This window comes from Hemitrygon akajei, chromosome 27 (genome assembly GCF_048418815.1).
Source record: "Hemitrygon akajei chromosome 27, sHemAka1.3, whole genome shotgun sequence".
Lineage (NCBI taxonomy): Eukaryota > Metazoa > Chordata > Chondrichthyes > Myliobatiformes > Dasyatidae > Hemitrygon > Hemitrygon akajei.
In genome coordinates this window covers 27,438,572-27,582,750 of record NC_133150.1, presented here as the reverse complement: position 1 = coordinate 27,582,750, position 144,179 = coordinate 27,438,572, and the positions used below count along the sequence as shown (strand labels likewise).

The 144,179-nt window shown below is 41.2% G+C and overlaps 1 protein-coding gene across 4 annotated transcripts; it reads right to left on the bottom strand.

Annotated features, from left to right (window-relative positions):
• Nucleotides 1–55,008: 55,008 nt before the first annotated feature.
• slc6a17 (solute carrier family 6 member 17) lies at nucleotides 55,009–125,769 on the bottom strand. 4 transcript variants are annotated; one of them, XM_073030514.1, is made up of 13 exons: nucleotides 125,566–125,769; nucleotides 111,882–112,012; nucleotides 107,906–108,299; nucleotides 91,309–91,466; nucleotides 86,890–87,016; nucleotides 85,149–85,330; nucleotides 83,842–83,952; nucleotides 82,275–82,516; nucleotides 76,863–77,055; nucleotides 71,692–71,884; nucleotides 68,053–68,212; nucleotides 63,991–64,153; nucleotides 55,009–62,881 (listed from the first exon to the last, which is right to left on the bottom strand). In XM_073030514.1, the coding sequence occupies exons 3-13, from the start codon at nucleotides 108,189–108,191 to the stop codon at nucleotides 62,516–62,518; spliced, it is 2,181 nt and encodes a 726-aa protein (XP_072886615.1). In that variant the 5' UTR covers nucleotides 108,192–108,299; nucleotides 111,882–112,012; nucleotides 125,566–125,769; the 3' UTR covers nucleotides 55,009–62,515. The 4 variants fall into 4 exon arrangements, with proteins under 4 accessions (XP_072886615.1, XP_072886613.1, XP_072886616.1 ...); XM_073030512.1 differs by lacking the exon at nucleotides 111,882–112,012; XM_073030515.1 differs by lacking the exons at nucleotides 111,882–112,012; nucleotides 125,566–125,769 and adding an exon at nucleotides 125,394–125,443.
• Nucleotides 125,770–144,179: the final 18,410 nt, after the last annotated feature.

Below are 144,179 nucleotides of genomic sequence, written 5' to 3'. Positions count from 1 at the left end.
ATACAAGTTGCTTCTCACTACATTTTCTTTTCAGTGGAGCCTGGAAGTCTGAAATAAAACCGGAAAGTGCTGGAAGTGTTCCGCATGTCAGGCAATAATTGTGGAGAGAGAGGGAAAAAATAGCAGGGAACATTTCAGGTCAATGGCTTCCTGAGCTTTTCTGTTTTAATATAAAATCAGCAGCTGTTTTCTCTCAGTTTCTGTAAGCTGAGGGGGAGATAGAGCGCTGAATTACCTGGGAGGTTTATATTCATCTCCAAGGACAAGGATATCAAGCTTACCAAAGTCCCTCCGAAAGATGCATTGCAAACCCCAGCCACTTCTGCACCAGGAAAGCTTCCACTAGAACAGGGGTCCCCAACCTTGGAGATTTACCATTAGCCAGGGGATCTGTGGACCCCACGATGAGAACCCCTGCACCAGAGACTTATTTTCTCACTCAGCCTGACCCTGACACCAATTGAAAGAAAGAAGCCTGTGCACAGAGCAACAGAGGAACCGTCAGAGAATGGGGCTCTCATTCATATCACCTCCTCTTGTCTAGTTTGATTGCCACCAGTCCCTCCCTCAGCACAGACCTATGTTGTTTGTGCCTCAAGTGGGAAAAGTACAGGCACTCTTCCTTCCTAGCAGGGAAGGCTACTGGAACAGGGATTCAGAGCTAGAGATTTAGGGGAGTCCCTGCCACTCTTTCTCCCATCTCTGTATCTCATTTACCACCTTTCTCCTCCCAAACCTAATAAAGTGCTCAATATAAAATTCAGCAGTGTAAAGACTGAGCTTCAAACAGGCTATTGTGGTGAATATCCCTCACTACTTTGCAACGGACTCGTTCGATAACAGTGAGTGTTTTATGACTTCCTGCCACACACTCGTATTGATTGCCGCCCAAACATCCACAAGGGAGTCTACAAACAGAATGCGTCCCTTCAAATCCATCCCAAAATCAGAACTGGCCTGGTTTTAAACGGAGGTGGCAGCGGAATGCGGCCAGTCAGTTGCTCCCCCTCCTTTTGCCTGAGCAGTCTAAATATTCTCAGTCAGGACTGGGACAAATTGCCAACATGGATTTACAGCATTATGTTTGCACCAAAGTGAGTTGTGGGAAATGGAGAAGTGGAATTGTGGGAAGATTAGATTTAGAATTCCAGGATTTTTCAGGGGATTCAATGCTGAGGACACAAATCATAAAACACAGAACATTACAGCACAGTACAGACCCTTCAGCTCATGATGTGCTGACATTTTAATCTACTCTAAGATCTTCTGTCCTATAGAGCCCTCCATTTTCTATTGTCCAGCATGGATCTTGCTTAATGAACAATCAAGTTAACCCAAAGACGGGGTCCAAATCAGAGCCCTGAACATACCCTTGTTGAAGGATTGGCAAGCCTCCCTCCATCCATGCTTCCAATATTTAAGCATCGGCTTCTCTCAGTTAATATAGCTACCTAATTGCCTCTTTCTTTCCTTCATTCAGCCCCTGTGTCTCAAAGACAATAACACAAGTACGAGGATTTAAAATGGGCCAAGTTACACAGAGGAAGCTGGGACACAGAAGGTTGTAGATCAGTTCTGACAGAGAGCGTGAGACCATAAGACATGGGAGCAGGATTAAGCAATTCTGCCCACTGAGTCTGCTCCACCATTCCATGATGGCTGACTTACTATCTCTCTCAACCCCATTGTCCTGCCTTCTCCCCATACCTTTGATGCCCTTACTGATCATGAACTTACCAATCTCCACTTTAAATATGCCCCATAACTTGGCCTCTACAGCCATCTATTTCAAAGAATTCCACAGTTCAACACTACTTGGCTAAAGAAATTCCTTCTCACCTCTGCTTTAAAGACACATCCCTCTATTCTGAGGCTGTGCCCTCTAGTTTCCACTATAGAAAAATCACATACTCTATCTAGGCCTTGCACTATTCACTAAGTTTCAGTGAGATCTTCCCCCACCCTGTACCCTCATTCATCTAAGCTCCAGCAAGTAAATAGCCAGAGCCATCAAATGCTCCTCATATGTTAACTCTTTCATTCCTGGGATCATTCTCATAAACCTCCTCTGGGCCCTCTCCAATACCAGCACATCCTTTCTTAGATAATCTGTTCTTGTCAGTACCTCCAGTTGAACTCTGTTTTTTAGTGTGTTTTCCCCCTAGCTGTCAGTCTGTGATTTTGTATTGCCATGTGCTCCAGCCCCTGTATTACTGAGTACTCACTCCATCTCTCATCTGTTTCTCATTGTTACCTGTATTGCTGCCACCTGTGTCTGATTGTGCTCCACCTATCATCTGCCTCTCTGTTTATTGCTCAGTGTATTTCAGTCCTGTGTGTTGCAGCATTTGTATCTGTATTCTGTCTGAATATTGACTCTGCCTGTTTCCTGGTGCTGGGTTTCGGATTTCTCTGGATGTTTTGATCTCTGCCTGAACTTTGACGCTGACTTAGGTTGCACCTCGGGATTTGTTACTCAATTAATATCACATGTGCACAGTACTGGGTCTGCAATTGGATCCTTGCTCCAGTGTCCTGACAGTTCTCTTCTCAACAGTAAACAAACTCCCTCAAAGCTCCATGGAATGACTCGCCCCAAAACTTTAACTGTCTATTTTCCTCCTTAGAGGCTGCCTGACCTGCTGAGCTCCTCCAGTATTTTATGTGTGCCTATGTCCAACAAAATCAAATATGATATTTCACCATTAACACCTGTGGTGTTAACGTAGTGCAATACGTCTGCACTTTCTGTGACAGGTTATGGTGATAGAGTGGGAATGGAGAGCCGAGGGCAAAATTCATTAAAAAATCGCCAACATATCAATTAACTTACTGTTGGTTTTGAGAAGCCACTGTGATGTAAGTAAATATTGATGATGATGTTGGCTCAGGCCTAAGAGGTCAGCATCGGGCATTTTCATGCCTTACAAGGCGCAGAACGAAATACTGTGTGGCGTGCCACTTCTCACACAGATATTTCGCAGTATTTTTCTTTATTTCACGAGGTCGAGTTGCGAGCTCGACACTCAACCTGGCACGGATGGAAAGCGTACTTAGGAACGGCCCAACTGGATTTGAATCAGGAACCTCCGTTCTGGAGTCCAGTGCTGATGTCACTGCGACCAGCTGACCGAATATTAAGTAAATATTAGGTTTCCCAAAATGCAGCTCCTTCTGTAACCAGTCCCCTTTATCCATCCACCTCCAGCCCACACAGAACAGAAACCCTGGTGTTTCTTAACTTGTTCAGCCAGATGCTTCCTGTCTTTGTAGGCTAAGAATCCCAGCAAAATCTTGATCCCACCTGGTAACAGCTAGCAGCTCACACATATGCTGGAAGTTCAAGGTGAGTGAGCAGCCACTAAGTCGGTGGTGGTTCAGTGATCAGTGAACCACTGTCAGTCTGGTTACCTGCAAACACCAAATCAAAGGCAAACATGGCCAATTGGACATTCTTCATTTCGCCAAAAAAATAATCACTTCCAACATAGGAACAACACAGTGAGGGAATGTTGAAGTTGTTGAAGGTTGTCATAACAACTAATATAATATTTCTTTGGCATGAGCTTATCTTGCTTCATTTTAAATTGGCAAATGCTGCTATCTTGCACCTTGACACCAATGTAGCAAAGCAGAATTTCAGATAAGAAGGGACTAGAAAGCAGCAGAGATCGTGTGCCCCCAGACAGTGAATTTTTAGAAAGGTTGCTGATCACAATCAGCCTGGCTATTTAGGGCTCAGGTGGCCTAAATTCAGAGATATGTTTGTTGATTCAGAAATTCATTGTATTCCTCTGATGAATATTCATCTGCAGTTATTAATGTGAACCTTTTCTCTTTGCAGATATGTAGTCTCTACATGATGTGAGAGATGGTTTAGTTCAGCTTCATTTACGTTAATTCTTTCCAAAAACTAGGGTTATTCTCCTTGGAGTAACAACTGTGTTAATTTGATAGAGATGTTTAAAGTCATGAAGAGTTTCAGTAGCAAGCAGAATAAAATTGTTTCCATTGGCATGAATTCCTGAACCAGAGGAAAGACGGTTAAGATTTATTCACAAAAAAAAACTGAAGGCAGGAGAAGATTGATTTCTACATGATATGTTAAAATCTAGAGCATTTTTCTAAAAGTTAGAGGAAGTTGAGTCAATTACAACTTTTGAAAGTGAATTACATGACTGGAAAAATGTGCAATGCCATGGAGAGAGGGAAAGGGAATGGGAATACTGGGAAGTACACCGTAGACACAAGGCAAAATATTGAAGGGGAATCCGAGGGGAATCTTCACTGAGCGGGAGGTGCAAGTGTGGAACGAGCTGCCAGTGGAAGTGGTAGGTGTGGATTCAATTGTAACATTTAAGCAAGGATTGCGTAGGTACATGGATGGGAGGGGTATGGAGGAATATGCAGGTTCATGGGACCTAGCAGCTATCAGAATAGCATGGAATCGATGGGCAGAAGGGCCTGTCCTGGTGCTCTAGTACTCTATGGCACTATGACTCTAAGAGACTATAGGTGCTGGAAACTGTAGCATAAGAAAATGACCTGTTGGAAGAACTCAGCAGGTCAGGCAAGAACTGCACTAGATTCTGATTAGTTGGGCCATTGGTTAATTGGGGCAGCTGCTTATTTGGGACAACTCTTAAAGAACCAAAACTAATCAAGAAAATAGCAGGAATTACCTTTGTTAATTTAGGACAGTATGCCACTTAATTGGAACGGAAGACTCTTGCCAAACGGTTTCTAACAAGCATCAGTTGCACGCACTCGTGTGTCTGATGGTTACTGACACTGTACCATGCTCAGAGCATCAATTGTGTGTATTTGTGTTCAAAAATCAGTGATTGTTGTTATTGATAGTTGGTGAGAAATAAGCAGGGAGACAATTCAGAACCGTTTCGCTCACTGTGGTTTCAAACATTTAAGCTTGTAGATGTCAAAAACAGCTAGAGGTGAGAAATGAAATGATTTCACTACTTCAGCAAAGTCAGAACTATAAAAAAAATTGAAGGTGTCAATAATCATATTGTATGTTACAATGAAAATGAAGATTTGGAGGAAGCAATCATCAAAAACGTTGTCTGAAGGCAGTCCATTATATGCATCTCCTCTATTTCCCAGATATCTGTGCTGATCCCATCTTCCCACCACTTTAACAGGGATAGAGTTCCTTTTGTCCAGTAGGTGTCTGTGCTGATTTTATTTATCTCAGCTGCTCAACAGAACACAGCAGCATACGTCTACTGAATGAATTCCTCTATCAAAAACCATTAGGAACCAATACAGTTTTATAGTGCTGTAGTGTTCTCATTTGTTCTCTATTTCATTTAAATCCATAGTTTTTAATCTCAGTTAAATGGGGGTTTGTCTTTTTTATACCTTTTGAACTATTTCCATGAAACTTTAGCTAATTGGGGCAAACGCTTAATTTGGCCAAAATGTACTGGTCTCGAAGTGTCCCAATTAACTGGAGTCCACTATAATTAGAAATCTTTTTCCAAAGAACTAGTACAGGTCTGATCACTGAATGGGTTCTTTCATGGTCTGTATGTAGTTCTGGTACAAAATTTGGGACGTGCATAACATATGTTTACAAAGGGGATTTAAAATGTGTCTGCTGAGCCTGTGATAGAGTTGGGGGTGTTGATGCACCATCAATAACTCTCTGAGACGTGGGTTAAGGTAGGCTTTTATTGGCTGGAAGAAAGCACAAGCAGCAAGCGACACCACACAACATCCTGGAGACTGAGGAAGGAGCTGTGCCTCCAATCGCCTTTATACCGGGGTCTGTGGGAGGGGCCACAGTCTGTGGGAGGGGCCTCAGGAGCAGTCAGCAGGGGGGGGGGGGCGTGTCCAGACAGGTATATGTAGTTCACCACAGGTGTAAGATGAAGAGAGATATGTCGATGATTAGGTTTATCAGAAATTTTCCTGATTTCAAAGCCTAACTGACTGAAAGCATTGCCCACTAAAAGCAGATTAATTAAAAATCTGAGATGTGCAGAAGGCCAGAGTTGGGGAATTGTGGGGCTGAAAGGAAGGATTGAAGCCAAGGAGAGAGATGGACCCAGAAGAAATATAAAATCATGGCATTATCAGATTGCAATTTTAAAAAAAGCATACAGGGAAATGGGACTTGTTACAAGTTAGGATAGAGGTAGCAGCTCATGTTTATTAATGGTGGCAGTAGGGAGTCTGGCCAGATGAATGCAGGAATAGACATACCATGAAACTAGAAATCATCGGGTCTGGCTCCTGCCCTAAATTTTTATCTTTTTATAACACCTGCTCGGCAAGAATAGCTCACATCATAGTGTACCTTGAGATAAATGTGATAAATCAATTTAAGTTAGAAAATTACAAAATATTTAGCACCAATTAATAGAGAAAAGGCAGTTGGAGCTTGATTGCTCCACTGTGTGTGGGTTTGAATGATTCTGAGTATCTTGCACAGTCCTGTTCTCAACTGGCAGTGAACAAACCTTGGAAACTGCTCATTCAACTGATGTCAAATACTGTATGTGCAGATTAAATACTCTTGGTTTTGTTCATCTGTTCATTCTCTTCCAAACTTGCAAAGAGCACATGATTCACTCCAAGGAGAACCACAGTGATTTCATAATACAATAGATGTAATAAATAAAACAGAAAAGTATTTCAAAGTTATTCTTTCAAATCATGGTATCTCCCAGCACAGAAGGAGAGACCTGAGCCTTCACCAGCTCTTTGAACGATCTATTCAATTCACCCTGCCCATATTTCTTTCTATGTATTTCAAACTAACTTATGAAATATAAGATTGAATATGTTTTTACCATCCTAATAAGCACAGAATTCCAGATACTGGCATATTTTCCGTAGCTTCCTTCCACACTCTTTTGCCACTCACCTGAAACAAGAGACTTTGGAAATAACTTTTTCCCATTTTATCAAAAACATTTATTGAGATGACACCGTAAAATTATCTATATCTACTAATACCAAGTTGGTGCCAGAGTGTGACAACTTCCTATGAGTTGTTCTCAGCATATAATTACAGCATCGAACGGTATAGCACAGTTCAGGCTCTTTGGCTCTCAATATTGTGCTGAGCTTTTAACCTGTTCTAAGATTAATCTAAACTTTCCCTCCTACAAAGCCCTCTATTGTCCTATCATCCATGTACCTACCTAAAAATATTCTTAAATGTCCCTAATGTATCTACCTCTACCACCAACTCTGGCAAAATGTTCCACACACCCACTCTCCATGTAAAAAAAACTTACCTCTGACATCACCCCGTATTTTCATCCAACCACCTTAAACTCATGCCCCCTTGTATTAGCTATTTCTACCCTGGGAAAAAGTCTCTGGCTGTCCATTTGTGCTAAGCTTCTTACCACCTTGTACACCTCTATCAAGTCACCTCTCATCCTCCTTCTGTCCAAAGAGAAAAACCCTAACTCGCTCAACCTATCCTCCTAAGACGTGTAAATACGTAATTGCTCTACTCTTCTAACTCTTGGTTCTGAGACTGTAAGATAAAGATGATCTCTCGCTGTCTCAAGCTACCTTCTCATCATCCTTGCGTTCTCTTTCACCCATCAGAGGTATTTAACAGCACTGCATACGCAAGGCCCTTAACATTATCAGTGATCCCTCCCATCCATCCAACAATCTCTTTGAACCCCTCTACCTTCAGACAGGAGGTATCATTGCATTACGAGAAGGACTGTTAGGATGAGAAACAGCTTCTTCCCCCAGGCCATAAGACTGTTGAACTCCCTGCTACCTCCCAGGTCTCAATCATGTATAAAGCGCTAGTACCATCATATTGTTTATTTTTTTTAAACTTGTGTCGTAGATCCGCCTTATTATTTGTTCATTTATTTCTGGTAATATTACTTTATGTGTTGGCTGTGTGAGTTATATGTACTGTGTTGTGCACCTTGGTCCGGAGGAACATTGTTTCATTTGGCGGTATACATGTGTACAGTTGAATGACAATAAACTGAACTTGAACGTGGTTTGTCAACCTGCACTCAGCATTCTCTGTAACTGTAACGTTGCATTCTGTTTTGTTTCCCTTTTGTTCTACTTTGATGCACTTATGTAGGGAATGGTCTGTCTGGATAGCATGCAATCAAGTGCTTTTCAATGTGTCTCTGTACATAAGACAATAATAAAGCAATTGCCAATAGAACATAGAAACGTACAGCACTGGCCAGGCCATGATGTTGTTCCTTAATTAATATGCCAATAATCAACCAATTTCCAATATCATGGAGCAGGAAAAGCAGGAAGATGATTGTAGTGTTGCATCAGGACCTTGTATCTTTCCATGACCGTGATTGTTCCTGGCAATTATTTCAACAGAAGTGGTTTGCCATTGCCTTCTTCTGGGCAGTGTCTTTACAAACTGGTTGATGCCAGCCATTATCAATACTCTACAGAGATTGTTGGCCTGGCGTCAGAAGTCACATAACCAGGACTTGTGATATGCACCGGCTGCTCATATGACCATCCACCGCCTGCCCCCATAGCTTTATGTGACCCTGATCAGGGACTAAGCGGATGCTACACCTTGCCCAAGGGTGACCTGCTAGCGAGCTAGCGGAGGACTAGGAGCACCTTACACCTTACACCTCCTTTGGTAGAGACATATCTCATGGTATTGCACTGAAAATTGGGTCATGATTGAGGATGTGACTGGAAGGGAACTGGTTGCTGACTCAATGCCTGAAGTTGGGGATGGGAGACTTGTTCAGAATGTGAAGAACAGGATTCAATAACCCAGCATTTCAGTCTTTCCCAACCATTCAATATGATCATGGCTTATCTGCCCAAATGCTTATCTCCCCTTCTGTGCCAGTTCAGAGATGAGGAAGGAGTCAGAGGTCAAAGTCAGACCCAGGTGAGTAAGTCAAGATGTTCAGAGATTTATTGCAGTTTATACTTTGCCTGACTCCAACTACCGGTAATCTAAAATAACCTCTCACAATACATGAGGGTTGGGGAAGAAGCAGCTGGAAGACTATAAAGTATTATTTAACAGCAGAGGCCATTCTTAATAAACCTACCTGTTGCTTAAGACAAGTATTGCAGATGGCTGTGTGCAGTAATTATTTTGCTCCTCAACTTTCGGATCTCTACATTCTGATTTTCATTCAGCACGGCTTGCTCAGCTCTTCCTGCTATTGCATCCATTCAGATTGCTCGGGTGCAGACCAGACTTGGGAGCATTCCAGAGATAAAGGTTTGTCTAATTCTAGTGTTCTCTGGGTATAAGAAAAGCTAAAATGAGCACTTCCACTTCAAGTGCACTCTGTGCATAATTCTGTTAGGAGTGAGCTTCTGTTGTAGCTGTAGTGATGAGCAATACGTAGAACTGCAGAAGTGAAAATTGTGTGCGATTTAACATTTAACAGTGCACGTAGCAACCAGAGACAGAAATAGGTGGAGTTACAGAAGTGAGTTGAATGTGCAACCAGCAATAAGCAGTAGGTGCATATGTAGGAGTGAATGGTGCCTAGCCTGAAATAACGTGATTGTAAACACAGAAATAGGCCCTTCAGCCTATCAAGTACACCCAACATTAATCCTATTCTTTTTAACTTTCCACATTTTCTTCAACTCCTGCCACAAGTGCAATCTACAATGGCCATTTATAGTTAGTTTTACAGCACCAGCGATCACTGATCAGGGTTCAATTCCAGCTGCTGTCTGTAAGAAGTTTGCATGTTCTCACCATAACTGCATGGGTTTTCCTCCAGGTGCTCTGGTTTCCTCTGACATCTTGAAGGCATAAAGTTAGGTTTACAGTTAGTGAGTTGTGGGCATGCTACGCTGCTGTCAGAGCATTTCAACACATGTGGCTGCCCCAGCAGAATCTTCGACTGTGTTGGTCACTGACGCAAAATAATGCAATTCGTAGTACGTATTGATGTTTCAATGTGACCAATATGACGTTTTGATGTGATCAACAAAACTAGTCTTTACCTTTAGCCTGCCAGCTCGCACCTCTTAGGGATGTGCAAGGAGCACCTGTAGGACACCTACACAAGCTAAAGGTAGACCGTGCAATCTCTACACATGGCGAGTCCGCGGTCAGGGGTGGACCCAGTTCTCTGGTACCGTGAGGCACTGGAGCAACTGGAGGAGTGAGCTGTGTGGAGCAGTGTGTGTGAGACCGTAGCAACACCTCACATGGTAGAAACCTGAACGGCATCCGCACTCAATGGCATCTTGGCCACTCACTATTTTAAAAATGAACAGAATCTGGTGCTCAGGATGTGAGGGACACTGAATCGCTATGAATGCCATCCTTCCTTTTCAGTGGTATGAGCCTACAGTGCCATTTATTGAACTAAATACACCTTCATCCACACTTAAACCCCATTTGCAATGTCCCTCACTGTGTCGTAATACCTCACCGCTCCAGCAGGATGCACTATCCTCCTTGCAGCTGATATTTTTAGACCCACACGAGAGAAAATATTTTGTTGTGTTCAGTCATTGGCAATAATGTTAGAAGCAAACCATGAGTGAGAGTACTTCTCAACAATGTTAATTATCCCCGCAATGGAAAGGAACTGGTCTCAGAAGGCTGGTTAAGAGTCCCAGAGTTACAAGGGGAAGTTACGACACCAGAATTAACAAAACAACAAGATTCTACCACTCAACCATAGATGTTGTTTACTTCCAGAGTGCAGAGCGACACTTACAGGAAGGCATATATTCCACCTGTCAGCATATAACAATGCTCTGCCAGGCAGTAAATCTCTTCATTGTTAGACAGCAGTAAAGGAGCAAGATTCGATGAGCAGCCTAATTTCAAACACAGACAATATATCAGTCTTCCTAATGTTGTGAGCTGAGTGAGTAATATCAGAGGATCGCTGATGGGGAGTGGTAGGTGATTGGTGATGATTAGGAGTGATGAAGCTCCGAATATTGGGTGGGCCAGGGACGAGGTAGACATGGAAGACAAAATGGCTGTCAGGTAGGTAGTAGACTTTAGAGGATTAGTCACAAATGGGAGACATATCCTGGGTGTTGTGGAATTAGGATGATGGATGGCAGGTTTTGATTAATGATTTATGGTGACAGGTGGGAGAGGGCTACAAGATGTGATCTCACAATGAAGTGCCTTAAGTCACCACATAAGATTGTTTGCAAAACAAAATACAAATAATTTTGGGATTTACCTGTACCAAGAGGGATAGTTAGCACCCAAACCTAAAGGGGATTAATATTCTAGTGGGGAGGTTTGCAGGCACTGTGCATGGGGGGAGGGTGTTAAACTAGAGTTGTAGAAGAATGGGAACCAGCTCCCAGAACAGTTAGTGGAGAAATTGTGGAGACAGATGTTGTTAAGACCTCAGATGAAGTCAGGAATCAAAAAGTTGAGCATAGTGCAACTAATGTTCTGAGCTGCATATATTTCAATGCAAGATGTTTCATAGGAAAGGTGGATGAGCTCAGGGTGTGGATCAAGTTATGATATTGAGACTTAGTTGCTGGAGGGGCAGGACTGGCAGCTCAATATTCATTGTTTTAGACACAACAGAGTGGGAGGGATTAAAGAAGGAAGGGTGTCAGGAAAAATGTCATGTCAGTGCTGTCCGGACAGACTGGAAAACTCGACTAGTGAGACATTATGTGTGGAACTGAGGGATAAGAAAGGTATGACCACATGAATGGGGCTATATCACAGACCACCCAACAGTCCAAGGGATTTACAGGAATACATTTGTGGAGAGATTGCAGACTGTTGCAAAAAAAGTATGTTATCATAGGTGATTTTAGCTTTTCACATATTGAATGGGACTCTGATACTGTAAAAAGACTAGATACAATAGAGTTTGTCAAATGTGTTCAGGAAAGTTTCCTTAATCAATTCATAGAAGTCCCAATGAGAGAATGTGCAGCACTTGAGATGCTATTAGGGAATGAGACAGGGCAGGTGACTTAAATTTGTGTAGGGTAATACTTTGGATCTAATGATCATAATGGCATTAGTTACAAAGTAAATATGCAAAAAGATAGGTCTGGTCCGTGGGTTGATATTCTAAATTGGAAAAAGGACAATTTTGGTAGTATCAGAAAGGATCAAGCAAGTGTGGATTGGGACAGGCTGTTTTCTAGCAAAGATATTCTTGGTAAGTGGGAGGCCTTCAAAAGTGAAATTTTGAGAGTACAAAGCTGATATGCCTGTCAGAATAAAAGGTAAAGACAACAGGTTTAGGGATCTTTGTTTTTCAAGAGATATTGAGGCCTTGGTTAAGAAAAAAAAACCAGAAGGCGGATTATGGGAATAGTCAGGTAGGAACAAATGAGGTACTTGTATAAGAAATGCAAAGGAACAATTAAGAAAGAAATCAGGAGGGCTAAAAGAAGGCATGAAGTTGCTCTAGCAGACAAGATGAAGGAGATTCCTAAGGGACTCTACAGATATGTTAAGAGCAAAAGGATTGCAAGGGACAAAATTGGTCCTCTGGAAGATCAGAATGGTAATCCATGCATGGAGCCAAAAAAGACAGAGGAGATCTTAAATGAATTTTCTGCATTTGAATTTACTCAGGAGATGGACACAGTCTATAGAAATGAGGCAAAGTGTTATCGACTTCATTGAATCTATACAGATTACAGTGGAAGAGGTATTTGCTGTCTTGAGGCAAATTAGGGTAGACAAACCCCCAGGGCCAGATAAGGTGTTCCCTCAGACCCTGTGGGAGGCAAATTCAGAAATTGCTGTGCCCTAGCAGAGACAGCTGAGGTAGCGGAGGACTGGAGGTTAGCCAATGTTGTTCTGCTGTTTAAGAAAGGCTCTAAAAATAAACCAGGAAGTTATAGGTTGGCGAGCCTGACATCAGTGGTTGGAAAGTTATTAGAAGGCATTCTAAGAGACATGATGTATGAGTGTTTGGATAGCCATAGACTGATTAGGGATAATAAGCATGGCTTTGTGCATGGTAGGTCAAGTCTAACCAATCAGAGTTTTTTGAGGAAGTCACCAGGAAAGTTGATGAAGGCAAGGCAGCAGATGTTGCTTACACGTTCTTGACAAGGCCCCACATTGGAGGTTGGACAAGAAGGTTCAGTCTCTCGGCATTCAAGATGAGATAGACATTGGCTTTGTGGGAGAAGCATAGTAGATGGCATTCTCTCTGACCGGAGGCCTTACTGGAGGGTGACTGGTGGAGTGTTGCAGGATTGGTGCTGGGTCCATTGTTGTTTGTCATCTATATCAATGATCTCGATGATAATATAGTTAACTGGATCAGCAAATTTGCAGATGACGCCAAGATTGGGGTTGTAGTCGACAACCAGGAAGACTATCCTGGCTTACAGTGGGATCTGGACCAGCTGAAAAATGGAAGATGGAATTTAATGCAGACAAGTGCATGGTTTTACACTTTAGTAGGACCAATCAGTGTAAGTCTTACATAGTGAACGGAAGGGCACTGTGAGGACTGCTGTAGAACAAAGGGATCTGGGAATACAGGTCCATAATTAATTGACAACGGTGTCACAGATAAATATGATCATAAGAAAAGCTTTTGGAACATTGTCCTTCATAAATCAAAGTATTGAGTACAGGAGATGGGATGTTACGTTGATGTTATATAAGAAGACCTTGGTGAGGCTTTAATTTGGAGTATTGTTTGCAGTTTTGGTCACCTACCTACAGGAAAGATGTAAACAAGGTTGAAAGCATACAGAAAAAAAATTACAAGGATGTTGCCAGGTCTGGAGGACCTGAGTAATAAGGAAAGATTGAATAGGTTAGGACTTTATTCCTTGGAGCGTAGAAGATTGAGGGGAGATTTGATAGAAGTATACAAAATTATGATGGGGTTAGATAGGGTAAATGCAAGCAGGCTTTTTCCACTAAGATTGGTTGCCTACGAGAGAACTTTTTAGAGCAGTTTGTCATTGATTCTACTAGGAGATCAAGTATACTGCATTGGGTGTTATGTAATGAACTGGAGGTGATTAAGGAGCTTAAGAACCCGTAGGAGGCAGTGACATAATATGATTGAAATTTGATAAGGAGAAAGTAAAGTCTGATGTGGCAATATTTCAGTGGAGTAAAGGAAACTACAGTGATATGAGAGCAGAGTTGGCCAAAGTAAATTGGAAGGAAATGGGTGACAGGGAAGACAGCAGAGCAGCAATGGTGTGAGTTTCTGGAAAAATTGAGGAAGGTGCAAGGTAGATGTATTCCAAAAAGTTACTCAAATAGTAAAATAGCACAACTGTGCCTGACCAGGGAAGTCAAAGCTAATGTAAAAGCAAAAGAAAGGGCATACAATAAAGCAAAAATTAATGGGAATCCAGGGGATCTGGAAGCTTTTTAAACCCTACAGAGAGCAACCAATAGTATCATTAGGAGGGAAAAGATGAAATATGAAAACAAGCTAGCAACCAATATCAATATGGATAGTAAAAGCTTTTTCAAGTATGTAAAAAATAAAAGAGAGACGAGAGTGGATATAGAACTGCTAGAAAATGAGGCAGGAGAAATAATAACGGGGGCAAGGAGATGGCAGGTGAACTAAATGAGTACTTTGCATCAGTCTTCACTATGGAAGACACTAGCAATATGCCAGATGTTAAAGGGTGTAAAGGAAGAGAAGTGGGTGCAGTTACTGTTACAGGGGAGAAGGTGCTCAAAAAACTGAAAAACCTAAAGATACATAAGTCACCCAGACCAGATGAACTGCACCCTAGGGTTCTGAAAGATTAGATTAGATCTCCAGAAGAGATTATGGAGACATTAGTAATGATCTTTCAAAAAATCATTGGAATCTGGCATGGTGCCAGAGGTCTGGAAAATTGTAAATGTCACTCTGCTCTTTAAGAAAGGAGGAAGGCAGCAAAAAGAAAATTGTAGACCAGTTAGCCTGACCTCAGTGGTTGGGAAGATGATGGAGACAATTGTTAAGGATGAGATTATGGAGTACTTGGTGACACAGGACAAGATAGGACAAAGTCAGCATGGTTTTCTGAAGGGAAAATCTTGCCTGATGAACCTGTTGGAACTCTTTGAGGAGCTTACACATAGGATAGATAAAGGGGATACAGTGGATGTTGTATATTTGGACTTTCAGAAGGCCTTTGACAAGGTGCCACACATGAGGCTGCTTACCAAGTTAAGAACCCATGGTATTACAGAAAGTTATTGGTATAGTTAGAGCTTTGGCTCATTTGTGGGAGTCAGTGAGTAGGAATAAAAGGATACTTTTCTGGTTGGTTGTCAGTGACAAGTGGTGTTCCACAGAGGCTGGTATTGGGACCGCTTCTTTTTATGCTATTTATCAATGATTTAGATGATGGAATAGTTAGTTTTGTGGCCAAGTTTACAGATGATACGAGGACTGGTGGAGGAGCAGGTAGTGTGCAGAAGGGCTCGGACAGATTAGGAGAATGGGCAAGAGAATGGCAAATGAAATACAATGTTGGAAAATGTATGGTCATGCACTTTGATAGTAGAAATACATGAGCAGACCATTTGCTAAACGGAGAGAAAATCCCAAAATCTGAGATGTAATGGGACTTGAGAGTCCTTGTGCAGAACACCTTAAATATTAACTTCCAGGTAGAGTCGATGGTCCGATAAGACCATAAGATATAGGAGCAGAATTTGGCCATTCAGCCCATTGAGTCTGTTCCGCCATTCATCATGGCTGATCCTGGATCCCACTCAACCCCATACACTTGCCTTCTTGCCATATCCTTTGATGTCCTGACTGATCGGTAAATGATCAATTTCCGCCTTAAATATACACAGGGACTTGGCCTCCACCGCAGTCTGTGGCAGAGCATTCCACAGATTCATTAAGCTCTGGCTAAAAAAACTCATCCTTACCTCTGTATTAGAAGGTCGCCCCTTAATTTTGAGGCCGTGCCCTCTAGTGCTGGATACTCCCATCATAGGAAACATCCTCTCCACATCCACTTTATCTAGTCCTTTCAGCATTCAATAGGTTTCAATGTGATCACCCCACAACCCTCTAAGTTCCAGTGAGTACAGGCCCAAGGCAGCCAAATGCTCCTCATATGTTAACCCCTTTATTCCAGGAATCATCCTCACGAACCTCCTCTGGACTTTCTCCAATGATAACATTAGTATACAAATATGTAAGAACAACTTTTGAATTACCGCATCTTAAACGGGGAGTAGGAGACTTGGACAACTGCATATGGTTAGCTAACCATGCTGCATAATTCTCTCATTTAACATCAACGTCTCATGGTGAGGAAGGCAAATGCAACGTTAGCATTCTTTTCAAGAGGTCGAGAATACAAGAGCAGGGATGTGGTGCTGAGGCTTTATGAGGCACTGGTGAAGCTTCATCTTGAGTATAGTGAACGGGTCTGGGCTCCTCATCCAAGAAAAGATGTGCTGGCATTGGAGAGAGTTCAGAGGAGGTTCACATGGATGATTCAGGGAATGAAGGGCTTATCGTATGAGGAACATTTGATAGTTCTGGGTCTGTGCTCCCTGGAATTTCGAAGGATGAGTGGGGGGGGGGATCTCAATGAAACCGTTCTAATGTTAAAAGGCCTAGACAGAGTAGATGTGGAAAGGATGTTACCCATTGTGGGTGAGTCCAGCGCAAGAGGGCACAGCCTCAGGATAGAGGGGCGTCCATTTAAAACAGAGATGCAGAGTAATTTCGTTAGCCAGAGGGTGGTGAATTTGTGGACGTTATTAGCACAGGCAGCTGTGGAGGCCAGGTCATTGGGTATATTTAAGGCAGAGCTTGATGGGTTCTTGATTGGACACAGCATCAATGGTTATGGGGAGAACTCCGAAGAGTGGGGTTGAGGAGCGGAAGAAAGGTTCAGCCATGATTGAATTGCAGAGCAGACTCGATGGGCGAAGTGGTCTAATTCTGCTCCTATGTCTTATGATCTTATGGATTGTAACTAGAGATAATGAGTTAAGGGTGAAAGGTGAACATGAGGGGAAACTTCTTCACTCAGAGGATAGTGACAGTGTGGAATGAGGTGTCAGTACAAGTGGTGCATGTGAGCTCGATTTCAACATTTAAGAGAAGATTGGATAGGTACATCGATGGTCAGGGTATGGAGGACTATGGTTCCCATGTAGGTCGATAGGAGTAGGCAGTTTAAATGGCTTGGTAAGGACTAGATGACCTGAAGTTCGTCGCTCTGTGCTATACTTTTCTATGACTCTAAGAGAAATAGAAAATATTATATTAGGTAAGAGCCCGACAGCGCCTCTACTTTCTGTAGGAGTTTCTGAAGATTCAGCATGACATCTAATACTTTGACAAACCTCTATATATGTGTGGAGGAGAGTGTATTGATTGACTGCATCACAGACTGGTATGGAAACACCGATGCCCTTGAATGGAAAAACCTACAAAAAGTTGTGGATGTGGCTCAGTTCATCTCAGGTAAAGTCCTCCACAACTTTGAGTACATCTACATGGAGCATTGTTGCAGCATCCATCATCTGTGACCCCCACCATCCAGGACATGTTCTCTCCTTGCTGCTGCCATCAGGAAAGTCAAGTCAAATCAAGTCACTTTTTTATTGTCATTTCAACCAGAACTGCTGGTACAGGACACAGTAAAAACGAGACAACATTTTTCAGGACCATGGTGCTACATGAAACAGTACAAAAACTACACTGAACTATGTGAAAACAACACAGAAAAAAACTACACTAGTCTACAGACATACCCAGGACTGCATAAAGTGCACAAAACAGTGCAGGCATTACAATAAATAATAAATAAGACAATAAGTACAATAGAAGGCAGTAAGTTGGTGTCAGTCCAGGCTCTGGGTATTGAGGAGTCTGACAGTTTCTGGGAAGAAACTGTTACATAGTCTGGTCGTGAGAGCCCAAATGCTTCGGTGCCTTTTCCCAGATGGCAGGAGGGAGAAGAGTTTGTATGAGGGGTGCGTGGGGTCCTTCATAATGCTGTTTGTTTTGCGGATGCAGCGTGTAGTGTAAATGTCTGTAATGGTGGGAAGAGAGCCCCTGACGATCCCTTCTGCTGACCTCACTATCCACTGCAGGGTCTTGCGATCCGAGATGGTGCAATTTCCGAACCAGGCAGTGATGCAGCTGCTCAGGATGCTCTCAATACAACCCCAGCAGAATGTGGTGAGGATGGGGGGTGGGAGATGGACTTTCCTCAGCCTTCGCAGAAAGTAGAGACGCTGCTGGGCTTTCTTTGCTATGGAGCTGGTGTTGAGGGACCAGGTGAGATTCTCTGCCAAGTGAACACCAAGAAATTTGGTGCTCTTAACAATTTCTACCGAGGAGCCGTTGATGTTCAGTGGAGAGTGGTAATTCTGTGTCCTGAAGTCAACAACCATCTCTTTTGTTTTGTTCACATTCAGAGACAGGTTGTTGGCTCTGCACCAGTCCGTTAGCCACTGCACCTCCTCTCTGTATGCTGATTCGTCGTTCTTGCTGATGAGACCCACCACGGTTGTGTCGTTGGCGAACTTGATGATGTGGTTCGAGCTGTGTGTTGCAGCACAGTCGTGGGTCAGCAGAGTGAACAGCAGTGGACTGAGCACACAGCCCCGTGCTCAGTGTGATGGTGTTGGAGATGCTGCTTCCGATCCAGACTGACTGAGTTCTCCCAGTCAGGAAGTCTAGGATCCAGTTGCAGAGGGAGGTATTCAGGCCCAGTAGGCTCAGCTTGCCAAACAGTTTCTGAGGAATGATCATGATCTGAAGTCTGCGAACAACATCAATTCAATTCACAACCCACCAATGTTGTGTCATTGGCGAACTTGATGATGTGGTTCGAGCTGTGTGTCGCAGCACAGTCATGGGTCAGCAGACTGAGCACACAGCCCTGGGGGGCCCCCGTGTGATGGTGTTGGAGATGCTGCCTCCAATCTGGAATGCAGAGGGAGGTGTACAGGGCCAGTACGCTCAGCTTTCCAATCAGTTTCTAAGGGATGATTGTGTTGAATGCTGAACTGAAGTCTATGAACAGCATTTGAACGTATGTGTCTTTTTTGTCCAGGTGGGTTAGGGCCAGGTGGAGGGTGATGGCAATGGTGTCGTCTGTTGAGCGGTTGGGATGGTACTCAAACTGCAGGGGGTCCAGTGAGGGGGGCAGCAGGGTCTTGATGTGCCTCATGACGAGCCGCTCGAAACACTTCAGAAGAAGGTACAGGAGTGCCAGGACTCACACCAACATGTTCAGGAGCAGTTATTACCCCTCAACCATCAGGCTCTTATGCCAAAGGGAATAACTTCACTGTCCCATCACTGAACTGTTCCCACAACCTAAATTCCCACCACTTATAAGGACTCTTCATCTCATGTTGTTGATATTTAGTGTTTATTTACTTATTATTATTATTATCTCTTCATTCTTCTTATATCTGCAGCTTGTTGCCTTTTGTAAACAGGTTGCTACGGCCATTTGATGCCGTCTTTCCTTGATCTATTATGGGTATTGGATTTGTTCAGCATGCCCACAAGAAAATGAATCTCAGGGTTGTATATGGTGATATATATATACTTTAAAAATAAATTTACTTTGAAGATTTTTGAGAACCATGACCAAAATTGTAAGTATGCAGGATATGAGTGGGGGCTCTCTTTCAAACTGGGTTTTGAACACTGCATTTCATTATGTCCTTAATTTTACTGGGATGAAGGAACAGGGAGCTATTTATTTAAGTCTGATGATAACACTACAGAAAGGGGCAAAAATAGGAACAGCAGTTGTTGGTCTTGGCTAGTTTTAATAAATGGTTACAGCTACAATGATTGGAGCTTATTGGAGGCAAATGTAGAACTTTGAATGGATCAGAATAGTTTCTAAATGGTGGGAGATGAGGAACTATGGAGAAGTACAGATATTTAGTGAATCGATTATAAAAATTTCAATTAACAGGCACTAAAAGGTAATGATTGGAATTTTTCCCTAATTCATGGTGTCTGGGGTATAAGCATTGGAACCTGCACTGAACTTTGTTGTGATCATATTTGGAGTAAAGTGCACCTCAGATGTGTTGGCATTGGACCAGGTTCTTCTAAATAATATTGGTTGAACACCCCTTATCTGAAATGCTTGGGACCAGAAGCGGTTCATATTTTGTATTTTTCCAGAATTGGGAATATATAATGAGATAGGTTGGGATCGCCATCATTCCTGACTCTGAATTTATGTGCTACCTGTAAGAGTGTCTCTGTTTTACACTTGCTCACCACACATATGTACTTCACAGTAAAAATTATTGCAACCATTAATATAAAGAAAATATAATGTGTTCAGGGTGACAAAAGCAGCACAGCGGCATTGGGAACAACAACAAACAACGGCAGGCTTTCAGTCTCCACCCACAATGTCATGTTTTGATTAAAAGGTACACTGCATCTGTATTTTATTTGTTTTTAGGTTTTATATAAGGTATAAAAACCAATCACCATTATAGATTTGTTCTGGTGTTAAGTTTTCATCAGTGAAAGTCTTGGCAAACAATGAATTTCTCTGCTAGCTTTATGATCAGCAGACACTTAAAAAAAATTCTATGCGTTTTCTTAAATTTCAGCAACTAGCCTGCTGAATATTCATAATGCCCTTCAACTTTCAGTTTGTGATAGATCTTTGCTTATTTCATGATCGGCATATCTTTAAGCAGCATATGTTCACTCCAACACTGACAAATCCACTCTTTCAATACACAATTGACATCTTCACTTTTTTGCTATATTCAATATTTTGCTATTTTTCATTAACTTCTGTGAGGTCATTTCTTAGAACTGTCAGTGATGCATAGAGACCTTTGCATTACTTGGCAACCTTCCCAGCGCCTTGTGAATTTTCCATTTGTGACATCAAGTCAGTGCTCAAAAAATTTTCAGAATTCGGAATTTCAAATAAGGGATACTCAACCTATATCATATCGATTTAAATTATGAGTGGAAGTTTTGCAATTTCATTCACTTGAGTTTCAAGATTTTGGGTGTTTAAAATGAGGGAAAGATTTGAAAAGATGGACATTGATATATTTATGAGGAAGTAGAGAGTCAGGTCTTAGATTATAGCCTTTCAAGGCGATATCTAAAAGGACTTTTGCAAGCAGCAGATGGTGGACACTAAGCATTCTTTATCCTAATATGCAGAGGATGGTGAGGTTTTATCAGAGTTTTCATAAGTCAGATCAATAAACATTTGAAGGGATAAGAAACAGGGATGTTAAGCCTTAAAACAGCCAGAGGTTTAAAACGATCCTTATTTGCCTTAATAGGGGGAGCAGACCCTCTTCAAAACTGACATTATTGTGAGTGTTATCAAAAATAATTGAGCATTATTTACAGGATTCCTTTCATCACTAGATTAGCTGGTAGCTTCCCATTTGGACTGCCTTCCATTAAGTGACTCAGCTCTAGATACAAAGTGGAAAACAAATTTAGAAAAATCACTTTTTGTCAACTTTAAATGCTTCAGATAAATCAAGATGATTGCAGTTGGGTTCAGCAGTGCGCAGAATACTAATTTCCAAAATGCCCTGTCACCTACACATACTCAGAGTGGATGTTCCAGATTAATAAACAGGTTCCTTTTCAAAAACAAAAGTTTGCATTTCTTCTCAGTTATACACAGTGGGAAGATCTGTCCTCCCCTTGATTTAGCAAAACACTGGAAAGAAAGCTTCAAATATAATCAGAAGATAAATGTATGAATTGAGAACAGCTGGCAGGAGATCTGCCAGTTCATAGTAGAATCATACGCTGTAATCCACATCAGTGACTGAGAGTCAGTGACTACCCATCACCAATCATTCTGTACATGATTCCTATCTTTGAAAGACCTTTAGATTATAATTGTAGATAGTTCAACTATAGGCTCCCCTCATGGGAAGTAGACACATTCATCTTCTATTGTACTCACGCAGATGAAAATGATGGCTGGCAGGATTTGGCAATTGGAGCTTAAATCTGTAAAGAAACTGGAGGGTTGGAAATGAGCTGGATATTGCATTCTAGTCGAAATGATGAGAGAGAATCCACTGTGTTGTAAATGGTAGTGGGATATCGAAAAACTCTGATATTGGGATGAAGTGGGATATTGGATTGGTGTCTTAATATTGAGAAGGCATCCAGAAAATTAGATAGACAATGGGATAATAAGACTCCATATACAAATATGGAGACTGGAGACTGAAGGCTTGTCCTGGGGTTAGAGGACTAACCGTGTAGGTGTGTGGGAGGGAATGAAGGGGCTTCCTTTGCTGTTGTTACTTTGTTGCCTGTTGTGTTCTGAGTTGCTCCGCAAAGCATTGTGGGCATGCTATGTTGGTGCCATAACCATTGGCTTCCCAACAGAAGGCAAAGAGTGGTTGTAGATGGGTCATATTCTTCATGGAGATCGGTGACCAGTGGTGTGCCTCAGGAATCTGTTCTGACACCCCTACTCTTCATGATTTTTATAAATGACCTGGATGAGGAAGTGGAGGGATGGGTTAGTAAATTTTGCTGATGACACAAAGGTTGGAGGTGTTGTGGATAGTGTGGAGGGCTGTCAGAGGTTACAGCGGGACATTGATAGGATGCAAAACTGGGCTGAGAAGTGCCAGATGGAGTTTATCCTAGATAAGTGTGAGGTGGTTCATTTTGGTAGGTCAAATATGATGGCAGAATATAGTATTAATGGTAAGACTCTTGGCAGTGTGGAGGATCAGAGGGATCTTGGGGTCCGAGTCCATAGGACGCTCAATGCAGCTGCTCAGGTTGATTCTGTGGTTAAGAAGGCGTATGGTGTATTGGCCTTCATCAACTGTGGGATTGAATTTAGGAGACGAGAGGTAATGTTGTAGCTATATAGGAGCCTGGTCAGGCCCCACTTGGAGTACTGTGCTCAGTTCTGGTCACCTCACTACAGGAAGGATGTGGAAGCCATAGAAATGGTGCAGAGGAGATTTACAAAGATGTTGCCTGGATTGGGGAGCATGCCTTATGAGAATAGGTTGAGTGAACTTGGTCTTTTCTCCTTGGAGTGACAGAGGAAGAGAGGTGACCTGATAGAGGTGTATAAGATGATGAGAGGCATTGATCGTGTGGATAGTCAGAAGCTTTTTCTCAGGGCTGAAATGGCTAGCACAAGAGGGCACAGTTTTAAGGTGCTTGGAAGTAGGTACAGAGGAGATGTCAGGGGTAAGTTTTTTTATGCAGAGAGTGGTGAGTGCATGGAATGGGCTGCCGGCGATGGTGGTGGAGGTGGAATCGATAGGGTCTTTTAAGAGACTCCTGGACAGGTACATGGAGCTCAGAAGAATAGAGGGCTATGGGTAACCCTAGGTAATTTCTAAGGTAAGGACATGTTCGGCACAGCTTTGTGGGCCGAAGAGCCTGTATTGTGCTGTAGGTTTTCTATGTTTCTATGATAATGGGATAATGAAAAAGGGCTCAGATAATCGAAAAGTCATGAGTAGCTGAGTACCGATGAGAACCACAGAGATTGCAGAAGGATCCAGGATATTGGAAAATGAGACATTGGGATTGTGGAACAAGTTGGGATGAGGTCATGAAGGAACCTTATAAAATGTTCACCTTACAAACAAGAAGTGTGACAGAATTCACATGATTTTCAGATGTAGAATTGACAATGAATATTGATAAGAAGTGATGGGATTGTTGGTGACGGTTTGCTGGTTAATGAAGATAGAGCCATCATGTTATTCATGTTCTGAAGAACTTTCTGATCAATGATATGTTCCAGAGGTGCATGGTAACAAAGTGGTCACCATCTGGAGAGAGAGGTCACTATGTCCTCGTTTTCACACAATTTAGTCAGCTCAATGACGAGAATAACTAAGAGGCACATTCAAGGTTTACTTAATGAGTTATTGATTGCAAGTAACAGAAAAAAAAGATTGGATGGAAAAAGCCTGATAGAAGGCAGTTACATTAAGGTGACCATTAGATTTGTGAAACTTTTGTGATCAGCATCAGTAATAATCAGGTGTAAAAACCTAATCTGTTGGGAAAGAGCCAGAGGCAACAGTTTTCCAGACTGAGAGCAAATTTATTTGGCTTTATCTCGTGAGCCTCTCCAGGATTTGCTATGGAGTCTGACTGAGTTGATAGGGGAGCTTTTGGTGCTGCTCCTAGCACTACAACAATGCCTAATGATGATCAGTGCTTGGACTATGATAGTAAGTGGGCTGACCACCATGGAAACCTTGTGTGAAGGCCAACTTAAGGTGTAGAATGTTGGTCCTCCAAACTGCCCTTCATTTCATCCATTCTACTTTTGTAGAACCTCCACGACCTGGAGCAACACGTTGATGCCGTGTGGAGGCTTGTGTGCTTCAAGGCCACCACCAGGCGATGCCAGTCAGCACCACCCACGTTGGAACGGCTAGGCAAAAATTGATCCAACCCCAACTGCCCTTGCTGGGCCACACTACAATGAGAAGCGTGAATGCCATATGAAACTACAACAGTTTTTGTAAAGCAAACACACTCAGTTGCAGTTAATATCCAGTGCAAGCTGTTGTTACTTGTATAGATACCAGTTCCTCTGGCATGTGGTTTCAGTGCTTTGCTTGTCTGTTAAAATGGGAATGACATGACATGGCTTCATGCAACAGACTCATCTCAGTTACAGTGGTTATTCTCCCCCAACACAAGCTCTGTCCCACAGCAACTCCATCATAACACGGACCCTGTGCTTCAGTCGTATTTTCCCTCTCAGTAGGTCGATTACGGCAGAGATCCTGGCTCTTTGTTATGGCACCAGCAGAGTCAGCCATGCCTGCTGCAGTCAGAATTTCCAACGATCCTCCCCATTAATCACTTTATTTGAGAATCAACTCCGTTTCTCAATAAATCCTGACACTAAATCGCTTCACACCTTCTAGGATAGACCCCAAGTCAATCATTTTGCCCTTTCATAGAATTCAGCTTCGTAATTGCTTTTCAACACCAATCCCACTCCTTAGTCGCATTGTCCCAGCATAAACTCCATTGTTCTGGGTTATAAATGGCCCTTTAATCATACTGTCCCCTTAACATTATTTACATATGAATCTCTCTCGGAGAAGGCCCAATCTCTTAAATCACATATCCCACAAAAGACCCTTCCTCCTAATCCCAATAGAGATCCTGTTTCTCAGCTGTTTTTCAGGACAAGCCCTGTCTTACTGGTCCAGTAAAGATCTTGCCACTTAATCATTCTGTCACAACGCAGGTCCTTTCAATTAGTCTCACTTCCAGGACCTCTGTTGCCCGCTATCCATATTCTCAGTCACACTGGTCCAGCAGAGATCCTGCCCCCGCCCCCAAAATTATTGTCCCTACACTAATCTCAATGCAAGTCCAACAGCAAATTCACATGACCTGGCAAAACTATTTTCTCCTGCATCGATTTTTAGATTTTCAGGGAATCTAGTTGCTGCAGGAGCATGGTAAGAGGTAAAGACCAGCCCTGAGCTTGTTGAATGGCGAAGAAGGAACAAGGCGCTGGAAGATTTAGTAGAACATCTATTTCACAAGTACTTATGTTCACATCCATAAAGTTTTCAGGAGAAGACACAGGAGAGTCACAGTGACTGATAAAGATTAAGAAGTAATTTCAACACTCTTGTTAAAATTAATGAATACTGACTGAAGTTATAATTAATGAGCATCAAAGTTCGGAATTAACCTCTTGGCAGATATTCTGATCCCAAAGCATGCTTCTCAATCTTCTTTCCTTCTCCTGAACAATGTAAGAGTACAATGAATGACGCTAGTTAACCTTAGAGGAGTAGTTCCAAAAGGCGCCAACCTTCCCTAAAGGTCTTGACCTGACCTGAGGCACAGTTTCTGAAGAGGCTGACTTCCCCTACGGACCAGTTTCTGATCTGCCTCATCACCTCAGCTCCTGAAGAGAAATATTGAATTTGCTTATGCACGTGAGCCACATCAATTAAACAAAAATGCAAACTGCCTCACACTGACTTTGAGGAGCATCATGTCACATATTCCCAGCAACTAGCTTGTGGGGCATCTTTGTCAGAAGCTAAAATATGTAACAACCATATCAAAGTGTCTACACGAGCAAGATCTTGCAATAGATGTCACTCTTCTGGATACCTTAGAGTCTCTCCACAATCTACACAGAACAAGGCAAGGGTAAGATGAAGCATGTATCTGATTTTTGAGAAGGAACAGCAGGAGTCAAACAGAATAAAGGAAACTGCTTGTTGACATAACTGATCAATACTCAGCTAAGCAGAGTGTCCAAACCCACCATCTCTGAATTCAGCACGTAGCACAACTTCACTAAATTTATTGCCCCTTCTCTCCCTCGCTGGATTTAACATCTAAGCATTTGCTCGAAGGATTTGATGGTTCTCAAAGATTTATTAAAGATTGGCTTTATTTCTCTTTCGCAGGTGCTTCTGACGCCAGCATAGCACTCTCACAACTTACTAACCTTACAAACCAGGGTACCTGGAAGAAACCCAGGCAGTCAGGGAGAACATACCTACTCCTTACCGACAGCTGTGGGAATTGAACTCCAATCGCTGGTGCTGTAAAGCATTACACGAGCCACTACAGTACCATATGTACAATGGCAGCGTATCCCACCTAGCAGATTCTTTTTGAATTTTCAGTACTGGGTGTCCAGACCTATTGTACAAAGTTCAGTTATTATCAAAGTACGTATGCAGTATGCGACCCCGAGATTCATCTTCACACAGATAGCCACAAAATGAAGAAAACCAAAAACACAAGAATCTGTTCTAGAAGCCTCTGAATACTATTTACAGGCACCCAAAATATATTCATTTGGTTATAGTGTTTAAGGGTGACATATGAATATACAGCTTACTTACCAGAAGGCTAAGTGACAAATAGGTCTGTCCTGAACTTTGCCTAAAGTGACAGGAGTACACCTTTAACGATCTGCTAATAGGAGGAACATTCATCTATGGTCGTTCCCAATGTAGCTTCACTTGGAAGTTAAATTGTGTCCTCGAAAACTGGTTCTCATTTTTCATTAAGTCACATTCTGCTGTCCATGCTTTCATAACTTCAGAATGATCCCTAATGTGTTAGAAACTCTTTGAAACCCATTCTTCCATCCCCAGTCCAATACCCGATCTCTCCATCACTGAATTAAACACCAAAGCTTTATTATCCATGGCAATCTGTCACTGCCTTCTATACCCACTGAATCTATTACACACCCACTATCGGATTGGATGCCACCCCCTCTTTCAATGGACTGATACTTTGAGCTAAAGGTAGGAAGTAGCTTTATTTGTCACATGTAAATCATAACATATAGTGAAATGTATCATTTGCACCAAACCAACTTAGTGAGGATGGTGATGGGCAGCCTACAAATGTTGGCGCGCTTCTGGCGCCATAATAACATATGCACAATTTAATAACTATAACCTGTACACCTTTGGAACGTGGGAGAAATCCAGAGCAACTGCAGTAATCCCAATGGTCACAGGGAGAACCTACAAACCCTGAACTTCCAGCCGGCTGAGTGAAGCATTGAGTTAACAGCTATACGACTGTGGCCCCCCTGCACGTTCCAACACGAGCTTTGACACAATACACCCAGAGTTGGTCATAATGCCCAGGAAACTTTAATCCTCTTGTCTATTTCATCTTCCAAAGTCAAACCTCTCAGCAAATAGATTCCATACCAAACCCTCTCTACGAATGGTTTGAATATAAATCTTCCCATCACAAGATTCAACACTTATCTCTTCCCTCACTGGACTCACTCTCAAGCATTTCCTTCAGTGGATTCAAAAACAATACCATTCTGTACTGCACTGATTATTCATGGTTTTTCACGTTGGTGTACGGTATATACCATCCAGATGTTAAATTATAGAAACTCACTCAAGTATCAAAGTTCACCTTCTCCCAGTTAAACACGAGCACTAAAACACTGTCATCTCTTGTCTCATTCTGATGGTACATCAGCCATTGCTTCGTCCTCACCGGTGCAAGATTTTGGAACTTACCCATGAACAGGGTGACCTTTGACTGTCTAATACGTTTCATGGTGCAGACTCCCATTACCTACAGAGCATCTGGGAATGACCGATAGATATTCCTCTTGCCAGCCTTGTCTGACCCTGAAACGGCATTAGAGATCATTTAGAAACACAAACGGTTCTCCTGATATTGGAAACCCAGAGCAATACACAGAAAATGTTGGAAGAACTTAACAGGTCAGGCAGCATCTAAGGAGAGGATTAAACAATGATGTTGGATCTTGGCCCAAAATATCAGTCCTTCATTGACCAGTTGAGTTTTGGCAGCATTTTACATGTATTGCTTAAAGATAAGTTAATTATATATACAGTATGGGGCCGACACAATGGCATAGCAGCTAGCCAGTGCCAGCAGCCCAGCTTCATTTCCTGCTGCTGTCTGTAAGGAGTACGTTCTCCCCGTGATCGTGCGAGTTTCCTCCACGTGTTCTGGTTTCCTCCTACAGTCCAAAGACATAGGTTAATTGGTCATATGGGTGTAAATGGGCAGCATGGGATCTTTGGGCTGGAAGGGCCTGTAATGTGCTGAAGATCAAAGTAAATGGATAATTATTCGCAACAGCACAGGAACAGAAATAAGGGATAATTGAACTACACCAGAAACACAGGGGACCGACCAGAGGTTAGAGACCCACTAAAATAGATTCAAGATGAGTTCATCTGATTCAGGGTAATGTGTCTTCCCAAGCTGATGTGGTCCATACACAATATTCATTTATTTGTACTTAATTTCTCGTCCAGTTTCAGTGCAGCTGTTTAAAACAAGTAGGTCAATGTCTGATAACAGGGCAGGGTTTTTCTGTACAGAAGCAGCAAATATATCCAGTATATATCTACAGTTAAAGATTCAGCCTGATAGAGTGGGATGAGCTAATGTCCTTGGTTCAAGGGCGTCTGACACCAGGATTATCTAACTGCCTTTCTCACATTTGAGAAAGTGGTTGGAAATACTTCGAGCAAGGTGAAAGAGATAAAGTAACGAGCAGTCCACATAAATACTCAGAGCCCACACAAGATCATTAAGAATTTAAAAGAACAAATACCATCACAGTGAAATGTCTGTAGCTCAGAAGCACATCAATGTCTCAGTAACTCTTTGCTTTTCCCAAAATACATTTCCATCCAATAGCATCCACACATTTCAATCCTCACACTAATTGTCTTCAAGATGGGCTGTAAGTTACTAAACCATGTCTTTCATAGGATGGCAGCCTGAGAATTTGCTTTGAAGTGATTTGCCTGAATCCAACAGATCTTTTTTCTTAGATAAGTTATTATTACTATGCTTCATCCTTTGGCCTTTAGAATTCTCCTCTTGTTCCTTCAAGGTTCTGGATATTTCTTCTTCCCAGAACAATTCAAATTCTCATTAGTTCATCACTTCTCGGTCCTTCATCGTCCCTTCTGCCTTCCCCCTTTTCTTTAGCCAGAGGGTGGTGAATCTGTGGAATTCATTTCCACAGACGGCTGTGGAGACCAAGTCATTGGGTATATTTAAAGTGGAGGCTGATAGGTTCTTGATTGGTAAGGGAGAGGTCAAAGGTTATGGGGAAAAGACAGGAGCAATAACAAGCAGGATGACAAAGGAGAGTTAATGGATGAAGTAACAAGCAAGATAGACAAAGGAGAGTCAGAGGATGTGGTATACTTGTATTTTTAGAAGGCTTTTGACAAGATGTTAACAAGGAGCTGCCCATTTATTACAGGAAAGATACTAGCATGGATAGAAGATTGGCTGATTGACAGGAGGCAACGATTGGGAATAAAAGGGGGCCATTTCTGGATGTCTGCCGGTAACTAGTGGTGTTCTGCAGGTGTTGCTGCTGAGGCCACCGTTTTTTCATGATCTATATCAATGACTTGGATGACGGAATTGTTGCCTTTGTGGCCAAGTTTGTAGATAGGTAGAGGGGCAGGTTGTGCTGAGGAAGCGGGGAGCCTGCAATGAGGATTTAGACAGATTTGGAGAACGGGCAAAGGAGCAGCAGATGGAATATAGTGTGGGGAAGTGCATGGTCATGCAGTTTGGTAGAAGGAATAAAAGGGTAGCACATTTGTTAAATGGGGAGAAAATTCAAAATCAGAGTTGCAAAGGGACTTGGGAGTCCTTGTGCAGGATTCCATAAAGGTTAACTTGCAGGTTGAGTCAGTGGTGAGGAAGATAAATGTAATGTTAGCATTCATTTCGAGAGGACTAGAATATAAAAGCGGGAACATAGTGCTGAGGCCTGAAAAAGGCATTGGTCAGACTGCACTTAGAGTATTGGGGGCAGTTTTGGACCCCTTATCTAGATATCTATATTTATATTTTGATAATAATTGTACTTTGTACTTATCTATATATCTTATGTACAAATAATTTGAAAATTGTACTTTCCACGGATCCATATTTATACTTTGAAAAAATGTGCTGGCATTGGAGAGGGTCCAGAGGAAGCTCCATGGATGAAAGGGTTAATGTATGAGGAGCATTTGGGCCTGAATTTCCTGGAGTTTAGAAGAATGAGGAGGGATCTCATTGAAACCTATCGAATATAGGAAGGCCGAGATAGAGTGGATGTGGAAAAAATGTTTTCTATAGTGGGGGGGGGGGGGGTGGTATAGGGCCAGTGGGGAATTCATCAGAATAGAGGGGAGTCCATGAGTCCATTTAGAACAGAGATAAGGAGAAATTTCTTTAGCCCAGAGGTTAGTGAATCTATGGAGGCCAAGTCTTTGGGTATATTTAAAGCAAAAATTGATAGGTTATTGATTAGTCAGGGTGTTAAAGGTTCTAGATTATTAAGGACATCAAAAGTTATGGGGAAAAGGCAGGTGAAGGTGTTGAGAAGGATAATAAATCAGCCATGATGGAATGGCAGGGCTGACTTGATGGGCTGAATGGCCTAATTCTACTCCTGTGTCTTCCGTTTTCATTCTCACAGCACCAAAATGGATTTTCATTTTGTTATAACATTGCTGTTTTGAGAGATCGGCTGTAGTCAGATTGACAGACACCCATCCTCCACCACGATCGTGACTGTACCTCAATAAATCTTCATTAACTGTAGGGTGTTGTGGGACCTCCTGAACTCTTGTAGTGCATGATCCTTTTTCCTTCAGTTTACCCAATCATGACAGAATTTTATCTTTTAATTAATTTAAAGGATTGAGTGGTTTCATTTCGAAGCACAGTCTCTCTCAAGCTGCCTTTGAGGAATTGCAAAAGCTATATTAGATTCATGATACAATGCATATATAGAAAGAGGACTGTTGATTGTAGTCACTGCATATACATTATGGAATTTAGATTTTGGAGGGATAATTGTGACTGTCAGCCAATTATTTTCATTTTGAATGAGGGCAGCCAAGTATCCAAGGGGTCTATTGACTCTGTCAATCCAAAGAGCAGTAGTGTAGTGGTTAGCACAGCACTTTACAATCCTAGCAACCCAGGTTCAATTCAACCATTGCTGTGTATAAAGTATTGGCATGTTCTCCCTGTGTCCACATGGGTTTCCTCTGAATGCTCCAGTTTCCTCCCACAGTCCAAAGATGTACCGGATGGTAGGTTAATTGGTCATTGTAAATAGTCCTGTGATTAGGCTAGGGTTAAATCAGGGGATTGCTGGACGATGCCAATTGAAGGACCATAGAACCATAGAACACCACAGCACAGGCCCTTCAGCCCTCCATGTTGTGCCAACCCATATAATCCTTAAAAAAAGGTACTAAACCCACACTACCCCATAACCCTCCATTTTTCTTTCATCCATGTGCCAGTCCAAGAGGCTCTTAAATAACCCTAATGTTTTAGCCTCCACCACCATCCCTGGCAAGTCATTCCAGGCACTCACAACCCTCTGTGTAAAAAAAACTTACCCCTGATGTCTCCCCTAAACTTCCCTCCCTTAATTTTGTACATATGCCCTCTGGTGTTTGCTATTGGTGCCCTGGGAAACAGGTACTGACTATCCACCCTATCTATGCCTCTCATAATCTTGTAGACCTCTATCAAGTCCCCTCTCATTCTTCTACTCTCCAAAGAGAAAAGTCCCAGCTCTGCTAACCTTGCTTCATATGACTTGTTCTCCAAACCAGGCAACATCCTGGTAAATTTGCTCTGCACCCTCTCCATAGCTTCCACATCCTTCCTATAATGAGGTGACCAGAACAGAACACAATACTCTATGTCACAGGGGGACAGGAGGCTGGACCCAAGTGCAGGACACAGGCACTGAAGTACTAGGGGCAGGACAGGAATAACTAAAGGATAGAACCAGATGGGGAGACCAGGGCATGCTAGGTAATCCTGGGGTTCAGAGAGAATTCGTGGCTAGGCTGGGTCCTGGAGTTTGTGGCTAGACAGGAGAGCCCCCCGGGCAGCCACATAACTCCTGGGTAGGGCCACCTCCCAGGCAAGACACAGAACACCTGGGCAGGTGCAGGCACAACCCATAGGGAGCAAAGGGTAGGAAGGGGCAGAGACCTCAGGGTGGGCCACATACTCCTGGGCGGGGCCACCTCCCAGGCAGGAACACAGAGACCCAGACAAGACACAGGACACCTGGGCAGGTGGCAGGCACAACCTATCAGAGGTGAGGAGTAGTAAGGGGACAGAGTCCCCCCCCCCCCACCCACCCACCAGGCAACAACAGTCCAGCCTGCTACCCAACAGAGGCAAGGGATAAGGAGGGAACTTGGTCCAGGGTGACACCAAGGCTGATTCACAGAACTTGGGGATGAAGCCATGGGCCCTCCAAGCCAGGATGACCAGAGCCAAAACACCTTGGAACATGGCAAACCAGCTCATACATGACCACCACCAGCTTGGCTCAGTCCCAGAGTCCCTTATATCCACCTGCCAGCTGATTGGGACCAGGTGCACCTTCTTAAGCCAAGATGATCCTATTTGACTTAAGGGTGACAGGAGGGATGGCTGCAAGACCCGGAGTCCAGAGACTGCGGAACGGATCAAGACCTGGAATGTGGGCTCCGGACCAGACCATAACACTCTAAGGACCTGAAGGGTCTATTCTGTGCTGTATCTCAATAAACAAATAACAAGGTAAACAGAGGGAGAACCTGCACCTCAGTAGACATTGATTCACACAACGAAGTTTTAACCATATCTCAGCTCCTTGACTTTATAAGCCCATTTACTAGTTATTAGACAAAAGTCAGAGAATGCAGTGATGCCTATTTACATCCCTTTGAGTATTAACATCCAGAGCATGAATAAGATGAAGGTTTGGGGCTGCAGATTGGTTGGAGGACAAGAGACACGCCAAGGTGGAGGGGGACAGAGTGTGTGAGGGGACAGGAAGGGGTCGGTAGAGAAGCAGCAGAGATTAGAGGTAGTGCCGGGTGATCAGGCATTAAAAGGCCTGTGTCTGCGGGGATTTGCAGGGAGTAATGGTACTGCAGAAGGGTGGTCGATGGAGAAAAGAAGGAAATCTAGATCCAGTGAACAACCGGGAAGAAACTTGGCTTTTACATCCAGTGATCTTCATCCTCATATCTCCCTATGTTTTTTGAGATCCAGAAATCTCCACCAGCCAGGATTAAATTTAAAACAACGATGGAATTTAAGAGTCTACGTTATAGAACTTAACTAAGCCACTACCTCTCTGAAGCAGCACCAAACCCCATCAGTTAAAATGGAATTGGAAGGCCTGTTCAGCCTTCAATATTTTGTAGCTTTCCCAAATGAAACCAATCATTAACAAAACTACAATCCCCACCTAAATGTTTGTGGTGCTGCAGAGAACAGATGGTTTGGCCTATTGGTGTAGGAGGTCATAATCCATCCTAAATACTTCTCCTAAACAACTGTTTTCCTTTCCCTTCTGGTCGTATTAAACCTCTGAGAAGTATTGGCACTCTCCATTTCACGGTAGCATAGTGGTTAGCACAACGCTTTACAGTACCAGTGACCCTGGTTCAATTCCCGCCACTGCCTGTAAGAAGATTGTACGTTTTCCCCGTGACTGCGCGAGTTTCCCTTTGGTGCTCCAGTTTCCTCCCACATACCAATTGGTAGATTGGTAGTTTAATTGGTCATTGTAATTGGCCCATGATTAGGCTAGGGTTAAATTCGGGGTTGCTGGGCAGAGAGCCGGAAGATCTTACACCGCGCTGTATCTCAATAAATAACAATTTTTTAAAACACTTTATTGACAAGCAGCTTCTGCATCCTCACCAAATCTAGTGCAAGGAAACACATTCTAATTATTTAAGTTATTTGTTTGTGACTGTCATATATTTCTGCTCCTTGCCTTATCACATTAGAACCCCTTGTTCTGGAGTCAGTGCAACTGGGTATGGTTTCTTAACATCCACCCTTTAATAATCAATATCTCTCTCCATTTCAAGTCTCCAGAGAAAGAAGAGTCAATTATTACTGACCTTTAATTCCTTTGGCTGAATTTCAGGTCTCTTCCTGAGACGTTCTATCAGGCTGTTGACTGTACTGTCCAGACAATGCTGATAGCTGCTGTCTGCATCAAGGCAACAATGACCATGGTGCCATAGCGCCACCTGCGGACTAATGTGGGAAACAACCACCCCAAGTGGACTCTTACCTCATGTAAATATATTTGCCCACAGTGCTCATAAAACAGAGGCCTAGACAGTGATTTGTGCTACACTTTGGACATTACATGGACCCCTAGTTCTGTTCTAATTTGTTAATTTGCAATATTTGTTGGCACTGATCTAAAAATTTCAATGTTGCCATGTTCTCCCCTCTAACATCAGTCTATCTTAGGAACAACAAATCATACAAGTTTAATTTTTGGCTGCTTCCAAAAATCCTAGACTCAGAGCTAGGATTTCATCGGTTGGCTCTTACTGACAAAAGGACACAGAACCACCAGCATCTCTGAGATGTTGAAAATTGCTTTTTGAGAGAGCAGTCTTGAAAAGGCCATTCTATGGCAGTATCTGGAAGAGGCTGATGGATCAGATCAACCATAGAATGGCCTTTTCAAATGTACCGAAGAAATTCAGGTTGACATCAATGCATGTCACGTGCCATGTGAGAGAAATTAAATGCAGGGCCACAGGGAGAGAAGGGGGAGAATGGGATGTCCCTTCTCATACCTTTTGCAGTGGGTGCAAAGGTAGCATAGTGGTTAATGGGACACTATTACTGCTCAGGGGTTCAGAGTTCAGGGTTCAATTCTGACATCATCTATCAGGAATCTGCTAATCCTTCCCGTGGAATGCATGGATTTTCTCCGGGTGCTCCGGTTTCTTTTCTTAGTCCAAAGATATACTAGTTACTTAGGTTAATTGGTCATTGTAAATTGTCCCATGATTAGACTACGGTTCGATCAGTGGTAGCTGGGCGACGGGGCACAACGGCCAGAAAGGCCGATTCCACACTGTGCACAATAAATAAATATCAGTCTGTTAGTAACAGAAAAAAAAACCTCTCCAAACCACAGCGAGGTGTAGCTGATAGGAGCTTTCCAGGGGAGCTTCCACTAAGTCTTACCTCCGGTATGGAGTGGCTACTGCACAGGACCGAAATAAGCTGCAGAAGGTTGTAAATCTAGTCAGCTCCATCTTGGGCACTAGCCTACACGATACCCGGGATATCTTTAGGGAGCGGTGTCTCAGAAAGGCAGCATCCATTATTAAGGATCTCCAGCACCCAGGGCATGCCCTTTTCTCACTGTTACCATCAGGTAGGAGGTACAGAAGCCTGAAGGCACACTCAGCAGTTCAGGAACAGCTTCTTCCCCTCTGCAATCTGATTCCTAAATGGACATTGAAGCTTTGGACACTACCTCACTTTTTTTAAATATACAGTATTTCTGCTTCTGCACCTTTTTAAAATCTATTCAATATACATAATTGATTTACTTTTTTATTTACTATTTAAAAAAAAATTATTATTATTATTTTTCTCTGCTAGATTACGTATTGCATTGAACTGCTGCTGCTAAGTTAACAAATTTCACGTCACATGCGGTGATAATAAACCTGATTCTGATGCTGTACTTTGAGAGAAATCTACAATGAAAAAAATTCTTGTTCCTGCACAGCTTGGTTCCCTCAGCTGAAATAAATCCAGTAACGGCCAGTGGAGTAGGTGGTGTCAGTGACTGCCTGTTGTACAATCATCAACAAATTGGGTACAGCATACTGTGTATATCAACAGATGTGGGATGGAACATTCCTAACACAAAGAAATTGAATGAGTTAGAAGTAATAATGAGGTTAAAAGTCATCTGTGGAGAAAGGAAAAGAGTTAATGTTCCAAGTTGATCAAAACAGAATCCTTTGTTCTGAGTTTGAAATTGAAAGCGTCCTGGGTAATTGTTGTGCCTCGGAAATGTAATGTGTTACATCATGTTATGCAAGAAGTGGAGCAAATGGGAAAGAGACGAAGTTTTGGTTGCAGCAACATTTGAGGATGCACAGAAGGCTTAGTGTTGGGAGTGAGCAATGTACAGAGTAAGCTGAGAATTGATAGAGTGAGTTGCAGCAACTTACAATCATTTGCCCTATAAATGACATTCAGACTGAGCTTTCAGAGTTAGTGAAAATGCTTCTTCTGTCAGTAAACAGTGTTTGTTATTATCCAGTCCAAGGTGATAGAAAGTCTTACTGGAGATGAATTATGAGTACTCGGTACTGTTGAGGTCGTTTGAATGAGCATTGCAAGGGAAAGAGAAAGTCTCATGTCATGCAATATTAATGACTATCACAGTTCACTCAGGAATGAGCAAAATTGGCTAAAACAGTTTTCATGCGATTATTCAACCTTGCATTTCTATTTTTTTCCCAACTATTCATTGAAGAATTCTTAGGCCAAAGTTAACCTTAATCTTCAGATTCCTGGTCAATATTGACTTTATCTTACCTTTATCCAGTTCATACTACATTTATCTTGCGATCTCCATGACACGCAGTCAATACTGAGCTGTTCTGCCAGCACTTTTAACTCCAAGTTTATACTGTACAGAAATTCTCTGATGACAGGCCTCTCTTGAAGACAGTGTGCCAAATTGACGGGAAAAATTAGTCAAGGAACCCAGATCTAGACCCACAAAATGTGGAGAACTTTTATCGAGACAGGAAAGACAAAGAGGGAGATAGGTTGAGTACCTCTTATCAGAAATTCTAAAATCCAAAAACATTTGAAACCCAAACTTTTTTGGACTGTTGACATGATGTAACAAATGGAAACTTCTATCAGGCGTTCGGAACGTTCCCAGGCGTTGCACAGGTCTCTGTGCTTCATAAACAATTCTGAAATAGTCAACACCCCCACCCGCCAATAAACTGCATGTGTCATCTTGGTAAACCAAAAGACCATACGACATAACAGCAGAATTAGGCCATTCAGCCCATCAAATCTACTCCACCATTCTTTCATGGCTGATTGGATCGCACTCAACCACACACACTTACCTTCTCACCATACCATTTGATGCTCTGACCGATCAGGAAATGATTAACTTCCACCTTAAATACACCCATGGACTTTGCCTCCACCAGAGTCTGCGGCAGAGCATTCCACAGATTCACTACTCTCTGGCTAAAAAAAATTCCTCCTTACCTCTGTTCTAAAAGGTCACCCTTCAATTCTGAGGGTGTGCTCTCTAGTTCTGGATATCCCCACCATAGGAAACATCCACTCCTCATCCACTTTATCTAGTCCTTTCGACATTCAATAGGTTTCAATGAGATCTCCCCCGCATTCTTCTAAATTCCAGTGAGTACAGGCACAAAGCTGCCAAACGTTCCTCATATGTTAACCCCATTCATCCCCAGAATCATCTTCATGAACCTCCTCTGGACTCTCTCCAATGACAACGCATTCTTTCTGAGGTACGGGACCCAAAACTGTTGGCAATACTCCAAGTGTGGCTTGACTAGTGTCTTATAAAGGCTCAACATTATCTCCTTGTTTTGATATTCTATTCCCCTTGAAATTAATGCCAACATTGCATTTGTCTTCTTTACCACAGATGCAACCTGTGAATTAATCTCCTGGGAGACTTGCACGAGGACACCTAAGTCCTTCTGCACCTCTGATGTTTGAACCTTCTCCCCATTTAGATAATAGTCTGCACTATTGTTCTTTTTGTCAAAATGCATCATCATACATTTCCCAACACTGTATTCTATCTGCCACTTTTTTGCCCAGTCTTCCAAACTGTCTATGTCCTGCTCCAACCTCATTGCTCCCTCAGCACAACCACCCCTCCACCTACCTTTGTATCATCCACAATCTTTGTCACAAAGCCATCAATCCATTATCAAAATCATTGACAAACAACGGGAAAAGCAGCAGTCTCAATACTGACCCCCGAGGAACAACACTAGTCATTGACAGCCATCCAGAAAAGGCCCCCATAATTCCCACTTGGTGCCTCCTGCCTGTCAGCCATTCCTCTATCCATGCCATAGGATTTTATCTTGTTAAGCAGCCTCATGTGAGGCACCTTATCAACACCGTATGAAAATCCAAGTAAATGACATCCACTGCCTCTCTTTTGTCCACCCTGCTTGTTAATTCCTCAAAGAACTCTAACAGATTTGTCAGGCAGGACTTCCCTTCACAGAAACCACACTGACTTTGACTTACGTTATCATCAGTCTCCAAATATCCCGAAACCTCATCCTTGATAATAGACTCCAACACTTCCCCAACCACCGAGGTTAGGCTAACTGGCCAATAATTTCCTTTCTTTTGCCTTCCTCCCTTCTTAAAGAATGAAGTGACATTTGCAATCTTTCAGTCCTCTGGGACCATGCCAGAATCAAGTGAGAGATCATGACCAATGCAAAGCCAAAGGAAGATTATCAAAATCAGGAAGAATATGTCAAATTCTTACAGAGAACTTAAGGATATAAGTTCCAGGCTGAAGGTAAAGCCACAGGAAGAATAATCTCAGGGTGGTTAAGGATGTACTCATGTAGAAGTGGATCTGTGATATATACCGTAAAGAAAATGGTACAGACAGAAAGATTGTCCTGGATAATGGAAACAACTTCACAAGCAGTCAGACAAGATGTCCTCCAACCAAATTCTAATTGAATCCACTGTACATATGTTATATACAGTGCTGTGCAAAAGTTTTCAGCACAGGTGTATATAGCTAGGAGCCTAAGACTTTTGCACAGTACTGTAGTAATTTTATGTAATGCACTATACTGCTGCCAAAAAAAAATCAAATTTCATGACATATATGAGTGATGATAACCTTGATTCTGATATAGGTGACTATTGTGGACTGAGAGGGGTAGGGAGGCAGGAAGCACCAGAGAGATATTCTGTAATTAGGAATAAGCCAATTGTTTGGAATCAAATATATATACAGTATATAAAACTCTTGTGGCTAAGACTTTTACACAGCACTGCATATCCATATATAGTAGGCAGCCGTCAATCCCAGGGGAGCATGGGATTGCACCTCTGCTGGACCGTGTCCTCTCCAGGGTGCAAGCCTGGGCGGGAGGATTTGAAGAACCGTCTGTTGCCCATGCAGTGGGATCCCCCCTCTCCACGTCACTGATGTAGTCCAGGGGAAGGGCAAGCGCTGATACAGCTCGGCACCAGCGTCGTCGCAGAGGTTGCAAACAACATCAAACTGCCTTAGGGACCCCGGCTCCGGATTCCTTCCTCGGGGTTTATTCCCGAAGCCTTTCCCATGGGTGGATATGGTCACAAAAGAGCCCCACCTGCCCAAATATCCATATATATATAAAATTTTCAACCTCTCTCTGCTACGGGCAGAAGTTCCTATTTGCTTTAAAAAAGCAACAATTATACCAGTGCCTAAGAAGAATAATGTGAGCTGCCTTAATGACTATCGCCTGGTAGCACCCACATCTACAGTGATGAAATGCTTTGAGAGTTTCATCATGACTGACAGACAGACAGACATACTTTATTGATCCCGAGGGAAACTGGGTTTCGTTACAGTTGCACTCCTGAACTCCTGCCTCAGCAAGTACCTGGACCTATTGCAATTTGCCTATCGCCACAATAGGTCAATGGCAGATGCAATTTCAATGGCTCTTCACACGGCTTTAGACCACTTGGATACAAACACCTATGTCAGAATGCTTTTCATCGATTATAGCTCAGCATTTAACACCATCATCCCCACAAACCTGACTGAGAAGTTACAGAACCTGGGCCTCTGTACGTCCCTCTGCAACTGGATCCACGACTTCCTCACCGGACGATCACAATCTGTGCAGATTGGTGATAACATAATCTTCCTCGCCGACGATCAACACTGGTGCAACTCAGGACTGTGTGCTTAGCCCTCTGCTCTACCCTCTCTATACCCATGACTGTGTGGCTAGGCATAGCTCAAATACCATCTATAAATTTGCTGACGATACAACCATTGCTGGTAGAATCTCAGGTGGTGATGAGAGGGCAAACAGGTGTGTGATATGCCACCTAGTGGAGTGGTGCTGCAGCAAAAACAATGTCAGTAAGATGAAAGAACTGATTGTGGACTTCTGCAAGGGTAAGACGAAATAATGCATCTCAGTTCGATCTTGGGTACTAGCCTACAAACTACCCAGGCCATCTTCAAGGAGCAGTGTCTCAGAAAGGCAGCTTACATTATTAAGGACCTCCAGCACCCAGGACATGCCCTTTTCTCACTGTTACCATCAGGAAGGAGGTACAGAAGCCTGAAGGCACACACTCAGTGATTCAGGAACAGCTTCTTCCCCTCTGCCATCTGATTCCTAAATGGACATTGAACCCTTGGACACTACTTCATTTTTTAAAATATTTAGTATATCTGTTTTTGCATGATTTTTAATCTATTTAACATATGTATAATGTAATTTATTTATTCATTATTATTATTTAATTTTGTTTTTCTTCTCTATATTATGTATTGCATTGAACTGCTGCTGCAAAACAACAAATTTCATGCCCTACGTTAGTGACATTAAAGCTGGTGCTGATTTCAACGTGCGAGTGAAGGATGGCCAGACATCCAAAAACAGGAGGAAGTTGACTGAAGCAAGAGGTTAAGCAAATGTGTAAGCAAATATATAAAGAGCAACCAAGTTCTGCCTGAGATACTTCAAATCATTAATATTAATACCTGGTCAAATTTGCCTAGTCTTGGATATTAAGCAATAGCTTATTTCACTGAGCAAGACAATGGCTTTAGTGCAGAATAATGTGCATCAAATGGAAATTGATGATACAGCAGGGTGGAGCCATAGAGAGCTAGAGTCATAGAAGAGTAAGCACAGAAACAGGACCTTCAGGTCACCTAGTCTGCGCTGAACCAGTTAATCTGCCTACACACATCAACCTGCATTGGGAACATAGCCTTCCATACCCCTACCATCCATGTACCCATCCAAACTTCTCATAACATTGAAATGGAGCTCACATGTACCACTTGCACTGGCAGTTTGTTCCACACTCTCACGAACCTCTGAGTGAAGAAGTTTCCCCTCATGTTCACCTTGCACTTTTCACCTTTAAGCCATGACCTCGAGATGTAGTCCCACCCAGCCTCAATGGAAAAAGCCTTCTTGCATTTACCTTATCTATGCCCCTCATTATTTTATATACCCCTATCAAATCTCCTCTCAATCTTCTACATTCCAAGGAATAAAGTCCTAACATTCAATTATTGCCCATTCCTGATGAAGGGTCTCGGCCTGAAACGTTGGCTACTCTTTTCTCACGGATGCTGCCTGACCTGCTGAGTTCTTACAGCATTGTGTACGTATTCTTTGATCCACAGCATCTGCAGTTTATTTTTGTGTTTTAACTTATTCAATCTTTCCTATAAGCAGGTCCTCCAGTCCCAGCAATGTCCTTGTAAACTTTCTCTGTACTTTTTCAACCTTATTTACATCTTTCCTGTAGGTAGATACCAAAACTGTATTAAATACTCCAAATTAGGCTTCATTTGGACTTAAGGTGTTATACTTAAATGCACGCAGCATAAGGAATAAGGTGGATGATCTTGTCGTACAGCTACAGATTGGCAGGTATGATGTTGTGGCCATCACTGAGATGTGGTTAAAAGGATGCATGTCTCTGGGAGCTGAACGTCCAAGGATACACGGTGTATCGGAAGGATAGGCAGGTAGGCCGAGGGGGTGGCATGGCTTCATTGGTAAGAAATGATATTAAATCATTAGAAAGAAGTGACATAGAATCGGAAGGTGCAGAATCTTCATGGGTTGAGCTCAGAAATCGCAGGGGTAAAAGGACCCTGATGGCAGTTATATACAGGCCTCCTAACAGCTGCAGTGATGTGGACTACAAATTACAACAGGAAATAGAAAAGGCTTGCCAGAAGGGCAGTGTTATGATAATTGTGGGGGATTTTAACATGCGAGTGGATTGTGAAAATCAGGTCGGCACTGGATCTCAAGAGAGAGAATTTGTAGAATGTCTACGAGATGGCTTTTTAGAACAGCTTGTTGTTGAACCCACTAGGGTAACGGCTGTACTGGATTGGGTATTATGTAATGAACCAGAGGTGATTAGAGAGATGGAAATGAAGGAACCCTTAGGAGGCAGTGATCATAACATGATTGAGTTCACTGTGAAATTCGAGAAAGAGAAGCCGAAATCCGATGCGTCGGTATTTCAGTGGAGTAAAGGAAATTACAGTGGCATGAGAGAGGAACTGGCCAAAGTTGACTGGAAAGGGACACTAACGGGAAGGACGGCAGAGTACCAGTGGCTGGAGTTTATGCAAGAAGTGAGGAAGATGCAAGACAGATATATTCCAAAGAAGAAGAAATTTTTGAATGGAAAAAGGATGCAACTGTGGCTGACAAGAGAAGTCAAAGCCAAAGTAAAAGCAAAGGAGAGGACATACAAGGAAGCAAAAATTAATGGGAAGACAGAGGATTGGGAAGTTTTTAAAAGCTTACAAAAGGGAACTAAGAAGATCATTAAGAGGGAAAAGATGGACTACGAAAGGAGGCTAGCAAATAATATCAAAGAGGATACTAAAAGCTTTTTCAAGTATATAAAGAGTAAAAGACAGGTGAGAGTTGATATAGGACCAATAGAAAATGATGCTGGAGAAATTGTAATGGGAGAAAACGAGATGGCGGAGGAACTGAACGAGTATTTTGCATCAGTCTTCACTGAGGAAGACATCAGCAGTATACCGGACACGCAAGGGTGTCAGGGAAGAGAAGTGTGCACAGTCACAATTACGACAGAGAAAGTACTCAGGAAGCTGAATAGTCTAAGGGTAGATAAATCTCCCGGACCAGATGGAATGCACTCTCGTGTTCTGAAGGAAGTAGCTTTGGAGATTGCGGAGACTTTAGCAATGATCTTTCAAAAGTCAATAGTTTCTTGCATGGTTCTGGAGGACTGGAAGATTGCAAATATCAATCTGCTAGTTAAGAAGGGGGCAAGGAAGCAAAAAGGAAATTATAGACCTGTTAGCTTGACATCGGTGGTTGGGAAGTTGTTGGAGTCGATGGTCAAGGATGAGGTTATGGAGTACCTGGAGGGATATGACAAGATAGGTAGAACTCAGCATGGTTTCCTTAAAGGAAAATCCTGCCTGACAAACCAATTGCAATTTTTTGAGGAAATTACAAGTAGGCTAGACAAAGAAGATGCAGTGGATGTTGTGTATTTGGATTTTCAGAAGGCCTTTGACAAGGTGCCGCACATGAGGCTGCTAAACAAGATAAGAACCCATAGAATTACGGGAAGTTACATATGTGGATAGAGCGTTGGCTGATTGGCAGGAAACAGAGAGTGGGAATAAAGGGATCCCATTCTGGTTGGCTGCCAGTTACCAGTGGTGTTCCACAAGGGTCCGTGTTGGGGCTGCTTCTTTTTAAATCGTATATGAACAATTTGGATTATGGAATAGATGGCTTTGTGGCTAAGTTTGCTGATGATACAAAGATAGGTGGAGGGGCCAGTAGTGCTGAGGAAACAGAGAGTCTGCAGAAAGACTTGGATAGATTGGGAGAATGGGCAAAGAAGTGGCAAATGAAATACAATGTTGGAAAGTGTATGGTCATGAACTTTGGTAGAAGAAATAAACAGGCATACTATTATTTAAATGGGGAGAGAATTCAAAGTTCTGAGATGCAATGGGACTTGAGAGTCCTCGTGCAGGATACCCTTAAGGTTAACCTCCAGGTTGAGTCAGTGGTGAAGAAGGCGAATGCAATGTTGGCATTCATTTCTAGAGGAATGGAGTATAGGACCAGGGATGTGATGTTGAGGCTCTATAAGGCACTGGTAAGACCTCACTTGGAGTACTGTGTGCAGTTTTGGGCTCCTTATTTAAGAAAGGATGTGTTGATGTTGGAGAGGGTTCAGAGAAGAGTCACTAGAATGATTCTGGGAATGAGAGGGTTAACATATGAGGAATGTTTGACTGCTCTTGGACTGTACTCCTTGGAGTTTAGAAGAATGAGGGGGGACCTCATAGAAATATTTTGAATGTTGAAAGGCATGGACAGAGTGGATGTGGCAAAGTTGTTTCCCATGGTGGGGGAGTCTAGTACAAGAGGACATGACTTAACGATTGAAGGGCGCCCATTCAGAACAGAGATACGAAGAAATTTTTTTAGCCAGAAGGTGGTGAATCTGGAATTTTTTGCCACGGGCGGCAGTGGAGGCCAAGTCATTGGGTGTATTTAAGGCAGAGATTGATAAGTATCTGAGTAGCCAGGGCATCAAAGGTTATGGTGAGAAGGTGGGGGAGTGGGACTAAATGGGAGAATGGATCAGCTCATGATAAAATGGCAGAGCAGACTCGATGGGCCAAATGGCTGACTTCTGCTCCTTTGTCTTATGGTCTTATGATCAATATCTTACACAACTTCAACATGACATCCCATCTCCTGCACTCAATATTTTGATTTATGAAGGCCAATTTGCCAAAAGCTTTCTTTATGATCCTATCTCCCTGTAATGCCACTTTCAATGAATTATGAATTCATTCATAATTCCTGTATTCCCAGATCCCTTTGTTCTACAGCACTCCTCAGTGCCCTACCCTTCACTGTGTAACGCCTACCCTGGTTGGTCTTACTGAAGTTCAACACCTAGCACTTGTCTGCATTAAATTCCATCTGCCATTTTTCAGCCCATTTTTCCTGCTGCCGATCTGATAGTCTTCCCCGCTGTCCCCTACACCCCAATCTTGGTGTCATCTGCAAATTTGCTGATCCAGTTAACCACAGTATCACCCAGATCATTGATGTAGATGACAAACAACAATGGACTCAGCACCAATCCATGTGGCACACCACTAGTCCAGTCGGAAAGGCAACCATCTACTATCACTCTCTGGCTTCTCCTACAAAGCCAATGTCTAATCCAATTTACTACCTCATCCTGAGTGCTTAGTGACAGGACCTTCTTGACCAACCTCCCATGCATGACCTTGTCAAATGCCTTGCTAAAGTCAATGTCGACAACATCTACTGCCTTGCCTTTATCAACTTTCCTGGTAACTTCCGTAAAAAGCTCTATAAGGTTGTCTAGGCATGACCTAACATGCACAAAGCCACGCTGACTATCCAAATGCATATATATCTGATCCCTTAGAGTATCTTCCAAAAAGTTTCCCACTACTGATGTCAGGCTCACTGGCGTATAATTTTCTGGTTTACTTTTAGAGCCTTTCTTAAACAGTGGAAAAACTTTAGATATCCTCCAATCCTCAAGTATCTCATCTGTCGCTAAAATCTCTGCTCGGGCCCCTGCAATTTCTGCACTTACTCCCACAGTGTCCGATAGAACACTTTGTCAGGCCCTGGGGGTTTATCCAGTCTTTCTCCCTCCTCTGTAATCTGTACAGGGTTATGAAGTTGATGCTTTACCTCACTTCTACACATGCTGTCTGTCTACCAAGTAATTACAGATGCAAAAAACATCCATTTAAGACCTCTCCCATCTCTTTTGCTTCCATGCATGGATTCCCGTTCTGATTTTCCAGAAGACTAGCATTCCTCTTGCTCTTAACATATCTGTAGAATACTTTAGGATTCTTGGATCACGAGGCAAATTTGGCCAGAGAAATGGCAGATGAAATTTAATCTAGACACATGAGAGGTGATGCATTTTGGGAGATCAAATGCAAGAGGAAAGTGTACAGTGAGTAGCAGAACCCTTAGGAGCGTTGATTTACAAAGGGATCTTGGGGTGCAAGTCCACAGCTCCCTGAAAGTGTTAATGCACATGGAAAGAGTGGTAACGAAGGCATAAGGTATACTTACTTTCTTCAGTTGTGGTACTGAGTACAATAGTCATGTTGCAGTTGTGAAAAAACCTTGGTTAAATGACATAGAACACAATGTTGTGCCAACCACGTAACCTACTCTAGAAACTGCCCTGAATTTCCCTACTGCTTAGCCCTCTATTTTTCTAAGCTCCATGTACCTATCTAAGAGTCTTTTAAAAAACCCTATTGTGTTCGCCTTAACCACCATCATTAGCAGTGCATTCCACACACCCACCTTTCTCTGTGTGGAAAACTTACCTCTGACATCCTCTCTGTACCTACTTCCAAGCATCTTAAAACTATGCCCCCTCATGTTAACCATTTCAGCCCTGGGAAAAAGCCTCTGGCTATACAAGCGATCAATGCCTCTCATCAACTTATAGACCTCCATCAGGTCACCTCTCATCCTCCGTTGCTCCAAGGAGAAAAACTTAAGTTCGCTCAACCTATTCTCATAAGGCATGCTCTCCTATCCAGGCAATGTCCTTGTAAATGTCCTCTGCACTTTCTCTATAGTATCCACATCCTTCCTGTAGTGAATGACCAGAGCTGAACACAAGTGCGGTCTTATATAGCTGTAACATTACCTCATGGCTCTTGAACTCAATCCCACGGCTGATGAAGGGCAACACACCATGCACCTTCTTAGCAACATTGTCAACCCATGCAAGAGCTTGGAGTGTCCTATGGACACAGACCCCAAGTTCTCTTTGATCCTCCACAGTGCCAAGAGTCTTACCATTAATACTAAATTCAATCTTCAAAGTTAACCTACCAAAATGAACCACTTCACACTTATCTGGGTTGAATTCCATCCGCCACTTCTCAGCCTAGTTCTGCATCCTATCGATGTCCTGCTGTAACCTCTGACAACCCTCCAGAGTATCCACAACACCTCCAATTTTTGTGATGTCAGCAAATTTACTAATCCACCTTCTACTTCCTCATCCAGGTCATTTATAAAAAGCACAAAGAGCAGAGGTCCCAGAACAGATCCCTTTGGAACACCACTGGTCACCAAACTCCATACAGAATATGAACCATCTGCAACTACCCTCTGCCTTCTGTGGGCAAGCCAACTCTAGATCCAGAAAAGCAAGATCTCCTTGGATCCTATGCCTCCTTATCTGCTGAATGAGCCTTGCATGAGGAACTTTATCAAATGCCTTACTGAAATCCATATACACTACATCCACTGTTCTATCTACATCAATGTGTTTTGTTACATCCTCAAAGAATTCAATCAGGCTCGTAAGAACAAACTGCATTTGACAAAGCCATGCTGACTATCCTTAATCAGATTATGTCTTTCCAAATGCTCATAAATCCTACCTCTCAGGATCTTCTCTAACAACTTGTCCACTACTGAAGTAAGACTCGCTGAAGTAAGATAACACTCCTGTGTAACCTTTACTCCCTTTCTTGAACAAGGGAACAACATTTGCAACCCTCCAATCCTTCTATCCCTATTGATGATGCAAGGATTATCACCAACGACTCAGCAATCTCCTCCCTCTCTTCCCATGGTATATCTCATCTGGACCTAGCAACTTATCTAACTTAATGCATTTCAAAACCTCCACCACATCTTCTTTCTTAATGTCTATATGCTCAAGCGTTTTAGCCTGTTGAAAGTCAACCCCACAATTGCCAAGGTCCTTTTCCCTGGTGAATACTGAAGCAAAGTATTCATTAAGTACCTCCACTGCCTTCTCCAACTCCATGCACATGTCTCCACTATCACAGCTGACTGGTCCTATTCTCACACGGCTCATCCTCTTGCTCTTCACATGCTTGTAGAATGTCTTGAGTTTTCCTTAATCCTGCTCACCAAGGCCCTTCTCATGGCCCCTTCTAGCTCTCCTAATTTCATTCTTGAGCTCCTTCCTGGCACCCTTGTAATTTTCTAGAGCTCTAATGGTACTAATTTTCTTGTGTGCCTTTTTGGTCACCACAGGACATGGAGGTTTTGGAGAGGGTGTAGAAGGATGTTGCCTGGATTGGAATATACTGGCTGTAAGGAGAAGTTGGACAAACTTGGCTTATGTTCTCTGGCAATATAGGTTAAATCATCAAAGAGTCTTTTCCCTAGATGGAAATATCAAGTATAAAGATCAGTTTTATTTGTCAAAGCATACAATGAAATTTGTTGTCTTGCACCATTGACCATGCTTCTGATGCCAGTATAGCATGCCCACGACTCACTAATCCTAACTTTTGGAATGTGGGAGGAAATCGGAGAACTCGGAAGAAACCCATATGGTCACGGAGGAAATGCACAAACCTCTTGCAGTGGTGGAAATTGAACCCCATCAGTGGCTGCTGGTGCTATAAAGCGATTGTACTAACTGCCATGTGACCATGCCATCCAAGTGCAGAAGGGCATAGCTTTAAGATGTGCGAATGAAAGTTTAATGAAGATTTGCAAGTACTGCAGCTGGAACAGATCCTTCAGAACCACCAAATCTGCACTAACTATGACGTCAGACTAAATAAATGCTATCTTTCTGCACACAATCTGCGTCCCTCAATTCTGTTTCTGTGCAACTTCCCATCTAAATGTCCTAAAATGTTGTTATTACATCTATGCCCACCACCTCTGCTGGTAGTGTATTGCAGGCACCTGCCCCTCCCTGTGTAAACAGACTTGCCTTGTGAATCGCCTTTCAACTTTCCGCTTCTCACCTTAAAGCTCAGTTCCCTAGAGTTTGCTGTTTCCTCTCTTGGGGAAAAAGTCCCAAGGCTATATTTCTTTTGCTGATGCCTGAATGGTTTACTTTAATAGGCACAATTATTGATTTTGTTCTTTCTTATTTCTAAAGCCAAATAATCCAAATGATATTTTAAGAGTCTTCTGAGTTTGTCTTGCAACTTTCAGTCATTGAATGTATCCATGGTCTGCATCCCTCTAATCCTAGCCTTTTCTTTAACCTGTCTAAATGGCTCACAAACATTGCTAGTGTATCTGATTCCTTTTCCCTCTTGGCTGTGCAGTCTAGGCACTTAGCACTCTCTGTGTGAAAGATAATACACCGGTGTCATTATTGGAGGCCAATCATCTCAGTTCCAGGTCCTTGCTGCAGAGTGGGAGGGTGCTGCTACCTCACAACCCTACTAAACCAGGTTTCATCCTGACCTCAGGTCCTTTCTGTATGGATATGGCATATTCGCACCATGACTGAATGAACTTCCACCAGACGCTCTGATAACTACCACATTGTAAAGACACATTGGTAGATTAAATGGCCACCCCACATTATCACTTGGTGTAGATAAGTAGCAAATAGAATCAGAATAAGGTTTATTATCACTAATATATATTGCAAAATTTGTTGTCTTTGTGGCAGTGTACACCTATGACTGTGTGACTAAGCACAGCTCCAATGCCATGTTCAAGTTTGCTGATGACACCACTGCCATTGGCCGAATCAAAAGTGGTGATGAATCAGCATACAGGAGGGAGACTGAAAATGATGCTGAGTGGCGTCATAACAACCTCTCACTCAGTGTCAGCAAGACCAAGAAACTGATTGTGGACATCAGGAAAGGGAAATCAAAGGTTCATGACCCAATTCTCATTGGAGGATCAGAGGTGGAGAACATTAGTAACTTTAAATTATTAAGTGTTACTATTTCATAGAACATGTCCTGGACCCAGCAAGTAAGTGTAATTACCAAGAAAGCACAGCAGCACCTCTACTTCCTTCGGAGTCTGTGGAGATTCAGCATGACATCTAAAACTTTGACAAACTTCTATAGTTGTATGGTTCTCCAGTGTATTGACTGGCTGCATCACAGCCTGGTACTTTGAACAGAAAGTCCTATGATGAAAGATAATGGCTTCAGTCCAGTACACCATGGGTAAAGCCCTCCCAACCATTGAGCACATCTGATGAAACACTGTCATAGGAAAGCAGCATCCATCATCAGAGATCCCCACCACTGCTGCCGTCAGGTAGAAGGTAAAAGAGCCTCAAGACTTTCGCTGCCAGGTTCAAGAACATTCACTACCCCTCAGCCATCAGGCTCTTGAATAAAAGGGGATAACTACACTCACTTGCCCTGTCATTGAAATGTTCCCACAACCAAGGATCTCACATTTAAGAACTATTTATCTCATTATCTCACGCTCTTGTTACTTTTTGCTATTGATTTATTATTGCATTTACGCAATTTGTTGTCTTCAGCACTCTAGTTGATGTTTCATTGCTCCTGTTATAGTTACTATTCTACAGATTTGCAGAATATGCCCAAAAGAAAGCAAATCTCAGGGTTGTATATGGGAACATATACGTACCTTGATAATAGCATTTACTTTGAATGTTGAACTTTTGAACTTTGAAATTTACTATAGGAATATATAACAAATAAACAAATAGTGCCGAAAGGGAGAAAAATTGTGAGGTAGTGTCTGTGGGTTCATGGAGCAGTCGGAAATCTGATAGCAGAGAGGAAGAATCTGCTCCTAAGATAATGCATGTGCATCTTCAGGCTCCGGTCCCTCCTCCCTGATGGTAGTAATGAGAATAGGGCATGTCCCAGATGGGGAGGGTGCTGGGTGCTTCGTGATAGATGCCGCCATCTTGAGGGACTGCCTTTTGAAGATTTTCTTAATGATGAAGAGGTTAGTGCCCATGAACATTGCCTCACTCTTTTTACACAACATATTTATTTTTATATACTTCTCATTGTCATTTATAGTATTTTATGTATTGCATTGTACTGCTGCCACAGAACAACAAATTTCATGACATATGTCAGTGATAATAAATCAGATTCTGAGTTGTACAAGAGGCTGAATTTAGAGTAGTGCATGCAGTTCCGGTCACCTACCTACAGGAAAGACATCAATAAGCAGGAAAGAGTGCAGAGAAAATTTACAAGGATTTTGCCAGGACTTCAGGACCTTAGTTACAGGAAAGTTTCAATAGGTTAGGACTTATCCCCTGGAGCAGAGGGAAATGAAGGGAGGTATTAGAGAGGTATCCAGAATTATGAGGGGTGTTGATAAGGTGAATGCATGCAAGTTTTTTTCCCCACCTCAAGCTGGGTGAGACTAGATATGATAGTGAGACTGGGTGAGACTAATAGGCTTAGGGTGAAAGGTGAACTATTTAAGGAGAATCTGCAGAAATATGTCACTCAGAGGGTGGTATGAGTGTAGAATGAGCTACCAGAATATGTGGGAGATATGGGTTCATTTGTAAAATGTAAGCGAACTTTGGATAGTTACATGGAAGGGAAGGATTTGGAGGGATATGGTCCAGGTGCAGGTAGATGGGACTTGGTAAGCAAAGAGACCGAGGGAGAAAGGCAGGGGAGGCACTGCAGAAACAAGGCTGGGATAGGCATTTTAGTTGTGGAAGCTCCTCCTCCGAGGAGGGAAGGTAGCAGAGACAATCAAACGTATTTTGCCAGTGACACAGAAATGCCTGAACTGCAGTTCAGAAGAAAAATTACTGCAGATGCTGGGAATCTGAAATTAAAAACAAGATCAAAAATGCTGGGAATACCCTTCAGGCAACATCTGGTTGAATAAAGAAATAGAGTTAACATATTTGATTGATGATTTTGCACTGGATCTGGTGAAAGAGCATCCATCCTAATAATTAAATGTGTATCTTCCTCCGCTGATGCTACCTGACCTGCTGAGCATTTGCAGCATTTTAGAGCGAGAGATTCATAGAATATAGAAACATGGCTTTCAGTCTGACTCATGCCAATCATCAAGCAAACCCATATCCCATTTTATTCTCCCTATCAGCTCTCCCCAGACCAAGGATTCCTAAACCTGTATCCACGGACCCCCTCAGTTAATGGTGGGGGTCCATTGCAAAAAAAAGGTTGTGAATTCCTGCCCCAGTTATATCATCAACCCACACACTAGGATAAAATCTGCAATTATTCAATAACCTTCCAAGACACATTCTTCTGGATATGGGAGGGATACTCTGAAGATGCCCACATAATCACAAAGAGAATGAACAAACCCCACACAGGAAGAATTGGAGATTAGGATTGAACTTGAGTTACAGGAACCTCAACCAGTTGTGCAACTGTGCCCTCGCTGTAGTTTGGAGTTACAGCTTGGAGTTGTTAGGGGTGAACATGGAGGGTGGAGTGGTGAATAAGCAGGCTGTTATCTGTGGGCAGGGAGGGAGGGCGTAAGGAGACTGAGGAGATCATCATATCATCAGGTTTACAATATCAGCAAGTTTCACCGGTAGAGAACAAAGCACAGTGGAGATTCAAAGGATTCATGATATAATCATAGAGAGCATGGCAATTCATAGCTAGGTCAGTTGTGCCCTTTGAGTGGGCAAGAAGTGTCAAGCTAAGAGATGGGAATCATTGGGTGTATACAGGAAAGATATTGCTACAGAATAGATTATCACAGAGATGGAAGAGAATATGGAGGACAGAGAGTGGGAGGAAGTATGGAGGAGAAGTGGAGATGAGGTAGAAATGGTGGAAGATATGGAAATAGTGGAAGGATGATGAGGGTAACAACGAATAGGTGGAAAGAAGATGTAAGTATGGAAAGAGAGTGAATAGAAAAGGAGGTGGATAGAGGTGGCTCTTGCAATGGAGGAAGAGTCATTTCTATCCATCTTGTGTTGGTGGAAAAAGGATGAAGAGAGGAAATAAAGATGTGGTCATAGAAAGGGAGAGGTGGGGGTGAGCAAATCAGGTTAGGGAGGAGGTAATGATGGAGAAGGAGAATAAATGGAGGAGATGTGGGAATGGGAAGGAAATATGGGAGCTGTCCAAGATGACGTTACAACCTGAGGTGGAGAGAAGTATTGGTGAAAAGGATAAGAGAGATGAGAGGGAGGTGAGAGGAATGAATTAGATGATAAAATAGAGAGTATGGTAAAGGAACATGGTAGGGATAGAAGGTGGGCTGGAGATAACGCAGAGTGGAAAGGAGTATGGAAGACTGCACGAAGATGGAGGTAGAGGTAGAAGATTGAGGGGTGGAGGAGGATTATTATGTGAGTCAGTGGAATCAGGCAAAATGAACAACCCAATGGGAAGTGATCAGTGGATTGAGTTTTATCTATTAGCAAGTGTCTGCAATTTCCAACCCAACAGATCTGTAGCGATGGTTTGTTATTCAGACATAGCAATTCAAGGTGGAAGTGCACCACACATCTGAAACTCCAGTTGGATCAGAAGCACCCAAGTTCCAAGAGTGAATTTATTTGCACTCTAAAATGTTTGCTCTATCCCAGACTGAGGTTGGATAATTTGCGTACTTATTGCTGATATTGGCCACAAAGCCTCCCATTCATTTCAGCTAAATCACATTAACCTTGCTTTAAAAGCATGATGTTCAGATCTATGTACAGATAAAGATCGATGTTAACATCCTTAGATATTTTAGCATTCATGAGGAAGAATTGTCTGGAACTGGGAAACCAAATTTCATCCTTTATACTGTAATTTGTTAAAACAGGGTATTTTAGCATCATTCCCTACAAAATCATCAATCACTTCTGAATCTGGGCTCAAGAGAGAGAAAGGAATAAAGTGAGAGAGAAGAAGAATGGGGAAAAAGAGAGTACAGACAAAGTGAGACAGGAAGACGGAGAAGCTGGTGAGAGGAAGAGCTCTGCCTCACCTTATTCCCATGATCCACACTGCTGGCTTCATCACACAGCTAATAGCAGTAAAACTTCAAGGATCCCATGGCTCACCATATAACCTACCATCAGACTGCTGGTCCCTGGGCACAGGCTCATGGACTGGAGCTTGTAAGGAATAGAAAGTAACCAGAACCATACAGCAGTTCAAAGGCAAGTCTTGACTCTCACCACTTAAGCAATGGGTAACATCTAGTTGTTAACCTGTCAGTACAAAGTCACCCATCAATCAAGAATAAAAATTTTGCTGTAGAGTTTGTGCAATATTGATATCTCAAAAAATCAGATCCTTCATAAAACTTTCTATTTGACCACACACAGTTTTATGTGTAAGAGCAGATTAACAACTGATAGAAAATAGTAGAGATTATCAGCTCTAGATGATCTGGGCATTATAAAAGCAAAATCTGTCCTCAGACCTAATTCTGTAATGCTTGACCCATTGGATTTTGGCCAGGAATGATTTTTAACAGTGCAGGAAATGCCCATGATCATTTTATATAAAATACGTGTTCAGAGGTTCACTGCATTTTACGCTAGTCAAAAACAGCTTTTTCAAATAATAAATGTCTTTTGAAGGCACTTTGAATGTGATTAGCTCACTCCTTTTCTTAAATAGTCACATAAAGGGTTAATCACCTGATTTACATAAGTACTGACATGGCCCTAAACATATTTATTCATTCACCCTGAATGGCAACTGGAATACTGTTAGAGAAGCAGAGTGTTAAAGCAGAGACTCAAAGCGGAGAGAGAAGTGACTATCACATTTTAAAAAGTATATGAATATTCATATTGATTTCCTCTACATCCAGTACTGCAGATCTAGAATGTGTGAAATGGGAAAAGGTTGGACAGCTAATTTTGTGGATGTTTATGCCGTAAATTTCCATGGTTTTATGAATCCGTGCTCTGGCTCAATCTATTGTCCAGACTAAAGTGGGATTCTTGGCTTAACGTGCCCCTGCTCCAGTGCCTTCTTGAAAGGAGCCACTAGGAATGTGAACACCTATCCAATTTTACCACAAAAAAAGAAATAAAACATTAAACCAAAAGAATGCTGAGTTATCAATCAATTAACAAGAAAACCTTTCAAACAGTACAAAAACAAGAAAATTTGTACATGTTCTCATGTGATACTATATATTAAATATACAGTGAATATATACATCACTACTAACCAACAATAGCATGAAAATATTCAGCAAAACTTCTGTAATTTTCATAATTTAACATAATGTACACAGACATATACAGGTTCAATGTACAATATAAATATCTTTAGATTATTACTACATTCTCTAAGTCACACAAATACCAAATTGGCCAATGTTCTACCTACGGTGGCCAGAGGTGCAGCAATTGTAGGGCTTTAGCAATAGTCATGTACCAGGGCAAAGAATTCTTCTCCAGAAAGGGATTTAAAGAGAGAGAAAATTAACCCTGTGGTTACCTGCAGTTCCTGGGAAGTTTGTTTTCTTCTTAATCGGCCTTTAGGTTTGAGCATACTATTTATGATCCTGAGTGCCTACTGGGCAGCAAGTGGATTGCTGCAATGATTAAAAGAGAAATATGCTGTAAAATATTTCCCACCTTGTTGTGCTTCTGTTCCATCACTTTCTACCACATGAAATTCACTGTTTAGGCTAAATGTGTGCAGAACTCAATTTGTAAAATTACATTCATTTTGAAACTGAATTTTAAGTGGATTTCAACACATACATGTCATTATTTCATGCATTTTGCGCGTATTTTGTTTGATGGTACAGCACGGGGTAGGCCCTTCGAATCTCGCTGCCCTAGCAACGTCACATCCCCAATTAACTCTAAACTAATCACGGGGAAGTCATGCAGAGACATACTGAACGGCACCCGGATTGAAGTCCAAACTGTGGAACACCCAGGGCTGTAATAGTGGCGCGCTGATCGCGACACTACTGCGGAATAACAAAAACACAAACTTCCTTTTGTGTCCAACGTTCGACTTGACTTTATCCTTTGTCTGGCTTTTATCTATAAAATATTAAAATTTCTTGCATTTGCAAAGGCTTCTGTTAATGTCTATATAATGAAATGTTATAACCTGGTTTACGATGTAGGTACTGCAGGAAGGTGTCATTACTGCATGACTGGCTTACATACACACAGCCCATTGCCAGAGTGGAGATAACAACATACAGTAAAACAAGGGGGAACCAGGAATGGGCTCACAGCTCTTTGTGCGAGTTATACTGTCAGATTGTTGCTATAATTTGATGACTGGTTCCTTCCTTCACTTCAAGCATTGAAGCTTTGAACTATGACCGAGCTTCTGCATCTCTGACCTCAGCAGGGAGTACTAAACCACACTGGAGTGATTGCAGAAAATCTACTCCTGTTTTTTGCTGCGTCTGCCTGATCAGCCCTTACAAGTAGAGGAACATCAATGATCCTCAGTGATTATAACTAAATCCCAGATCACTATTGTAAATTGCTGGCTGCCATGACCATATTAGTAACTGGTTCCGAAATTAGTTTGGCTCATTGGTCAGTATATTAGTGATAATCATTACCCTGAAAATGTAAGCACTGGTCACTAGGTGAGTTAATCACTGGTTATCATCTTAATGTAATTCTACTCGTCAGTGAAAATCACAGGTCATGGACATAGTGTTAATAACTGACCTCCATATCAGAGTAAATCAGATTTTTGCTCAGAACTTTACTTCTAAAATGTAAACCCACAGGCACTGGATTCACTAACTCTTGGAGTTAAACAGCAGGTCAAACAAGATGAGAAAATCCTGGAATTAACATCTTTCTTGGTGGTAACTGTTCCTCTTTTGAATCCCTGCAAGCCAGTTTATATTTCCAGCACTTCCTGTCTGTAATCTTGTGAAACTCTGGTCATTTATTCAGAGATGCTTTCAGGTGCTTGGCATTTATGCTGACCAGTGTCAAGGCAGAAACTATCAACTTTGATTTCACAGAAGAACATTGGGGAACACACATTTTCTACTGTGCATTGCTTGCATTGACTGAGCATCTGGGTGACAAGTCAGGTTACTATTAACCAGATTTATTCAGGAACTCACACGGAAGAGGTATTTGGGGGCAGGGATTAACGCAGCACAATCACTGCATTCAACCAGATAGGTTCTGGCCTCAGTTCTGATCAATTAAGACTGATTATCATTGGGTTGAAGCTTTATTTCCCAAAAAAAAAGCCAGGTTTGACTTACTATACTTTTCTGCTTCCTCATCCTCTTTGGCAAGTAACAAACCTGACCGACATATCACTTTTCACTGGCCAGCAGCTGCCGTTTGATAGCTTTCTCCCAAGACTGTTCCCTCCGGACGAAGGAATGAAGCAGAATCCACAGTTATTCTGGGTTTATTGTCTATGAACAGGAAATTCACAAATCCTACAAATGTATCCCTACAGGACTCAAAGAATACATTTATTGACATTACCAGATTTTATCTGTAACCAGCCAGTTAAACGTAGAGTTGGGAGCTTGGCCATAGCCACTGCTAGCAAGTAACTTGTGGAGTGGTCCTCCTTGGCTGCAATTCCAGGTATAAACTGTAGGTGTCCCTGACACCATATGAACAGTTGTGTATTTGAATAACAGGAGTTACTTTGCTGGTGCAAGCTTAGGAAAAATCACATTGCCATGCCCATCTAAAAGTTACTTAATTTTAGTGGATATTAATAATTTAATATATTTAAAGTGGAGGTTGATAGGTCCTTGATTAGTAAGAGGGTCAAAAGTTATGGGGAGAAGGCAGAAGAATGGAGTTGAGGGAAAATAATTCAGCCACAATGGAATGGGAGAATGAACTTGATGGGCTTAATGGCCCTATTCTGCTCCTATATCTAATGGTTTTATGGGCATTTAAAGTAAAGTGATGTCAGCTGAAAGCAAATTTGATTGTAGCTTCAAAAACAAATTGATTAAATAGCCGAAGAAATGAAATCTGCATGTCTGTAGAGAAAGAGCAGGGGCACTGCACCAGCTGGATCGTTTGTTCAAACAGCCAGTACAAGCGCAATGGGCCAAATGGCATACTATCCCACAGGATTTCATGTTCCAATTAATTGCTGCACCTCTAGTAATAATAAAGTGCAATAAAAAATTATATCTGATCCATCTGATTGTACAACTTGAAATAAAATCAACACTTGAAAGCTGAAATCTATATATCTCTGAAACATTGGAGTATCACAACATTATATCTAGAGAAATGGCAATGTTCCCACTGTGCTTACCATCATGTGCTATAAATTAACAGGGCTCCACAGAAAAATCTAGAATAAGTCCCCTCCCCAAATACATGAACTCACACTACCTAAAGTACCAATAACACACACAGGACTGTTTACTACTGGTGTCTAATCCAAGTACATGTTAATCTCTGAACACTATACAGAGTGCAACGATTAACCTTCAGAAGCAGCTACGTGCTGCCTAGTTAGCTGTTGATTTTGCAAGCTTTAATACTGCAATCTGATTGGTCAGTGATATTGAGACTAGCTGCCCTCAACAACCAAGATGGTTGCTAGTTAGCACTGAAATTTCAGTAATTTTGAGGGGGAAGTGTTCTGTTTCTGAATATCAATGTTCCTTGAGTGACCAACACGAGAGATCAGCTTCTGCTGGACCTGTTGTGATCTGTCTGGACTCAAGAGGAAGTAGTGAACTGTAATTAGATTTTACAATAAAATTCCAATAGCCTGATATCTTATTGTTTGGAAACTCTAAAAGCTCACTCATTAATACACTAACCCTTTGTTAGCTATGGACTTACTATCTGCAAATCTGTGTATTTGCATTGTTGGTCCTGTATTACAGAGAGTGTAGCTAGGTGTGGCATAAATTCAATTTTAAAAGCTGAAATTCTCTGGATTCTGTTCCACACTCCCTTTAAGTCAGTTCATTTCAGTTCCTCCTTCATTTTAAACTTGATCACTTCACTGGAATATTTAATACACTTGCAATATAATATGTTAAAAAGTGAAATAAATGCGCATTGGAATAATAGAAGTAACATCCAATAGTCCAGCACCATTGTAGTCGGATTATTGGAGTGAGATCTCTGCTTAAGTGTAGCTCGTTCTGGGATTGGTTATTGTGCTAGAATCTCCTCACAAGTTCTCATCCGGAAAAATTTCATCTCCCCACATATTGTCCACACAGGCATTAACCTTGTTTTGGAATGTTCTTCAAGAACCCTTAAAGATCTGTCAGACTAATCTTGGAATAACAAAATGTTACTTGACTGTGAAAGCATCGGAGGAGTCACTAGTTAGCAATTTGGAGTGTTTATGCAGCTGATTGTGTTTTTTTCTACCTGTGGTGTGGTGTTAGTTTTGGCTATGCTAACATGGTATAAACAAGTTTAAGCTTTCTTGTTGGTTTGCAAAGGAGTAATTTCTTTAGCCAGAGGGTGGTGAATCTGTGGAATTTATTGCCACAGACAACAATGGAGGCTGGTCATTGGGTATATATATATAAAGTGGAGGTTGAAAGGTTCTTGCTTAGTAATGGCATCAAAGGTTGCGGAGAGAAGGCAGGAGAATGTGGTTGAGCAGGTAAGTAAATCAGCCATTGATCGAATGGCAGGCAGATTCAATGGGCTGAATGGCCTAATTCTGCTCCCAAGTCTTATGGTCTAATACTACAGTATTAAGGCATTGGAGAATATTGCACTTGGTATTATAACAACCAAGTTAAACTACAGAAGGAAGGAGAGAGGGTGGAAGGGAGAATGAGTGGAAAGAGTGTGATGGGTATGAGTGGAGAGAGGAATACAGAGGGGGAATGTTGGGTTGGAGGGGGAATGGGGGAGAGAAATGCATGGAGCATGCAGAGTAAGAGGTGGGCAGAATGAATGAAGGAAAGAACAGTGGTGGATAGGTGAGTGGAGGAAATGTGAAGAGAGGGTGGGATGGAAGGTAGTGAGTGATGGGTGACTGAGCAGAGGGTTGAGGGGAAACAGACTGACACTGCTGTGAGCTCTAGAAGAAGCCCTTTCTGTGCGGGGGCTCAGGCAAAACACAGGACTGAAATTAAAAGTGTGGGGGCTGAGAGCAAGCTTGGATCCTATTCTGGATGAGCAAAGCAGGGGTTTATTTACTCATTGTCTCCACTTCCATCGGTACGGCCATAGTCATTGCCCATTACAAGTGAACTGATTTCAGAATGTAGTTGCTGTGGGGCCACAGCTTGACTGAGACTTGGGTAAAGGTTGGGAACTTTCTTAAGGACAACAGGGAATGAGCTGCAATTTTAAGAGAATCCAACAGCTTCATGATCATGTTTCCCCATTCCAGCTTCATACTTCCTAATTTTTTAATTAAGCAGTGTTAAATTCTATAGCAATAGTAGCATCTAAAATCACACCTTTGAGTTATCAGTGGAGAAACCGAACCACTACTCAGTTCGGCTCATTTCTACCTTCAAAACTGAGTCTTGGCCCCCTTCATAATGAAATGTGACTCTGTGAGAAGACCACCTTGAAATTTTTTGCCCAGATTTGATGAATTTGATGGCCCTGATTGTTAGGGCCTTGTCTCTGTAATGAGGCAATGGAGAGAGAAAGATTGTATTCAGAATACAATAAAATATATGGAAAATCTAATGTGTATTAACTGTTACTCGATGTATCTACTTCCAGAGACCTGCTCGCCTTAGAGTTGCTGATTTAATGTTCCTATCATTTGTGCTTGGGGGTAAGTCTGCCTGCAGATCTAAGGTTGATGAGACCTGATATGTGGAAGTTAATCTACCTAACAAGGGAATCTTTTCCTTAGATGCTAAATCACTTGTGCATGGTTGCATGTGCTAGCCCTGGGTTAGTACAAATACTGGATCTGGATAATCAGTGGGTCCACTAATAGTACACGGATTCAAATACAAACTCAGAATGCATTTACTCTGGCAGTAAGTACATGTGGCATCTGTACTGAGCACTGGCTGATGACAACCTGTAGGGATGAGTGTCTGTCACACTTGGCTGACAACACAGCGAGTTCTCGGAGCATCCAGGGCAAATGCCATTTTAGTACTTGTATTATCTACAGCATATTGATACCCAGTTCGTACTTTCACATCTACACTCATGTGTCAAAAGCATGCAAGGGCTGTAGATATGGCAAGGGCATGCATCATCACTTCTGACACAATACATACATGCAATATCTGTACTGAAATACTGCCAGTACTCGCAACACCTTCATTGATACATACATGCAACAGTGGTAGTGACACACTGCACAAACATTGTTTGTGTTGCGACAAGATGAGTGAGCACATCCATGCACACTCAGCAGGTATGTGTAACCTCTGTACAGAGAGAGAGCTAGTACCTCCAACATCTTTACTGACGTGGTTAGTATATGTAACATCTGCTCCGATGCAAAGCAAGCACATGCAACATCAATAGTAACACGGCTCCACGTCTTGTACTAACGCACCACTATTCCATGTGGTGTACTAACCCACAGCGATTTCTCCCAGTCTTTGTACAACAGCCAGAAAGCACATACGACATTTCTGCTGCTGCATAGCAAATACATGCAAGACCAACACACAGATATGGCTTGTTACTGCCAGTGCTGCACTGACATGTCTAACGCATGCACCGTTTATACTTACATATAATGTTTGTATTGACACACAGTAAGTGGATACAACATCTATTCAGAGTTAAGACATGCAATTCACATGCTAAGTATCTGGGGCTATTACTGGCCAATCCATATTGATAACTGACTTTCACATGCAATTACCATTTGACATAAGCTTGACACGTACAACATCTGTACTGCTGTGGCCTCTGCATCCAGTACCCTTGCTGGCACACAATATGTATACGGAATGTCTGTGCAGACATTAATACCACAGAAGACACCAGCAAGCACATGCATTTGTACTAACATATGCATTTAATACAACATTAGTCTTCCTGAATCTATATTTATGAGCCTGTACAGGTCTAGCCTATAAAGTAGTTGTACTGAATCAGGGCTGAGAAACATATTGCTTGCGCTAGAAGTCTATTTGACATTTGTGCTGAAGGTGCAGACAGATAATGTGCAGTGCCTATACCAGCGGCAATAATATGACAGTATATTGTATCTCTTTATGCAGGTGGTGCATATAACGCAGTTTTGCTGAAACACAATCAGCATATATATCAGTAGATACAGTTCAGTATACAGATAAGAGATTACTACATACAATGCCTGTATTGTTATAAGGCTGGAATATATGGATATCTGTGCTTTTATAGGGATGGTTTTTGTGATACTTGTACTGATGGAGAAAAATAACCAAATAATTATGTATTATTTGTGCTGACTCAAGAGGTATATGTGTTGCCTGAGTTGATACAAGCCGGGTTTATTAAAATGCATTCTCAATGTTACCTGCTCTGAGACACGTCCGAGACACCAGTGCCTACACCGCTGAAGATCCATACTGCTTACACTATTTGGATTGGTTATATACCAGTGAAGATCATAGTCAAATCGATCTAGTCTTGGGTTGTTTGCCCCAGTAACAACTGATGATTAATCGTTGCACCACTTACTGTTTCACTTTATATTACAAATGCATTTTGAGCTGAGCTTCCCTCCTCAATCCACCTTAGAGTTCAGATTCGGGAGTGTCTGCTGATAGGTAGCCAACCCCGTATCGTCCGTTGGCAGCAGTCATTTCCATTGGCGAGATGCTATCTGGTCCATTATAGGAGCGATGAGTGGGCATCGGTGAAGGCGTCTCACTGGGGACCTTGCTCAGGATGAACCTGGTCTCGTCATGGTCGTCCAAGTTGGATATGTCTTTCATCATTCGACCTCGTTTGTACGAAACAGACAAAGTATTGGACCCATCGGAAACAAGATGAAAATGGCGGGCAATGAAGACAATGGGAATGGGAAGAACTCCCACTACAATCAGTGCAATGGTCACTCCCAGGGCCCACCCTGGGAATATCAGGAACTTCTCTGTAGCCTAGATATAGAAAAATAAAAGCTAATTATGTTTATCACTGTACTTAGTAGATGGGCTATTTCATTAATCTGGCTTATGTCCAGGGACCTTAATAGCTTGTGAGCCCACCAACAGATGCTACACAAGGAATTTCACTCACACATGGCCTAATAAATAGAATTTTTCCTTTAAAATTATAATCAGATGGTGTCTCGCACACTTGCACACCTCTGGACTCAAAGGCATGCACAGTCCTTGAGCTTTTACACTCACACAGAAGGTGTACGCATTAACACTTTACAATCACTAGTGCCCCCACTCACTAATTCCCCATACCAATGGACCCTCTACATTCCAATATCCTTACATTCACTCAATATCTTCACTCCGTGCCTAACCCTTTACAAAAAAATTACCCCCCCCCGCGATGCTCACTATTCCAATACCCACCGCCCCACCTCACTAAGTGGCCCCTTCCTACAGTCGTTGACCCATACTCTCATTCTCCATCTACATGTAATATTCACATCCTATTAAGGATTAACTGAATACATCCATAAGAAAATAAATCTCAGGGTTGTATATGGTCACGTATATGTACTTTGATAATAAATATACTTTACATCCTCACCTGCTGAGTTCTCATACTTACAGTGAGGCCCAAACCTCACTGACACCCCCACACTCACACTGACTGGTATGTTGTACTAAAGTTCAAAGTAAATTTATTATCAAAATACATAAACATCACCAAATACTACACTGACGTACATTCACTTGCAGACATCCACAGCAGAACAAGCAAATACAGTAGAAGCAATGAAGAACGATGCACAAAGATTGACCAACAGCCAAAGTGCAAAAGAAGGCAACTTGTGCAACTACTGAGAACTTGAGATGTAAAGCCATTGAAAGTGTTTGTCACTGAGCCCCACAATTTACACCATAAATGGAAATCCCTACGTTCAGACCCATACTCACTGAGCCTCTACATTGATCGACCCTGAGAAATCAAGGGTACAATGTTTGCCCTTTCTCCCCTTTTATTAAGACAGATAAAACAAGTCATATCCGTGTGACTATCAACCCGCCCCTTGTTCAATAACCTTACTGTTGAAATATTCTTTTACCTCCTCCATTATCCAGGCATTGTATCCTGGTGGAGTAATGCCCATCTGAATAATACTGGCCACCGTCAGAATAGCCATGGCCAGGGGGGAGACGTACTTCCAGGTGTAGTAATAATAGCTGTACGGAGTGAAGCCCAGCATTTCTGTTAACTCCTGCATGAATCTGGAAAGGAGGAGCAACATGTGTAATGCCTTCAATGTCTGAATTCCTCTGTTTTTCCTCTGTTCACTGCCAACACATCACTCTGACTATGCAGAGTTTAACCATACAGAGCAACACAAGTCTGGACATCATTTTCCGAATGTTTAATTCTGTCAGAGCTGTCCCTGCAGTCTAGAGATTAAATGTGCATAAGACAGCTTCTGATATACTTGTGAGGGCTGCCACAGTGTGGCTTAGAGAAAAACCTCCCAATGCAGATCTTGGCCTGTTGCTAGGCACCCAATTCAATTACAATACACATAGTATGCTGGAGGATCTCAGCAGGTCAGGCAGCATCTATACAGGAAAATAAATGGTCAACATTTCGGGCCAAGACTCTTCACATTTATAGGTTCACTTTCAAAATTCAGGACAGATTCAGCGCTTATCCCACTTTTCTCTCTACACCCATGACTAGGTGACTAGACACAGCTCAAACACCATCGATAAATTCACCAATGACACAACTATTGTTGGCAAAACTTCAGAAGGTGACGAGCAGGCATACAGGAGTGAGCTAGATCAGCTGATTGAGTGATGTCGCAACAACAACCTTATGCTCAACGTCAATAAGATCAACAAATTGACAGTAAACTTCAGGAAGTTGAAGTTGAGGAAACACATATCAGACTTTATCAAGGGATCAGCAGTGGAAAGGGTGGGCAGTTCTAAGCCCCTGGGTGTTAACATCTCTGAAGATCTGTCTTGGGCTAAATATATTAATGGAATTACAAAGAAGGTACTATAGAGGCTATAGTTCATTAGGAGTTTGAGGAGATTCGGTATGTCACCAAATACTCCAGCAAATTTTTACACATGTTCCACGTAGAACATTCTAACTGGTTGCATCACCATCTGGTATGGAGGGGTCACTGCACAGGATCAGAAAAAGCTGCACAAATTTGCAAATTCAGCCAGTTCCATCATGGACACTACCCTACCCAGCAATGAGAAAATCTTCAAAATAAAATGCCTCAAATAAGCAGGATCCATCATTAAGGACCCCCATCATTTGAGACAAGGAGGAGGTACAGGAGCCTGAAAACACAAACTCAATACTTCAGGGAAAAGCTTTTTCTGATTTCTGAAGGACAATGAACTCAGGCACACTACCTCACTATTTCATTTTGCTCTCTTTTTGCATTACTTATTTAATTTTATATATCTATTTCTTATTATAATTTATGTTACAAAACATGCCCCTTTCTCATTGCTACCATCTGAAAGGAGGTACAGGAGCCTGAGGGCACATACTCAACAATTCATAAACAGCTTCTTCCCCTCTGCCATCCGATTTCTGAATGGGCATTGAACTCATGAACACCACCTCACTACTTTTTTGTATGACTTATTTATTTACTATGATATTAATACCAATGATATTAAACCAGAATCTGATTTGCACTCCCCCAACTTCCCGACCCTGTACTGATTCTCATCCACTCCACCATGCTTACAGTTCTTGCCTAGTTAAATACCCACCTACTGCACTTACTGAACATCCAAGCAGAAATTCCAGGCTTTACCCTCCACACCTACAACTGAAATCCATAAATGGACCTTTGGCCATTCTGGTGCATGACTCTTCCATCAGACCCTCTCTGCAACATTACAGAACCAGCCTCTTCCCATTCTCACCACATTTACTTTGTGAACTCTGCACTTACTTGGCGGATGAAAGTAAGACCTGACTTCAAGCAGCAGCTTATGATCGGAGTTGACATTGACACACTGCGCAGCAGCTGTTCACCGATCTCTCTGCAGGTATTGAGGGAAATCTAGGAGGTGGCCTCAACCACAGGCTGAAACAATGTTTTTAAAATATTGCAGTAGGACTGTTAAACTTCTCCTCTCCAGGGTTGGCTGGTGCCATGGATGGGCTGGGAACTGCTCTTCCAGTTCTGCAGCTGGCAGGTGAACTGGGCTAAACATCACCATTTCAACTCTAATGTCTCTTGGAAAATTATGGAAAAACTACACCCTGGAACTAAGGGTACAACTGATAGAATAATGCAGTATTGAGGAAGATGTGCACTGTCAGAGCTACAGTACTCAGGGTATGCTGTGCCTTCAGAGAGGCAGTACAGCACTGTCACAGTGCTAAATGAGAACTGCAGTGTCAGTGGGGCAGTCCCAAGTTACAGCTCGGCCATCAGAATCAGGTTTAATATCATTGAAATATGTTGGGAAATTTGTTGTCGTTGCAGCAGCAGTACATTGCAATACATAATTTAAAAATTGTGAATTACACTAAGTGTATATATATATATTTTTTAAAATAGTTAAATTAAATAAGTAGTGCTAAAAAAAGTAGTGAGTTAGAGTTCATGGGTTCAATGTTGTTTCAAAAATCTGATGGCAGAGGGGAAGAAGCTGTTCCTGAATTGTTGAGTGTGTGCCTTCAGGCTCCTGCCCCTCCTCCCTGATGCTAGCAATGAGAAGGTGGCATGTCTTGGGTGATGGGGGTCCTGAATGATGGAAGCCACCTTTTTGAGGCATCGCTCCTCAAAGATTCCTGGATGCTACAGAGGCTGATGCTCATAATGGAGCTGACTGAGTTCACAACTTTCTGTAGCTTCTTTCAATCCTGTGCAGTTGCCCCCCCCCCCCCCCACACACACACACAGAGTTAGACTGCTCTTCATGGTACATTTGTATAAATTTGCGTGTCTTTGGTGACATCAAACTCCTAAACCAGTGAGTTGTTTGTTATGTCTCCCCTCTCACTGTGACAGGGAGACACCCCTTTCTCCCTTATCAGGGAGAGAGAGAGAGCCTGTGGAATGTCAAATGCCGGGTGAGCGAGCAATCTTTGGGGTACTGCAAGGCCGTGTCTTTGCTGTTGCTTTGCTCACGCTTGAGTGCTCAGTGGTGGGTGCCGATACTTTTTGCTAGTGGGGGGAGGAGGGATCGTTGCTTGCTGTTGCTTACAGGAGGGGAGCTGGTAGGTACATTGGCGTTCTAACATTTAACTGTCATTCGTTCTTTGGGGGAGCTCTTCTGTTTCCGTGGATGTTTGTGAAGAAAAAGCCTTTCAGGATGTATATTGTATACATTTCTCTGACATTAAACGTACCTTTGAAACCTTTGAAACTAATGAAATATAGCTGCTGTGGGGCCTTCTTTGTAACTGCATCGAAGGCATAGCATTAAGGGAAACCTTTCTATCGGAGAGCTAAGTTCTGAGAAACAGATACACTAATGAAGAGGCTGTTGCAAGTAGTAATGCTGAGGGAGAGTGGCACTATTAACGGGGACATGATAAGATAGAATGCTTTGCCAAAAGGGTAGAGTGAAGGAAATATAGGAGAACTCAAGTGTGTTATCATCTAGATACTGTAAGATATTAAACTAAAACCTAGTCAAATGTTAAAGAATCCAATACACGTTCTTAAAGGGCTATCGAGAGCATTTAGTTGATCTGGGTAACATTTATCCCTCAATAAAGTCATTCATCTCAATATTCCATGTGAAATCTTGTTGTTTAATATTAGGCTGTCTGTGTGATCTGGGAACACAGAGTAAATACCCTCCAAAACACACAAAATGATGGACAAGCTCAGAAAGTCATGCAGCCTCTATGGAGGGGAGTAGACATTTTGGATTGAAACTCTTCTTCAGGCCTCCTCCATAGATGCTGCCTGACTTACTGAGTTCTTCCAGCATTTGGTGTGTTTTGCCCAAGATTACCAGCACCTGCAGAACCTCTTGTGTAATTGATCTCCAAAAGTAATTCACTGGTTGTGAAGTGGTTTAACATACCCTGAGCACACGATAATCTATTTGCTAATGTGAGCCATTTAACAATGGAAGGATACAACCCCTGTAAGCGTTGAGGACAAGGAATTGAAGGCACTTACTTTTTTGTCCCATAAATCCAAGATACAGATATATTTTCCAAAATAACCACAATAGTGAGGGGCAGTGTGGCAGAATAATCATCAAACATTGTGACGAAGTAGTTCCCAGAACGCTGGACAAAGATGAGTCCGATTGAGAAAGCAAGCATCGTGCACCCGACTGTGGGAAAAGCACAAACACATCCAAGGCATTGAGATTAGAAATCAAATTCTATCTGAAATTCACCCTGAAGCCTAGAGTAAGAGTTTTCAGAATGTGGAGAGGCAATCAGCACAAGCAGTACACCCCATTTTTGGTAAAGTAACTGCCCAGTGGTCTTCTCACCAGAAGCAGACCCATTTCGTGAGGTACAGATATGATAATCTGAACATGAGTTAGGAGCAGACTCCCTTAGCCTCCTCTACCATTTAATAAGATCAGTGATGATTTAATTGTAACCTCAACTCTAGCTGTGATCTTTAACTTTAGCTTCCACCCATTTACTTATCAAATAAGACAATAAGTCATAGGAGCAGAATTAGGCCATTCATTCCATCGAGACAGCGCTGCCATTCCATTATGGCTGATTTATTATCCCTCTCAACACCACTCTCCTGCCTTCTCTCTGTAACCTTTCACAACCTTACTCATCAAGTCCTTATCAAGCTCAGCTTTAAATATATCCAATGACTTGGCCTCCACAACTGCTTGTGGTAATGAATTTCACAGATTCACCACCCTCTGGTGAAAGAAATTCCTCCTCATCTCTGTTATAGATATCTATCTATGCGTCTTAAAAAAATCAAAGACTCTGCTTCCTTGAGGAAGAGGCAATACAAGAGAGGTCTCTTAATGCCCTACATAATTGAAACATTACCTCCCTATTTTTGTATTCAATTTTCTCCCAATAAATAATATTGTTAGCTTCACTAATTACTTGAAATATAAATATACTAGCCTTTGCAAATAATGCACAAGTACACCCAGCTGCCCTTCAGTTCAGAGCTTTGCTGTCACTCATCATTCAGACAATAGGCTTCTTTTGAATATTTCCTGTCAGATGGACAATATTTCCCACATTATACTCTATTTGCCAGACCTTTGCATACTCCCTTGAACTGTATATATCTCTTTATAATTGCACTATGCCCTCCTCTCAACTTACCTCTCCATCTGCCATAGTTTCATCAGTAAATTTTGCAGCCATGCCTTAGAACCTTCATCCCTGTGTTGTTTATAAACACTTAGGACTGCAGCATCAGTATCACCTGCTGCACACTTGCTCCGCCTTTCCAATAGCAAAACATCTATTTTGAGTCTACTCTCTAGCCAATCTTCTATCTACATCAATTCATTACTTCATTCCATAAGCCATAAAAAATTTATTTCCTGCAATGCCTTTGGGCTGCACGTTATCAAATGCCTTTTAGAAATCTAATTTTAGTAATCCAATTTTATTCATGGAACATTTTACTTCTTCAAAAGGTTCCTCACTTGAGGCTCCATTTATCTTTCAATACAAGTAAAGATCTCATGGCAGAAGAAAGATGAGAGGATTGGATAGGCTAGGACTGATTTTGCCAGAATGTAGGAGACTCAGGGTTGACCATGCAGAGGTTTAGAAAATCATGATAGTTCCAGCCTTTTTCCAAGGTAAAGAAATCTAAAACTGAAGGGCATAGGTGTAAGGTTAGAAGAGAAAGATCAAAAGGGTATCTGAAGGACAAGCTTTTCACATGGAGGTTGGTGGGTATATGAAACATGCTGCCAGAGGAAGTGGTAACAGAAGGGACAATTATATTAAAGAGTCATTTGAATGGGTACATGAATGGGCAAGGTTTAGAGGAATATGGCCAAAGGCAGGCAAATGGGATTCGTGTAGGATGATGGAATCGATGGTTTTGTGTCCAAGTTTAGAACGATATGAAGATAGGTGGAAGGTTAGGTAATGTGGGGGAAGCTGGGAGTCTGCAGAAAGACCTGGGCAGATGAGATGAGTGGGCAAAGAAGTGGCAGATGGAATGCAGTGTAGGGAAATGTATGGTCATGCACTTTGGTAAAAGGAATAAAGGTGTGCGCTGTTTTCTAAATGAGGAGAAAATTCAGAAATTAGAGGTTGAAAAGGACTTGGGAGTCCTTGGGCAGAATTCCATAAAGACTAACTTGCAGGTTGAGTTGGTGGTAAGGAAGGCAAATGCAATGTTAGCATTCATTTTGAGAGGACTAGAATATAAAAGCAATTATGTAATGCTGAGGCTTTATAAGGCATTGGTCAGATCACAAGGAGTATTGTAAGCCGTTCTGGGCATGTTATCTAATAAAAGATGTTTTGGTATTGCAGAGGATCCATAGGAGGTTGACAAGAATGATTCCAGGAAGGAAAGAGTTAAAATACATATAAGAAGCATTTGATGCCTCTGTGCTTGTACTTGTTGGAGTTCAGAAGAATAAGGTGGGATCTCATTGAAACCTATTGAATATTGAAAGGCCTAAGAGTGGATGAGGAGCTGATGTTTCCTATAGTGGAATATAGAGGGATATCCCTTTAGAAAGGAGATGAGAAGGAAATTCTTTAGCCAAAGGGTGGTGCATCTGTGGAATTCATTGCCAATGCACAGCTGTGAAGACCAACTCATTGAGTATATTTAATGCAAGGGTTGGTGTTCTTCATTAGTAAGGGTGTCAAGGGGGAGAAGGTAAGAGAATGGAGTTGAGAGGGATAATAAATTGGCAATGAAGGAATGTTGGAACAGACTCGATGGGCCAAATGGCCTAATTCTACTCCTATATTTTAAGGTTTTATGGTCTAAAATTTGGTAGTAGCTGGTTCCAGACATTCATTGCTTCTTTCCATATTTGTTTGTATGTAAGATAAATTCTAGTTAACAAAGTAGAGATGATTTATTCAATTTATTTAAGCACAATTCAATGAGAATTTGAGCACAAAACAGATCTTGTCTCCCGAACTCTAAATGGCAGCATATCATTTACAGGATAGTAAACTAATCCCACAATGTTTTCCGCTCTCTCATACTCTTACCTCCTTATTGTTCCATTCTATCATGCTCTTAGACATTAATGAGACCTTAGCTTCAATCACTAATGAATTCAGCCTAAGAACCCTTTGCAAAGCAATAATTTCTCCTACCCTATTGAAGTCAACTCATCCTACACTTAGTTTTGGGAGTGTTTGATATTATTGCTGCCATTTCTCAATTTTATGAATGTAAATCTTCAACTCACAGAGCTCCGTTGATACCCCTGCCCCCCCCCCACCCCATCCCTATCTATAATTTTAGTTTGGTTCTCTTTCTCTCTCTTCCCCCCCCCCCGCACTATAATCTCCCCCCAGCCCTAGCTTTTGTTCTCTTTTATTTCCCATAAATCTCCACCTTCCCCCTTAGCCCATTTCCTTTCAGCCGATCACTTCCCAGCTCTCTACTTCATCCCTCCCCCCACTTCTTATCCCCCCTCAACTATCCCATGTCACTTCACTCCTGATGAAGGGTTTTGGCCTGAAACGTTGTCACTACCTCCTCCCATAGATGCTGTCTGGCCTGCTGAGTTCTGCCAGCATTTTGTGTTTTTAAATATAAGCAGGAACTGAATAGATCAGACATGACTTCAGTTGTAGCCAGTATTGAACTGCAGAAACTTACTTGTTAAAAACTCTTTGCGAACTTTAAACGTGTCAACAATTGGTGACATGATTCCTTCCATTGTTCCCATCATGCTGCCCAGTCCAAGATTAATGAGCATCAGGAAGAAGAGCACGGACCAGAAAGGGGAAGCTGGGAAATGGGTCATTGCCTCTGTGAAGGCAATAAATGCCAAGCCTGTTCCCTGTACCGACTGCAAGAGATCAGAAAGATCAAGTGAGTGGTAGCAAAGGTACTATTGTTGCAGGTCCAACCACAAATCAATCAACTGAGACATCAGTGAGATTTCAATAAAGTATCTCAAATCTTCATCCTAGTTCCTACTGTGGAAATAATTGGTGAGCTTTATGTAAACTGGGTTCAGAATTACCCTCGTTTGATAAACTTTTCTGTTTACATGCCCTGAGGTTCTTTCACATATCTTTAATCAGATTTGCCCCAACGTTGCCGTAGGTACTGAGGGTAGCAAGCCAGGGCATGCCCTTTTCTCACTGTTACCATCAAGTAGGAGATACAGAAGCCTGAAGTTACACACTCAGTGATTCAGGGAACAGCTTCTTCCCCTCTGCCATCCAATTCCTGAATGGACTGTGAAGCTTTGGACACTACCTCACTTTTAAAATATACAGTATTTCTGTTTTTGTACATTTTTAATAATCTATTCAATATACATAATTGATTTACTTGTTTATTATTATTTTTTCTCTCTCTCTCTCTGCTAAATTATGTATTGCATTGAACTACTGCTGCTAAGTTAACAAATTTCATGTCACATACCAGTGATAATAAACCTGATTCTGGTCTCAAAGAAAACTGCCCACAGAGGTCCAGTTAGTCCCTGTATTATGGATTTCATGTTTTCTTATGTAAATTGCTGTCGGCTGTCAGTTCTATGGGATCCCTGCAACCCACAACACTGATATCATTAAGGAAGTTGACCAGCCAATCACATTGAAGAAAGCAAACTAGCAAGTAATTATCGCTTTTTGTTAACATCATTCTGAGGAAATAAACAAACAAAATGAATAAAGGGTATCATAAATAAGTGTTAATTGGAACTTTTATAATATTATTTGAAGTAGGTATATTACTTTGAAACAAATATCTGAGGAAACAAAAACAATCATAAAATTACTTCTTTAGGATTAGGCAGGTGTAACGTGAAATGTAAGGATTAAAACACCATTAAAATCTAAATGACACTTCATTCATTCAAGTTATTTTTTCCACAGTATGTTAAGTGAGAACAGTTTATCAGTCAGTTAATTTCCATCTTCCACTGATTTTACCAGGGAAGACTTCTACAAAGTACTCTGTGTGTGGAGCAGTGAATCACTGAGAGAAACTTCTGGATCTGCCTAACCATTTCAGGCAAAAGAAAACCTTCCGCCCATCGAGAGACCCATCTACTCTCCTCCCCTCCCAACTACAGTATTCCCTTCAGCCACTTTAGCATTCTTTTCCACATCATTCCCTTCAATTCCTCCAGCCATCCAGTCTATGATTTTCTCTTCAATCGGTGCAGATACACTCATAAACACAAGAGATGCTGCAGATGCTGAAAATTCAGAGCAACACACGTAAACTGCTGGAGAAACCCAGCAGGTCAGGCAAGAGTAAGATATACCTTGCTAGTTTGTGGTGTCGCAGCAACAACTTTGCATTAAATGTCAGGAAGACCAAAGAGCTGATTGTGGATTTCAGAAAGGATAAGATGAGGGAACATGTACCAATCCTTATAGAAGGATCAGAAGTGGAGAGTGAGCAATTTTAGGTTCCTGGGTGTAATATCTCTGAGGATCTAACCTGGTGCCAATAAACTGATGCAACTATAAAGAAGGCAAGACAGCAGCTACACTTCATTAGGAATTTGGGGAGATTTGGTTTGTTACCTAAAACACTTGAAAACTTCTACAGATGTAATGTGGAGAGCATTCTGACAGGCTCAATCACTGTCTGGTATGGGGGTGGGAGTTACTGCACAGAGTCAAAAGGAAGTTGCAAAATTAGTCAGCTTCATCATGTCTTGGATAACCTCCATAGTATCCAAGACATCTTCAAGGAGCGGGGCCTCAGAAAGGCAGTGTCCATTATTAAGGACCCCCTCACCCAGGACATGCCCTCTTCTCATTGTTACCGTCAGGAAGGAGGTACAGAAGCCTGAAGGCACACACTCAGTGATTCAGGAACAGCTTCTTCCCCTCTGCCATGCAATTTCTAAATAGACATTGAAGCCATGAATACTACCTCAGTACTTTTTATTTCTATTTTTGCACTACTTATTTAACTATTTAATATACTTACACACACACAATGTAACTAATTTATTGTTTTTTCTATATTATCATGTATTGCAGTGTACTGCTGCCACTAATTTAACAAATTTCACGACATATGCTAATGATATTAAACCTGATTCTGATCTATAGAAATGAATGAACAGTCCACATGATGAGGAAAAACTTCTTCACATAGAGAGTGGTGAATCTGTGGAATTCTCTGCCACAGGAAACAGTTGAGGCCGGTTCATTGGCTATATTTAAGAGGAAGTTAGATATGGCCCTTGTGGCTAAAGGGATCAGGGGGTATGGAGAGAAAGCAGGTACAGGGTTCTGAGTTGGATGATCAGCCATGATCATACTGAATGGTGGTGCAGGCTCGAAGGGCTGAATGGCCTACTCCTGCACCTATTTTCTATGTTTCTATGTTTCTATTTCAGGCCGACATCCTTATTCGGGATCTGAAGAAGAGTCAACTGTTTATTCATTTCTGCAGATATACTCAGTCTATTTTTCCCCTATTCTCTGTACTCCCTTGATGTATTTTAAGTAATTCCAAATCCCAGTTGCTGACCAAAATCAGTGGAGATCTTGTTGCACCTAAACGCTTAATTCATGTTAATCAGTCCAATACCCCATTAGTAGGGAACTTCTTTCTCCATTTCCTAGTTTATTTAGTTGCTGTTAATTATCAGTATAATCCATTGTATGAATCCTGTACATTTCAGGTAAACTTACTTGGTGCCCACAGCAGATAATGCTGGGAGGCATGGCTGGGCACAAGTATGTGATATGACTGGGCATAGGGGAGTAGATGGTGCATGCTATTACAGAGTACACAGGGCATAACTATATGGGTATGATTGGCTAAATATAGAATCAGTACATATATAGAAGCATAGCACAGCTTGGTATATACTGTGGCATGGATAATGCAGGATGTGAAAGACAGGGTGCAGCACAAAAGCCAATAGTGGGAATAGTGTCAATGTGTCAGGGCGTAGATTGGAATAATGCAAGAAATGACGTGACAGTTTGAAACATGAAAGGACTAGGATAAAAATACTGTAAAATGTAAATATCACTGGTAGGAATAGGACCAGGTATGACCATGGCAGGGTTGGGAAAAACTACAGAGAGAGGAGACCTGCAACGGAGAGGGGTGACTGCCTTTTTAATCACTGGTGAGATCGCTCTACAACGGAGAGGGGAGACTGCCTTTTTTATCGCTGGTGAGATCGCTCTGCAACGGAGAGGGGAGATTGCCTTTTTTATCGCTGGTGAGATCGCTCTGCTTATGGACAGGGAAAAACCCGCCACTGTGCCCAGAGAATGTAACTCTGTGCTCTGGATATGGATTTGGACTATAGACTTTTTTTTCAGTCTTACAGCTTTTTTAAAATTCTGTGTTTTTTGTCCAAACTTCCTCAATTTTTAAAATTGAATTTGAGGGAGAGGGAATTGGGGGTTGATAGACAATAGGCAATAGACAATAGGTGCAGGAGTAGGCCGTTCAACCCTTCGAGCCAGCACCGCCATTCAATGTGATCATGGCTGATCATCCACAATCAGTAACCCTGATAAATGATGTTCCATTTTTGTTCTTTTTTTGTGCAAGGAGGAGGCATTTAGGGGTTGATGATTGTACTGCCGTTCTTTCCTTTCTTGGTTTCATGGCTATCTGGAGAAGAAGAATTTCAGAGTTGTATACTTTGATAATAATTGAACCTTTGAATTGAAGGGTAAATAACACAGGTAAGGAAAGTACAGAATGGGCAGGGGTTGGGTGGCCAAGAATGGTGACAATGGAAATGGCCAGAAATGTGGACTGTTCATTCATCTCCATAGATGCTGCCTGACCTGCTGATTTCCTCCGGCATTTTGTGTGTGTGTTGCTCTGGATTTTCAGACAAGTAGTGCACTCATGTGAAATACAAAGGCTTGAGAGGGAAATTACAAGTAAATCATTCATAATCCATCCAAAACAACTGATTCCCACCAGCCACTTAATTAAGTAATGTTTCTAAAAAAAAATCTTCATTGAATGTGCCAATCCTGCAGGGACTTTTAATCAGTAACACTGAAGTCTTATTCTGGAGTCGGTGTTCAAAACTGACATGAAGCATCAATCTCTTTCTTTAGTGACAGGAGGAGAAAGCGAGATATTAATGGAGAGATGACACGAACGAAAATGAAGTGCTTTCGGCAGGTGTGTTGTGAATAAGCAATCGAGTCAATCCCACTGAGAGACCAGATCCTTGTTCATTAACATTTTTTTTAAGGCCTTTGCAGTTCAATGTCATGAATAACTAAAAGTCAATGGTTTGGAGATAGCTGCTGCTGTTTCATGAGGCTCTCTGCCTCAAGCAGGAGAGGCTATCAGGAATTTCACTCAAACTGCTTCCCCTCTGTGACCCTCTACATGTTGAAGTCTAATAGATGATAAATCAAGGCTGATAATTGCAGCTGAAATTGATATTCCTTGTGCTTCTTAATCTGCCGCTGTTGTCTTAGGCTGTGCAGGGTCTGAGAGTATGTGACAGGCTGTTTACATTATAGGCACTGTAGGCTGTCTGAGAAGGCAGTCTCCTGCCAGAGGAACCAGCTATGCCTTTAGGTCAATATTTTCTTTTCTGCTCTGAATTTACAGCAACACACAGTTCAGCAGTTTCATTTTGAAAAAGATAAACGTATGAAAGATAAAACTCTCCCTCAAAACATTAAGGATCAGTGGCTTTAGTAAAAAAATGGAAATCTGTACAGCAAATTTCGTAACAAATGTAAAACATTAAATCCCCAGGTTTTTCAGTATATTCACAGAAAAGTGAATCATCTCTTCATTTCCTTCACTGTTTCAACATTCCATGAAATGGATATTTGTGTCAGTCTCACCTTATTCAGCTCATCCTCCAGCTGACATGTGTCCAGCCCTAATTCCTTGAAATGATCCTCCTTCACCGTCTTTATGACACTGTACATTTCAGCATAATCAGAAGCTGTGAGATGTGAGAAATTGATGTGTGGTGGAATCAGATCATGGCTCAGGACCTTGGAGTTCAGGTATCCAATAATCTTTTCAGAGTTCCTGCCAAAGGGAGAAAGAAAAATCCAGGATACTTCTCGCAGACTCAAACACAGAACAACAACTGCATTGACAAAAGCACGAGGAGAGTTCTAATCTCAAGCATCAATGAGATCTTCAACCACAAATATGAATTGGATATGCTAATACAATTATATAGGACCTTACTGGGACTAAACCTGGCGTATTGTGTGCAATATCAAAGAAAGAAAGCTTAGCTTTGTTTGTCACATGTTCTTTGAAATATACAGCGATATGCTTCAAATCAAATCAGCGAGTATTGTGCTGAGCAACCCACACATCTGGCACCAACAGAGCATGCCTTCAGCTCTCCAACCCTAACCATACACCTTTGGAATGTAGAAGGAAATCGGAGGATACCCACGCAGTAACGGGGAGACCGTATGAACTCCAAACAGGCAGCAATAGGAATTGGCTCCTGATTGCCGGCTGGCACTGTAAAGCGATGCGTTAACCAGTACACTACCTTGCTGTCCCTCTGTGTAAGGATATACCTACCACAGAGGTTCCCCAGACTGATTCCTGGGGTGAAAGGACTGCCAAGTGGGGTGGAGCAATGGTGCAGCTTCTGCAGCCCAGGTTTCATCTGGGTCTTGGGTGTCGAGCATGTGGAGTTAGTACATTCTACATGAGATCCCCTTAAGTGCTTTGGTTTCCTTCCACGTCCAAAAAAACGTGCAGGTTGGTAGTTTGATTGCCCATGGTAAATTCCCCCTATTATGTACGTGATAGAATCTGGGGCAGTTGGTGGAAAATGGACGAATGGGAGAATTTAACGTATGACATTATTTCCATGGGTACAAATCATTTCATCATCAAAGAATATCCATGGTATATCTATACACCACAGCAGAATGAGAGGAGAGTTTAGTAAGATATCCAAAATTCTGACAAGTGGAGACAAACTAGATCTAGGACAGGGGTTCCCATGCACCCTTCAGTTAACTGTAGACGTCCATGGCATAAAAATAGGTTGGGCATCTCTGATCTAGGAAATGGGGTAAGACATTTAGGACTAAGGAGAGAAAAGCTTCTTCACTCAATCAATTGCAAAGCTGTGGAATTCTCTAGCACAAAAGGTTGTGGAGATCAAGCCGCTAAACATATTTAAGACTAGATTTCTCAATAAATAAAGGGATCAAGGGGCTGTAGGGAGAGACCAGGAGTGTGGCACTATGACAATGGGTCAGCCATAATCATACTGAATAGTGGAACAGGCTCAAAGGTTGAATAGTCTGTTATATGTCTGCCTCTTTACAGATAAGTTAGCTTCATTATATCGTACTCGTTTTACATTTAACACATCCCATAATTGCAAGCCCAATCAGAGAATACACTAGAGATACAAGACAGATGTTGCAATTAGGCGCAAAAAAACCCAAGCTGCTGAAGGAACTCAGTGGACTGAGCAGCATCTGTGGTGAAAAAGGAATTGTCGACATTTCGTGTGCAGGGTCTCAACCAAATGCATCAATAGTTCCTCACCCCTCCGCCCCCCAACTTCCACAGATGTTGTTCAACTCCCAATTTGTGTACTCAAAAGAGAACACAATCATTCTAATTAATCAGAACAAACTCTGGGATCTAATTTTTTTTTCGTCCTGAGTTCTGATGTAATGAGCTTTTAGGACTTCATGGCATCTAGAGTCTCCAAGAAGACTTTAATGATTTATTTAAGGGCTTTTAGGAAGCTGAATGTCACAGACACAGGAAAATACAATAAATGACAATGGATTTACACTTTCATAGATGGCAGAAGCTTGCATGGTGTCACATTCATGAAATGGTGAATGATCCCAGCACCTTGCACAAACCATTACACAATAAAGCTACCTTTAAATTCTATTAGAATTAATACAAAATTAGTAAAATTCTCCATCATGATACCTGGATCCAAAATACACAAGCCACTTCTTTGAGGTAAAATTTATACATGGAAACCAAGCCTAAGGGGTGGACATACTCCAATCACTGAAGGTAGCAAGACAAATTCAGAAATCTGATAAATAGACAGATGATTTTTTTCTGTTTCAGAAATAATTATGCTATTTAAACAGTACAAGTCAGACATCAACGACAATAATGTTAAATGAGTCCTTTTCTCCCAAGTGGAAATTTCAAATACTAGAGGCATAACTTTAAGGTAAGAGGGGAGATTTAAAGGATGTTTACAGCACATCAGTACATGGCAAGAAATATTTTTCTCAGAGAGTGGTAACTAGGTACCTGGAAAGCATTGCCAGGACAGATAGTGGAAGCATATGATAACAACATTTAAGAGGTAATGTAATAGAAAGGTGCAAGAACAGGCAGGGAATTAAGGAATGTGCACTTGGTGGCCTATTATTAGGTATAGGAGGTGCCTATAAAGTGGCCACTGAGTGTGTGTTCATGGTCTTCTGCTGCTGTAGCCCATCCACTTCAAGGTTTGGCATATTGTGCGTTCAGGGATGCTCTTCTGCACACCACTGTTGTATCACATTCTCCTCTGACTTCTCTCATGAACAAGCCACTTAAACCCACAGAACCACCACTCACTGGATGTTTTTTGGTTTTTGCACCATTCTCTGTAAACTCTAGAAACTGTTGTGCGTGAAAATCCCAGGAGATCAGCAGTTTCTGAGAGACTTAATCCACCCATCTGGCACCAACAATTATTTCACAGTAAAGTCACTTAGGTCACATATCCTCCCTATTCCAATGTTTGGTCTGAACAACAACTGAACCTCTTGACCATGCCTGCATGCTTTTATGCATTGAGTTACTGCCAAATGATTGGCTGATTAGACACTTGTATTACTGAGGAGGTGTACACGTGTACATAATAAAGTGGCCACAGAGTGTAGCTCACATACAGACAGATGTCCAGCTTCAATTGGCATGATGGTCACCATAGACACTGTGAGCCAAAAAGCCTGTCCCTGAGCTTTACTGTTCCAATGAACTGTGTTCAATTCCTGGCACCGTGCTTCAGAAAATATGTCATGGGAGTTGTGCAGCGAAGAGCTTTGAAAAAAATACCAGAAATAATGGGTTTCAGATATGCAGAGACAGGAGAAGCTGGTATTGCCTTCCCTTGAACACAAAGGAGTATGAAAAGATTTTACCGTGGCGTTCAAAACCATGAAGTGAATTGATATGAGAAATAGCTCCCTTGGTTAGAAGGTGATTGTAACCAGAGGACATCAATTTAAGAAAATTAAATATATATCAAGGTAATTAGAACAGAGCAATATTTACACATCGTGCTGATCTGGAAAGCACTGTGTAAAAAATTGGTAGAAGCATATTCAGTAGTGACTTTAAAAGAAAGGAATAGACGGTGACTGCAAAAATGGAAATATTTACAGGGCTTCAAAAAACAGCAGAGAATTTAGATCAGATCAGCAGAATATGAAGCTTCATGACAGTACACTATACTTCATAAAACTACACTCACTGGCCACTTTATTTGGTATAGCTCTACACCTACTTGTTACTGTAAAAATCTAATCAGCCAATCATGTGGCAGTAACTCAATGCATACGAGCATACAGACATCGTCAAGAGATTCAGTTGCTGTTCAGACCAAATATTAGAATGGGGAAGAAAAGTGATCCAAGTGACTCTGGCCATTGGCGCCAGACAGACTAGTTTGATTATCTCAGAAACTGCTGATCTCCTAGGATTTTCATGCACGAGTCTCTAGATTACAGGGAACGGAGCAAACAACAAAAAAAGCATCCAATGAGTGGCAGTTCTGTGGGTGAAAATGCCTTGTTAATGAGAGAGGTCCGAGGAGAAGGACTAGGTTGGTTCAAGTTGACAGGAAAGCGACAGTAACTCAAATAACAATGTGATACAATGGTTTGCAAGCTTCAGGATATGTTTGCAGAGCCGGCTAGTAGGAAAACTATGGGAGGAGAAGGCTGCAGTGAATGGGGATTGGGGGTTATTGAGACCACACCAGGGATTGAGAATACTGAGCTGGCACAAGTAAGTGGTATGTAGTAGACTGGTGAGACTTAAAGTATAGAGGAGGTCATTCAGTCCACAAATGCCATGCCAGGCCCAGGCCCCATTCACCCACTCTTTCACCATGGCAACAGTTAGCACCCTTCAACAATTAGGCTCCCAAACCAGCATGGATAATTTCATTCATCTCAACTCTGAACTGATTCCACAACCTATGAACTCACTTTCAAGGACTCTAGAAATCATGTTCTAAGTAATTTTTATTTATCTTCTTTACTTTATCTGCAAAGTTTGCCATCTTTTGCACACTGGTTGTTTGTCAGTCTTTCTTTGTGTGTCATTTCTCATTGACTCTACTGTATTTCTTTGTTCTAATGTGAATGCCTGAAAGAGAATGAATCTCAAGGTACTATATGGTGACCAACACTTACTTTGCTAATAAATTTATTTTGAATTTTGATAGCCCTGCAAATTACTTCCCCTCAGGTGTCCATTCAATGTATGCATTAAAGTCACGATTATGCTCCCTTCACCTGTGCAAGCGGTGAGAAGTAAATGACAACTGTGCATCTTTTGTCCCAAATATCAAAGCTGCTGTTCACATCACTAAACCATCTGCTGATGGAAACACCTTGCCTCTGCTCGCCCTGTCTAAAGCAGTTATGGGAATGTGGAATGTGCTACCAGCTGGAATGGAGGAAGCAAACAAAGGAAGGGCAACCTACGTAAACGCATGGCGCAGAAAGGCAACGGATATCCTGTTAAGTGTAATGAGCAATGCCTGGTGTTGTAGGTAAACACCAGAACTGAGCTTCTGAAGTGAATGGTTCCTAAGGTGCCGGGCGCTGTGCATTATTGTGCAGCTGAGGTCAGAAATGACGAGTGCAGAAGCTTTTATTGCTCTTGAAATAAAGTGAACATGCAGCGTACAAACACACAGGAATAACGGCAAAAAACACCAGATACGCAAGGGAGAGGAAAGAAAAGCAGTTTCCTGATTGCTAATTATTTTGTGATAAGAAGGCATGAAGTGTTAAACCACATTGGTTCCGGTTCCCAAACTTTTTTATGCCATGGATCAATAATTAAAGGGTCTGTGGCCCCCTGGTCTAATGAGATCTCAGGAATAAGGCGATTGCTGGAAACACCTGTGTATCTCATTCTCCCATTTTTGGGGGGTGGGGGGATTAAGATTTTCCCTCACATTTCAGTACACATAATATTCCATGAAATTTAGACAAACTTACGTTATGACACATTTCTCATTCATCACATTGGCTTTGAACCCTAGGACCGCAAACACCACAAGTGTTGCCAGAACAGAGGTGAAGAAATTAATGAAAGCCACAAGGGCTGCATCAAAATGGCAGTTGTTGTCTTTCTTGTTGTAACTGGAGAAGGCGATGACTCCCCCAAACCCAAGACCAAGAGCAAAGAAGACCTGTGTAGCTGCTTCCCTCCACACCTGCGCTTCCATCATCTTCTCCAACTGAAACAACAAATTAATAATATACTAATCATCACCATTGTTATGTGCCATGTCATATAATGTGAGCAATCATGGTCTTTTGACCGTGATCGTCCTTGGCTAATGTTTCAAAATAAATAGCTTCCCATTGCCTTCTTCTAGGCAGTGTGTTTACAGGATAGGTGACCCCAGCCATTATCAATAAGCTTCAGAAATTGTCTGCCAGCTTTCTGTGGTTGCATAACCAGGACTCATGATATGCACACGCTGCTCATACGGCCATCCACCACTTGCTCCCATGGTTTCACATGGCCCTAATTGGTGGGGGTGGGGGGCTAAGTAGGTGCTACACCTTGTCTAAGGTTGACGTGTAGAGGGAAGAAGTTCGTTACACCTCCTCTGGTAGAGATGTTCAGTATCTCCACTGTGCCACCCGTTACTATACTAATATTGAATAATAATATACAAAGGACAACTTAACATAAGCGCAACTGAAACTGGGTCCACTTTGCAGTAGATAAGTGCTGGGTCAGAATTTGCATACAACTTCAATTGATATTTGCAAACCAGTTCACTGACCTCACCAGGACAGTGAATCGGGCCCTGCCATTGTATCTGTTGATGGGGTTTTAAGTTTTGTTCAGGAGTGGCAACGGGCAAGGAAGTGTGTGTGTGTGTGTGTGTGTGTGTGTGTGTGTGTGTGTGTGTGTGTGTGTGTGTGTGTGTGTGTGTGTGTGTGTGTGTGTGTGTGTGTGTGTGTGTGTGTGTGTGTGTGTGTGTGTGTGTGGTGGAGGACGGATAAGAAAAAAGGACAAAACAATCGAATTCAAACTGGCCTTCAGTCCACTTAGCTGGTTGCACTTTCTCACCAGAGACAAAGTGTCCTTAATACTAAAGCTTTACCTCTGCACTCTTTCTTACAATGTAAATCAACCCCAAATGAATGAACTTCGTCAGTATTTATGAATCAAAAATGAGAAATACATTTGTTCTTTTGGTTTTAATTTGATTTACAAAATAATAAACTGGCAGGTTTACAGGCCCATCCCTACCTCTCTTTTTGTGGCATGAGTATCAGAGGGACAAGTGGGGCTCTAGTCTTCAGGGTATGTCCTTTCTAAAGATGAATTCCACTTCCACCCATACTTTCACTGCCATCTCCAAGATTCACCATGTGCCAGGGGCATTTACCCCCAAAAAGGATAAAGCCAGAGGCTCTGGAGTACAGTGTGTGCACTGTACGGTGTTCCAAACACCAGGCATACACATTCCAGCAACACTGAGATCAGCAACGACCGTCTGTTTTCTAAAGTAAGTCCCAAACTTCAATGCAAGAGCTAAAGTACCTTAGGAGTGAACATGTGGAGAATTCCATCAATTGAACCTCTGAGTAGGAGACTTCGAATCAGGAAACAGATCAGGACAACATACGGAAACAGGGAACTGAAGTACATCACCTGAAAAAGTGAATGCAAACCCATGGAAATGTACCTGAGAAGTCACAGGGAGCCAGAATACTACTCCATCAACACAAAACACTACATCAGTCTAATTTCAACATTTAGCACTGATATTATAGAATAAAGTTGGAGTGTTTGATGTGAAATGTCAACAATCCACTTAACTCTACAGTTGTGGCCTGACTCTCTAAGTTCCTCAAGCGTTTTTTTTTGCTCCAAACTCCATCATCTCTAATCTCTTGAGTTTCCCATAACATTGTAGATTCCATTTCTACATTTAGGAACAGCTTGGGTTAGGTACATGGGAGTGAGCCGTATGGAGGGCTGCAGTTCAGGAGGGTTGATGGAACTAGGAAGAATCACAGTTCAGAATGGACTTGATGAGCCAAAGGACCCATTTTGGTGCAAGAGTGAACTATGACTCTATGACTGCCCTATCAAACACTTCCAGCACAGATACAGCATGGGATCAATACAAAATAGATCTCCTCTTATACTACTCCATTAAATATTCCAAGGGATCGGCAAGGACAAATTCAATAGACAGTGAAGTTAGTTCAATTCCAACCCTCTAAACTTGCTATACAGATTAGAGACAGATTAAGCTCCATCAATATCATCTAAAAGTCTCCCAGGATGATTGCAATACGAGTCATAATGACAACAAAATATATTCTATACACCTAATCATAAATATAAGAAAACCTGCAGATGCTGGAAATCCAGAGCAACACACACAAAATGCTGAGGGAACTCAACAGATCAAGCAGCATCTATCGAGAGGAATAAACAGTCAATGTTTTGACCCAAGACACTTCATCAGGACTGGAAAGGAAGGGGATAGAGGCCAGAATAAGAAGGTGGGGAGAGGAGAAGGAGAACAAACTGGCAAGTGATAGGTAAAACCAGGCGAGGGGGAAAGTAGGCAGGTGGGATGAAGTGAGGTGCTGAGAGGTGATAAGTGCAAAAGGTAAAGGGCTGAAGAAGGAATCTGATAGGAGAGGACAATGGAGCATGGAAAAAAGGGAAGAAGGAGAAGTTCTAGAGGGAAGTGATGGGCAGGTGAAGAAAAGAGAAGGGGTGAGACAAAGTGAAAATGTAAAACATTCAATGCAGTCTTATTAAACTGTCCCAGAGTATGGTTAAAAGCAAAGAACATTCAGTCCTCTCCCTATTTGAACTGAAAGATTTACCTTGCCAGATGACTGGATACCCTTGATTGTACATAATCCTACAATAAACCAGGCAGACAACAGGCAGAGAGTCATCTTCCAATTGAGACCACCTCCATCGTTAATATTGTTGGAGATGTTCAGTGTATTTCTGTACCAGAAGTAGGTTGTAGCTGAACTCTTGTCACATTCTGGCTCTATAACTGATATAAGAGCAAAAACAATTATAGTAGTGTCAGCACCAACTTCACTGAGTGTTAAAAAGAAGATTAATACATTTTCAGGTGTTATTATGTTTTTGTTGGTCCAGAGCACAAACCCATAGCCATATAGTTAGTCAATCACAGGAGTATGCTTGTGGAGATAAATCTGAATACCTATTTAGAAATCAACGCAGAACAGGGCCTTTTGGCGCAAAGAGTTGCATCACCCAGTAACCCACCTATTCAAGACTAGCCTAATTACCAGGACAATATTCAATGATCAATTAATCTGCTAATTGTTATGTCTTTGGAATGTGGGAGGAACCGGAGGAGCCAGTAGAAACCCACGCGATCTCCTTAAACACAGTGGTGGAATTGAACTCCGATGCCTGAGCTGTAATAGTGCCATGCTAACTGCTAGTTACCGTGGGGCAAGAGGCAGAGTTGGTAAGGGAGACTCAAAGGAAAGACTCTAGCCAATACTTCAGGGATTGACATTGCCCAAGGAACATATAGTACTTCAACTGAGAAATTCTGTTACCAGCAATTCCTGTCACAGAGTCCTAAGGACAATTTTACAATTGGAAAAATTATTTCACAGATCAAAAGACATTAATTTTCTGAGATACCCTACCCTAGCCTTATGTATAGGAAGAATATCACAAAAAAACTTGAAGATCCAACATTATTAAAACAGCAATCCTTAAGGCTGATTTATACTTGTGTGTATGGGCTACACCGCAGCCTACACCATAATCCTGATTTTCACTTCTGCATCGCTCTACGCCATAGTGAGCGTGCGTTGGTGAGCGCCAAAATGCTAGTTGGCGGTGGGGTTTCTATGCCACTGTGTTGAGTTTCTTCATGAGAGACATGGATGAGGAAATGCATTTCAAACATTTTCACATGTCAGCAGGTAGATTTGACGATTTGGTTCATCTATTTCGTATCGGTGTATGCACATCCTACAGACGTGGCAGAGAAGAAACAACCAGAAATGTGCAGGAGGAAATGCGATGCCACCAAGCGGACCAATCACAGTTGTTGCAGACTGCGTCGCTGCGATGCGTGAGTAACTTTTCTCAAGAGGTGCACGTCACCCTATGGTGTAGGATACAGCGTAGGTACAGCCTAGGGTACGTGATACCTACGGCGTAGATGTGACACATAAGTATAAATCAGCCTTTATTTAGGACCATAACTTCTGGTTCTCACCCATAGATCATAGAAAAACATACAACCACACAAAGTACAATTATGTGGTGAACCTCCTCTATAAAATATCATTTAAATCAGAAAGAATGGGGTGTGGGAAAACCTAGGAGAACTTAAATTCTTAGTAAAAGGAACCTTATCAAGGTTTTGCATAGGGTCACTGAGTCTGTCTTCCAGTAATTGGGAAAGAATTCCAGTTGACATTTCCTGAAATTGAGCCAATGGCTTATTTTCCCTTCCTGATTAGCTCTCTGGAGACCATTCCTGGAATCAGAACATTCAGAGACGAGAAACGGAAAACATAGAATTACTGTACCCACCACTGAATGAAATCAATTACTTACTGGTAACAGTGCCATTGGAGATCAGCGGGCACTCGCTCCACGGAAGTGGAGACTGGAAGGATTTGAAAAAGTAAAATATACTCCAACCGATGATGACATTGTAGTAAAGCCCAACAAAGAAACACACCTGGTAAGAGAACAGAAGGTATTGACTGAGTATCAGACATAGCAGAAAGCAATAAGGCAGGATCAAATCCCCAACCAAATAACAGTGCTGCCTGACCACAGTGTAGGATTCTCAATCTTACCGAAACTCTCACTTTGCATATACGTAATGAGGATTTCCTTGGGAAGAAGGCTCTCCAATCATATCACTTATGTAGGAAAGCAAAGAATAAACTACCATTTCCTACATCATTCCTACAGAATGCAGATTAGCAATGTACCAAGCAGTGCAGAATTGAGGAGCTGTGTAGTGACAAGACAGAACATGGACTATCACAGCCTCATGACAAACATTAATGACTTATGATATATATTAATTGAAATAATTATATTACCCGGAGGAGGGATTTGACAGTAAAGTATCCAAGCTTGCTGATGATATGAAAACAAATGGGAGGGTATGTTGTAATGAGAATTTTAGCCTGTAGCAGGATGTGGATTGGTTGAGTAGGTGGCTGAGAACTTGATAGGTTGAGTTAAATGTGGGGTCAAGCACTTCAGTAAGAGGAATCTAATGGCGGACTATTACCTAATTGGTGAAAAATTGCAGATGAGTGAAGTACGGAGAGATCATGGTGTAGGTATGCACAAATTGCAAAATGTTAGCAGGCAGTCCTGCAAGTGGTCAGGAAGTCAATGACACCTTGATATTTTTATTCCTCGAAATTCCTATCACCAGTGACTGAAGGAATTAGATCTATCTTCTTCAGAGTTTTGGAGAATAAGCGGTGATCTTATTGACACAGACAGATCTTTAGGGGGTGTGACAGGGTAGCTGATGATTCCACTAGTGGCTGAATGTCCAGCAAGGGGTCAGAGTGGTTGCATAGCAGTTAGCATTACACTTTACAGCACCAGCTGCAAGATACACGCAATGCTGGAGGAACACAGCAGATGGGGCAGCGTTGATGGAAATGAACGAACAGTCGACATTTCGGGCTGAGACACTTCAGCAGGACTGGAAAGGAACGGGGAAGACACCAGAATAAAAAGCAGGAGAGGAGGATAGTTAGATAGCTAGAAGATGATGGGGGAAGCCAGGTGGGTAGGAAAAGTAAAGGGCTGGAGTGGAAGGAATCTGATAGAAGAGTGGACCACAGGAGAAAGGAAATGAGGAGGGGACCTGGGGGGAGGTGATAAGCAGGTGAGAAGAGGTAAGAGGCCAGTGTGGGGAATAGATGAAGCCGAGAGGGGGAGGGAAATTTTTTTCAAGTCATCAGGTTGGAAACTACCCAGTTGGAATACAAGGTGTTGCTCCTCCACCCAGCTGTAAGATTAGGGCTCAGTTCTTGCTGCAGTCTGTAAGGAGTTTGAATGCTCTCCTCGTGATTGTCTGGGATTCCTTCAGACGTTCCAGGCTCCTCCCACATTCCAAAGATGTACAAGTTAGGGTTAGTAAGTTGTGTGCATGCTATGTTGATGCTGGAAACATGGTGACACTTGCAGGCTGCCCCCAGCTCATCTTGGACACAAATGATGAATTTCACTGTGTTTCAATGTTTCAATGTACGTGTGATAAATAAAGCTAATCTTTAATATTCTTCAGGGTTAGCAAGTGGCCATTAAAAACTGCATAGGAAATTCTCAAAGATGAGGAAAAATTCTTGTAATTCTCTACCCTAGAAGGTTGTGACTGCACAATCATTGGGAACATGTAAAGAGAGAACAGATAATTCTTGAAAGATCAGGGAACTGAAGGCTAAGCGGAATGGTACAGAAGAGGACATGAGGACAGGGAAAAATCTGCCCTGTTCATACTGAATGGCTGGGCAGGTCCAAGGGACCTAGTGATCTGTTCTTACTCATTTTTTTTTCTTGTACTATGATGTCATAATGTACTCTTATACTCTAATTAATTAATTTCAAGCAAACAAAAATTGACTGGGAGGTGAGGTTGACAGGAGAAGAAGAGTGGTGGTGGGGGGAGTCTGGTTGTGAAGTGCTCTGAAGCAAGAATGAGCAGACAAAAGATTGAGGAGAGGGAAGGACTGGAGGAATGGACTTGGGGAATGGGGTGAATGGGAATGGTCTGCTAAGTTTGGGATGGGGGTTGGCAGTGGTATTAGACTAACCTTGAATAGGGCAATGGGGAAAGGGTTCCAGGAACAGGATTACAGGAAGACAGACTGAGGATATCTGTTTAGAACAGTTGTAACCAAGCACCCTTTATAAACATACCATAATAAAACTTCTGTATTGCATTGAAACTCTTTAATAACATAATCTTGGTTAGATTATTTTACTAGCAATGGAAAAAAAAACAACCCTTGTAAAAAAAGGTTCCCCTTTAACTAAACAGATGTTATCTAAACAAACTAAAATACTGAATAATATTAACTCACTGCCTACATAACGCTGCAAAATTAAGAATAGCTAGGATTATGTTAACAGTAAGAGGTGTCCTTAAATTCATCACTGAAAAGGATTATTGAGATGCAGTAAATAGTCTTAACCTTGAGTGGAATTAATCTATTCCTGAAGGAGAGGGAAGGATATTTTATGAAAATCAGGAGCAGAGAGATTTGATGTACAAGTCCAAGGACCACTGAAGGTTATAGCAGAGGTAGAGGAAACAAATAAGAAGATATGTAGATGAGATTCTCACATTCCTTAGCTGTGAGATTCTCACTTTCATTAACTGGAGCACAGAACAGAAGAAAACCATACATAATTTTGGTTAGGCGACAGCTGGAGTATTGTGTAAAGTTCTGTCACCAGGATGTTGCCTGAAATAAAGTTTTTCTGCAATGAGGAGGTCAGGATAAGTTGAGCTTGTTTACCACGGAGCAGAGGAGGCTAAGGAGGGATATGTATCAGTATAAGAGAGTAGGGTGAGTAGTAAGAAGCTTTTCTCTATAATAAAATCAGAAAGCATAGGTTAAAGATGATATTGAGGAAATTTAGAGGAGGTGTGAAGGAAGTATTTTTCCTCCAGAAGATGGGTAGAATCTAAAGCACATTGACTGAGAGGCTGGTAGAAGCAGTGATCTGTATCTGAGAACATTTGGAGGAGCACTTAAGGTTCCAAAGCATACAAAGCTATGGGTCAAATGATGGAAAATAGAATTGACATAAATGGATAAATGATATTTGTTATGAAGGGCTAAAGGGTATGTTTCTATGCTGGATGACTCCATGATTCTATGATGGAGGGAAAGAAAGTGGGATGAGGGGATGAGGGGTAAATTCTGAGTTGTGTGGTTTTAATATAGCGCTTTTGGGAACAAAATACCTCTGAGAAAATGTTGGTTACCCTCTTCTCTTCCCTCTTAGCTGGTTTTGGGAGAGGGTGAGTAACAATCAGGTTTCAAATTCTTAAAAACTTACACATTTCACTCAGTCCATTTCATCTGGTTCTGAGTTAAAATTCAAACTGTTCCACTCATAAAAAGAAACAGAAAACGTCAAATTCAAGTGGCTTGAGAACAATGGAAGCAGACAAGCCAATTGTCTTTGTCCTTGCCATGAGGTCGAAGAAATGGAGGCTGCCATTTTGTGAAGCTGCTCTACATCCTCCATTTCGTGAATTGGAGTTGCTTGGCTTTCAGTATTTTAAAGTAGCCACAATGATGCTACAGGTAGACTAGAGATAATTTCCAAATAAGAAATTATTTGTGAGGTGTTCTGTGGTTGGATATAACATGCAGGTTTATAAATATTGAGGTCTGTGTCTGCCCTGAGTGATTCAAGCTATTTACTGACTAAGAACAGAGGCCCATAAATAACCAGCTGTCACTTACGGAAGTAGGGCAATAAAAGGATGCTGGCTTGGACCTGAGCCCGTAAGAAGATGTTATTGGTCAGTCAGATGACTCATAGCAAATAACACTAAAAGGCAACATTTGAACTGGTAAGGAATGAATATAAAAGCAGAGGTTTTCGGATACAAGATAGCGATGAATTCAATCAGAGATTCACCATCGCAAGGAAGAACCGCATGCTAGGGGCTAGGAGAAGAAGGATCGATTGTCTAGCCAACAGATATTCCCCATTTCAGTGTTATACATTGGAAGAGTGATCTGAGTGAGTATTGGAACAAAGAGAACGGTAGAATTCATGTTCTAAGTTGTTGGCCCGGGGTGAACACAGTTACGTCGTTGTTCATGCAGAGACAATAAAGTGCGAGCTTTGACTAATTAAGAGTTGTGTAGTGAGTTTCTTAACCTAGTTCTGTCGATGATTGGTCAACATCGTGCAAGCAATTCTAAACAGTTCCTTCAGTTGTAAGCCACTTAACTCAGCTATGGTACTCACAATGCAACTTGCAAATCCAATGCCTCCCAGCCTGGGGCAAATATAATTCCAGACACCAATACTTCCCCTCCTTATTCTCTGGCCCACTGCAAGCTCCAGGAAAAACAGAGGAATCCCAATGATAAGAAGCAGAATGAAGTATGGAACAAGATAAGCACCTGCAAGTTAGACAAATATTGAAAACATGAATTAGAATATATTTAAACTGGTTGACACTGTGTTTTAACAGTTGGGTGAAATGTTCCCGGATCAATGGGAGTCTGTGAATTCTCTGATCCTTGTAATCTATTCTCGGCCTGAAGGGCGGGTGCAGAGGCGGTTTAGTTATTACTGCCTCCAGAATTTCTTCCTTACATCTGTGGCCAACTTCGTGTTACAGGAACTGAAAACATTGACTCAAGGTGGCTCATGTCAAACACCCACTTCTTTATCCTAATAGAAGCAGGCATTTGATGGCAGCAGACATAATATTAAGTTCCCATGCAATGCACTGTTTTTCGGTGGAGGCTTTCTATAATTGACACTTATCACAGCACATTAAGAATCGAGCCCCCTTTGCTCCTAATTATGTCTAAAATGTCTTTCAGTTTCTCAATGCTTGCATCAATTCTTGTATCTGCCTGCAATCCGTAACCTTTACGAAACTTAACCTCCCTCCTTAACTCCTGGCACTACTCTCAATATTATTTTAATTATTCACCTTTTGCACTCTACTTATTTTGGTAACATTTTAATTTTATATCTTGCACTGTATCACTGCCACAAAACAACAAAATTTATAACATATATCACTGATAAAAACCTGATTCAGATTCTCTCCAAAACTCTTTTAAACACTTACCAATCAAGAACTTATTGATCTCTGCTTGAAATACACCCAATGACTTGGCCTCTATAAACCCTCTGTGGTAATACAGCTGACAGATTTACCACCCTCTGTCTGAAGAAGTTCCTCCTCATCTCAGTTTTAAAGGCATTTCCCTTTATTTAGAAGCTGTGCCTTCAGATCCTAGATGAATGGAAACATCCTCTCCACATTCACTCTATTCAATTCTTTCAGGATTCAATGGGTTTCAATGAATTCCCCCCTTATCCTTTGGAACTCTATCCAGTACAACCCCAGAGGCTTCAAACAATCCTCAATATGTTAAGCCTTATTTTTTGTGAACCCCTCCGGACCCTCTCCAGGGCCAGCACATCCTTCCTTAGATACAAAGTCCAAAATTGCTCACAATATTTCAAGTATGGTCTTACCAATGCCTTATGCATCCTTGACAGTGGATCCTTGCTTTTATATTCTTGTCCTCTTGAAACAATTGATAAATTGCATTTGCTTTCTTTACTACTAATTCAAAACTGCAAGTTAATCTTGAAGGAATCCTGAACTAGAACTCCAAGTCCTTTAGCACATGTTTTCTGAATTTTTGTCCCAATCATTTATACCTTAACACGAACTCAATACCTCCTTCCTCATCTTCATATCATTCTTCTGACTCAGAAATACAATAGTGACTCTTGCCCTGATTTTGCTCCTTTTTCAACCCTAATTCAACTGCCTTAACCCTGCTCCTTCCAGCACACACTCCCCCAAAGCCTTGCTTCCTAACCTGACCTCTCCCTTCATTTTTAGATTGATTTCCCAACTCTTTCTGCACAAACCCCGAAGGGTAACCATGTGATTTGAAGGATTACATCATGTCACCATGGAAAAGTGATTGGAAACATTTATTGGAAGCCAGTCAACTCATCTCAGCTCAATGCCAATCCACATCACAATTTCAGTCTGACCCCCAGGACCAGTATCTTGAAACTGTGAAAAGATGTCTGGATAATGTCATTAATCTCAGTTTAATTTCCACCCTAGACAGGATCATGAATTAGCAGTCAATGACCACACGGCACTGCTGAGAGTCACAGACTCGTGTCTCTAGGGCTTGTTAGGAAATATTGCGATGAAGCAGAAATCCAACCCTCCAGGTTGAATGCACAATGACTTTCAGTGACTTTGCTTAATTAACACAAACAATTACAAATCAGTCAAGGAACTGAGGCCTGATTTATAGACAGCCTTTCCAAGGGAAATAAAGAGATATTTGGGTATGTGACTAAATGCTCTGGAACACTTATGGAGAGATAGTAAGTAGGAGAGGGGCAGAGAGGTAGAGGGGGAGTTTAGGAGGAGTCAGGATGTGATGGAGCTCCCAAACTGAAGCTGCATTTATTTGTTACTTAACTTCTAGTCAAAGTAACATCAACGAAGGAGCAAATTAAAATCAGGAAAACACAAATAGCAGCCATAGGTGGAGTTAGTTGAGCTGCTGTCCTGTGGCTTCATGGCTTTAATTCTGACCTTTGGTGCTGCCTGTGTGGAGTTTGCTTGTTCTACCTGTAATCACATAGGGTTTTCCCCAGGTGCTCTGGTTCCCTCCCATATCCCACAGCCATGCTGGGTGGTAGTTTTAAATTGTCCCTACTACGCCGGTGAGAGATAGAATCCGGAAATGCAGGAAAATTAAAAAGGGGATATTCTTAAAGAGGAATGCAGGATTAGTGCAAGTGAATTAGAAACATAGAAACAGAAAACCTACAGCACAATACAGGCCCTTCGGCCCACAATGCTGTGCCAAACACTTACTTACTTTAGAAATTACCTAGTGTTACCCATAGCCCTCTATTTTTCTAGGCTCCATGTACCTACCCAAGAATCTCTTAAAGACCCTACTGTATTTGTCTCCGCTAGCGTCGCCGGCAGCCCATACCATGCACTCACCACTCTCTGCCTAAAAAAAGTTAACCCTGACATCACCTCTGTACCTTCTTCCAAGCACCTTAAAACTGTGCCGTCTCATGCTAGCCATTTCAGCCCTGGGAAAAAGCCTCTGACTATCCACACGATCAATACCTCTCATCATCTTATACACCTCTATCAGGTCACCTCTCATCCTCCGTCGCTCCAAGGATAAAAGGCCGAGTTCACTCAACCTATTCTCATAAGGCATGCACCCCCAATCCAGGCAACATCCTTGTAAATCTCCTCTGCACCCATTCTATAGCTTCCACATCCTTCCTGTAGTGAGGGTAAAGTGGGGTCTGACTAGGGTCCTATATAGCTGTAACATTACCTCTCAGCTCTTGAACTTAATCCCATGGCTGATGAAGGCCATTGCACCGTATTGCCTTCTTAACCACACAGTCAACCTGCACAGCAGCTTTGAGTGTCCTATGGACTCGGACCGCAAGATCCCTCTGATCCTCCACGTGGCCAAGAATCTTACCATGAATTCTTGAATGTCTGTATGAACTGGGCCTGTTTCTGAGCTACATCCAGGATTGGAGACACCACTGTGATCTCAGAGGTGGTCGGGAGAACTGGAGAAGGTTCCCAAGGTGAGGCCAAGGAAAGTTTTGAAAACAAGGGTTAGTATTTTAAAAACATGTTCCAAAATCAGGCTGATGACCACACAATTTTTGGTTGAAATCAGGATGCAAGTGGCAGAGATTTGGATCTCAAATGTTAGATGGGAGACCATCAGTTGGCCATAACTAGATGTTTTAAGTGTATGGATAAGAGTTTGTGCAATTGTAGAACTGATCCAGGGACAGAGATCAGTAACATTAGAAGAAAGAATTAGACAACATGGATAGCTGAGCAGGCTTGTAATTGAAAACTTGTCATGGAATAGAGAATAACTGTGGAGCTGGGAACACTCTATTGCAGCCTTTGAAAGATGCCAGCGAAGGGGTAAATGGATAGGAAGTGTAACATGTAGAAAAATGTCCTAAGGGGATATTAAGAAAGCCGCTGGCTGATAAATAGAGACAACAAACACAAGCTGGAATGAAGGCGGAGAAACAGTGTCTAACAGGGCATGGTGCAGGATATTCTACTGAAGTTGAAATCTGGGACATTTTCTGTACGATGATTCCCAGGTGATCGTCTCAGCTGTAAATACATTTTGAAAATATAACAAATGCCGGGGGCCTTTTTGGATCATTTCCCGCACCCTCCTGTGACTCATGATGTATGACTTAATTTATTCAAGGATTCAGCCGACTTGTGTCAGTGAGAGGAAAGCGTTCGCCATCTGATCCGACCCCAGGTGGTCCTCACAGCTCCAAGTTCAGCAACGGACTGCACAAAGGGTGGCAATCCTCAGTAGTCTAAATATAACCCCTGAAACTGCTGTGCTCCCACCATGACCAGTGGCAGATCTGTCCTACCAGCAGTACATCATTCACTGATACACTAGTTGCGTCTAGCAGGCTACCTCCACTGTAATAACAGACGGTCAAACACAGTCAGCCACAGACCTGCAACCGATAGTACTTAGAGTTCCAGAGTCACAGAGAAGTACCAGCACAGGAACAGGCCCTTCAGCCCATCCAGTCCATACTGAAACCTTTTAGACTTCCTCTAGCATCCGACTGTGGCAGATCTGTACCCAACCGATCTTATTTTATTAAAGCCAGAATTATACAATGAAGGTCATGTTCCCCAAATGTGCATCCAGATGGTATCCACTTGTACTGTAACATGAGAGGTCTTCACTCAATAATACATACTGTAGCTCAATTGTATTCCATTATAGAACTGTAGGCATCATTATTGTGTCCTCATGTTATAACACCACAGCCCTTACCCACCAAGGTTCTTTAAGGTTACATATTGAGATGAGGAGCCAATTGCCATCTTTCCGAACTGCAAATTTGTATAATTTTGAGTAATAAAGGATTAAAGCAGTGGTCCCCAACCACCAGGCCGCGGACCAATACCGGGCCGCAAAGCATGTGCTACAGGACCGCGAGGAAACAATATGATTTGGCAAAATGAAAAGATATGAGTCAGCTGCACCTTTCCTCATTCCTTGTCACACCCACATATACGACAAGAAGAGGTTGGCCAAACTAGAGATGCTTTCTCTGGAGCTGGGGAGGTTGAGGGGGAGACCGGTTCGAAGTTTATAAAGTGACGAGAGACATAGAGTAGAGAGCCATTCATTTTTCTCCCCCAAACGTCAAAACGTCCAGCACTAAAGGGCATGCGATTAAGGTGAGAGAGAGAAATTACGAAAGAGATATGCAGGGTGGTGCATACCTCTTTTCACACAGGGAGTAGTGGGTGCAGAAATGCACTGCCGAGGATGATGGTAGATACGACTGAGGATTTTAAGATGCTCTTAGATAGATAGGCATGCAGATATGCCAAGAGTGGAGCGATATGGACAATGAGCAGGCAGAAGGCAATTAGTTTGGAACAACACCATGGGCCGAAGAGCCTATTCCTCTGCCATGTTCCACATACCAAACCTCTGCACTGAATCCTTGTGCCATAAATTTACAAATCTAAACACGTTTGCATGGTATTTCAGTGCTATGCAGTAACAGACATCCACCAGCTCTGGCTGTTATGCATTTCAAGTTACTCCCTCCACCGTACTCAATTTGTTCAATATTCTGGAAGTCCTAAACCAATGGCAATATGAACCAGTCTCCATCTCATGGACTAGCATGGCTCACTGTTACTTTGTTACCAAGAAGGACCAATGAATGTGGAATTCACAGAAATGCCCAGATTCAAGGGATGAATTTTGAAACAGTTAAAATCCATATCTCTAGCAAATAAGCAAGCATCATGCATGAGTCAAACTTCTGCTGGTATCTCAAGTCAGATGCTTGAATCACCAGAGATCTAGTTTCCCAGGAGATAAACAAGGTACTGCAGATGCTGAAATATGGAGCAAATGATAAATGCCAAAAGAACTCAGTGGATGAAGCAGCTTCTATGGAGGAAAAAGGGATGAGTCAACATTTCAGATTGAGGGCTTCCATCACATGCTGCTTCATCTGCTGAGTTTTTCCAGAAGTTCAGTTTTTGCAATTAACTGTCTGGATTTGGAAATGATAACAATCTGACGGACAGGTACAAAAATTAATTAAAGATTATCATGAATCAGCTTTAGCTCAAATGATGCCTGAATACAAACAGTTGGAATGACATAGTTATATAAATTCATCAAGTCAAATTTACAATCCATTGAGAGTACTTCCATCAGCTTTGGGCATAGCATCTCAGAGTAGGTGTAGTAATGGTTTGCGAGTGGTGGATAGGACAATGGTGGGAGATAGTTACAAAGCAGTTTCATCAGACTAGGTCCTAACTGAATAATAAGGCAGGTTGGGCATGAGATGTTTGCATGTCTATATGCCTTCAAGTTTATAAGGTTATGCCATGATGTAATTGAACTCTGATATTAATGATCCCAAGTCTGGCTGCAAAAGGAGGAGGGTCGGCCATGGGGCTAGCAACCCCACCTCGTAAAAACCCAGAGCTACAGAAACCCCAACAGAACCTAATGGACAGAGGACTCTGGCAAGCTACTGTCTGCAGCCTATGCCGCAGAAGTGGCAGTGAGGTTAAATAAGTAATGATGTAATTGGGGTATTTAAGGTAATTAAAAGATGGAAGCAGACCATTTCTTCAGGTGGGAGACTTCAACTGTTGTGATAGTTGATGTGTTGGCCACACCCAAATGGGAGGAGTTCACATACTGTACCAGCAGAGTTATCAATAAATTTGAGTTGGATATCCTGCCTGCTGCCGTGCTGGTGTGTGCTCCCTGCCCCATCCCTCATTATCAAACTCAACACCAACAAACAGACATGATACTAAAACGAGAGTTAGATTGATCAGGGATGGTGCCATATGTCAGGAAACAGTCTCTCAGTCAACAGAAACTCTGTCCCTCCCCTCTTGCAGATTGCTACATTCCGACAATCTTTCTTCCTTCTCAGTCGAGGCTTGATGTACATCCTTTGCCTCCACAGATGCTGCTTGGGTTGTTCCAGAATTTTGTTTTGTGCTCTAGATTCCAGTATTTGCAGATTTTTTTTTTGTCTTCAATCCACAAACTTTGGAATTCTGGAACTATTTCCTCTCTCAATCAAATGGAAGTATTAAAAAAAAACTGAGACTAACCAAGTGTTATCACATAAGGAATGTGGAACCTATGTGGGAAATGGATTTAAGCCATTATAATCCAAATAAATTTGGGAGGCTAAATGGCTCAATATTGCTGCAGTGTTTCTGTGCAGGAGGGTACATAATTAAGAATCAAAACAGATCAGGGATACTATGTAAGAAAGTGTCCAGGAGAGGAGTTAGACCCTCATGCTAAATCATAAGTGGAGAGATGAGTTTAATGTCATTAGACAGTTATGATGAGCTCATCATCCAAAGAGAGGAGGGAGATAGAGCCAAATGGCTTTCTCACCCAACCCTGCTGGCTTCTATGGTATTTGTTTATTATGATTATTATTATTATCATGACATGTACCAAGATACAGTGAAAAGCTTGTCTTGTATGTCATTTATACAGATCAAATCATTGCACAGTGCAGTAAAACAGCAACAATGCAGATCTAAGTGTAAAAGTGAGAAGTGCAGTGCAGGTAAACAATAAAGTGAAAGATGATAATGGTGTGGATTACAAGGCCAAGAGTCTATCTTAACGTACAAGAGATGCAGCCAAGGGTCTGGAAATAGTTGCTAGACTAAATGAAACTGAGAGGATGACTATGAATACAAGAAAGAGATGCTCTGACTGACATCCTCTGGATTCCATACTTGAAGGAGATACAGACTGAACAGCAAGTTAGTGCCCAAGGACTGTCATTAGATTAATTAGTTTATGAAGATCAGACATGCAGCTTGATATTTGCCAGTAATAGATGAAAACTCATGCCTCAGTCTCCGAGTTTACTGATACACTTACCTGCAGTCCCTGGACGTGTGAATGAGATGTGCTCTATTGGTTATGTTGGATCAGACTGGGCTGAGGGAGGATATAGCCCTGAAAACATATCAGAAAATACTAAATGGGTCTGAAGGAGAGTCTTGTCCTCGCATTCTCATTCTCTCTCTCTCTCTCTCTCTCTCTCTCTCTCTCTCTCTCTCTCTCTCTCTCTCTCTCTCTCTCTCTCTCTCTCTCTCTCTCTCTCTCGTCTAAATGGAGGGCCTTAAGAGTTTATTTTATGACCTTGTAATTTTTAATGCTGAGCAGTTTGCAAACTGCATCTTAGCTTGAGCCAGCAATTTCCTTCAGCAGCAGAATCTCCTTCATAAACACCCAGCAGTAAACAACCGTGCAATATCTTTATAGAGAAGAACTGAAGAAGGGGAATTACAATATCTACCAGAAAGTGGATGGGACAGCAATAATCTTTCAGTATATAGAGAGAACCTGCCTAATTTACCAGATAGTGAAGGGGAACTGGCTTATTTCACATAAAATCTAGGGGCTGGAGTGCAGTGGTAGACAATTTCTCCGAGTGGAGAGGAATGGGTAAATTTCCAGAAGATAAAGCAAGGTTGTGGATGACATGTAGCCCCCCCCCCCCACCCGCCCCAACCAGTTCAATGATGGGATCAGGTGAGGAGCTGTGCAATTTCCCAATGGGTTTGTGAACCTGGATAATTTCCCAATTTAGGGGAGGGGGAGGAGCATGCAATTTACCAGTGCCTGGGGATTCCATTATATCTCCATAGCAGGTGGGTCCCTGTGACTTTCTTGTAGGTAAAGGAAATGTTATTTCTCTGAAGTGTTCACATTCCCATCAACTCAGAAGCTGAAGCGGCTCTGACTAAATCTTCTCATCAATACATGTCATCAACTCCCAGCTTTTAGTCATCCTTGGACACTGGTCCTTTATCCTTCATCATTACCCCCTTCCTCCAATGCTTCACCTGAAGAGATTGTCTCCTTGCTGGTTTATAGTTGCATTAAAATTAGGATCAATTCTTCAGTTATGGATTTTCAGCAACCATATTGTTAAATATTTTTATCGTTACTGGACCTCAATATGCCTGACCTGAATTTGAATGATTGGCTGAATCTTTTGAAGGACAACTATCTTCAGGGTGCATCTGATCCTATTGTTGAAAATATATTTACAGAAAATGAAGGATTTGTGAATGTCTAGAATGTGAGATGTTTCATCACTCTAATCAGAACTCATCTAGGACAGAATTTCAATTATGCTGTTGTGTTGAAGTCTGATCACGTATCACTAAATGTTTATTACATTAGATTGAAACAGTTATCGATATCTACACAAAGTACACTGCAGATGCTGTGGTCAAAGCAACACGTACGAACAAGCTGGAGGAACTCAGCAGGTCGGGCAGCATTCATGGAAACGAGCAGTCAACGTTTCAGGCCGAGACCCTTCGTCAATATCTTATGGCATTCAAATAAAATGTTTCATGCTAAATACATAAAACAGATGATCTTGCATTCAGCTGCAAGCATTCTATCAACACACACAAAATGCTGGAGAAACTCAGTAGGTCAAGCAGCATCTATGGAGGAGAATAAAAAGTCAATGTTTCAGGTCAAGACCCTTCATCAGGACTGGATTATCATCAGGGGTTGGGACAGAAGGCAGAATAAGAAGGTGGGGTGGGAGGGGAAAGAGTACAAGCAGGCATGTGATAGGCAAGACCAAATGAGGGGGATTGATAGCTGGGAGGTGATAGGTGGAAGAGATAAAAGGCAGAGGAAGATGGAATCTAATAGGGGAAGATAGTGGGCCAAGGAAGAAAGGGAAGATGTGGGGAACAAAATGGTCTGGAGAAAGTGTGAAATCAGAATTAGGAACGGAAGACAAGGGCAAGGGGGAGTGGGGAGAAATTACCGGAAGTTTGAGAAATCAATGTTCAGGCCATCAGAATACTTCCAGCAACTAAAGAATCTCTTGAGTTTATGATGTGCCGGATGAACTCAGGAGGCCAGGTTAGATCCAGGGAGGGAAATAAACAGTCAAGGTGTCAGGCTGATGAAGTGTCATGGCCCAAAATGTCAACTGTTTTTATCCCCCTCCTTATATGCTGTTGGACCTGCTGAATTCCTCTAGCATTTTGTGTGTGTTACTTTAGATTGCCAGCATCTGCAGGCTCTCATGGGTCAGGCATTTCATCAATGTCTTTTTTTTAAGCAAACTACTAAAAACAGCCAGAAAAGTTTGCTGACAGGCCCATGTCAGTCTTCATTTAATGACCTCGCACAGCTCTCATCTGGTGGTGATCCTACCCAGTCCTCAATTAATGACTTCATCTAACCTTCATTTAGTTGCCCCATGTAGTCCTCAGCTGGCGACCTCATCCAGTCCTCATCTGCTAACCTCACCTAGTCCTTATCTATCCAACCTGGATTAGTTACCAGGTTCAGGACCGGAAATATCAGCCAAAAAGTAGGGAGAGTGTTAATGGGTTACATGGCTGAGAATAGCTCATTTGTAGACCTTGTGTACTCCTGAGACCCTTAGCAATGTGCTTGCTTAGCCATTGAACTTTAAGAAATAAATTTGAATCAATTTATGCTGACAGTACAAATGAGTCACTAAAATAGAAAGTTAGACAAGCATGAAGCAGGCTAGTGTCTAAACTAATAGTTGTTCATTACCGCTGACTGGTTAAGAGCTGGGAGCACAAATACTGCAACATATTATTTGATGCAAAAATTGCTGATGAATTAATTTATCAATTAACAAGTATGTGCAAAAATGTCATTTTTATATGGACGAGGATTTATGTCTCTTATTCAATATGAAACTGAGGAACCATTTGGAGCTTTGACGTCTTATGAATTGTGTGCTATTAAAAACATTTTCCTTTGTAGGCAGCCAACACTGATTTGTATTTTCAAGACATGTTCACTACTGTCAATGCTTATTGGTCTATTTACTTTGAAACATAATATAGATCTTTTTTACTTACTGTAGTCAATGAATATTCTCCCTCGTCACTTTGGAGAGCAATTAAGAGCCATTGTTGTGGGATGAGAGCTACATATGGACTCAGATATGTTGAGTACAGCTGGTTTATTTCCCTAAAGAATATTAATGAACCAATAATCCCATAGCTTAATAATCATGTCCTTTGAGATGGAAGACCAAATAAAAAGATGGTAGTTCATCTCAGAGGTGTGGATTGGGGTTGAGCTAACATTTAGAAATAGACAACAAGGAGAGAGGAATGAAAATCAGGGGGAGACTGAGACATAAAACTTGGGAAAGGAGAAAGTAATCTGAATAAGGAATTTATACAAGACAGAGAGAGAGAGGTCAGATTCTGAAGTGAGGACAGAACAGGACAGGATAGAGAGAAAGAGAGAGAAAGAGATATCAGATTCTAAAGTGGGGACAGAACAGGAGAGGATATAGAAAGGGGAAATAATGATGAGGAGATAATTGGTTAAAAAAAGAGACTGAGGGAGCATCAAGAGAAGGAGAAGAGAATGTGATAAAGAATGGGTGTAGAAAAATGGAAGAATGGTAGGGCTGAAGCAATTGGGAGAAGAATGGAGAGACCAGAATTCGGAGATCAGATATGGAAAAGGGGAGATCAGGAAATGGGCATTGAAAGTGGAAATTCTGGATTGGGCCTTAATTGGGAGGTGAAGATTTAGTGAATTTGTAACTGATGTTATAATGCAGTGTCTGGAGGAACCAAATTCACCCCTTCTGATTCCAATTCAGACAGACATAAAAAGTATCTTATCTTTTTCATTTTATTAGCAGCTCTCAGCAGCACTTTAATACCTGTTTCTTTAGCTGCTGAGTAGACAATCCTCAATTTATACAGAAAGCACCATCCAATCTGAGGAATAACCTCTTAATATGCATTGCAATAGACTCAATGGCTTTGGTTCTTTGTAACAATCCGTACATTTCAGCTGGGTGATCACAGACAGCTCCTGTCAATATATTACTGGAAGGATATTGCAATGAGGGAGAGTAAAAATTTACTCAAATGAGATCATAATTGAGAAGTTATAAGTGATAAAAACTGAGGCCTATTTAACCTAGAACAGAGAAGGTTAGCGGATGATTTTTAATATGAGGAAGCATTTCCAACAGGCCAATGAATAGTTAACAGGCACAAATTGAGGTTTAGCAAAGAAGTGAGAAATTTTTTCCTCATGTGAGTCATTATTAAAAATGCATTACTTCCAGTGGGTATTGAAGCACAGAACATGACATCAGTTAACAGGGGAATAGATAAATAAAGAAAAAGATATGAGTAAGGATGTTGTGTAGATAACGTCAGCAGAGGGTAGCAACAAAAATGAAGGCATGACATTCAGTCTTCCTCAGTGTTACAATTAAATAATTTGACTTGGGAATACGCAGAAGTAATAGGGATCAACACAAAATGACAGAATGGTAATTTTGATAAATATATACTTGTACACAAATTGTATGCAGGAAATTTCTGAAAGATTGGGGAACAGGCAGATATTCAACAGTGAAGAAATCTCAATTACAGGTTGCTCTCTGCACTAAAGCACATGACGAGACACTGACCTACTTTAGGACAGTGATGCCAGCTGCACCAGAAACCCAGCAAAGTGATGAACAACTCTGAATACAATCATCCCTTATTCCCAATCTCCTCCTCCTTCCTCAACAACACCAAATCATTTCCTTCCAGGATCTTTAAACCATGCAGTTCATTCTCTTTCTCTTCTTTTTCACAAGGTCGACATGAAGGATAAAATGATTCAGACCAGCTCACTCAATGATCCTCTATCCAGCTACATCTTGAAGTGCCCTCTCTGGATTCATATTTCCAAATTACTTCTTTTACTCATTTCAACCAGCATATCATATTGGGAACTGTGGTTACCCACTTCAAAATTAGCCTGTTATTAGATCCTGCCTTGGTCAGATCCTCCTAAAATAGAAACTGCTAAGCATTTCCAATGCCCCACACCTCCGCGTGCTTCTCTGCTGCAGAAACAGTATTGGGGCCAGAATGAAGACTCATAAACAATGTTCCCTCTAATTTGTAATGGCCAATGTGCACAAAAATTTGCGCTGTGCAGTTTTTTGCCTGGAGACAACAGCGTATGCGCACTAAATAATTTCTTCAATATAACAGCATAATTCTAAAATCCGTCAACATATCATTGCAAACTCCACATTGTCAGCACTGTCTGCATTGGAAACCGGAAAAGGAAATGTGATTGTGTATGATCCTGAAATATACTTAGTATGCCAATGAGGTAGAGGGTGACAACCTTTTGTGCACAGTTTTAATTCCTTTGTGAGCTGGTAGCAAAACGTGTGTGTGCACACACCCACACACCTTTGGGGGAATATTGCTCACCAGTGGAAATGCCGAATCAGGCCCCTCTTTGTTTGACCCTGAAACTAGGCCAAATTAACTATCATCCAAATAGTGCTGTGTGACTGAATTTCAGCTTATAAAGCCATAGTCTGCCATTACCACAGGCAGCTTTTCTTCTCCCTGTGTGGAGAGACTGTCCCAAGTTTCATAGTTTTGTATTTTTAAATGCAGTATGCTGAAACTAACTGAGGAGTGGGTGTTGCCACACTGAAGCAGCTCTTCTTCAGATACATTACCATCCAGAATGAGTTCATTGCATTCATTCTTGGTAGCATAGGATCTTCCCTCATTTCACAGAAATCATTCAACCTCAACAGACTAATTGACCACGCATTCCGTTGGTTTTTGGGAAGCTGGTTTTATGGACATTAACATACAGCAGTTACTGCACAAAGTAACAACAACTCTCAAACTAATCTAATTGGGCATTCAAGAGTGGATCAAGGAAAAGATTTAGGAAACCTGACTCCATGATACAGGATTCCCGGATTAATCCCATGGCTTTACTCTTTCCTCAATGACCAGATTAATGCCAGTCTTCCTTTCGTCACTCTTCCTGCTTCTCTATATTGTGGCAAGAATCGCTCACTAATCTTCAAGGCAAACACGAGGAAATCAGCAGATGCTGGAAATTCAAGCAACACACAACAAGATCTCTTACTATCTTTCCTTTCAGTTAGTCCTGACGAAGGGTCTCGGCCCAAAACGTCGACAGCGCTTCTCCTTATAGATGCTGCCAGGCCTGCTGCATTCCACCAGCATTTTGTGTGTGTTGCTCACTAACCTTACCTATTTTACACAGTGGAATAGTGGCTTACTGGTTAAATTAACAGAATAGCAAGTTATGAGTTTGGATGACAAAGGTTCAAATCTAATCATTGTAGCCAATAAATTTAAATGTAATAAATTAATTAAATTTTTAGCTTTAACTATTAAATCTCGGTATAAGATTGCTGTCATAGAAGGAAACCTATTGCTCTTGTCTGGCCTATCTTATTATATGGATTCATTGTGGCTGAGTATTGATTCCAAACTTATCCCTCAATTCTGATCTTTCCAGACACCTCTTTTTCAGTCCCAGTACCCTTTCCATCCTCATAATTCATATGATTCTCAAGCCCAATCCAACTTTCTATTCTCTCTTCTATCTATATTACAATGCTGATGTTCCTCACTTTCTATAGAGCTTCGTTTTAAAGCTAATATAATCCCATTTTTCCATTCTCCCTCTAGTCCAGCAGCTCGCAACCTTTTTTTTTATTCCATTGTCCAATACCACTAAGCAAGGGGTCCATGAAGCCCAGGTTGGGAACCCCTGCTCTGGTCCATCAATCCCAAACTAAGTTTGTACGCAAGGGGCCAGTAGTAACAATGTAAAAGGTTTGTAAGATCTATATGGGGGTAGGGGCAAGGATGGAGAGACTGTAATCAGCAATTTTCAGTGTTGCTTCATGCCACTACAAGTATCTGAAGAAGAGCTGCTGTACTGTGATTTCACTTCCTCCTCGAGATGGTTGGTCAATAGCATCTCAGATTGCTATGTGATTGAATCAATTCAATGTTATTCCCATTAGATCACTCTACTCCAAGAGTTCATCATTAATCTCAAACGAGTACTAATTGCTACATTCTCTCCAACACTCCTGGCTTCCATTAGAGAAAAGTCTAGTTTTTGTACTGTGTCATGTAACACCATGGTCCTGAAAAAACTTTGTCTCATTTTTACTAAGGACTGTACCAGCAGTTATGATTGAAATGACAATAAAAGTTGACTTGACCTGAAAACATTTTGCTTTGCATGAGCTATTCATGCCATCCCCTTTCACCTTTGCCTTTGGCTTTGGCTTTTTCTGTCTTTACTCTCCACAGACATTAGGAGCAAAAGACAAAAGCTGACATTCCCTTCCTCAGAATCAGAGGGAATCAGGCTCTGAGAATAGGAGTTAATTTCGATAATCCCCCTCTTGTTGCACTGATCCAGTGTTTGCCAGCTAATCCTATCATTAAATTGCAGGACATCGACTTAATCAGGATAAATGTTTTTAAGCAAATACAAAACAAGAAATGGAACAAAAGGAATTTAATAGATGACATTTAACATGACATTTAATTCACCAATGGGACTCTGTCATATAGACCTAGTGCTATAGAATAGCTACCTTCATCAATTACATATATATAAAAATCCTCAACCACACTCCGTCTGGATTATGGCTGCATGTTGTTACCCTTTCCTCTTTGTCCTGTTAGTGCTGCCTATTATTATTTGAACTCGCTATCATCTGCCGTCTTGAAGCTGTTATTCTGATCGGTCATATTGAGCTTGTTAACAAACACCCTTATCTAAGAATGTTACTTAATTCAGCGTAAATTCAGCATTTTCACCAGTATTACATATTACTTTGGTAGATAACTAATAAATGGCAATCAAGGAAGCTAAACAGTTAATAACTGAAAATTGTCCGCAGTCCACATTTTCATTTACCATTTTACCAGCAAATGCAAAAATGGGTTTACACTCAGATTTACAAGTTCTGCAACAAGATTACATGCCAACATCATCTATTTACTCACTTTTAATCACCAGTCAGTAATACAATTAACCATGTGTAGTGGTCAATGGTCTGTGGCGAGATGACTTTTCCTTTTCTCATTCGTCCCTTTCTTGCATTTTTTAAAAAATCTGGGGTATTATTGTGTTCAATTCTCCTTCAAACTTCCCTTGTTCCTTTCTACATCAGATTCCCCCAAACAGCAGGCATTTCTCTTCACGTTTGAACTGTCAGCACAGTTTTCTGCAGACCTTAGCTAGTCTTTATCAAAACTGCCAAACCAGGAGTGTACTCTATTCACAAAACCACTGCTTTCACCTTTCTTAATTTCACTTCCCAGCTCTCTTAAATTTGCCTTCTAGCTCCTTTAATTTTTCCTTTGTTTCCCTTCCCACTTTCAACCCTCTTCCTTCATTCTCCTCCACACCTCTCCCAATTTCTGTTCAAGCTTCCTGCAATCTTCAAATCCCTCACCTCATTTGATATCTGCTTCATCTGTCTCTCTCTCCTGAAATTTATACTCACATTCTGTCTCCCCTTGAACCTCTCTCAGTCTTGCCTCCCATCTTCCTCAATCTTGCCTCCCACCTCCCTCAATCTTCCCCCACACTGCACTCAATCTCGCCTTCCACCACCCTCAGTCTCTCTTTCTTTACCTCCCTCCTAGCCTCCTTATACCTCCTGTGGTCTCTCCTCGCCAGTAAGTCTCACACCACCCCCCCCCCCACCCTCCATGCCACAAAAACCCACAGAGTACTTGAATATCTCCCCATTTATTTACCAAAATGACATTTAAAATTGTAATTACTGTTTAAAATCATTGAAAGGTGAATGAAATCTGAAGCCTATTTCTTACCTCCACCATTTTTCTGACACAGGTAGGGGAAACGCCAGACATTTCCCAGACCCACTGAGTAGCCAATCTGAGCCAGAATATACTGCAGTTTGTTGTTCCAGGCTGGCCGATCTTCAATCTCCATGGTGTTCTCTACATCCTTATCCTTGGTGGGTGGGACTCCTCCTACATTGAGCGCACTGCGCTTGTAGTCAATAGGTTCCTCTCCAGCAAGGAGATCGGCGACAGACTCCGTGACAGGCTCATTGCTGTGCTCACGTTGTGTAACCTTACTGTTTTTCGGCATTGGTCACACCTTTACACAAAGCTTCACAGATGACAGAGCAGAGGCAGATGCTGGAGACTCCGGAATATTCCAGTCCCCTTATGCAGGTACTGTCTTCAGCGGGTGAATCTAATTAGAAAAATAATTACTGGTTAGACAAATGTCTTCAGATACATTGGTATTAAACTTTGAACCACATGCTGATGCTGGAGAATTCTAGAGATTCCAGGTGACTTGCAGAGATCTCCCACACTCACAAAGGGACTCTGACCTCCCAGCCTGCCTCCAGGGAGCAGGGAGATGAGAAACCCACCCTGTCTCCAAGAGGCTGAGGGTTGACCATATTTTGGTTTACTAAATAATGAGGAGCATAGATAAAGTAGACAGTCTGAGTCCTTTCTAAAGTGAAGGAGTCTAAAACTAGAAGGCATTGATTTAAGATAAGAAGGGAGAAATTCAGAGGGGATGTAAGGGGTAGCCATTGACAGTTATATGGATCAAGCTACCAGAGGAGATGTTAGAATTGCAACATTTAAAAAACATTTGGACAGGGAATGGACTTCAGATTTAGAGAATGGAAGGATGTTTTTATATTTATAGCTGGATATTTTGTGTCCCCAGTGCTTTCCCAAGTCTTTAAAGTGGGTTTACTGCAAAGTAACAACTGAACGTAGAAAGCAGCTTTATCAGGGTCCAAACTCACCCACATGTCAATAACCCTCCATCACTAAGTTACCCTTCATGTTTTGCAGGCAAGGTTAAATTAATTTTCACGTTAATTAGCACATTGAGCTGAAGTGCTGGTCTCATTCCTGCATAATGTAGAATATTGCCATCTGCAGGGAGCTTTGAAAGAAGGAGACTTTAATATTGAAGTTTTAATCTCAGCTTCCCATAAACAAATGACAGAATGTAAATTCCTCACCTGCAGCTGTCAACATTTATTACCTTGCACTGGAGATAGACTAGGAAACTTCACTTCAAAGCAAAAGTTGTGAGTTCTAAATATCTGTTTATGAGCATGATGGATCTTCTGTCTTTCGATTCCTGCCTGAATTTCCAGTGATTGATGTGGACATAAACATTAATAATACACCCAACAGTGAACTACTGATAGACTGAATTGTGATTCAACAATTATACTTTCCAGAGAGGAAAGGTGTGGAAAACACTCGCAATTTTCCAACGCATGCTTCCAATTGCCAATGGATTCCAGCAATGACTTTCATTTCCAATAACGTATCATGCCACTGCTGATGCCCAGAATTCTCAGATTGAGATGGCAAACTGATTTGAGATCTATCTACCCATCAGTTAACAATAATAAAAGCAGCCTGTTCCAAGTCTCTGGTTGCAGATCAAACAAACCAAACCAGTGAAATAAAATCAAAATAATGTGCTTTCATTTGGGCGAGATGAGGATAATGACACAATCAGCTCTTTTAACTACATGTCTAAAAAGATTTGCTCCATATTATTTGCTTAAACCAGAATTTGGATCAAGATAGTAATTTCATCTCTTTTGGCGTTGTCCTCTGGCATTCTTCTTTCATTAACCACTCCTCAAAGCTGGTTGTGCTCAGAAACACCATAAGCATTGCAACTCTCTCCCTTTAGTTCTCCACCAGTCAACTTCTCCTGGTCCTCTTTTCCACTGCCAGTTAAAATCTCACGCTTTCCCCTGCACCCTAATGCCAAACTTTGGACAGATTATTGGAAATCAGTTGAAAGACTACCATAGTATTAACTTTATTCCATTAGCTGACTCTTTCCTTTCTGGATTTGGGGGCAGAAAATACTCTCAAACACTCACTTCCATCCATTTATCAAGTTGCCAACTGAAAAATTGAAACATGCTGCATAATAGGAAATGCCTAAACAGAGGCACATACCCATTGAGGAACATCTTTTAGGTGGTGGGAAGCAAAACTATAGCCACGATTCTCTAATCTGCTTTCCATTCCTATTGAATGTTCTCATCCATTCAGTCCATTGAATTCATATTGACAAAGTGGAGACAATTCGCTTCATTAAATGAACTTCATAATGATGAAACGATACAATGAAAAAAACTTTTCTAGGCTGAATAAAATGACCTGATGTGAGAAATCCTGAAATTTAAGGATGAAACAAACAGGCCAGTCAAGAGATTTTCATTGACATAAATCTGAGGTTTTAAACGCTTGCACATTTTGTGATTGACAAATGCTGAGAGAGGTGAGAGGTTTCAAAAATATTATCCTTCGTAACAAGACTTAGAAATGTAAATGACTTACAGTTGTAGAGAAAAGAAGAAATGCACATTGAGGACGGTTCTGCTTCTTTCCTTGCAGTGCCCTACCCTCTTTGTGACCAAGATGCAAGGGTCTGGTCAGGTTTGAATGTTAGAATTAATCTGATGCTGACGGAGGATGTTTTCGAAATTCCGAGATTTATGTGATTATTGCCATTTTCTGGGTGGACGATATGCTAGTTTACGTGTGAGGGAGAGGTTGGAGATTTGGGATCTGATATTCTTGTTGCTGTTTTCCAGGTGGGAGATATGTTAGTTTTTTGTGTGTGAGAGAGGGGAGGGGGTTGGGGGCTAGATGTTATTGTTGCTTTTTATTTTGCATGGGAGGGGGTTGGGGGTTTGATTTTGATGTTCTAGCTGCCATTTTCCGAGTGGGCGATCTGTTAGTTTCTGTGCGAGAGAGAGGTTGGGTGTCTGTGGTTTGCGAGTTTTGTTTCTTTTCCTTTTTCATGCCGGGGGTGGGGGAGGGTGATGTCTTTTCTTTCAATGACCTCCATGGTTTTTCTGTATTTCATGGCTATCTGGAGAAGACAGATCTCAAATTTGTATTCTGCGTACATACTTTAATAATAAAAAGAACATTTGAACCTTTGAACTTTGCAAACCTTCACCTTAGAAGGCTGCGTGTGTGTTGCTTGGATTTCCAGCATCTTCAGATTTTCCCTCATTCGACCTTAGAAGGAGGTCATTTATCCATCACATCTAAAGCACCTAAAGGACTGCTTAATTTTATCCCATATACCTGTGTTTCCCCTGTTCTTCTGCAAACAAGTCCTCTTGACATTCAGTTGCTTTCCTAACATTACCATAGAGTCAGATTCCACCACCATTTCAGCTGGTGCATCCCAGTCTTTTTAATCCTTGAGATGTAGATACTGCTCAAAATGCATTTCTACCAGTTAGATTAAATCTATGACTTTCTGATTATTGATCCATGCCAGAGGACGTTGCTTTCTCTTACTTCCTTGACAAAAATTATGGACAATATTTAAATCTCCTTTTAAAGCTCTAGTTCAAGGAGAATAACCAACATGTTTTCTTATTTCTCTACATCCCTGGAAAAAGTCCTGCTAAACCTCCTCAGAATGCTTTATAGCCTTTTATTCCATTCTAAGTGGTGGTGTGAGAAACAGACAAGGAGCTCCAGCTGAGGCCTAAACCAAAATATGCAGGATGTGACTTCCTTGCCTTTGTATACAATATCTGTACTTATAGAGCTAATAGATGAACTCAAATATGATTATCATATATAATTGAAACCAGAGAGTAACAGCTAGGAAAGAAAGAAAAGACATAAGGCAAATCCAAGAATCATTTCAATCAGTAACTCAGAGTTGGTGGCAAGAGGAAATATTACACAAGGACATGATTGATTATGGAAGATGCATAATCAAAGGCCAAAATTTGGGTCTAGTTACCTCATTCATATGAGACCACTGGCCTTCCATGTTCCTGAAAAAAGTATTGATGCAATCATGAGTGAGCAATTTCAAGTTCCTGGGTGTCAAAGTCTCTGAGGATCTAACCTGGTCCCAACATATCGATGCAGCTATAAAGAAGAGAAGACAGTGGCTATATTTCATGACGAATTTGAGGAAATTTGGTTTTTCACCGAAAACATTCAAAAACTTCTGCAGATGTGCTGTGGATAGCATTCTGACAGGCTGCTTCACCATCTAGTATGGAGTGGGGACAAGGTGGTTGGCTCTACTGCTCAGAATCATATGAAGCTACAGGATCAAACGAAGTTGTAAATTTAGTCAGCTCCATCTTGGGTACTCATCTTCATAGTATCCAAGACATCCTCGAGGAGCGGTGCCTCAGAAAGGTGGTGTCCATTATTAAGCACCCCCATCACCCTCTTCTCATTGCTACCACGAGGAAGGAGGTACAGAAGCCTGAAGGCATGTACTCCGTGATTCAAGAACAGCTTCTTCCCCTCTGTCATCCAATTTCTAAATTGACACTACTTCACTTTTTTTATGATTTCTGTTTTTGTAATATTTTATTTTAACTATTTAATATACATATATGTACTTACTGTAATTAATTGATTTATTTTTCTGTATTTTCACATATTGCATAGTACTGCTGCCGCTAAGTTAACAAATTTCATAACGTATGCAGATGATATTAAACCTGATTGTGATTGTGATTCTGATGAATTATTGATGTGAAAATGGGAATTAAGTATTGATGGAACTGTGCAGGGATAGCTTTATTTTGTGCCTATGGTGTAGTGAATTGTTACTGTTTGAAGGAATATGTTGAAGGACCTTTACAGTATATTCCATCAGGGTTAAACTGACTATGAGAGTTTGGGGCAGTGTAAAGGGTGTTCAGATTTGTAATTAATGCAAGCTGCAACAGCTCTAGGTTTCTTAGACAGGGTAATATATAGTTATCTCAACATTCTGTATACTTATCTGGATCTGCTATGAGAATGCTTGAGACAATAGCAGAGTGAAATCTTTAAATCTAAACTGTGCCCTATTTGTCCTTGAAACTTGTAGAAATGTGAAAACTCCTGGGTTTCTGAGTGTAAGCAACCCTCACCTTGAAGAAGATATTTTTAACTTCATAGCTGGCCTACGAGAGGGACAGCAGGAGTTGCTGATTTACATTGTAAAACAGCCAGTGAGTAAAGGTGACCTCTGTTCATTGCCATCATCTTACGTGATACGAAGCGAGAAATAGATAAATCACTGAACCACCTGATCAACCATAAGCACAACAGCAGATTCCTGACTATTTCAGGCCCACAATGATGCTCTACAATGCTGACATCAGCAGAGCTGAAGGGCATCCCATCCTTTGCCTGAAATGGATGGACTTTCCTCCATCCATGCACTGTGTCTGCAGTGTACAGGATCTGGAAAATGCACTGTAGCAAAAGCCATCGCTTCTTTGCCAGCTCCTTCCAAACCTATGAGCTTCAAATCTAGAAGAACACAGGTAGCAGCTCCTATCTCAAAAGTCCCCTCCATAGTCACATAGCATTCAAATCTGGACTAGTATTATCATCAGTAAAGCAAAGTCCTGGAGAAGGAAATACCTTCACCATTCCGATTGGAAGATATTCCATTGCCACCTCGTCAACGGTCACTGGGAATGGGTGATGACACCTCATCTTGTGAATGTTTTAATTAAAAGACTCATTCCGATGCTGATATACATTCAGCACCCACGGACACCACAGCATGCACCCTTACACATGCATACATGTACTCTGTCACTCATACACACCCAAACATAGGCATATATATGAATCTCAGAGTTGTATAATGCATATATATTTTCATAATTATTTGATAATTATAATAAATGTACTTTGAATCTTTGAATATAAACATATCATAAAGCTAAGGCTTTATAAGGCATTGGTCAGACCACATCTGGGGCTTTGTGAGATGTTTTGGGCCCCTTATCTAAGAAGGAATGTCCTGGCATTGGATGGGTCTAGAAGAGCTTCACAAGAATGATCCCAGGAATGAAAGGGTCAATATGTGACGAGCGCTCAGTGGCTCTGGGCCTGTGCTCACTAGGGTTAGAAGAATGAGGCATCTCATTGAAACCTATCAAATATTGAAAAGCCTAGATCGAGTGGATGTGGAGAAGATATTTCCAATATTGGGAGTGTCTAGGACCAGAGCACACAGCCTCAGAACACAAAGATGTCCCTTTAAAACAGAGGTGAGAAGGAATTCCTTGTTTTAAATAAATATTATTAAGATGCTTCATCCTTTGGTTCTTGGAATTCTTCTCTTATTCTTTCAAGGTTCTGGATATATCTTCTTCCCAGAACAATATTCCAATACTCATTTTCTCATCAGTTCTCTCTCCTTCATTGTCCCTTCTGTCTTCCTCCTTTTCTTCACCCAGAAGGCAGTGAATCTGTGGAGTTCATTGCCATGGAGGGCTGTGGAGACCAAGTCACTGGGCATATTTAGAGTGGGGATTGATAGGTTCTTGATTAATCAGGGTGTAAAAGGTAATCTGGGCAGATGGGGCTCGTTAACCATGGATGGTAGCTCATCTAGGAGAGGGAAAACTCCGACTTCAAACCTCAGCTGCCTTGTGGTGATACCCGTTCACCGGAAAGGCTTTGGGAGTAAACCCCGAGGAAAAATCCAGAGTCGTAGTCCCGAAGGCGGCTGACTGCTACACACAGCACCGGCACAGTGACTCCTGCGATGTTGCTGGCACCAAACTGTATCGACTTTCGTCGTTTCGTCGTTCTCCATCAGCATGGAGAGGGGTGGTCCCACTGCGTGGGCAACAGATGGATCTCCATATCAACTCTGCCCTGGCTTATGCCCTGGGGAGGCCACTCCAGCTTCACTTCAGTGAATACCAGAGGCGCAGTACCCATAGTCGACCACAACCGATGGAGGTTATGGGGAGAAGGCAGGAGAATGGGGTTGTGAGGGATAATAAATCAGCCATGATCAAATAGCAGAGCAGACACAATGGGTCGAATGGCCTAATTATGTTCCAAGGTCTTATGGTCTACGTGTTCCTACACATTACATATACATGGATGTTTCAATGGTGGACACACTCATATACACTCTGTAATTCATTATCACATGACCTATCCACCCATGTGAGCAGGCAGGCACAAGCACTGACGTGCATGTAATATCCAAACACAGCCATTAATACACCAGGAAGTTGTGGCATGCCGCCATCATTAATGTTCCTGAAATCTCAGGATCCACCATACCTATGTAACACCAGAGCTGAAAACAGCTGGTTGAATGGATCCTGATGCTGTGTGGTCCCGGCTTCCCTCAGCCTCAACAGCTTTCATGAGCTACTGGATGCCTGAGTCAAGGTGTGGTCACTTGTGAGTAATTCAGAATATCTGAGGCCACTGAAGCCAACTGCAATAGAAGCCTCGTAGCTGGTTAAGATCAGGTTGCTCAGAACATGTTTGAGAGCAGAGCCCGGAGCATTTTATTCCTCAAATTCCGATATTCTGTAATTGAGTGTGAGTGTGAGAGAGAAAGAGAAAGTGTTTGTGGCAGACTCCATATCAATTACCCAACAATCTATGATCAGTATACATGTCACTCAAGTCTCTTAACATTGTATCTTGCAATTCAACTTATTCACAATGAGCCCTGATGTTGAACATCCTTTTACTCCTATATATGCCAGCAGGGAGTAAGGGTGCTCAAGATCAAGGCTCAGACCAGCATTATGAACTTTGTCCATCAAAAGAGATGCGGCTATGTGTGTGGGAAATTATGTCCTCTGAAATACATTGGACTTTTTTGGAAGAGGTGACCAAGTGGGTTGTTAAGAACAAGGTTGTAGACATTGTCTACATGGACTTTAGCAAGTTGAGATCACATAATAGGATACAGGTTGAGATAGTTATTGAATACAAACTTGGTGGATGGAGTCAGAAAGAACGTTTACCAGATTGGAGGCCTTTGACCAGGGATACTGCAGGGGCTGATGCTGGGTCCCTTGTCGTTTATATTAATGAGTTGGAAGAGAATCTAGGTAGCATGTAAGTGGATTAGTAAATTTGTAGATAAGATCAAAATTGACAATGGGAGCACAGGTTAAGTCAGGATCTAGATCAACTAGGAAAATGTAACTTAAGACAAGTGGAAAGTGAGGCATTTTGTGAAGTGAAACAAGGACAGACATACACCATGAATGACAAGACCGTGGGGTGTATTATAGGACAGAGAGACCCTTAACATGCAACACAGGTAGACAATTTGGTGAAGAAGATATAGAGCATGTTTCAAACAGGAGAAAGTCTGCAGTTGCTGGAAATCCAAAGCAACACACACAACATGCTGGTGGAACTCAGGCAGCAGCTATGGAAATGAATAGACATTTCGGGACGAGACAGCATGCTTGCCTTTATTGGTTACGGCACTGAGTACAAGAGCTGCAACGTGATATTACAGCCAGATACGTTAGTTGGGCCACACCTGGAAAATTGTGTGCACTGCACTTCTCTGTACTGTAGTACGGATGTGACAAACGCAGACAGAAAGCCAAAAAGATTCACAAGGATATTGCTGCTTCTGGAAGGAGAGACTAGAGAGGCTTCAACCATTTTCATTGGTGTGCAGAAAGCAGAGGGGGGGGGGTGGAGGACCTGACAGAGATTTATAAAATCATGCAGGGCATAGATAAGGTGGATGTCACAATTTTTTCTCTCAGGTTAGAGCTGTCTAAAGCTCAGGGGTACAGTTTTAAGGTGAGAGTGGAATGATTAAGGGCAATTTTCACACAGGGGGTGGGGGTTATGTATAACAAGCTGCCTGAAGTAGAGGTAGAGGTGGGTACAATTATAAAATTTTACAGACATTTGGGCAGGTTAATGGATAGGGAAGGCTTAGATAGAAATGAGCCAAATGTAGGCAAAGGGGACCTCAGCAAAAACACCTTGGTTGGTATTTGCACGGTTGGGCCAAAGGACCTGCTTTAAGATTCTATATCTCTATAACTCACTAACTGCACCAGTTTGGGTCAGATCAGAGGTAAAAGAGAAACAAAAGGTATGGTCAGAGATTACAGACTAGAGGTTGGGGTGATGGAGGTACTGAATGCTGGTTTTGGAGTCATTGAGCATAAGTGACAAAGCCACTGATCTACAATATGCATGAGACCATCAGCACTGGAAGCTATAAAGGCAGAAGCAACATCATTAAACTGAAGTGAGAGAAGGTGATAAATACAGAAGATTGTGTAACATGGCTGCAGACAGGACACATCTATCAGCTAATGTAACCTGAAAATGGCAGACATTGGCTCCTGGAAGTCATACTCTGCGATTAAAGTTTGTATCATCCCAGGAGGCTACATATTCATTGAGAAGCAATGGTACTAATTACACAAAATGTGCTAACACCACCAATGTATAGAACTAATAACATTGTGAATCATTGGACTGACAGACACTATGAATGTAAACAGTGAATGACTGTTTTTTATACTTGCGTGTACAGTATTTCATGCATAATGTTTATAGCTGAAAATAATTATTGCTATGGGAATGTGTATGCACATTTATGTATGGAATATGTGAATTACATCTTCATGTTTATAATGTATCTGGTTTACTCTGCTTTAATATCTGACCATATATATATAAGTTTGTGTATTTTTTGTTTTTGCAGAGAAATTTAAGCATTTGGGTATTTAGCAGAAGGGTTCATGCATTTGCATGGATATACATTTGTATGTTTATTCCCATGCGTGTGTTTGTATGTGTGTTTCTATTTCCATATGTTTATCGTGTGTCTTTCCAAATGTATATTTGCCTGCTTAGATCGTGTCACTTCATGTTTCATACTAATACAGAGTCTGGAGCACTGTGCCTACATGCAAATCCTTGTTCAGTTGTGGCTCTGAGCTTAGAATCTAAAGTGTTTCTCTCCAGTGGCGATGACAGCATCTATCTGACCTACATTGACAGTTGAGAGAAAGCACTAGAGGCAGTCATACATTCTGCTGCATTTTTCACCTTGATAGCTCCTGGATATACTTCCTCATCCTTTATTCAAGGGCATTTAACAGTTTGGGAATTTCCTGCTTTTCCTTAAAAGAATGAGAATAACACCACTAACCCAATTATGTCAATTAATTAGTTTAGATTTTCCTTCCTTCCTTTCTACTTCTTCCTGAATGTGCACAGTTCATCACAATATACTCATTAAAATCTCAGAATCCCAACACCATCAATCTTATTAACTCTCATGAGACTTTCATCCCAGTTTAATAACTTATTACATCGCAGTTTACTTTTAATATCTTTAGGATTTGTTACAGGAGTCGGCTGTTTTAGCATAGCTGTTTGCGTGACTTATATTGAAGAGCCATTTAAAGGGAATTCCATCTGCCAAACATTTCCATTGGACCTTCTGACCATTGCTGCCTGTGCTACCGAAGAACATTGTGTGGCCTAAATCCTTGGATAAGGTTTCTGAATCAACGTAAGTCCCTATAAATACAAAGAGCATCAGTCTCTAGCATACAGATTGGTAAAGGACTATTATCTGTATGTGCTAACAACTCTTAAATAAACTTTTGGGTCAGACTCACAAGATATATTCACATTCAAACATATGGAATGTCTTTTAAAGCAGAGTAGTTATGTAATTTTAAATAACATGATGCCTCCATGAACATGTGCACAATGAACATGGAGGAACTAAAGATTGAGGGTATATCTAATGATTGCTGGGGGGGGAAAGCTCCATTCAGTGCAGGCTGGCCCTTGTACTGAATCCTGGATAATGGACTACCTGATTGGCAGACCACAGTTTGTGCAGCTTCAGAGCTGTGTGTCAGACGTGGCTATAAGCAGCACTGGGGCTCCACGGGGGACTGTATTAGCTCCCTTTCTGAGTAGAAGTTGCCTCTACTTCCCAAGGGCCTTCAGAGTATGCAGGCCTCTCCTTCACGTGTTCTACCAGTCAGTTGTTGCCAGTATAATCTTCTATATGGTAGTGTGCAGGGGCAATGGCATCAGCATGGGTGATGCCAACAGGCTCAATAAAGTGATTAGAAAGGCTGGCTCTGTTACAGGAGTCAAATTGGACACATGGGAGACTATGGTAGAACAAAGGACCTGACGGAAAATCTTGGCAATTCTGGACAATGTTTCTCAGCCTCTGCTTGCTACCTTGGCTGAACACAGGAGCTATTTTAGTAATAGACCAAGACAACTGAGCTGCTCCAAATACCACTATATGAGGTCATTCTTACATCAGCCATTAGGCCCTATAATGAATCAACTATAGCTAGGGAAATGATGACCTCCCCTCCTGTTAGACTCTTTAAGGTAACATATTTTTATTCTTCCTTACTTCTTTTCTAATATTTGTATGTTTGTTCATCTGTGCACTTTTAATGCTACTGTGACAATGTAATTTCCTTTGGGATCAATAAAGTATCTACCTATCTTTCTAGAAAGATTACCCTTCCATCTCCTCTGAGAATCTGAGCTGATGAAGGTTAGAGTGATGGAGTAGGAGTCCAGGATGTGAGTAAATGTTGGATCATCTCAGAGAAAAAAAAAACTTCAAAATGGCTGTTGCGCTCAGTGATTAGTTGAAAAATGCTTGCAAGAAATGAAAACTTCAATAAACATGATTTTCCTCTCAGAATCCACTTTCAGTTCCCCTAAGAAAGGATCAGCTGGCATTGGACAGGGTCCAGAGGAGGGTCACGAGAATGATCCCATGAATGGAACTGTTAACATGTGAGAAGCTCTATGAACCACTTTAAATTGTAGAAGAGAATGACAAGCACAGAAAGCTGATTTATTAACCCGTTTAAGAATTTTATTCCATCTATCATCAGAAATCTGACAATTTAGGTAATCCTCCCAAGCTTTTTTTATTTTATCTAAAAAGTCTTGTCTAGAATCAATCAGCAAGTTATAGATACCGGTAATAGAACCATTAACAAAAAGTTTTAAATTTAAAAGATCGTCCAGTAAATTTTTATCAGAACCTATAGGAAAAGTAGCTAATTGGAAACGTAGAAAATCTCTAATTTGAAGGTATCTGTAAAAATGTGATTTTGGGAGTGCAAATTTATTTGACAATTGGTCAAATGAAGCAAGAGATCCTGAGATAAACAGGTCCCAAAAACACTTACCGGTAATACCTAATTCATCCCAATCTTTAAAGACTTTATCAGTCATGGAAGGAATAAAAAAATAATTAAGGAGAATGGGAGATGATAATGAAAAATTCACCAAACCAAAAAATTTTCTAAATTGAGACCAGATCCTTAAAGTTTGCTTAACAATTATGTTATCCTTTAGTTTTTAGGTTTTAGGTTTTAGTTTTTCCCTCTCTTTTAGCAAGAAGAGCAATCTTGCTTAAATGGAAGGAGTCTACCCCTCTTACACATCTTCAATGGCTACGTGATATTATGTCATATTTAAATTTAGAAAAGATCCGCTGCTCAGTCTTAAATTCGAAACAATCTTTTTATGATATTTGGGGACCTTTCCTAAATTACTTTTCCAATTTATAAAGTTTAACAGTATATTAAAAAAAATCTTTTATGATGTATGACCTATCTTTAAATTTTTGATTACAGAGTGGTATACCTTTATGTGTTATGCTATAACACATTGTGATCAATTTTATTACAATATATGAATGTACACAAGTTATGTGGAGATGTATCTATGTGTTGCACTCTGTAAATCTTTTTTTTCTTCTGAATAAAAATATTGTAAAAAGAAAGAACATGTGAGAAGTATTTGATGGCTCTGGACCTATACTTACTGAAGTTTAGAAGAATGGTCGGGGGGGGGGGGTGGTTTCATTGAAACCTACCTAATATTGAAAGGCCTAGATTGAGTGGATGTGGAGAGGATGTTTCCTATAGTGGGGAAGTGTAGGACCAGAAAGCACAGCCTCAGAATAGAAGGACGTCCTCTTAGAACAGAGATGAAAGAGGAATTTCTTTAGCTAGATGACAGTGAACCCGTGGAATTCATTGCCACAGATGGCTATGGAGATCAAGTCATTGGGTGTATTTAAAGCGGGGGTTGATAGGTTCTTGATTAGTCAGGGGGTCAAGAGTTGCAGGGAGAAGGCAGAAGAATGGTGTTGAGGGGCATGATAAATCAGCCATGATGGAATGGTGGACAGACTCAGTGGGGTTATTTTTGCTGGCTATACAAGAACTGTTCTAGTATATAAGAGATAAAGTCTACAAGCATGCATCCAGCCATCTTTCTGATGAAATCTTAGTTTTAGGCTTACTGCATTTCCTGGTTTGATTCTTTTTCCTAATTTAGAAATATAATTTGAGTTAATTGAACAAATTAAGATCTAATGTTTTAGTAGCTTCAATAACTTGAGAAGTTCGTATCCTAGAAGTCAAGGTTCTTTTCTCTCAATATAGGATATCAGACACAAAGAATCAGTGGCATGACTCATTGTCTGCCCCTGATACTTGAATATTTCTCTGTCTCACAACTGAACTGATTAAAATGGGACACATCTTCCTCTAGTATTGTTTATTTCTAACTATTAATATTAGTTGCACTTAAATATTTAGATATTTATGTCTTAAGTATTTAGATATTAAGAAGACCACACAGACTCTTAATCATAATCTCAGCTCTAATAATAATATTATTTCTTTGCATGTTATCTGTCACCAGTAAATTCCAATGGCCGTTGTTCTACCTACTGACATTTATAAGCTCACCCTGTAATTGCTGAGATGTTTATACAATGTGAAAATAAACTATTAACACTACGAACATTACATGTTCATTCCTTGCATCAGCTGATCAGTCAAGAAGGTAAGTGCAATTTCCATGGACGACACTATCTCTCAAGACTAAACAGGACCAGGAATAAAATCTCTCATGGTTCCTGTCACTGTCTGCAAGGAGTCTGTATGTTTTCCCCGTGATCATGTGGGTTTCCTCCGGGTGCTCCAGTTTCCTCCCACATTCCAAAGATGCATGGGCTAGTAGGGTAATTGGCTGTAATATGGCGGCACAGGCTCATTGGGCCAAAGGGCCTGTTACTGTTCAGTATCCCCAATTTTTTTTTTAATTGCCTGTTTCTAACTTGTACCAAGTCCTGTTTACTCATTACCACTTGCACGGATGGATGGAGTCATTTTGAAATGATTTTGTTTAGATTTTAATATTTTCTTGGTCAAATTCCTATTTCTTTAAGCTCTTTTAGTCCTACAATATATCAGTGACCTCTGCACACTTTAAGTATTTGCCTCTTGTATATCTCTGATTTTCTTCACTTCCCATAGTAGCTCTGCCTTCAAATGCTTTGCCTCCAAAGCATGAAATTCCCACCTTTATCTTACCTGCCTCATTACTTCTTTCTCCTACTTCACATCTTAAAACCTGTATCTTCAATCATAGTATTGATTAGTCTCATCATATATGGTTTAAGGTGAAATCTTTTTTGATAAGTGTTTGTAAAGCATATGGGATATTTGGGCTGTTCTACTATGGTACAAACACAAGATGTGTGGTTGTTCTTTTGGAACAAACTCATACTGTTTTTCTCATTTGACCAAATTTTCATTTTGAAATTCTACTCTTTAGGATTACGTGTTTTTTCCCAAACTATGCGAAATAGCAGAGAATTTTTGTTCCAAGTCAGGGGCTCTCAACCTCTGGTCCACAGACCCATTGCTTAATGGTAATGGTCCATGGCATTAAAAAGGTTGGGAACCCCTATTCCAAGGCCAATGTTTAATTATGTAAACACATTATGAGATAGGTTTTGGGTTTTGATAGGAGCATGAAAGCATGACCATCATCAGTGAAGGAGGTGTTGGTACAACCTAAACAACAAGGGTTAATATTAGTATGTTATATAAGCCAGCAAATACATTGATTTGAGTTGTAATTTACATATCACTGTTATCATATATAAATCATCTGATGCTTTTGATTTGATTCCAGCCTGCAACTTACACATCAGAATCTTTCATACACAGCACTTGATAGGAGACCAATCTGTTGGCCATGGCATATTTGAAATATGGAAGAAAATGTTGAACTTGAATGGGTCAAGGACAGTGGAAACAGACAGATCAACTGTCTTTGTTCCTGCCATGTGCTTGGGGATGGAAGCTGCCATTTTATGGAGACACTCTGTTCTCCATTTTGTGAGATGAAGTTGCTTGGCCTTCTGTGTTTTTAAGATAGATACAATGAGGCTTCACGTAATCTGCTGAACTGGAGATCATTTCCAAAGAAGTTATTTGTGAGGTGTTCTTTGATTAAATATAACATGCAGGTTTGTGAATGTTGGGCTCGATGCCTGTCTAGAATGATTTCAGCTGGTTACTCAAGAGAACAAAGAGCCATTAATTAACAACTGTCACTTGCTGGGAGAGGGCAATAAATAGATGCTGGCCTGGAGCACAGCCAATAAAAAAGTGTTAAAGGTCAGATACATGACCTACAACCAATAAAACTGGAATGCGATATTTGAATAGGTAGGAAATGAATGGAAAAGTGGACACTTCGAGTGATAACTTTCTCAAGAGACCCACCATCGCGAGGAAGAAACTCCATACTACGGGCTGGGAGAGGAAAGGATCGATCATCTAGCCAATGGTGATCCCTTATTTTGGTGTTATAAATTGGAGAAGCAGTCTGAGTACTGGTACAAAGGGAACAGCAGAAATCATGTTCTAAGTTATTGGCCTGGTGTCCACATAGTTACATTGTTGTTTGTGCAGAGACAATAAGGTGTGAGCTTCAATTAACTACGAGTTGCATAGTGAATTTCCTAACCTAGTTCTGTTGACAAACAATCAACAAATCTGTAACTCACTTCCAGGTGATCTACTGTACATTCTATATACAGTATAATACTCTTGAACCTCCCAGAAACTCATTTCCAAACATCTTGTATCAATATACAATTCCACACCCCATAATTCAGAGATTTTACTGGGAACATTAAGACCTACACAATTCAATTAGTGCAGTTCTCATGAATTAAACTCTTCACTTATTTTTTGGAAGATGGAGGTGATCTAGGCATTGCTGCAGTCAGCATTTGTCCATCCTCATCCCCATATTACTCAGAAAATGGTGGAGAGTTGACTTCACATATTGCCAGAGCCCATCTGGTGAAGGCACTTTTCCCAATGCTATTGGGTTGGTGAGTTCCAAAACTGAGACCCATGTCACTATCTGTTACTCTGTTATCTATATTAAAAAGCAAACAAAACCATTTGATTCAGACCTCCAGTTCATTTCCAGGGTCCCTATATTTGCCCCTCAAATCTCTTAATTGCAATAGATTGCAATTTTTGTCTCAAACCAATTTATCTTTTATATGCATGGCAAGTTACTAAGGTGAAGGTTTTAACTATATATTTTTTAAAAACAAGCATAGAATACACTGTCACACCAGAATATTAAAAAAACCATTTTTAAGCAGCGCTCCGTGATTGGCCACTTCCACCCATAAATTAGAAAAGATGTCACGCATGCACCCGGCTGCGATAGGTTGTTAGCGGGGGAAGGGGAGGGGGAAACAATATTTCTGATCGACAGGGAAATTAGCCAATAGGCTGATGAGTGGGCGGAGTGCAGGCAGCCTCCCGCCGGAGAAGAGACAATTTTGGGGGCGTGTTCCTTAAGACTAGTTGAATCTCCTTTGATAACAAAGTGTAAGGTGTAGAACGGAATCAAAACGGCGTAAAATTATTTTCAGTAGCGATAATGACTTGATTTTTGGAGCAAGATGCTCCAACACGTATCGATTGTTAAATCGATTGCACTGGAGTGCAAAACGCATTCGTGTCGCAACCCAACCTGGTCTATTTCCAGGAGTCAGATCAGAACTTCACTGGACACTGATGTACAAATGCAAAACGACTGACCATCGGCAGCGTCCACATAACCAGTCTCACCCGGAGCCGAGCCGGCCCCTTTAATATCTCCACGCAGGCTGTGTGTGCAAGGAGACAGAACAAGTTTGGATGACATTCGTGGGTTATATTTTTTTCAAGGCTGCATCGCCTAAATACAAAAAAAAACAAATCTATTTTTTCATTCTTAGGCACCTTAGCCTTCCAGTCCAAGTGTCTAGGCGTCTAATATTTCATACCCCTAAGCTTCACTCAATCGAAGCAAAAATCATTTTCTACCCTCCAGAGAAATGACATCGATTCTTAGCAAGCATCACAGTATTTTAAAGGAAATTAAAACGTGACGATTCGGTCACTCCACCCTCCTAATTCTCTCAGTGCTATTTCGAAAATGTTGGTTAATTCAAACACAGAGAGCATATGAAGCATTCTGATGGTCGGCGGAATCTCCCTGTTCCGAATCTTAATAATTTACATGTTAATCTCGAAGTAATACAGGGGAAAAATGAACTTCATCTCCAAATTTACCTCAGAGTTATCAAACATGCACCAACCTTACATCGACTGTCAGCTCCAGAGGACAACATAGATTGCAAACATTAATAATTCAAGCATCTGCTATTTATGTCAGTTGGGGGTTGAGCATCTTACCAAGGTTCCTACGCACATTGAAGGTGAAAACTGAAGAAATCCGCCTTCAATAAAACTGACAATTCCGCAACTTACCAGCAAATAATCAGCCCAAATATACCATACACGATCGGGAGCCGAGGGTTGGAACTCGAATAGAAATCTACTGAAAGGATGGGAAAGAGGCGGAGGACCCCGGTGTTAAGATTTAAAAAAAAACCCAAACAAGTAGTGACTCCAAATCAAAATCCAGGGTGGAAACGTCCTCACGCATTGACGCCAGCAGCGTGTGCATTCTGCATCATCTCCTAACCTAAGAATAGCATGCCATATGAATGGGGAAAAAAAATGAAAGTTTATCTCAAGGGAGGTACTGGTTTGAGAATAGTGTGGGCTGCCGTGGTTAAATACTCTTTCAATTTACGTACGTCACTGATTGTTAAACGCTGGTGGGATACAATGTCTTCAGATCACGGGGAAAAAATCTGTGTGCAAGCTGAGAAATAGCTGGTGACGCAGAACTGAGTCAATAAGAGAGATACCAGGTTCGGTCCTAAGCCTGGGACTGGTCCAGGTGACGGCTAGGATTAGCTGGACAAAGAAAAGCTACCGAGGCGGTGGGAGGGATGGAATCGGAAGGGCTGCCAGGCTGCCCAATGAAGGGTAGAGAGATAGGTGAGGGAATGTGAGCTGTATTTAGGTGGATAGATGCATTGTTGAAGGAGGTAAGGATGAGGGTGGGCTCCCTCGATTCACGTAGGGATCAATAGATAGCAGTGTTGCCCATGTCTAGGCGAGCAAGTAAAGATTAGTATTGGAATTGGTTTATTATTGTCAAGTGTAACAAAATACAGTGAAAAGTTTGTCTTGCATACTGTTTACACAAATTGAATCATTACATAGTGCTCTGAACTAGAATAAAATAATAACAATGCAGAATAATAGTAAAAGTTACCTAAATTCAGCGCAGTTAAGCAATATAAAATGCATAATCATAACGAAGTAGATTGTGAGGCAAGGAGTCCATCTTAACTTTGAAGATTTCCATTCAAGGGTCTGATTACAATAGGATGGAAGTTATCCTTCAGCCTGGTAGTAGTGCTTTCAGCCTTTCGTGTAATCATTGTGCACTTTTCCATCCCTCCTCTGTAATCCTAATCAATGCTCATGTTGACAAAACTGGCTGATAATGGGGTATGAACCCCAATGGTGTGCAATACTTCTGCTGTTGTATCAACAAGCAGAGAAGAGCAACATTTTCGCCATGGTCATTACGCTTAGTCCAAGTGTCAGCTGCTCTGTCCCTGAAAGGGCAATATTCAGAATCAGAATCAGATTTGATATCATCGGCATATGTCGTGAAGTTTATTAACTTTAAGTACAATGAAATACATGATAAATAAATATGGTAAAACATTGAGTTACATTAAGTATATATGTCTATTAAATAGTTAAGTTAAAATAGTAGTGCAAAATAACAGAAATAAAAAAAGTATTGAGGTAGTGTTCATGGGTTCAATGTCCATTTAGGAATTGAATAGCAGGGAGGTAGAAGCTGTTCCTGAATCGCTGAATGTGTAACTTCAGGCTTCTGTACCTTCTTCTTGACAGTAACAGTCTGAAGAGGGCATGTCCTGGGTGGTGGGGGTCCTTAATGATGGACACCACCTTCCTGAGGCACCATTCGTTGAAGATGTCTTGGATACTATGGAGGCTGGTACCTGTGATGGAGCTGACTAATTGCAACTTATTTTGATCTTTTGCAGTAGCACCCCCCCCACACACACACAGATGATGATGCAGCCAGTCAGAATGCTCTCCATGGTAGATTTGTAGAAGTTATTGAGTGTCTTAGTTGACAAATCAAATCTCCTCAAACTTCTAATGAAATAAAACCACTGGCTTTCCTTCTTTATGGATGCATTAATATTTTGCATCCACGTTAGGTCCTCAGAGATATTGACATCCAGGAACTTTAAATTACTTACTCTCTCAAGTACTAATCCCTCTATGATGATTGGTTTGTGTTTCTTCATTTCACCCTTCCTGAAGTCCAAAGTCAGCTCTTTGACGTTGAGTGCAAGATTGTTGCTGTGACACCACTCAACTAACTGGTATATCTCGCTCCTGTACCCTCTTTCATCACTATCTGAAATTCTCCCAACAATGGTTGTATCATCAGTAAATTTATAGATGCTGTTTGAACTATGCCTGGCCACACAGTCATGGGTGTAGAGAGTATAGAGCAGTCGGCTAAGCACACATCCCTGAGGAGGACCAGTGTTAATTGTCAGTGAAGTGGAGATGTTACATTCCAAACTGAAGTTGGTAGTTTGAGTGTCATCTGGGAGAGTGCATTCATAGGAAATCTGGAATTGCCTGAGATGAGGGTGTTAAGTTAATTCAAGAGGTAACTAGATGGGATTATCATAATCAGGACAGTTAGACAAATGAAAAAGTGAGATTCACCATCTTTCTCCAACTGTAAATCTATATGATTGGCTTTAATTTAATCTTATCCATAAGAAGTATAGAACCCTTAAAAAATTCATTTTACTGCACTACCATTAAGTTACAGCGCACAAAGCAGTTTCTTAACTGACATAACTGACTTTGGAAACCTGCTTGGAATACTCAGCTCTCAAAGGACTAGTGCTCTCTGGAACAAAGAAGGAATGTCAAACAGAAGACCAGGAGAAAGATCATGACTGGTTGGGAAATGGCAGATGGTTGTGTTTATGGATGCTATGACACTCCCAGTTTTTGGCAGATTATCAAAGTCTGATAGTCACTTTCTCATTAGCCTTATTTTTTTTTGCCTTTAAAGTAACCATTTATGGAAGTAACCACATCTACAGCCATTACATCCTATTCTCCCTTACTTGCATATCCAAAGGAAATGGTAGAAAATATATATAACTATGTGAAAAACAATAGACAGTGAAAGACTCTCTCATATGTTTCTAAGCACGGTACCTTCTCTATTATACAGTACATCTTCAACACTTTCCATTCAAATCTGTGTGAACTACCAGAAAAGAAATAGGTAAATCTAAGAGAAAATCCCGAAACAGTTTTATCTTTCAAGAGAATCTTTCAACCTTTTATTCAATTATTAACAGTCCTGACGAAGGGTCTCAGCCCAAAACGTCGACATCACTTCTCCCTATAGATGCTGCCTGGCCTGCTGTGTTCCACCAGCATTTTGTGTATGTTGTTGTTTGTATTTCCAGCATCTGCAGATTTCCTCGTGTTTGCTATTCAATTATTAAACTGCATTACTAATTTCAATGTTCAACATTTCTACCTCAATGCTGAAATGCTGCAGAGGAACTGGCAAAAGAATGGGATGAATAGATCCATTTGTTAATCTTGTATCATTCTGGAGTGAAGTTTCATGGACTCCATAAATCCAGGTCAGACTCATCATTAGTGTTCAAATTGTACTGAATATGCCAATATCCAGCTGGTTGTAGACCCACAACAATTAAACTTATGACACATACCAGGCACATGGTCTCATGTTCATTCAGTCACACGCAATAAAGTGTGCGTGCATGCACACACACGCAAACAAGCTAATACACAGACAGACCCAAGATCGAAGACCGCATTCATTTACCAACACACAATGCAAATGCACAAGCAAAATCATACCAATCCCCTTATATATTATGCACATGGTCACCTACTGTACAATTAAACCCCCATATCCTGATGCCCTCACACATGTCCTCACATAAATACCTGTCATCAGGCATACACATCATAAACCCCATAAGCACATACTTCCACATACACAAGCACAGGTGCACACTCACACCCAAATTTATATAACCATACACATATCCATACACACTTAGATACAAAAGCTTACATTTCACTTCCTCGCATGCATATTAAGAATTTATTGAACGAAGACGTTGCCTGCGTTTATATCTATAAACATGCGGCAGAGATGAGCATGGAACTAGACCACTCTTCCAATGCTGATGGTTTATTTGTAGTTTTCTATTCAATGTACAACAGTAGCGTGGTAATTAGCTTGACATTGTTACCACGCGGGGCATTGGAGTTCAAAGTTCAGCTCTGGTGTCCTCTCTAAGAAGTTTGTTCATCCTTCCCCTAAGCGTGTGAGTTCCCTCAGGGTGCTCCAATTTCCTCCCACGGTCCAAAGTCATACTGGTTAGTAGATTAATTGGTTATTGTAAATTGACTTGTGATAAGGCAAGGATTAGTTAGGTGGGTTGATGCGCAGTGTGGTTTGTTGGGCCAGAAAAGCCTGTTCTGTGCTGTATCTGTGGTGAATCTGTGGAATTCTCTGCCACAGGAAACAGTTGAGGCCGGTTCATTGGCTATATTTAAGAGGAAGTTAGATATGGTCCTTGTGGCTAAAGGGTTCAGGGGGTATGGAAAGAAAGCAGGTACAGGGTTTTGAGTTGGATCATCAGCCATGATCATACTGAATAGTGGTGCAGGCTCGAAGGGCCAAATGGCCTACTCCTGAACCTACTTTCTATGTTTCTATGTATCGCTAAATAAATATATAAATAAATAAATAGATAGATAGATAGATAAATAAATAGATAAATAAATAACAGGCTAGATTTTGCTTTTTGCCAAATAATAACCAACCTAGCACAACTGCCAAACAGATTATCTCATAATAACCAGGCATATGGTTGAGAAAGCCAGTAATTATCTGGACATTATCATGGTGCGAAAACAATAACCTATCCCTCAACATCAGCAAGACGAAGGAATTGGTTGTTGACTTCAGAAGGAGTAGCGGACCACACGACCCCATCTACATCAGTGGTGCGCAGGTGGAACAGGTCAAAAGCTTTAAGATTCTCAGGGTGAATATCACAAATGACCTGACTTGGTCTAACCAAGCAGAGTCCACTGCCAAGAAGGCCCACCAGCACCTTTACTTCCTGAGAAAGCTGAAGAAATTTGGCCTGTCCCCTAAACCCCTCACTAATTTTTATAGATGCACCGTAGAAAGCATTCTTCTAGGGTGCATCACAACCTGGTATGGAAGTTGTCCTGCCTGAGACCGGAAGAAGCTGCAGAAGATTGTGAACATAGCCCAGCACATCACATAAACCAGTCTTCCATCCTTGGACTCACTTTACACCACACACTGTCAGAGCAGTGCTGCCAGGATAATCAAATACAAGACCCACCCAGCCAACACACTTTTTGTCCCACTTCCCTCCGGGAGAAGGTTCAAGAGCATGATGATTCATACGGCCAGATTTAGGAACAGCTTTTTTCCAACTGTGATACAACTGCTGAACAGATCCTGATCCGGATCTGGTCCATACCTTCCAAATATCCGGACCTGACTTGCACTACCATACTTTCCCTTTTCTATTTTCTAATTATAATTTATAATTTAAGTTTTTATTATATTTACTTCGATTTGTACTTCAGGGAGCGCGAAGTGCAGAAACAAATATCACTGTGATGATTGTACACTCTTGTATCAATTGTTTGGTGACAATAAAGTAAAGTAAAGAGTGATTTGTCCCCCATTACAAAGTTCCTCTGGCCTTTATTTTCAGTACCTCCCAATATCTGGGCTGCTTTGGCAATCATAATAATGCAATTACAGTGTTTTGTAAATGCTGATATCGCAGTACTTACATCCATTGCAAACAACATGTGGCTCACAATTAAAAGAAGAATTGAATTTAATTTTACAAGGCATTGGTAAGGCTGAATTTGGAGTATTGTGTACACTTCTGGTCACCGAATTATAGGAAAGATATCAACAAAATAGAGAGAGTACAGAGAAGATTTACTAGAATTTTCCCTGGGCTTCAGCACCTAAGTTACAGGGAAAGGTTGAACAAGTTAGGTCTTTATTCTTCAGAGCGTAGAAGGTTGAGGGGGGACTTGATAGAGGTATTTAAAATAATGAGGGGGATAGATCAAGTTGACGTGGATAGGCTTTTTCCATTGAGAGTAGGGGAGATTCAAACAAGAGGACATGATTTGAGAGTTAGGGGGCAAAAGTTTAAGGGTAACACAAGGGGGAATTTCTTTACTCACAGAGTGGTAGCTGTGTGGAATGAGCTTCCAGTAGAGGCAGGTTCGGTATTGTCATTTAAAGTAAAATTGTATAGGTATATGGACAGGAAAGGAATGGAGGGTTATGGGCTGAATGTGGGCCAGTGGGACTAGGTGAGTGTAAGCGTCGGCACGGACTAGATGGGCCGAAATGGCCTGTTTCCGTGCTGTAATTGTTATATGGTTATATATCACAGGTCTTGTTACTTTCTTTGAACAACGTTATACCTTCTGCTTGATTGGAATGATGAATATGTCAGGACTGAATTATTTCAATTGTAATTGAATCTTATTATGAAGCTTAGTTTCAAACACAGTGTTGTCTGGTTAATTGGGCCATCGGTTAATCAGAGCTGGCACTTAATTGGACAAGCTATTAAAGAACAAAAAATAATCAGGAAAATAGCTGGGATTTATTTCATTTATTTGGGACATTATGCTACTTGGGGCAGGAGACCATTTTCAAACTTTTTATAACTAGCACCAGACGCATGCAATTGCACTGTCGTTAGACACTACCCTCTACTTTGAGTGAACAGTTTTTAAGTAGCATAATTTGTGTGTGCTTGTGTTCAAAAAGCAGTGATTTGTGTCACAATAGTTGATAAGCAATAAGCAGTAAGACTATTCAAAACTGTTTTGCTCACTGTGATTTCAAACATTCAGGCTTGGATATGTCAGAAATGGCCAGTAGTGAAAATGAAACAATTTTACTACTTCAACAAATTAGGAGCTAGAAGAATCTGAAAGTTTTGACAATCATCTTGAATGTTACAATGAAAATGAAGATTTGAAAAATGCAATCATCAAAAGCATTTTTTGAAGGCAGTCCATTAGCTGCGCTGATTTTGTTCATTTGCAGTTGATCAAGCAAATGCAAAAGTATTTGTTGAATTCTTTCATCGTTAACTATTCGGAACTAATACACAATATTATAGTACTGTAGTAGTATTTGTTACTTAGTTAAATGGCAGTTTGTCTGTCTTACATCTTTTTAACTATTTCCATGAAATAGTTAAATTGGGGCAGCCACTTAATTGGGCCAAAATGCACTGTTCCTGATATGTCCCAATTAACCAGAATCCACTGTATTTTCTTTCTATAAAAATAATTTGATGCCAGCTGTAAAGAAAGGTCATCAGTTAGAACTGCTGATTCTGTCTCCACAAATTCTGCCTGATGTGTAGTGCCTTTCCAATATTATCTACTTTTCTTTCAGCTTTTCAACATCTGCAATATTTTGCATTTATCCATTTTATTGTCTCCTTCTGACATCATTCAACAGTCAATAGCTCTTCACAGTTCATGGCCTTTCACTAAACTTGCTCCAATGATGCACTTAAATGATCTCCCCTCCTGAAGCCTCTTGAGAAGGGAAACCTCCTGGAAGCCAACCATATTTTCTTGATAACCCCTTACTACATGTAATACAGTTCTGGTAGACCCAGAAAAGTGCAATTCAAGTTTTATTATTTTCTATATTTTTCCTGGATTTTTTTTTTGATGATTCAGGATTCCATTTTTTAATTGCAAACTACAATTCCATGCAGAATCCTATCATGCACAAAACAGTTGTTCTATAATCTGCTAAACCAAGGTCCTTGGGTGTGATGAAGAACTTTTTATTTCCCCATTAATGAGGTGCAGTAAGTCATTAGAAACACCTTACTAGTCAAAAATGACATAATTAATTATAATGGGGCAGTTATAGAACTATCAATAGTTACAGGCTAGTTATGCTATTGTCAGCATTTATTAATGTTATTATCAACAAAATTCAACCACTTGTAGCATTATGCACATTTTTAAAGGTAAGCTTTATTTGTCACATGTACATCAAAACATATAGTGAAATCTGTCATTTGTGCCTAATCAAATCAGTGAGGATTGTGCAAGGGGCAGCCTACAAGCATTGTCATGCTTCTGGTGCCAATATAGTATAGCCACAGCTTCCTAACCCTAACCATACATCCTTGGAACGTGGGAGGAAACTAGAACACTCAGAGGAAACCCACACAGTCAGAGGGAGAATGTACAAACTCCTAACAGATGCGGTGGGAATGGAACCCTGATCAGTGATCGCTGGTGCTGTAAAGTGCTTGCACTAACCACTGTGCTATTGTGCCTATTTATTGTGATAGTTCCAGAATCAGATGTGTATGGATGGTAGAAAATTAGAGTTAGTTTACTAGGAAAATATATATAAACAGAATTCTATTGACAAAGGGCAGTGTGTTAGACTCAATTTTCAGTGTAACTTGCATCGGAAACATCCACAATGAAATTCTTTCTTACGGTTCACCACAGAAGCAATAATTCACCATAAAAGCAATAATTCTCTATCAACGTTCAGCGTGGGCATCACCCCATTAGCATCACACAACAATAGTTACAGTAAAGCATTAAGCTATATTTATGTCCTGTAACTCCATTCTTCAACAAAGTTTCAAAATACCCAACTCATGAGTGGACAACCATATTATTAGCAACTGGTCCAACAACCACAGTGGCCACTTTATTAAGTACATCTGTAAAACTGCTTGTTAATGCAAATTTCTAATTAGCCAATAGTATAGCAGCAACTGAATTGCATTAAAGCATGCACACATGATCAGGAAGTTCAGCTGCTGTTCAAACCAAACATCAGAATGAGGAAGAAATGTGATCTAAGTGACATTATTCGTGGAATGTTTGGTGGTGCCAGAAAGGATGGTTTGAGTATTGCAGAAACTTCTGACCTCCTGGGATTTTCACGCACAATAATCTTTAGCATTTACAAGGAATAGTGCAAGAAACAAAATAACATTCTTTGAGTGGCAGTTCTGTCAGCAAGAATATCTTGTTAATGAGAGATGTCAGAGGAGAATAGCCAACTTGGTTAAAGCTGACAAGAAGGTGACAGTAAACACATGCCATAACAGTGGTGTGCAGTAGAGCATCTCTGAATGCATAGCTCATTGAACCTTGGAGTGGATGGGCTACAGCAGCAGAAGACCATGAACATACATATGATGTAAACAAAAATAGACTTTCGTGCTGATAGCAGAATTGCAATTCAACAATCCATTGCCCGTGAAAAAATGTAGAAACCAACGACGCATAGCTGCTTCAGAAGAAATACCTTTCAGTTGATGTGATTGATCCCTCCAGCACAAATTATGTAAGGGTTTGTGCACTGAGTAAGGCTCCACCATTGGATCCCAATGTGAATAACGCAACACAATGTTTCACTGCATTGACTCATGTAAGAGCTGAAACAAGCACATGTTGAAATAGCTTCCTTCTAAGCTTTGGCATTCTAAAATTCCACTATAAGGAACCCTTGCATAGAATTCTTTATAATTTATATGGGAATATGCATAGGCAATTCCCAGTATAATTTGCTCTCTCCCAGTAATATCCATTTCCCCTACATTGCTATTACAGTGGCTTTTTGCCCATTGGTTTTGATGTTTTCAGGCAGAAAGCACTGAAATACTGATATAAAAACAGGCCAGAGAATAAAAAATCACAAGTAAATCATTAATTATTTAGAAGACATTACTGAACAAGGGAATGCAAACAGACAAAGCTTTCATAAAAAGTACTTAAGTCTGGAAGGGTTGTCATTGCAATAGTCAGAGGATAATCTGAACCAGTTTGTGATTGTATTTTATAAATAGTTTAACTGCAGTTCTCTCTGAGTAGAATAAAGTCAAACAGAAGTTTTCAGATCACTTTGGTCCTGTTTAGGGAAGATTATTCTTCATGTATTTAATTGTATCTACATGCTCATACTATCAAAATAATTAACCTGCTGACTAGCTCCAAAGCTGGGATATGCTTTGTAATGCTTCAGTTGTTATGGAAGCAATTACACAGCGTATCATCACCTCAAGGCTACTGGCAACCAACCTATAGCATAGGCTTCAAGTGACCACATCCACTCAAGGTCACCATTAACCTTGGTTTGGCAGCCTTGGGTTCTATCTGGGCTGGCACTGCAGTATCTGTCATTTACGAAATGACAGATTACGAAACTGTCAGATTGTAAGGTTTTCACCTCACTGGATAATGACAGGAGTTTGATGGTTGCACTTCCTAAGCTACTCAGGGCCATTTCAGAGTCTTTCCATTCCACCTTATGTTGTGTTCTGACTCACCACTGCTACCATCTGAAGTTAACCATATTTTCTATGATGTACACAGCTGAAGTAAAGCTTCCAAACACTGTTGCTTAGAAAACAGGCAAAGTGAAATTTACTATTTGTCACCAGTCAGTTTGAGAAGATGAAAGATTTTGTGACTTTGTAGAATTGCATGGTTAGCAAGTGTCAGCATACAGCGAGGGACTGAAAGTACAGTGGAGGACAATGGACTTACTTTTCTGAATCACTTGTGGAGTCATTGACATTTTGCAATTCTAAAAGCTATAATGTTTACCTATCTGCATTGGACAATAAACAAACAGATTTACTGAACTTGATTTCATTATATCAACCAGCAGCTGATATTCTTGCATAATTTTGCAAAAGTCAAAGGCAAAACACCCCCCTATGATTTCTGTTTGAAACTTAAAAACTTAAATATTGAACATGTTGATGTATGTTGCAATAAATTTATGAAGAATATTGTGCCCATGTTTTGTGGTACTGGACAACAGATGTAGACACAAAACACTATAGATCCTGGAAATCTGGAGCAACACACAAAATGCTAGGTAAATTCAATTGGTTAGGCAGCATCTATGGAGGGAAATGGATAGTCGATGTGATGAATGATGAAAAGTTTCAACTTAAAATGTCAGCTCTCTATTTCCCTCCATAGATGCTGCCTGACCCTCTGAGTTCCTCCAGAATTTTGTGTGTTGCATGAGACAATAAACTATGTGTTTGTATCTCATTGTAGCAAATGGTAACCGACATGCAGAATAAGCTTTTTCTAACAAACCTTAATCTCAGAGCAAAACTAGTAAATTAACAATTATAAAACTAATACTTGTTCATGATCTTTCTATCTGTTCATTTTCCCTCCATTAACCCCTCTGCTAGATGAGCTCGTCACCTATCTCATAACAATCCTGACCTCATCTGATCAGAGATACTCCCTTCATCCCATCCATTCATTCTCAATCTCTCTCCACCTGAAAACTAGCCTGTTTACTCTAGGTATTATAGTTCTTATGAAGGTTCTTCAACCTGAGATGTTACCTTTGGTTTTCTTTCCATGGATGCTGCTTGACCAGTTGAATGTTTCCAGCATTTTCTGTTTGTATTATTTTTCATTTCCAGCTTTTTAAAAAAATGTATTTCTATTAGCAGAAGACTACTTTTGAATTCTGTTATTTTTCATGTCTGCTCTGCTCCTGATACAGATTGTGTCATCTCGATCCAGTCTCACACTGCTCATCTAATTTAGACATTCATTGCAGTGTCATCACAATCACCCTTCAGCACTGGACAAGCAGATGTTCTTTGTGTGTTGGTTTTGATAATAAATTTGAGAAAGATATACTATGATGGAACCTACTACAATTTTAGGCACTTCATTTCTAAAGGCATGAGAACTCTTGACTGGAGAAAGATCTTCTCTTCCAATATTGTTGTCAAGTGAATGGAATAAAAGTTGTGCCTAGGATAATGTTTTGACTAACCTAAGCCAAGATCAGAACAAAATAATCTATTAATCATTGTTATTACTACTATAATTAATCACACTTTTTTTGGAAAACAATCACTGTAATCAATACCCTGACACTACGCTTTCATAGCTGAGCTTTCAAACCACCTATTTTGGCAGTGTGAACTGAAATCTCAAAGGTGCAGGACAGTTGCAGTGTGGCATGTATGTGTTGAATCAAGGTGGGGGGGGGGACCGGGACCATGAGTGAAGAAGGAATCGATGTATGGCCTTTACTGGAGCCGACGTGGAGCTGATTTGAAGCAGCAGATCCCAGGTGAGGCAGAGTTGAGCTGGTGAGGCCTGCACCTAAGAGTGAGGAGCAAGCCAATGTTTGGCCAATATAAGCACCAGGCCAGATTGGAAAGGTCAGGTACAGGTTGAATGGAGGTGGCAGGGCTCAGGCACAAGAGTGTATTGAGGCAGCAGCACCTGGGTTTGAGAGTGAGGAAAGAGATTAGGTTTGGCTGATTTACGTGTCAGGTCAGATTGAAAAGGTCAGGGTGTTGGGGACAGAAGCAAGGGACAGACCTATGAGGTTTACATGTCTCTACGCTGAACTGAGGCTGTGGTCTGCATTTACTGGGCTCCTGGATTGGTTATGACTGGCAGCATGGTTGTCAACTGACTTTCATAAACTTTAGTTCTGAATGCTATTTGCTTACTTTGTATTGTTTGCATGATTTGTGTTTTTTTGCATATTGGGTGTTGGATAGTCTTCTTTTTTAATGGTTTCTATTGGGTTTCTTTGTTTTGTGGCTGCCTGTAAGGAGATGAATTTCAAGGTTGTATACATACGTTGAACTTTGTTTCAATTCTTTTACACATTGGCTGTTGGTTATTTATTGTTTTTCATAAATTCTGTTACATTACTCTATATTCCTGTAAATACCCGCAATAAAACACAGTTCACAGTAGCACATGGTGACAGGTATCTCCTTTGATAATATATTTACTTTGAACTTTAGAACTTCAAAGAAATGTGTTAGATTATTTTAGGCATGTACTGTACGGTAAACTCCTGGTTTCAGCACCTTGAACAGCTCCCTTCACCCACAAGAAGCACCATGTCCTGGGTTCATGAGTATTTCCTCTTGATATCGTGCAGGGATTCTTAAGCTTTTTTATGCCAAAGACCCCTTGGGCAGTGCAGCGAAGCCCATGGACCCCTTCTCAGAATAATGTATTTAAATATAAATAATAAAATATACAGGATTAATAAAACACATCAAATAATAAAACAATGCACTTAAGATATAGGCAAGTTAAAATTAAATTTTATTTTTAAAAATATGATCAGCATGAAGACTGTTTTTGCTAAGTTTAAATAAGAACATTAAATTTTTATGAAACTAAAGTATCTCTGATTTGTATTGGCGACAAAGTCACAGGTACTGCTAATACTATTGTGCTTTGTTGTCTATATTCATAATTGAAGGAAATGCTAAATTTCATTTAGAGGCTAGTGAAAATAAAGATGTAAATTTCTTTCCCATCCAAGATCACAGATCCCCTGGAATCTATCCCCAGGTTAAGAATCCCTGTTACAGTGCAATGGGCTCAATTAGCCAAGTAAATTCTCCCTGCTTCTATGCAATAAAAAAAAACAGACTGATAACCTGGTGCTGTCCGATTTAACAAGCTCAAGGATTCAAGCAGGCTTAAAGTTTGCCTTCTGCTCCTAATTTCCAAAACTTCTACTGGAGCTGAGAAAAGCAGCACAAACACAAAGTTACGGGAGAAATCTTGGAATATCACCACACTGTCTGCATCAAAACAAGAACTTTCCTAATGTTTTATGTTAAACATGCTCACAGAGTTAGGGCATGAATTATTTACTTCTGAGGGATGGGATGAATCAGTGTGTATATATCATGCTTACGAAAGATTTTGGATGAAGATTCATCTCTTTTGATCTCATCAAAAAGCTGCACCTTGAGGAATAAACAGCTAGATAATTGGGGAATTCAGGTAAGTGAATGAAAGGAAACAGTGTCGAGGATCACATTTCATTGCATCTAGGTGATTACCAACTGGAGAACTGAGAAAAATGTTCATTAAGAAAATATCTGGATAAGTAAGTCATCTGTGATGGTGAAATCTAAGGCTGCCAAGGGGTTCCTTCATCCAAAGATCGTATAAGGATTTTACCTGAGAAACCTTATGATATTCTTACTAGAAAAAGCAATTAAGTTGCATACAATATCAAACAAATATAACCATGTAAATACATGCTTGTGAACATGTTTACACATACAGTATATCTACATAGCTTTCAAACTCACTGGACTCTTCAGTCTTGCATTACTGTGGAGGCTACTTGGCACTGTCTAATTGTAACTTATGTGGAGTGATTTAGGTGACAAATCACCAATGACTCGCTCAGAAAACAAGCATGAGGAATCTTTCAGTAGGAAGTCTCGTCTCTTGTGCTCTTAGGACAGATCCACCTTGTGCCTCACTATCCATAGCACATGGAATTGCTAAGGTTAATTAGCTGTGGAACTTTTAAGACAATTTTCAAATCAATCAAGTATTTATGAAGTCATAAACAAAGGCTTTTCACTGACACACCGCAGAATTTTTTTTTAAAAAGCAGCATCACCACAAGGATTATGTCAATTTAATTAGAGACCAGCTGCATGGGGCAATGACACTCAAGGTCCTCATAGCAGCCCGGCTATTCCCTGCGGACCTGTGCATACATACACTTGTCTGCATTATCCCACATGCCTTATATAGCCTTTCTCATGCAACCATCCTCACAGGTACAGTATACAGAAATATCCTCAAACACACAGTAACAAACATATATACCTCCCTCATAATTGCAATCAAAAATTGAGACATGATATATTTTTCTTACATCTATTCATATGTACATCCTATTTCTCTCTCACTCTCTCTCTCTCTCTCTCTCTCTCTCTCTCTCTCTCTCTCTTCCTTGAGCACACATTCTCCCAGAGCTTGTCCACATGTAACCTACTATTAAACATTTGCTTGATCACAAGGATATAGGAGCACCAGTAGGGTATCAGGTTCCTCAGGTCTGTCCAGCCATTCAATATGATCATGGCTGATGAATACTTGATTCAGCTCCTCATCTGTGACAATTCCCCATCGTCCTCATTTCCTTAATCTATCAAATATTTATCTGTTTCCATCTTAAGAGAATTCCAGAGATTCGCTACCATGAGGAGAAATTTCTACGCACCCCAGTTTTAAATGACTAACTCCTTATCTTGGAATTAGAGACAAAGACCATCAGCATAGAAACAGGCCCTTCAGCCCATTGTGTCCATGCCAACTGTCAAACCTATCCAATACTAGTCCCACTTACCTGTGTCACTTCCAGATCTCCCCTACACCCTGCTCATTGAAGTACCTGTCCAGATGGTTCAATTATTTGTCTGTTCTTTATTCCACCACCTTCTCAGGCAGCTTATTCCAGACACCAACTACTCTCAGTGTGAAAAAAAATCCTTAGATCTCCTTTGAACATCTTACCTCTTATCTATAACTGACGCTCTCTATTTTTAGACGTCCCTACTCACTCTAGCTATCTATGCTATATATGCCTTCATAATTGTATATACATCTATCATGTCACCTCAGCCTCCTCACTCCAGGGAAAACAAGCCCTGCCTCTCCAATCTTTCTTGATAACTCAAGAACTCCAGTCCAGGCAATGTCCCTATGAATACTGCCTGCACCGCTTCTAGCTTAACCACATTGCATCTATAGAATAGGTGACCAGAACTGTACACAATATTCCAAATGTGGCCATTTTGAACAACTGTAACATTACATCCCAACTCTCATACTAACTGCCTTGACTGGTGATGGTGAGCACCTTCTTCACTCTATTTCTATCAGTGTTCCCATTTTGAGGGACTGAGGTACTTGTACCCTAAGTTCTCTATGTTCAACAGCACTCCCAGAGCCCTGCTATTCACTGTATATGTCCTGCCCTGGATTATTCTTCAAAATGCTTAACTTCACTGCTCTCTGATTTAATCTACATTTACGTTGCCCACTCATCTATATCCTGCTGTGATCTGAAACGACCTTTTTCCCTGTCCACTCTGACACCAATTTTCATGGTATCTGCAACCTTTCTAATCATGGCTCCTACACTCCCATCTAAATCATTAATATCTTCAAGACAACAAAAGATCCAGCATTGATCTTTACAGATCACTACAGGACACTGACCTCCAATCTGACAAACAATGCTCCACTAACTCTGCCTCCTTCCAGCAAACCAATTTTATATCTAATTGGCCAGCACACCCTGGATCCCACTTGTTCAGACCTTCCAACCACCCTACCATGCAGGACTTTGTCAAAGGTCTTGCTAAAATCCAAGCAGATAATGTTACTTCCCTGCTCTTGGTAACCTCTTCAAAATATGCTAATTCATAAGACATGGTTTTCTGCACATTATTTGTGCTGACTATCCTTTGCCTTGCCAAATGCTAATAAATATTGTCCCTTCCTTCTGATAATTTTCCCACTGTTGATCACCACCCTCACCAATCTGTGACTCTGGTTTATTGCTAGTGCCTTTCTTAAATAAAGGCAGAACATTTGCTATCCTCCAGTCTTCTCGTACTTCAGCTATGGCTAACAAAGCTACAAAAGTCTCTGCCAAGTTTCTAACAATCTTGTCTCTTGCTTCCTCTAACATCCTAAGATACAACTGGTCAGGCCCTGGGGATTTATACATCCTCTATGAATTTCAACACAATCCCTTTTATAATGTTAATATCACTGTTCTCTCCCCTAACTCACTTGCTTCTTTGTCCTTTTCCACACTAAGTACATATTAGAAGTCCCTTTGTATCCTCTTTGTACACATCAATTATCCCCTGTTCTTTCTCAAGCCTTCTCTCTCTCACACACACACTCCAACACATACATACTCGCAACAGCTTGATAACCAGTACCAGTCTCAAGTGACCTGTTGCCTGGATAATTTTCCATGACAACACTAAATCACGTGACAATCTTTCCTTGAAGGTGAAACTGAATGGTTTATTTTATCTCCTGGCATTATCTCAAAAATAGAAAAGAGCCTTTAGACAAAAATATCATCAATCACTTTAAAACTGTGCTTAATAAAAATGTTTATTCATTAATGGGTTATTACCCATAAATCATGCAATATTGAGCTAAAGCCAGAGAACAGAAAAGGCAAAGGGGAACAGGATCTGCTTGAATTACAATTGTATTCTGATCTATAGGGAAGTCCTCAGAACTGGAGGTGATAGGAATAAATGCGGAGTATGAGAATGAAAAAGAGAAAAAAATGTTAGCACACAAAGGAGCTCGAGGAACTCAACGAGTCAGACAGCATCATTGGATTGATGAAGCCACTTGACCCAAAATGTTGGCTGCCCACTTCTGTCCACAGATATTGCCTGACCCATTACATTCTAGCAGCTCCATCATGGATTGCTTCTGACTTTCAGTCTCTTCTGTCTCCTGAGAGAAAAGACTATAAATTGCTAAATTAGTTTATTATTGGTGAAAAACTTTATTTTGTATTCCATCCAAACAAGTGCACTGAGGTAGTGTGAAGGAAAGTAATACCAAGATGCAGAATAATGTGTTGGAGCTACAGAGAAATGCAGTGCAGACAGACTGTAAGATGCAAGGCCATAATGAGGTGGATTGTGTGAGGTCCATCGTCATTCTACAGAACTATTCAATAGAGAGATACAAGTTGAAGCTGACCCGAATAATTTTTCAGAGATTTGAAGGAAGTGGAGCAGTGGGAAGTATATTGGTTAAGGACCAAGCTCCAAGATGCAGGGGCTGAAACAAGTGAGGAGAAGAGGGACACAGAGAGTAGAGATCTAGAGGCTGAGGCCATTGCTTTGGGGCAAACAGGCAGAGGATATCTCCTCGCTTTCCATCATTCCAACAACTCTTTCATCAACAGTTTCATCTCTTAAACTGATTGGACTAACTCAAAACTGGGTAAAGTCTTATTAGTAATTCCATAAAATAAAAGAAAATCACTGGAATTTTATAAAGGACTCTAAATTGCAGATCAATATCATTATTAGGGAGGGATGAATTTAATCAATCTATTTTCAGATCTGGTTGAAAGTTAAAACCTTGGTTATTAATTCTCTATTTTATGGGTCTTCCATTAATTTACTGTGAAAAGAAAGGTAAAGGAATAGAATAATTGTTATTGTTCATTTTGTATAGAGTATGAAAAGGGTTACAGTTCATTGTGCAATGGGATCACTGATGGTTCCAGCTCAGAGCCAATTTCCTTTGCCTGTGTTGAGATTAAGGTTGTTTGTGGCTATTTGAATTCATTTCTTTTTGCAGCCTTACAAATCTTCTGATATTCCTTCCAGGCCAGACTCTCTCTCTCTCCCTCTCTCTCTCACACACACACACACACACACACACACACACACACACACACACACAATGCTGGAGGAACTCAGCAAGCCAGACAGCGTCCATTGTGTTTTTAATTCCTTCTTCTGCAGACTGTAAAAGGTCCTGCCATTTACAGGAGAGACTGGGGTAGGCATACCTGAAAGAGTCTTGATTGCTTCATATAAACCAAGTTGATTTCTGATTCCTCCAGTGCATTGTGTTTTGCTGTGGAAAAGCAGGTGGGCAGATGGTGGAAGTGAAGGAAAGGAAGAAGTTATTCTAGATTCAATCTGTGTTTACATGCTTAAGTGTCAGAGGCATCAATGTAAATGAGGCAATTGCTTTGATTTTATGAGAACTGAGCACAGATTTCCACATGTAAACTTGTTGGAAAATGCACTAATGGATGAATAGACAAATATTTTATGGATAGTAGAGGAAGGGTAAATGCTAAAATCTTTGTTAATTATCTGTTGAAGTTCAAGACCATTGAAGTGCCATCCACAATGGAACAAGTGAGGAGAAGAGGGACACAGAGGGCAGAGTTCTTCTTATTAAGAACAAGTTAC

Excerpts from the sequence above, each read along its gene's own strand:
- slc6a17 (XM_073030514.1), bottom strand. The coding sequence starts at position 108,191 with ATGCCGAAAAACAGTAAGGTTACACAACGTGAGCACAGCAATGAGCCT. Across the intron at positions 87,017-91,308 it reads TTGGATTTGCAAGTTGCATT|GTGTGTTTCTTTGTTGGGCT; the intron begins GTGAGTACCATA and ends TTCTCTTACCAG. Across the intron at positions 83,953-85,148 it reads GTATCCAGTCATCTGGCAAG|GTGATGTACTTCAGTTCCCT; the intron begins GTAAATCTTTCA and ends TCACTTTTTCAG.